We start from the raw sequence: 125181 nt of genomic DNA, 5'->3' as shown, positions 1-125181 counted from the left end.
CTATTTTATTTTTATTATTTTTTCAAATTTTTATTAAGTTTTTTTAATTTTAATTCCAATGTAGTTAACATACAGTGTTACATTAATTTCAGGTGTCCAGTGTAGTGATTCAACAATTCTATACATGAGTCAGGGCTCATCATGAGAAGTGTCCTCTTCATGCCCCTTCCCATATTTTGCCCATCCCCCATCCACCTTCCCTCTGGCAACCATCAGTTTGTTCTCTATAGCTAAGTCTCTGCTTCTCAGTTTGTCTCTCTCTCTCTTCTTTCCCCTTTCTTTTTTTAGTTTCTTAAATTCCACACATGAGTGAAATCATGGTATTTGTCTTTCTCTGACTGACTTATTTCACTTAGCATTATACTCTCTAGCTCCATCCATATTGTTGCAAATGGCAAGACTTCGTTCTTTTTTATGGCCAAATAATATTCCATTTTACACACACACACACACACACACACACACACACACACACACACCACATCTTCTTTATCCATTCATCTGTTGATGGACACTTGGGCTGCTTCTATAGTTTGGCTATTATAAATAATGCTGCAGTAAACATAGAGGTGCATATATCCTTTTGAATTAGTGTTTTTGTATTCTTTGGGTAAATAACCCGTACTGCAATTACTGGATTGTAGGGTAGTTCTATTTTTAATTTTTTAAGGACCCTCCATACTGTTTTCCAGAGTGGCTGCACCAGTTCGCACTCCCACCAACAGTGCAAGAGGGTCCCTTTTTCTCTACATCCTCACCAACACTTGTTGTTTCTTGTGTTTTTGATTTTAGCCATTCTGACAGGTGTGAGGTGTTATCTCATTGTGGTTTTAATTTGCATTTCCCTGATGATCAGTGCTATTGAGCATCTTTTCATGTATCTGTTGGCCATCTGTATGTCTTCTTTGGAGAAGTGTCTGTTCGTGTCTTCTGCCCATTTGTTAATCGGATTATTTGGGTTTTTTGATGCTGAGTTGTATAAATTCTTTATATATTATGGATACTAATCCTTTATTGGATATGTCATTTGTAAATATCTTCTCCCATTCTATGCAGAAGATTTTTATTTTGATATGTATTTAGGACCCTATTTCTAAGAGGGAGGAGGAGGAGGAAACCCAAAACCCAAGCCCAGTAACTTCAGTGGGTGTCAGACTTCCAGTCAATTCAGCTGAGAGCTGGAAAGTGGGGAGAGAAAGTGATCAAAAAGGCTGGCAAGATATCTTAACTCTGGGTCGTCATGCAGCCAGGTATCAATTCTACTATGTTAGATAGGAAAGGCTACTGGGAGACTATTAACAGTACCTGCCCACCTCTGTGTCCTGGAAAGAGAGAGACACAGGGAAACAGCATCACATATGGGATACTGACTCAGAACATGGATAACTTCCACAGGAGAGCAAGCAGTTATCTGCCAGTGGATCCTGTGAGCCCTCCTACTGTTGTTTAAGGCCAGCTATGCCTGAGTCATGGGCAGGATCCATTAGACAGACAGTGAATCCTGTGGGCATTAGGCCATTCCCACTTTTGCTGTGAAGTGAATTCCTTAATAAGAGGCAGTGTCATACCATGACTGGATGAAAAGCTTTCCATAAGCCCATGGGCTCTGGCGCTGGCAGAGGCAAAAAGTACTCGGAAAGAAAATCCAAATAAAAAATAAATGTAAAGTATTCCTGTGAGAACAATTCACTTGCTCCAGATGGAGTTAGTTACCGGCTGAGCAACAGGCAGACATCAGGCATGAGGGAAAGTGTTAACTTCCTTCTCCAGGAGAGGGGGGAACATAGGAACGACTGCAGACAGAAGACAGTTTGTGGGTTCAGATTCTCCAGGTCCTCTGAGACCTCCAGATAACTGCATCTTTTCATAAAAGGAACCTGGCAAAACCACGTGGTCAGCCGACATTGACATTCAGCAACTTGAATCTGAGTTTGGCTTCCAGCTGTCTTAAGCCCATGGCTCCGATGAAAGATTTTTCACTTGGCCGCAGAAAAGCTCCGAATGTCAGTCTGTGCCTTGTAGCATACATCTCAAGACTTGAGCTTGTCATTCTCTCAGTTGAAGATACTGAATGCTTTTGGAAGCAGCCACCCTGCTGGTTTTAGTATCTTGCATCTCCCTTTTAGGTTGCTGAGAGTTTGGCTTCAGCTTATAAAAAGTCCCAAGAGAAAAATATCTGAATATATTATATAAATGGACTCACACATTTGGAAAAAAAAAAAAAAAAAAAGGCCCCAAGAGACCAAAGGAGATTATGTTCTTGGTCACTGTTCCATGAGCTACTACTAGTTCCTGTTCTGGAATACTGCCTTGCATCTCGTCTCAGCTCAATAACCATGGGTCCATTAGAGGTAAAGCTAAGCTCCTAATAAAAAGACAAAGTAGAGTGGCCTATTTCCCCTTGAAGTGAGTGGTCCAGAACAACTGGGAGTCTTCCTCCTTTGCCATGTATTCTTCCATGGCATTGGCAGGGTTTTCTTCTGCACAGATGAAGCCCTTGCATCTGGGTTCTAATTGACAAGAAAGGAGACAAGAGTGGAAGACTCTTGGGCCGCCTGGGTGGCTCAATTGGTTAAGCATCCAACTCTTGGTTTCAGCTCAGGTCATGCTCTCAGGGTCGTGAGATGAAGCCCCAGGTTAGGCTCTGAGCTCAGCTCAAGGGTATGCCTGAGATTCTTTCCCCCTCCATTTTCCTCCTGCTCTGCTCCTGCTCTTTTTCTCAAATAAATAAATAAATAAATAAATAAAATCTTAAAAAAAAAAAAAAACTAGAGTGGAGGAATCTTGCTGGATATCTTGGAGCTCAGACCCAGCAATGGCACATGTCACTGTCACTTATGTTCCACTGGGGAGAAGTCAGATACAAGGTCACCCTGACCACAAGGGAAGCTGGCCAAGATGATCTAGTGGGGCAGTCACGTGCCTGGCTACAAGGCTACTTGTAGGCAAAAAAGGGGAGAAAGGTTTTGGTGAACAGCTAGCAATCTGCCATACATCATTCAAAATAGTCCATATTTCCTTGAGGGTCAGTATTAGTTTTCTAGGCCTGCCAGGACGAAGTACCACAAACTTGAGAAATGTATTGTCTCAAGTTCTGGAGGCCAGAACTCTGAAGTCAACCCTGTCAGCAGGGCCACGGACTCCCTCTAAAGGTGCTAGGAAAGAGCTATTCTTTATGTCTCTTTCCTAGCTTCCAGGAGTTTTTTTGCCTTATAGGTACATCACTCCAATTCTTTGTCTTGATGTGGCCTGCTCCCTGTGTGTCTCTATAGTGTCTTCCTTTTATATGTGCCTGTCTCTGTGCCCTAATCTCTTTTTAGGAACACCAGCCGTTTTGGATTAGGGCCTACCCACTGACCTTATTTTAACTTGATTGCCTCTGTAGAGACCCTATTTCCAAATAAGATCACATTTGGAGACACTAGGGTTAGGACTTAAACATTTTTCTTTCTCTTTTCTTTCTTTCTTTCTTTCTTTCTTTCTTTCTTTTTCTTTCTTCTTTCTTTCTTCTTTCTTTTTCTTCTTTCTTTCTTTCTTTTTTTTTTTTTTTTTTTTTTTCTTTTCTTCTTTCTTTCTTTCTTCTTTCTTTCTTTCTTTCTTTCTTTTTCTTTCTTTCTTTCTTTTTTCTTTCTTTTTTTTTCTTTCTTTCTTTCTTTCTTTCTTTTTCTTTCTTTCTTTCTTTCTTTCTTTCTTTCTTCTTTCTTTCTTTCTTTCTTTCTTCTTTCTTTCTTTCTTTCTTTTCTCCTTCTTTCTTTTTTTGGTGGCATGGGGTAGGGGACACAGTTCAACCCACAACAGGATGAATTGTCTGTAGCCAATTCTTGGGCACCGATATCTGCATCATTTGTAACAGAAGCAAGCCTAAGCAAACAAAGAGAATGTACTGGAAGGATACTGGGTAGCTCCTGGAACCAAAGGAGAACTTGAACAAACAGCCTTTGGGAAGGAGAGAAATCTGGGCAGCTCCAGGGAAAAACTCATGGACATCTCTTTAGGGCCTGCCTTCTCAATGACTCTGCTCCAATGGCCTTCTGGCCAGGTGTCCCTCAAGATACTAATTCTTAGATGAGTCAGTTGGGTCAGCCTGTGGTGGAAACAGGACCTCTTTAGGGGCATGTGAATCGGATCAAGCGATGGACAGTCTTGCCAGGACCTCATGGATTGCAGGAGGGACGATTCCCCAAAAGAAAGAGAGGTGCAGCTTCTAAAAAATGGGAAGGATGTATTGTGCAGGCAAAACCACAGCTGTTTGCTACATATTGTAATTCATTTGAGAAAGATTTTTCAGCTCAGGCAGTTATATTTCTAAATATTTTGGCACTTAAAGGAGCCATTTAGTCATCTGGAAAATGCAGAGCTGTGGAAAAATGCAGTTTCATGTGGTAAAAGGAGCACTCATGGTGGAATCAGAAGAACAGGTTTTGGATTTTTTGGTTTTTTTTTTTTAATAATTTGCAGATGGAATAATTCTATCCTCAGAACTGAAGATCAAGAAAAGCTCTTAAAAACAAGAATGTTCAACCAAGTATCAAGTTACTAAATGGAAATAAAAATCATGTAATAAAAATCAATTAGAAAAAAAGTGTAACAGCACTGAAGATTTATTCAAATTAGCTACCAAGGAGGCAGTTTATAAAGGAAAAACTCAGCAAAAGTGCGAAGGGTCTCTATTAAGAAAAAAAAAAAAAACCCAAACATTAGATTCTACTTGGAGGCATAAAAAATGAAGGATGGGAAGACTTGAGATTTTAAAGATGTCATTTCTCACCAAGTTGATTTATGCAGTGTAAAAATCTCAGCTAAAAAAAAAAAAAATCACCTCAGCCAATCAAAATCGTAATTAAGTTTTTTATACTTGAAAGTAAGAGTCTAAAATTCATAGGAAAATGTCAGACCCTCATTGCCAACAAGCTCCCCCCCGAGGAACAGGCCCCAAATTTTTATTCTGGCTCTGCCACTGAATGATCTCTGAGACTTTAAGCAAGTAATATAACCTTTTGGGGGTCTTAGTTTCCTCATCTGTGAAGTGGAATAATCATATTTTCCTCCTCCAGAGACCTGTAGCAAGGATCACGTGAGACAAAGTATTTGAAAGTGTTTTATAAACTGTAAGGCACTCTTCATGTTGTAACTGTGATTTTTTAATTTTCGTACCCCCTAATGATGTTTGATAAATGCAATAATCACAATTGCTCTCATTTAGAAAAAAAACCAAACACCTTTTCTCTTATTAAACTCAGTTACATGATGATTTGTAAATACTGGTTCCTGTGGCAGGCAAGAAAAGTTAATGTGAGCCTGGGTCATGTTAACTGAACAAGATGCTTGTGCCTCCCAGTGCCCCCTTCTTCTCCACCCCTCCACCCTGAGTGTTCATTTCCCATCTGTAGAATGGAAGGTTTTGGGCTTTGTGAGTTTAAGAGAAAAACTTTGGAGTCTTTACAGATCTCAGTTTGAACGATGCCAGCATTAGCCTTGGATAACTCACTCTTTCTCTTCCTGGGTTTCAAAATCTGTCAGATGGGGATAATATCTATTTCACCAAGAAGACTTGATGATTAAATGTGATAATAAATACAAAGTGCCTGAAACATAATAAATGCCTGATAACTGGTAGCTGTTGTAATTACAATTATTATTATAGTTATTACGACTACTACCTCTAAGGGCATTTGCAGCTCTGAAAGTCTAGGATACTATGTCAGAGAAAAGCTAAAACAGGAAGAAAACAGAAGATTCCCTTAATAGGACTTGAGTTAGTATTGCAAGTGGGACATTTGTCTGGAAGACAGGCTGTGTTCACAGGACCTTATATAACCTTGGTGACTCACAACCAGAGTTCAGCTGGGTCTTGCCTCCTCTGAAAAAAAGGCAAAGCCATACGGAGTCAGACAGAGGAAAACCTGGTTGAGCCAGGGCATCAGGTGCAGTTAATGGCCCCTCAGAGAGTCTACCCCAACTAGATTTTTAAATTCTTATAAAATGGGGGTGCCTGGGTGGCTCAGTTGGTTAAGCATCTGACTTTTGGTTTCAGCTCAGGTTGTGATCTCAGGGTCATGGGATCAAGCCCTGCATTGGGCTCGTGCTCCATGTGGATTCTGCTCAAGATTCTCTCTCTCTTCCCCTCCGCCCCTACCCACCTTGTGTGTGACCACACTCTCTCTCAAATAAATACATAAATAAATAAAATCTTTAAAAAACTAAATTCTTGTAAAATGTATATTGAACTGAGGGGTTTTCTTTCTCTGCAAAAAAAAAAAAAAATTTAAGATTTTATTTTTAAGTAATCTCTACACCCAGCATTAAGCTGGAACTCACAACCCTGAGATCAAGAGTTGCATTCACTACTGACTGAGCCAGCCAGGTGCCCTTCTGCAAATAATTTTTGAGGTACGTACCTTTGGCGGCCAACCCAAAGCTATAGCCCTCTCCTCCCTTGAGGGCAGAACCCTGGTATTGGTCAGAATTAGGCAACTGTGTGGCTCAAGAAAGAACGCGGCAGCCTCAGGTCAAGGGGTAGGAGGAACTTTGATCATTCTTGCCAGTGATTGGTTTATTCTGTCCCTCTAGTATTGCCTTTTAGAGAATGTCATATAAATGGAATCATGGAATTTGTAGCTTTTTAAATCTGGCTTCCTTCTCTTAAAATAATGCATTTGAAATTCATCAACGTTGTGGTGTACCAGTAGTCTGTTCCTTTTATTGCTGGGTGGCATTTGAATGTAGAGATGTATTCCAATTTACCCATCAGGTGAAAGACACTTGAGTTGTTTCCAGTCTTTGGCAATTATGAAAAAAGCCTCTATCAATGTTCAGGTACTGACAAGTTTTGTGTGAATATAAGTTTTCATTTCTCTCGAGTAAATATATAAGAAAGGAATTGCTAGGTCATATTATATGTATATTAAACTTCATAAGGGACTGCCAAACTGTTTTTCAGAGTGGCTGTACCATTTTGTACTACCTATTAGTAATGTAGGAAAGTTCCAGTTGCTTCACATCCTCATCAGTATTCAGTATTGCATTTTCTCTCTCTTAATTTTAGTCATTCTGACAGGTGTGCAGTGATATAGCAATCCCGCTTCTAGAAATCTATCACAGAGATGCCCTGGCAAAAATGCAAAAAGATGTTCAGACAAGGCTATCCATGCAGCTCTGTTTGTAATTGCAAGAGACTGGAAACAACCCAAATGCCCATCGATAGAAGACTAATTGAGGGCACCTAGCTGGCTCAGTTGGAGGAACATGCGACTCTTGATGTCAGGGTTGTTAGTTTGAGCCCCATGTTGGGTGTAGAGATTACTTAAGAATTAAAAAAAAAAATCTTAAAAAGAAAGAAAAGAAGACTAATTGAATAAACTATGGTACAATCCCCCAAATGGAGTATTATGGAGCTGTACCAAGGAATAAGAAAATTCTCTACGACTACCATGTGATGTCCAGGATATATTTTTAAGTAAAAAGAGAAATGTAAGAAAATCATGTATAGAGTGTGTAGTCATTTAACCACAAATAAAAGAAGAAGCTATAAAAATTTAATACAACACCTATTACAGCAGAGAGAGTGATTAGAGAGGAAAGGATAAAGTAGAATCCAGACTTTAAAATAAATATACCTTGTTTTGTAGGTCTAACTTGGGAGCCATGTAAGTATTTTATATAATTACAACAAAATTAAATTTAAAAAATCCTTATAAATCGAAAGTGAAATGAAATAAAGGTGATCCTACTTGTGCATTCAGTGGATGACATAACCACACAGAATGACTTTGAGTGACTTTAAATCACTATCATTTCACTCTGTATCCCTAAAGGTATATATCCAAAGATGGAAAGACATGCATGTTATGGGATTAAAAATAAGTAGTTATGTTGGTGTCCTTGAGAACTGAGATACTTGACATAGAAATACAGATTAGGATTGGTGAGGTTGAGTGAAAACCATAGTTCTCCATTTCAATTGGAACTATCAGTATGAATATGTTATACCTTTTATCTTTAGAAAATAATATATATTTCCTTGCCATAATCACTAAAATGAATGTAAATTAGCAAAATAACACATTTTTAAGACAATCAGGGAAAGGGGACCCTTTTGCAGATTGGATGGCCCTAGGAAATGACTGTCAATATTTTCAGCTGTGATCATGATATTGTGGAGACTACGTTTTAAAAAAGAATTTGTATCTTTTAGAGATATATGCTGAAATATTTACAGAAGAAATAATGCCACGTCTAGGACTTGCCTCAAGGTAATCTGAGGGGAGGGGAGAGGCATGTGAATGTGTAGGTGATTCAGGGTGACTGTGTAGTGATAGCTGTGAGACCTGGGTGATGAATAGGTTGGAGTCATTATACTACTCTTTCTATTTTTAAGTGGTTTAAAAAATTTTTTTCATACTAAAAAAGGGTCACCTTGTGACCATAAGCGTGCAAGCCTGAAGTCAGAAGCAACCAAATTGATAGATATTTCATTTGCGTAAATTCAAATTTGTTAAACTGGCTAATTATAAAGCTAGTTAGTGAGAAAATGAAGTAGTTTTTGACTGGTAAAAACTGAAATTGGAGTTTCTCAATGTATATACATGAGACTTCTTTGTCTGCAACTAACAGAAACCTTGGCTTAGCTTAGGCAAGATTTGGAGATTTATTTTGGGCATTCAGGGCAGTCTCATGGAATTCTAGTACAGAAATGCCGCAGAGAAACATAGTTCAAAATGCAAAGTCTGGCAGTATTCTTTCTCCATCTCGAATCTCACTGCTCTATCTCATTGCAGACCAGCTTTCTTCATTTTCCAGTCAACACCATAGAACATATGCACATTTGTAGTGTCTGGTTTTATACATCCAAGTTCAATTACCCAGGCAGAGGCTGATTCTCCCCCCTCCCCCCGGACCCTGTTCCAAAAATTCTGGAGGAAGGGATTGACTGGTCCAGAAGCTGAGCTTGTCCTATCCAAGAGGACAGGCCTAATTCAAGGTCAGTCATGGCCAGGGTCCAGGGTGTGTGCAAAATGGCGGATCCTGTGGTCTCTGTGGTGTTTGTGTGAATGGAGGGGGTGGCAAGAACAATTCCCAGAGATGCGGGGGTGGAAAGCAACTGGGCAGACGGACGAAAGATATCTAGTTGAGTCAGGCCAGATCCTGAGGTTTAGCGTGGGTACAGAGATTGGTGAGAATGATGACTTGGACAGGCCTTACTTTGGTTGACATACAAGTGAGGAGACTTGGCTCTCTGCTGCTCCTGGGTCCTCACAGAGGCAAGCTCAAGTTCAGTGGTCAGTATGGTCCCCAAGAAGTTAGGAACCAGCCAGGCCAGAGGTGCTCAGGCCATGACCCTGAGTGGGGGCGGGGGTGGCTGTGCCAGCACTCAAGTATCCATTTAGTCCCACCTAAGAGAACCCTTGCCGCACCACCACCCAACATTTGTCCCACATTGTTCTATTTCCTACCACACCATCGGGCCTAAACAGGCCCCACCTGGTCTACTAGACAACTGTAGCATGACAGCTGGAGCCTTCCATCTGTGCAGCTTCTAATTTCCTCCTGCCTTCTATTCTGGTTGCACAGTATTGAGAAAATCCTGATTCCCATCGATAAGTAGTTGCAAACTGAAGCAGTTTCTCCTCATCTCCCATTGCAGCATCCAGCTCAAGCCACTTTTCAATTAAACTGATCCAGAACCTGGAGTGAGAAGTAAGTAGAGATTTTTTGATTTGAGTTAAATCATTAATAATGGTCGGTGCTTGTGGATATTCCTTGTTTTTCATTAAAATCAGGACCCAAGACTTAATAAGTACAAAAGGGACCCCAAATAGAATAACGTTATCAAATTAACTCACTTGTTACACTGTGATCCTAACGAATCACAGCGTCAGCACCACTTGATTCACAAAATTCTGGCAATGAGTCACTGAGAAAACACAAACCAAATCTACCTCACTGCCCCCTGACTCCTACCCCTGCAAGGGAACCCTGACCAACAAAGGTGGTCCACTAAGACTGCGGTCTTTAGGTAGCTAGGAGGATAAATACTATACAACAGCCAATTAATAATAATGAATGTTTGCATAGATCTAAAGTGCTTCCACATTCTTTTCTTTATTTGATCTCCAATAAGCCCATGAGTTAGGTAGGATAGATGTTATTTTATAAAGGAGGAAATGGAGTCTCAGAGAAGTGCCATAACCTGTCCAAGTTGGTTGATAGAGGAGAAAACAAGGTCCTTTGTCTTTCCTTAATCCTTCCTTCCTCCTTCTCTCCTTCCTCCCTCCTTTCCTTCCATCCATCCTTCCTTCCCCCCTCCCTTCCTCCAGCCCTTCTCTTCCCTTCTCCCTCCCTCTCTCCTTACATCTTTCTATGAGCATGTGTTAATTCCTACTATGACTCAGGCCCTAGGCTTGGAACTGGGGATCTGAAGATAAATGAGACATGGTTAGTGCTTTGAGAGAACAGAGTGGAGGAGACAGATGTCTCCAGAGCTAAAAATAGACACAATGTGGAGTCATCACAGAGGGAGGGAAGACATTTAACTGGACATTAATGGTAAGTTGCATCAGCAGGCAGAAGGAATGGAGATGGGAAGGGCACCCTGGGCAGAGGGAACAGAGAGAGTAAATGTTTGAGAAGGTAGGAAAGCACTGAGCTGGGGAGGAGGGGTGGGGAGGAGTCCTGGTGTCTAGAGAAGGAGAGCAGGTGAAGCTGGAGCTAGACCAAGGAGGGCCTTGAAGGCTGTGCTAGGAGGTTTGGAAGGTGATGGGGGCCACTGAAGTGTTTTAAGCAGGGAAATGACAGGATCACCTGTCATTTAAAGAAAGATCATTTGGCAGCGCTGGTCTGGTGGATGATCAGGGTGAAGTGAGACTGGAGGCGCTGAGAATAGTTAAGGAGCTGTTGCAACAGTTCAGACCAAAGATGATAAGGTAAGACCCGAGGCAATGGAGCTGTGGGAGGGAGAGCTATTTCACAAGAGATTTGGGAGATACAGTAACTATAAGTGGTTCCTGCCATTTTATTTTTTTTATTTTTTTATTATGTTATGTTAATCCCCGTACATTACATCATTAGTTTTTGATGTAGTGTTCCATGATTCATTGTTTGCGGATAACACCCAGTGCTCCATTCAGTACGTGCCCTCTTTAATACCCATCACCAGGCTAACCCATCCCCCCACCTCCTCCCCTCCAGAACCCTCAGTTTGTTTCTCAGAGTCCATAGTCTCTCATGGTTCGTCTCCCCGCTCTGATTCCGCTCCCCGTCATTCTTCCCTTCCTGCCATCTTCTTCTTCTTCTTTTTTTTTTTTAACATGTAATGTATTATTTGTTTCACAGGTACAGGTCTGTGATTCCTGCCATTTTAGTTCCTTCCGAAATCATGTGTCCTTCCCATTTGTTCTTTTCAGACTATATATTTATATTTATTATGTTATCTCTTTCCAGACTATATATTTATTGTTATTGTGTTATTTCTCAAGAATGCTTCTCCCTTTTCCTGGTTTTAGGCAGGCAGCAGTGGGTTTTTCTTCCCAGGCCCTGTCTTCCGGTGCCTGGTTCCTCAGTGAAGGTCAGGGTGAGAAATAGCCCCGCGAATGCTGGGGAACTTTCCACCCTGGTCCCCTGCGCTATTGGGCCAGGTGGGCACGTGATCACGCTAAGCCAATCAGACCCCTTCTCCAGGGTCTTGAAATTGGGCCAAAGAAGCTAGCAGCTGCGTTCCGGAAAGGAGTTGGCAACTAGGTAGCTAGCTGTTGGTTGATGGTTCAAGTGGCTGTTCTGAGAAGGAGAAAAAGCTGATTTTTAGGGAGTGAGAATAATGAAGTATATGCTCAAAGAGAAGCAGAGACGAAAGAAGTAAAGAGGGCTGTGTGGGGTCCCTCAGTACTAAGGTACCTAATTCCACCTGACCCTGAGGCCAGCATGTTTCTACCCTTGGGTTCCCTTTTGCTTTAGCTAGCTCCAGGCAATGTTACTGTCCCCAAAGGAACTTCAGGACTGTTGTCTACAGATGCTATTACAATGATTGAAACTTCTGGAAGTGTCTTTGCTTTTGTGCAATTTACTCTCTAAATATTTCCTTTTTTTTTGCTCATCACTGTTGTTTTTTATTTTTTAAAGATTTTATTTATTTCTTTTAGAGAGAGAGATCACGGGGAGGGGCAGAGGGGGAGGGGGGGGAGAAAGAATCTGAAGCCTACTCCGCACTGGAGCTCAGAGCCTGACTCAGGGCTCCATCCCACAACCATGAGATCCTTCATGACCTGAGCCAAAACCAAGAGTCAGACCCTCAACCGACTGAGCCACCCAGGCACCCCTGTTGTTTGTTTTTAGACTAAAGTTTTTATTTGAAGGATAGCATAGTAGATGCTAATTTTTAAAACACCTATTTGCAATTATTTTTTAATTCATTATTCAAAATTAAGTATAGGACAAATTGGTCAATTCTCTCCAAAACATTTGCTGAAAATTTTCCCAGTGTTGGAAGGTAATGGAGGAGTGGAGATAAATTAAGTGTAGTCTGTGGGGCGCCACTCGTGCTTGCTCTCTCTCTCTAGTGCGCGCGCGCTCTCTCTCTCTCTCTCTCTCTCTGAAATAAATAAAATCTTTAAAAAATATATAAGAAAGTTTAGTCTGTATCAACCAGAGTTCACAACCTATTGTGAGTGGGTGGATGGGTGTGGAGAAAAACATACAATTAAATTGTTGTCTGAAAAATTCTAAACACAAAGCATTTATTCAATCAATATTTTTCTAGCACCCATAATGTACCAGGCACTGTGAAACATGCCAGGAAGTCAGTCCCACAGACCCTAAGTGCTAAGGGAAGTATATAAAAATAGATACGGCAGAACTGAAAAGGGTCAATTAACTGTATTCTTGAGGGATCAGGAATGGAGAAGGTAGCATTTGAACTGGGCTGAAAAGGACAAGTAGAATATTGACAGATGGGGAAGGTAGGAAAGGGCATTTTATGTTCAGGAACCAGCACAATAAGCAAAGGTATGGGGGTACATGGTCAAAGACATGCCTGGGGAACTGAGAGAAAATTTCTGTGACCACAGGTGGATTATGAGTTGGGAAGAGAGATAGCAGGGGACCTGGAGGGGGTCCTGGGAATAGATCACAAAGGGTCTTGAATGCTATGTATGACAGAGATATTTATCACTCACCACATATTCATTTCCTCCCCACATCTCCCGGTCTTCTTTTTTTCCCGTTATTTATTTATTTGACAGAGAGAGAGAGAGCACAAGCAGGGGGAGTGGCAGGCAGAGGGAGAGGGAGAAGCAGGCTCCCTGCTCAGCAGGGATCATCATCCCAGGGCCCTGGGATCATGACCTGAGCCAAAGGCAGACGCTTAACTGACTGAGCCACCCAGGTGCCCCAACATCTCCCTGTCTTCTTGCACTTGGAGGGAACCACATGACTAGGTTTACCAGTGGGCTATAAACGGAAGTCACACATGGCAGTTCTGGGCTAAAGTATTTTTTAAAAAGCAAGTTCTGGGGTGCCTGGGTGGCTCAGTTGGTTAAGCGGCTGCCTTCGGCTCGGGTCATGATTCCCAGGGTCCTGGGATGGAGCCCCACATCGGGCTTCCTGCTCAGCGGGGAGCCTGCTTCTCCCTCTCCCTCTGCCTGCCGCTCTGCCTACTTGTGCTCTCTCTCTGTCAAATAAATAAATAGTATCTTTAAAAACTTTTTTCAAAAAGCAAGTTCTCCCTTAGCCTTCCTGCCTTGCCACAGTAACTGGGGAGGCCACATGTTCCAAGTGGTGCGGTCCAGGATGGTGGCTTCTCAATCAGTCTAGGTTCTTGAGTGACTATATGGAGCACATTCACGGGATATGTACCATGACAAAGAAATCAACTTTTGTTGTGTGAAGCCATTAGGATTTGGGGGTTCATTTGTTACTGCAGCAGAAGTTAGCCTATCCTGATATACCAGGCTGAGAAATTTGGAATTTACCCTAGCGGGAGAGAGTAGCCCTTAAAAGGTTATAGGCTAGTGAGTGGCATTGTCAGATCTGCCAGACCCTGCTATCCAGATCGCCCCATCCATGTGCAACCCACAGTGTCGTTACCCACTGTCCCATCTCAGGAGGATTTGAGTTCGTTCAGTTCAGCTCCCACTTTTCTTATTCTCCTTCTACCACTGAGTACAGATGACCAGAGCTTTCTTATTACCCCATCACTGAGTTCAGGGTCTCATTCCTTGCTTTGGGCTTATAGATTTTGTCCTGGAGCATGATGTAGGTATCTGTCACCTGGAGTAAGGGAGCAGGTTCATGCTGAAATCGTATGGTATGGGTGGGCAAGCATCCAGTGAGTTACCAATGCTAATGGAGTGATCCATTCAGCGGCTGCCCACACGGGAACAATGTGTGTAGGCTAGGTTGGTGTGGGCAACAGGAGGTTCTCTCTTTGGTCATAGGTGAGCGATTTGTGACAACGCCTCCGTTCTCGCCCTGCTCCTTGATGTTCGAACAACGTCCCTTGAAGCCTCCTTTGCTAGTTCCATTCACCTGCCTCAACTGAGCTTTGGATCTTCCTCCTTTTTGGTAAACTGGCCCAGATCAGCAACCAGGCCAGTGGGGAACTTGTGGCAAACTCCCCCATCACTTTCTTCCCCTCCTCCAATCCTCTGATATCCTAGTTTTGAGAAAAAATCTTTCTTTCTCCCTTTGGTCTCCTCCACAGTACTTCCTTCTTTCTCTATCCCAGTTCCTGTTCTCTAGTTCTTTAACAGAAGACTTGATGATCTATTAAATCTAGAGCCTGGATCATCAGCAATTCATACAAACAGACCAAAAAAGAAAAAGATTTCCCTCTTCTTAAGGTTCGGGAGGACTCAACATAGAAGCTGCATAATAGGTGAAAGAAAATAGTTGTAGACAAAGGGAGTCAGCTACACGCTGTCTTGGTTTTAACCCAGTCTGAGCTTTCACATCCTGCCACTCACACAAGAGCAGGATTTGGCTCCCCCTAAAACAAGTCACTAGCCCTAAATAAAGGCTTTCAACTTTACACCATTACAGGGAGCCATCTCAGCCCTGGAGGGTCTGTTCTTATTTCTTATTCTTATTTAGACCCTTTTCTTTCCTTTTCTCTCCCCCAGTTCCCAGTGCCCCAAATTCCAGTTTTCTTAGGTCAAGAATTGCTTCAAGGGGTGCCTGGGTGGCTCAGTCGTTAAGCGTCTGCCTTCAGCTCAGGTCATGATACCAGGGTGCTGGGATCGAGCCCGGCATCGGGCTCCCTGCTCAGCAGGGAGCCTGCTTCTCCCTCTCCCTCTCCCCCTGCTTGTGTTCCTGCTCTCGCTATCGCTCTCTGTCAAATAAATAAATAAAATCTTAAAAAAAAAAAAGAATTGCTTTGAACCAGAACTTCGGATGAAGAGGTCATCCTTTACTATCTGATGGTTTTAACCTTTCCCCTCCAGACGGGGCTCTGGGCTTTGGCTTTGCACAACCAGAAGGTCCTTAGAAGTTCCCCAACATTGAGAGCAATTTTCTGCAGGAGGTGAATTCTTCTATTATATCTTTAGTAACAAGCACACATAGCAATACTCTTGTGTCTCACAACCTGTGTTTTCTTTCTATTATTGTTACTATTTTGAATAGATGATACATTTACATGGTTTAAAAATTCAAAGGGAACAAAGGGTATATGCAGAAAAATCTCCTCTCTGCCCCATCTATCAACCACCAGAACTCTCCCCAGAGTTGATCCACGTCACCAGTTTCTTACGTATATTACAAAGTATTTTATACAAGTGCAAGCAAACACATGTATTTGTTCTCTCTCTTCCTTATTATTCTTCCTTCACACACATGCTGGTGTTCCATACATGTTGACTTGTACCTTTTTTTTTTTTCACTTAAAGATATAGTTTGGGAATGATATTCCAGTGAATGCATATTACATAATTTACTTAAATAATCCTCAACTGATGGACATGTAGCTGATTTCCCATATTTTTGCTGCTATAGGCAACACTGCCCTGATAACCTTGTACATACGCCATTTTGCACATTTTTGGAGCACACCTGTTAAAAGAAATTCCTGGAGGTAGAACCACCGGCTCAAAGAGAATGATAAATATTCCAATCGCCCGTCTGTGGGCTTGTGTCAATTTACACTCTCACTAGCCAGTAAGAGATTCCGTTTTCCTATGCAGTGCTGGACATGTCTTCCTAAGAAAGTCCTCTGGTGCCGTGTGGAAATTGGCTTGGAGGGAGAAGCCCTGTGAGGGAGGTGGTATGTTCTAGGTAAAGTGGGGTGGGGGAGATTCACTCTCTGGGGGTCAGAGAAGGCCTAGTGAAGGTGAGGCTCATACAGAATCAGGAGCTCACCAAGCAGAGCAAGGAAGAGCCTGGGTGGCCACACTGGCTCTTCCTGGCATTGTAATCCGAAGAGATCATTTTGGGGGTGGGGGAGAAAAAGGTTGTCTACCTGAGGATGTACCTTGTAGCCTTACCTATAAGAGAAAAGAACAGGAAACCATTTGGGGAGAGTTAAGTAATGATGGTATATGAATTCCATGGAAAAGCAAAGTAGAGGAATCATGATAACAATAATAGTAGCAGCTCTTGCTTATTAAGAGCCACTATGTGCCAGGCACTGGATTACGTATCGCACGTGCATTTTTTAAAAACCCATTGAATCCTTATACCACCTTTCTGCATAAGGCACTATTATTTCCAATTTACAGATGAAAACACTGAGGATCCAAGGTGACAAGTAGCCTGCCAAAGGTGGCATGACAAGGAAGTGGCAGAGCCAGGGTTCAGTGAAGGTGTGTGACTCCAGAGCGTTCCCTCTCACCTGCTAGAGAGGCTCCTCCCATTGGCTGAACTCTCCAGAGCCCTGGGGAGGTGTCATGGGAGAGGAAGTGATTACAGTTGATTACAGGTGAGGGTGAGGAGGTTAGATGATTTTTTTCAGAAGAGATGTAAAGAATATATCACAACAGGGAAAAATGTTTGCTAAATAATCTAATGAGGGGATAAAAGCTGTGCATGTGATCGTTTAGATGTGGTGGTCAGAGCTATGTAAAAATAGAAATAACTGTGGGTGTGCTGACTTCCCATCCAGAAAATTCTAGGATGTCCTGAGTTTAAGTTTCTGATTGTTGTCAGTCCTATATTGGTTGCTGTGTTCTGACTTTAGGAAAGTTGGGGAAATATGGCTACTTTACTTGAAACTAAAGACTATGTATATATTTTTAAGATTTTATTTATTTATTTTTTAAAAGATTTTATTTATTTATTTGAAAGAGAGAGAAAGAGAACAAGTGGAGGGGAGGGGCAGAGGGAGAGAGAGAGTTGGCTCCCTGTTGATCAAGGAGCCCTACACAGGGCTCACTTCCAGGACCCCGGGATCACGACCTGAGCCCAAGGCAGATGCTTAACCAACTGAGCCAACTGAGCCACGCAGGCACCCCTATTTATTCATTTTAGAAAGGAGAGAGAGAGTGTGTGCATGCGGGGCGGGGGGGGGGGGACGTGGAGGGGGAAGGGGGAGAGAGAGGGACAAGCAGACACTGTGCTGAGCACAGAGCCTGATCCCACCACCCTGAGATCATGACCTGAGCCGAAATCATAAGCTGGCCACTTTACCGACTGAGCCACCCAGGCACCCCAAAACTAAAGACTATATTGAAGACATTTTAAGTAGTTACTGTATTTTTAATACCATGAGCATTTAAATATACATATATTATGGAACAAACAGTGTGATATTGGGACATAATAAGTAATATAAATTTTGGTCGTTGTTCCTGGCTTCTGGCCAGAGATCAGAAAACCTTTGTAATTTCCTAAGTGATAAAGGTGCTAAGTGCTAAGAACATCTTTTGTTCTAATATTTGTTCTTTGACCCTAGTTTCTGACACAGGGCTCCTAAATCCCTTGGAATTTCCCGGTCAATAGGAGCATCTATTGTTCTAATGAGGAGATTCTTGGTGGGCTCCTGGAGAGCTTCAGGTGGGGGCTGGTCACCAGAAAGACCAAGCCATGAGTAGAAACTTGGAACTTTCAGGCCCATTCCACCAGCCCCTGAAGGGGGGGAGAAGGACTAGAGACTGAGTTAATAATTGATCGTGCCCACATGATAAAGCCTCCATAAAAATCCCTGCACTGTGGGGTTCGGGGTGCTTACAGTTTGCTGAATATACAGAGGTGCTGAGAGGTTAGTGCCTCTGGAGGGCATGGATGTTCCTTGCTCCTTCCTCCACACTTGGCTCTATGCATGCCTTTATCTGGCTGCCCCTGAGTTGTATCCTTTATAATAAACTGGTAACCTCGTAAGTTAACCGTTTTCCTGAGTTCTGTGAGCCTTTCTAGTAAGTTATCGAACTTGAGAAGGGGGTGGTAGGAAGCTTTGGTTTATAGCCTAGAGGCCTACGCTTGCAATTGGCATCCGAAGTGGGGTAGGGACAGTTTTGTGGAACCACACCCTAACCTGTGGGTGGGCTCTGATCCTATCTCCAGATAGACAGTGTCAGAACTAAACTGAATTGTAGGACATCCAACGCAGAATTGGTCAGTGTGGGGAAAACCCCTCAGATTGGGTTTAGGAAGTGAAGGTCTGTGTGAATAGCAGAGAAGAAATAGTAGTTTCCCCTTTCTCTCTCTCTCTCTCACACACACACACACATTAGTGTTGTTACACCGGGAATAAATTTTTTTTTTTAAATATGAAACTTGGAAAAATTAAGGGGTGATATTTGATACAAATCCAGAGGGTTAAGGAAGCAGACATTTTAAGAGGGTATCTTAGCCTAACTAATTAATGTAAATTGATATCAATGTCTTACCTATTCATTAAGAGGCTACTCCAGTCATTGGATTTCTGTGGTGATTGTTTTTATAAAGGTTAGCCTTGACTGACTCCATTATGATTTTTTTTCCAACGGTACCAGTGAACAGAATCAAGAGAGGAGGCTTATATTTATTTCAAACAGTGAAAGTAACAGCTCTCAATTGGTTGTTTCAGAAAGGTTATTTGGAATTCCTTTATTTGATCATTTGTTCATCCTGCCTTCATGTTAGTCTTTTTAACTCATTTCACTCACTCATTCATTCCACATTTACTAACCTGTCATGTGCCAAATTCTGTGCTGGGCACAAAGAGCAAATGGCCAACAAGACTTGGTCCCTGCCCATGAGGGGTTCGCTGGTAGAGCTAGAAACATAAACAGATGATTCTAACACAGTGATAAGTGCCATTTCACTTCAATCCAGTAAGTGTGTATTGAGGGTCTCTCTGTCCAGGTTGCTGTCCTGGGTACTTTCATAGGCAAGAAGAGAAATGAGCTATCTAGCCCTGTGCTCAAGGAGCTCACCATCTAGTGGGGGAGACAGTAAACTAACTGGTAATTACACCATTAAAAATAACCATCATTTAAAAGGAGATTAAGCAGTGTTCTGGGATGTAGAATAGCAGGGCAGATTTTTCCAGTCTCTGAGGGACACATCGCAGGGGACTGTGGGAGCAGGGAGGGTCAGCTAATATGACATGGCCCAGAGCAGTCAGGGAAGGCTTTGCCAAGGAGGTTCCCCCCAAACTGAGTCTGCACATGTAGGGAACAATTAAACGGTGGGGAATGTCGAGATGGGCAGTCCCAAGAAAGAACTGGGACACAAAGTCCTGGAGGTGTCAAGGTGACAGAAAGTAGGATCCACTCGCTGGGAGATCAGCAGGTGATTAGGTGGCAGAGGTGGGAGGGGACGAGATGAAGCTGGAGAGACAAAGTAAGGCCAGATCATGCGTGGCCGGGCTAAAGAAGCTGGGTATTTGTCTGGATGGTGATAAAATGTAAAGCTTACCAAGCCATGGCCCTTGGCACATAAGATTCCTGTAGCTTTTCATGGGTTCCATAAAACCAAACCAATTGTATTTTATGCCATGATTCCGTTGTATACTTTAAAAGAGGTGTCATAAATTGCTTGCTGAAGATTTACCTATTTTTCTTTTTTCATATCTAGAGAAAGAGGAATTTAAAAATCCTCTTGGGGTAATTCACCTTTAGCTGCCTGAAGGTTGCTCCCTCATCCTTGAAGGGAGACATGTAGGGCATTTGGAGACACAAAAAGAGGAAAGTTGGTAGTCCCTAAGGGCGGGTCTGCAGACAAACTGTGATATGGAGCCTCTGGCCGGCCAGGACCTTGCAGGATGGCTGTGGGAGAAGCTTGAGCGTGCGTCTAGGCTAAGCAGTGAGGCAGCTCACGGAGGCCCCTGGCACCTGCCCAGGGACCTGGATCTGCCAGGTCATCTGTCTGAGGTTGCGGTAAAACGGCAAAACTGTGCACCAGGGGGCAAGCAGAACTCCAGATTGCTGCTTGCTGAGGGTGTGGGCTGACCCTCTCCCTGCTGGGGTGCTTCAGCCTTGGGGTTTGGGAACATTCGGGAAGAGAGAAAAACTCCACCGGGGAAACACTGAGCTTCTTGTTAATCAGGCATTGAGTTACTCAAGTCTGTGCCTTTGATTTGAAAAACAAAGAAGTGAAACGATTGCATTTGCGCTGTGCATTCGTAGAAATTGCAGATGTGAGATAAAGAAAAGCTAGAGTGACTTGACCTAAAGTCTAACGTTGTGATGGACAGTTTACTAGATCTTAGGAGACAAATGCCCCCTGGCTCTCCTTGGGGCCAGTGCAGCAGAAGCAGGGGCTGAAAAATCCCCAGTTTTGTGAGCCAGGTCTGACCCCTCCTGGGGGGTGGTTGCTTCTACCTTCCCAGTTTGCAGATGGGATCATGGGGGCCCAGATGAGTGAGTGACTTGCCCTGGATCATTCTGCAAGAAAGAGGCAGGACAGGGAGTGAACTCAGGTGTCCGAATTCCCCAGGCAAGGCTCTCTGGACTCCAGCAAAGGGCTGCTAGTGCAGTAGTGGTGGTAAGAAAGGAGAAGAGAGGGAGGAAGAGCAGGCCCTGGGGAGAAAAAGAGAAGCACAACAAAATAGGGAGAAGAGAAAGGAGGAGGGGCAGAGTGGAGGACCCAGACCAAACTTCGACTAAAACTTAATCCAATCAGCTATTATGGGTGGTTTTTATTTATTTTTTTATTTTATTTTATTTTTTTTAGTTTCTCCACAAGAAGGTAATGCTTTGCTGTCCTGACTGTGTTTCTACTACAACTTGCAGCCGGAGATGCAGCACAAGATTTAAAAAAAAAAAAGAAGCCCATTGTTCCGTGTTGTGATAATATAACTCTCTGTAAATGGTGCAGTCCAGTGGACAAAGTGCTGCCCCCTCCCACCCCACTGGTGACCCGCGGGGACAGCTGAATGCCTTCTGGTCCGCTGAGCCCAGAAGAGTGGGGCTGGGCTTTCAGAAACAGCTGGGCTGATTCATCTAGAACAAAAGCCAGCTCTTCTGCTAAATCCCTGGCAGGCCCAGGCTGTGGGGCCAGTGGGCCCCTGTCCCCTTCCGTGGAAACTTCTTCTTGAGCTGGCTCCAACAGTGTCAGTCTCCTGCGTGAGAGCCTCTGACGGCTTCCCAGTGCCCCATCCCTTCAGCCTGGCCTGCTGTCAGTCCCACCGGGGAGACTGGCTTTGAAGTGAAACCTCAGTTCTCATCCTACCTCTGCCATTTCTCAGCTGTGCGACGTAAACAAGTAACTTCACCTCTCTGAGCCTCAATCTCCCCATCTCCGAACTGGGAGGGAGCATAGTTTCAATCTGAGGAATTTTCAATCAGTTTCAAAGGAGGGAATGCCTGGAGCAGGCACCTATGAATGCTGCTGTCTTCTTGCTGCCTGGTTTCATCTTCTAGAACTCAGATCATGTACCGTGTATTCCAGACATGCTAGCACGTGCTAACTCATCTTGAGCACCTCCGTGCCTTTTGACTATGGGGTTCCCCTAATGAGACCAGCTACTGTTTACAGAGCCCTTTCAGTGCAGCAAATGGTGGACATGGATAATTTCATTTCCATTTTTCCACAACTCTTGGAGGTGGACACAGTTATCAGATGAAGAAGCTGAGGCCCAGGGAGGTGTCCTTTAAGGCCTGGCTCATCTCCTTATTTGTAGTCTTCTTGGACCCTGTCTGTGTCCCCCAGCCTCCTTCCAACCCCACCCGAGCTTCCTCTGTTATGGTTCCTATAATACCTTATTGTAATTGTCTGTGTCCTTGGCCACAGGCCCTGCAAGGGTTGAGTCTATGTCTGATTCATCTCTATGCCCTTAGCCGTAAGCGCAAGGCTTGGCACATAACTCACACTCAGAAGAGCAGTAAGTAAATAATAAGTAAGGAAAAAACACAGAACATGAACTTCTGCCTCAAAGATTTTTTGGGGGGGTGCGTGTGTGTATGTATGTAAAGGGTTTTATGAATTACTTATTTCTCAAGCACAGCAGTTTATAATCTTTCTTAAAATAGATCTACATTTCTTAAACAACTCCAGATACCTTCCATATAAATAAATAGTGAGTTGTCATAAAGCATTTATGAAGCGTTGCAGGGAAGGGCCCTAACATTATCAAGACGAAATTCAATAATTCCTGATCCTGAATGGGAGGCCTGGAAGAAGCCTCACCTTCCCCCTGACTTTCTTCACTTTGGCTGTAGAAAGAACCTGGGCTTTGGGGACACACCCGGATTCAGATTCCAGTTCTACTTACCCAGCTGTGGAAACGTAAGCAGGTTGCTTATCTTTTCTGAGCCTGTTTAATGTATTTGAAAAACTGAAGATTATACCTAACTTGGAGGTAGTTATAAGGCTTAATTGACATAATAAATTGGCATAATAAGGTGACCAGGAGGCACCCCTATAATTTGAGTTTTAATTCTTGTTATGCCACTGTCACCAGGTCAGCTGTGTGTAGCTGCGGACAGGCTGCGTTTAACAACCAGCTGTCAAAATTCCTGGAGATTTAACAGCCAGCTCTGGTGCTCTAGCACATCACTGAAGGGACTCAGACTCCTCCCCTTCTTCCAGGCTTGTCTTCCTCCAACCTCCACACCTTTGCTGATTCTGTACCCCAGCAGAAGATTCTGTCCCATTCCTTACCTCCAATCTTAACTCTTTCCAGCCTTTCAAGCCCGGCTGAGTCCTCTCGCCTAGTGACACTGTCTTCTCAGCTTGGCTCTCCCTCCCCCTTTCTCTCCATCTACAGGTTACAGTGGGAGCAGCCAGGTTTGTGTAATATGACCCTGCCTCTCTGGCTAGAGTCACTGGATAAAGGGTAGGCATCTGACCCAAGTTAGCCTGTGGCCACAGACAAAGATTCCACCTCCCTGCTGGTAAAAGCTGTTTTGTGGAAAGCAGAGATGCTTGTCTGATTTGAGGCAGCACAAGGAAGCAGATGAGCTGAGACGGGCGATGGAGTCAAAGCACTTTCCAGGTACCCTGTATGCTCAGGCCTGCATCCGGGCTGACCCTGAGACCCAGCTGCATCCTGCCCTAAGGGCTCCTTGGGTTACTGCAGGATCCCCAAAGAGCACCTCTTCAATTAATCACTTGCACAGAATCCTGATCTTGTGCTCTGCTTCCAGGAACCCGCTAGAAGGCATTCAATGCTCAATAAATGCTTGCCTAATAACTTACTTTTCTGAGGTTAGCATCAGGAGAGCTCTGCATCCAAAAGAGCGCTCATGGATCCCAAATTCTTCCCTGGCCAACCCGGCCTTCTCCTCTCTGAGTTTCCCCACACTGATTTACCCACATCCATCACGCCATTTAATGGGGGTCTCATTGGCTTTCTCTGTGGAAGATGGTCACCTCAAAATGGTGGCCTCAGCCTTCAGAGATGGCCAGTCTTCACAGGCCCACTTAATTAACCATAATTGCTGTACCCCAAACTTTATTTCCAAATTCTGATAGTCCTGCTTGGTTTTGGTGTCTACTCCTATTACTGTCAACTGTGTTTGGGGTGGGGTGGGTAGTAGAGACATAGGTGCCAAGTGAGGGTCACTCCTGTGAGTGGGGAGAGGCATTCTCACAAGGGGAGCAACAGCTCCAAGTTATGTGCTGTGTAGCCTGGGTTGTAGCCTTTGTTTTCCCCATCCTCACTCCTGGAGGACGAGGGAGTGGTCTGGAGGTGGTCTTCTGGCAAAAGGATACATCCAAGTTCTTCCATGAGAGGGGATCCATATTATCAAGAACAAGAAGACATTCACTCTGGAGGTGAGGGTCTAGAGCAAAAAAGGCCTTACTGATGCCTAGGGCCAGCCGGGACAGGGGTACAAGTAGGAGTCTAGAAAGAAATGAGAATAAGATACCAAGGCAGAGGAGACTTCTTAGCATCCACGCAAGGCCGACTTGGCCCTGACTAAAAGGTCAGGCCAAGATCCATCCTGGCCAGCCGTGAAATACATGTGTTAATGTCTGCGAAGCAAAGGGCTAGGAATTTGCATGGCCCTTGAATAGAAGTATTGCTTATCTTCATTGGAATTTTTCATTATTTCTGGGGGCAGCCGGTGCTCACGTGCTTCTCCAGCACCAAGTGGAGCAATCAGAGGGTTGTATGGGCAAACCTGTGCTCCGCTGGCCTCAGTTTCCCCATGTCTATAGTGAGGGCTTGGACCAGATGCTCTCTAAAATTTCCTCCATCTCTAGCTGATATTCTCCAGTTCTAGGGAGACAGAGATTCAGAGGTTTACCTTTCTTTGCCGGAGAGAAGCTGCTGGCCTTGAAAATGATATGCTAGGCAAATCCGGGGCATGTGTATGCCAGGTCTTATAATCAAAGAGCTCGGAGCCGAATCATGTGTTTTTGCCTTTCTCCCCACCCGCCCCCCAGGGGGCCACAAGCAGCCTCTGAAAAAAGCAGAGAGTGGCAGAGGGAGGGTATGAGCCTTTCTTTGGGGTGAGCACCCTGCTTCAGTTCTTAGGGAAAGTGGAACTGAGTAGAGTTTCCCAAGCCAGGAAAGGTAGTGATGTATGACGTCAGACACTGGGCAAAGGAGAGAGGCCAACGACTCAGGTGTGTATGTTGTTACCTGCGTGAACTTGGGAGAGCTACTTAACCACCTCTGTGCCTTGGCCTCCTCATCTGAAAATTGTACATGGTAACACCTACCTGGGTGGGGAGGGGTGGATGAAAGTCCGTAGCACATGGGAAGCCCAGAGCATGGCATGAGGTGTTCAAGAAATGGTTCCTGAAATTACTTGAGTTGCAGAAAGAGAGGGGGAGGGCAGGTGGAAGAACTGAGCTGGGATTCCCCAGGCTGTGTGGCTTCCCTGGCTGCTACCCAATGGAAAAACAAACAAACAAACAAACAAGGGAAAGACCAGGAAGTGAGTATGGTGCTCTTAGCTCCTCTGCTCCTTGAACACCAGCTTTTCCTGCTTGGATCCCCAGAACCTGGCAATTACTGACTTGGTACATTTTACCTTGTGTGAGAGGGAGATATACCCAGCTGAACATGGGGTTGCTGCTCGCACCCAGGCTGGGAATGGACACCGTGGTCGTCTGGTCCAGTTTCCTGCTGTGGGAGTCCTCCTCACGTGGAGGGAGCCACAGAGCCACTGCAAGAGGCCTGGGAACCCATCTTCGCAGCAGGACTGCTGCAGGCCGTCCTGTGCCCTGTGCCATCATACAGGGCTGTTTCTCCAACGCATGTGAGATGCTGTTGAGATGAAGAAAATATCACATTTGTTTAAAAGTGACCTTGCACTCTTTTGTGACCTTGCACAAAAAGTGACCTTTTTGACAACGTGGATTTTCTCTGTCACCTAAAATATCCGCCATCACACTGGTAAGAACTTCCATTTATGGAGAATCACTGCCACTGTGCTGAGAGTCTTTCTCTGCCTCTTCCCAAGAGCCCCATGAAGAGGCAATTATTATATCCACTTTACAAATGAGGAAATGACACTTTGCCAATGTTAAGCCACTTGCCCAAAGTTACTGGACTGGTAAGCATCAGGAGTTCCAGCCAAGGCCGTTTGACTCCAAAGCCTCTTTAGATTCTTTTTTTAAGGTTCTGTTTTAAGGACAGGGATGCACTTGGCATTTCTTGTTCTTTCATTCTGAATAAAGTTGGGAAACATTCTCCTTTATTTGGTCCAGTGGGCCTAGCTGCTGCTTGCACACCTCCCCTGCTTTTGTTGGTAGCCCATTTCGCCCTCTCCTGAGGAGGGCTTTGCCTCCTGAAGTCGGAACTCTCTAAAGCTGAAATCTGCCTCCGTGGATCCCAGCGGAGCATGGCACGCTGCCCACCCCAACTGAGCTCTTTGGCCCCAGCCCAGCCAGCCCGGCCGCTCCCCTGGGTCTCCTTCCCCCCACTCTCCCCTCCCTCCTGCAGATCACCCCTCCGTGCTCTGAGACTCAGTTTATTCCTAGGAGGGGCCGGATGCCTTCCTTGCGGGGAGGTAGCGAGGGGTCTGCTAAAGTGACACAGAGTGCACTCGACGCACGCCAGCCTGGAGCCCGAGTGGCCACCCTCCCAGCTGCCTGCGGGCAGGGGCCGGCGCTCCTCCCCCGCCCCACGGCCCGGCCGCCCCGCCCCGAGGGCGGCTCCCGCCCGCGCCCTGCCCACCGCGGCCGAACGAGCGCAAAGCCCCCGCCCCGCCGCCCGGAACCAGCTGAGCGCAGCTGGACCCCGCAGCAGCCGTCCGCAGCGCCTCAGCAGCAGGTAGGGGAGGGGGGCGGCCACGGCCCCGGACATCTTGGGGATCCCGGGCATCTGGGTCCTTCTTCTCCCTCCCCTCCCGGTCCGAGCTAGCCCGCGTCTGGAGCTCGTCCCGGCAGCCGCCGGGCATCGCTGGAGAGGGGCTTCCTCCCTCACCTTGCTGGTCTTTGAGGGGACCAAGAAGGGTTGGACTGGGGGGCTAGGGCCGGGGAGGAAGGGGGCCGGGCCTCCACCTACAGGCCCCGCTGGGCTCGGCTGCAAGCACCTGAGCTAACCTTGACCCCGCCCCCGCGGGTTGGGGAACTGGGTTCGGAGTCACCACGGCAACTCGGTGTATCCCACCCGGGCTTGCAGGTAGCCGCGCGTCCGCGGTTTGGGCGGTGGCTCCGCCGGGGAGTCTCCTCAGCGGATCCTTGACTCCAAGGTAATAATGCCTTTGCCTGCTCTCCGCGGGCGATGAGGAGCCCTCCACCTCCTTCCTCTTTTTGGGCCCAGGACTGTTAGAAACTTCTTCCTTGTACTCGTCTGACATCTGCTTGCATTTGTTACCTGAAGGTGCCTTCTCCTCCTCGGCCCTGCAGTGTACGTTCCTTTCTCTGACTCACACGGAAACTTCTCTCAGAGTTGACGACAGTGATTGGAGTCTCCCATTCTCCTTGGGCCCCTATCTCTTCTGGGGGCTAATCACCCCCCGGATCTGGTCACAGCCGTGTCCCCCCTGCTCCAGTGCAGGCCGGCTACTCTGGGCGGTGGCCAAGGGTAAGCCCACGTTTTTGGAAGGCGGGGGCGCCTTTGGGTGGGCAGGGGACATTGGCTTCTTTTGCAGCCCTTTATCTGTCCAGACACACACCCTTTATCCCACCCTTACACCTTCCACAGAGCAGAGAGGGTATCTTTAAAACACCCAGAACTCTGAAGAGCGAAAGGCATTCAGGGATCTCCCGGGGGGGGGGGGGGGGGTAACTGGGCTTTGTGGAAGGCGGGGCCTCTTGGGAGGAGGCTCTGCTTTAGTTCGGCTCCTAGACACTTTTCAGACTAAATCCTGCATGGCCTGTTCTCCCAGGACGACATTTCTGACCAGCGCACTGGGACCGCTGGCTGCACCGCACCTTGCAGTGACCATGGCCTGCTGGAGTCGCACCGCAACCCCATTCCGCAGCTGAGAGAACTGCAGGGCCCCGAGAGCTTGCGATGGGCTCACAGTCACACTGTGACAAAGGGGCAGGGCTGGGACCCAGTTCCAGTTGGCCTTTGGCAGAGTCCTTCTAGCTGGTGGGGCTTTTTACTCTTTCTTGAGTGTTCCATTCATTGAGACATCCCTGCCCCTCCCCTCCCACACACTTGGGGGTGCTGTTTGGTGTTTCTTGGGGATGGGAAGGGGCTTGGAGCAGAGGAGGAAGGATGGGATGGGAGGTCAGGCAGCATCCAGCTCCTTTGAAATTCCATTTTCCTTTCTGAGGCCTTGCTATCTATAAATGTAGGGAAATTGTAAACAGCCGGGGAGCTTGTGTTGGCACGGGGGGCGGGGGGGGGGGGAGTTACACAACAGCAAAGAAGGTTTCCTTGTGAATCAGGGAAGGAAACTTTACTCCAGAATTTTCCATAGACTTTTTTTATTACGGACTAATATAAACCTAGGAAAGCAGGCAGCTGGGGGTGAGTGGGGAGGCTGTAGGGTTTGCCTCTCATGACATTTCCTTCCTTCCCTCCTTCCTCGATTCAACACTTGCCTGGGCCTGTGTTCTGTGCCTTGCCCTGTGAGGGCCCAAAAGCCTCCAGGAGGACAAAGCTCTCTGTCCTCAAGATACTTCCCATCCATAGTGATTGAAACATTCATTCAATCCCGAGAGTTATTTCAACCCATAAAGGGGTGACTAAGTCTGTCAGGGCAACCCAGGCCTCAAAAATAAGTATTAGGTTCCCAGAAGTTAAAGGAGTTGAGGGAAAAGACATTCTAAGAAACAGAAACAGTTTGTACAAAGGTACTGAGGTTTCTTGAGCAGTCCATGGCTAGAATGGCCATGAGGGAACCGTGCAGTTGTGAGAGTTGAGACCGTAAATAAAGATTGTAAACTAAGGGTTTGGACTTTATCCTGAAGGCAATGAGAAGCTGAGAAAGGTTTTGAGCAGACGACGATAAAAACTTTCCCTAATCTGGTGGTTGATGTAGGGCATGCATCAGAAGGGGCAAACTGGAGGCAGGGGGACCAGGAGGAGGGTGTTACGTGGTCCAAGTTAAAGAGAGTGCAGGTCTGAACCAGAGCAGTGGCCACCAGGATGGATCAGAGTTGCAGATTCAGGAAGCCCAGCCAAAGGTCTTAGAACCTGCTCTAAATTTCATTGAAAAGCAAACAACAGGCTGATAGCTACTGGATAAGGCTGCTAAATTATTTCGAGTTTTGCAGGTTTTTTTTTTTTTTAAAGTGGGAAAAAATATTGCTAAAGATTCTAACGTAGAGAAGAGTGTAGTGTAAACTTCATCCCTCCAGATCTCCTTCTTTCCCCAGAGGTAGCTATGGTTAGCAGCCTTGTGTGCACTTTACCAATCTATGATGGGCAAGAGCTGTTGATTGGATGCCTTACACTTCTCAGCCATCCGGTGCCATAGGTCACTTTCTTCCTACTCCTAGGGGGAGTTTGGGTCTTTCTTGAGAAGTTGCCAGGCAGGGACGCCTGGGTGGCTCAGTCAGTTAAGCGTCTGACTCTTCATCTCAGCTCAGGTCTTGATCTCAGCTCAGGTCTTGATCTCAGGGTCATGAGTTCAAGCCCCATGTTGGACTCCTTAAAAAAAAAAAAAAAGAAGAATTTGCTGGGTAGGTCATTGAGATGATCTCTGCATGATCTGTAGTCCTTTGCTGAGGCATTGATCTCTGGTTTTCTTCAAGCAAACTTTACAGTCTGTATCTACAGCCTCTGAGTGTATATATTTACTTATTAGAAACCACAGGACTGAGAGGAATTAGAAGCAATGATTTGGGAGCGAAGCTGCAGCCTTCATTCTTCTGAGTGACCTTTGGCAAGTCCTGGCTCTCTGGGCCTCAGTTTCCTCATCTGTGAAATGGGGGTGTTGTTGGCTGGCATGATTATAACAAAGAGCTGCCTTTTAGTGTATCAACCACAGGGACGTTAATTATTTCCTTGATTCCTCACCAGTGTTCCTCTGAGGTAGGCACTACTGTTTCCAGATGAGGTACCTGAGTCTAAATAATGTGCCTCCGGTTTTGTCGGCACTACTCTTTCCCCTTTTCCAGATGCTGGCACCCGGATTCTGGAATTCTGACTACAGAGCCCTGACTCTTAATCCCTGCACTAAATGTTATCCTGAAGTTTCCTTGTAGTCCTGACATGATGAGAACTGCTGGGGTTTTCACGGTGGCTGTGTGCACAGCTTGGGGAGCTCAGCTCTGCTGCAGAGAGGTCTGAAGGGCCTCCCAGGACCACCGTTGGGAAACTCATCCTATACTATCAACAGGATTCCAAAGTGTAGGTCAGTCTCCCCTCTGTTTCAGGGAATCAAGGCTGAGAGAACACAAGATCCCTTGTCCTAGGTCACTCTGTGAGTTGGGGTCCCAGCCAGGACCATCTCCCTGCCCTTTGGCAGAAGCAGGGAAAAGCAGGTCCTGGGAGGTATGCATTTTTCTGGGGAGGGAAAGGGAGAGAGCAGTGTTTAGGCAGCCAGGGTATGTTAAATAAAACTGTCTCCTCCCTTTCAACTGAGTGAGCGTGTGTCATATTTCAGCCTGATGTGGTTTGTGAGTTTGTAGCCCACAGGCAGGCTGGGTTCCTGCTGCTCGCGGGCTTCGCCCTCCCTGCCCCGCTCCCCGCTGCACTCCCCCATCATATGCTTGCTCTCCCCTGCCCTGGCCTGGGACCACATCAGTAATTTGAGGGCAGAGCAGAGAAAAGCAGTAGGCACAGTGGGCAAGGCTGGGCAGCAGAAGGCCTGGACTTGGGTCCTGGTTTTGCCACTGACAAAGTACTGGGTGACTTGTGCTAATGTGTGTCTTTCTCTGGGCTTCAGGGCGCACCCTGCACTAGAGGGGTGGGCAGGATAATATTAGGCTTTCCTGGCTCTGATGGTCTCAGAGTCAGAGGGTTTTGTGCTCAGTGCATGAACGTGGACCTCAAAGTGAGCCCACAGCAGTCATTATGTTTAACCTGCACCAGCACCAGCTGGAGATGCAGCTGCTGTTCATGACTTTGGTCTTTGTGGATTTTTTTAATTGTTTACCCCATAGTGCAGATAAGGAAGTTGAGGCCCAAGATTCATTTATGTATCTTATTCCCTGTTCTGCAAGCAATAAGAATCATGGCCGCCATGGGGAGCATGCTTGCTGTGTGTGTTCTCCATCTTGTCTGGTCTTTTCACAGCCCTGTGAGGGAGGAGATATTGCCTCCATTTCACAGACAGGGAAACTGAGGCTCAGCCTAGAGAGGTGAAATGATTTACCTTCTTTTCTTTGAGCCTCACAATAGCCCTGAGGTTGTCATGATGGGCCCTAATTTGTCGATGAGGAAGGTCAAGTTTGGAGATGTGAGCTCCCAATAACCTCACGGCCATTTAGGTTCCTGCCTGGCTCCCCATCCTGGTCCCTAATGGGGCCTTGCTTGTTCTGCCTCAGAGGGAGCCTCTTGTACCTCTTGCATTCAATGCTTAGACTAAGGGATAACAGGATCCCTGAAACCTGTTCTTCCCCAGGGGGCTCCAGAAATGGTTTCAGCCATAGCATCTCAGGGAACTCAGTGAAGGAGCCACACCAGTGGGAGTAGTTTCATTTATCTTGCTAAACTGATTAAACAAATAGTGTTATTACGTTCCAACCTCAACAAGGATATCATGTGGGTCTGGCTTATTTGCCAAGCAAAGGATAGATGGTATATATGAGCCTTCAGGCTGGGGCCTGGCCCTTAACCTCCTTTGTGTAAGCGATGTGGCGAGGCTGGGCCCTCAGTGGACACAGTAAATACTAGTTAATTTTTGGGGAGTGGCAAAGTGGTATGGGTGGTATCCTCATGGGAAATGAGGTGCTTTTTAAAATTTTTTTATTATGTTAATCACCATACATTACATCATTAGTTTTTGATGTAGTGTTCCATGATTCATTGTTTGCGCATAACACCCAGTGCTCCACGCAGAATGTGCCCTCTTTAATACCCATCACCAGGCTAACCCATCTGCCCACCCCTCTCCCCTCTAGAACCCTCAGTTTGTTTTTCAGAGTCCATCGTCTCTCATGGTTCGTCTCCCCCTCCGATTTACTCCCCTTCATTCTTCCCCTCCTGCTATCTTTTTTTTTTCCTTAACATATATTGCATTATTTGTTTCAGAGGTACAGATCTGTGATTCAACAGTCTTGCACAATTCACAGCGCTCACCATAGCACATACCCTCCCCAACGTCTATCACCCAGCCAAAGAAATGGGGTGCTTTTTCCTCCTTTCCTCCAAGGACTTTCCCCCCTGCCTTCCTTTTCTAATTATAATGAATGCTTATGATAAGGAAATTTAGCAAATAAAAAAATAAGAACTGTCCATAAATCTGCCAACGGGAGATAATCGCTGCTAACATTTGGAGGCATTTCCTTCCTGATATTTGCAGCACATTTTTTTTACCCCTATATAATTATGGTCATACCACATTTATAATTTTTCTATGCTGACTTTTTTTTTCAACATGATGACATAAATATTTTCTCATGTTGTTATGGACTGTAAATTTAATTTTTAGAAGAATTTGAGAAGTATTCTCTACCTAAGTAGATAAATGCATGTCTATTTCTATTTAAAATCTTTCATTCTGATAGTCTGGGGGATTAAAGAAATGAAATAATGCATTTTATTTGTAAAAAAAAAAACCCCAAGTTTTATTTTTTTTATTATGAAAATGATATATGCCAACCTGCTTTTTCATCCCTCTCTTGTTGTATCTAAGTGGGACTATACCATGGTTCACTTTCCTCTATTATCAGGCATTTTGGCTGCTTATAAACAATGCTGCAATGAACATCCTAGTGTATAAGTTAGTCTTCTTTCATTATTTCCTAAAAGAGAGCCCAAGAAATGGAGTTACTGGGTCAAAATGGTGCATTTTACAACCTTTGCTGCATTTTACCAAATTGCTGCCCAGAAGGCCCCAGCAGCTCTTATTCCCAGCAGCCATTTATGAGGGTGGCAGCCTTCTTGGTGGAACGTCAAAAGCTGGTTATCAAAGTTCTAGCTGTCTTACTAGAAGGCTCAGGGACCATTTCCCCCAAAACATCGTACTTCATTCTTTTATTTAGCAAATACATTTGCACAGTTCAGCATCGGTAAGGATAACAATTATGGTCCCAAGCAGAGAGAGAAGCCTGTTCTCATTTCCAGTTTCTGCTTGGGATTTGCAGTAAGACCTTGAGCTTAAGCCAGGTCACTGCTCTGCCTCCACGCTTAGGATGATGGGCTTGCCTTTGTGTTATCAGCCCTGAGAATTTGGTGGGACTGTGGTGACCACCAGCAGAAGGCTCCTCTCCTGACTGCCTTTTTGCCTCGAAATCGTTCTTTCAGATTCCAGCTTTTACAGTTAGACCTTGGGACTTGCCTGGCCCCGCCTCTTACTTCACGACCAGGGATACTTAGGCCCAGAGACAGCAATTAATTATCGTAAAGCACACAGCGAGCCCCTTGGTTGCTACTCCACCACTTGTGAGATTTTGTAAGTTATCATCTAAACCAAAACGAGTTCAATTATTAAACCCAAGGCCTGGGAAGATGAAGCAATGGTTAGGCCCCTCGTTTTCCTTGGCAGCATAGTCTTGGGAAAGTCATGCCTGATTTCCCCCCAACTGTGAAATGGGGAGTGGCACCTTCTCTGGTTCTCCTCCCTCTACTTTTCTGCCAGTCAAAGGTTTGATTTCAAGATCCAACAGCAGGTCTTGGTCTGTTGATTGTGCATCAAAATGGGGTGCCTAGTGCAGATGATAGGTCAGAGACTTAATAAATAGAATGACATAAAGAAAGATGTCTTTAAACTCTTTCCTCAGGGAAAGGGTTGTGGTAACAATATTGAAGTTGGACATGAAAGATGTTTTGGCAGATCTCAAACTTATTGTGAACATGGATCACTTGGGCATTTTGTGAAAACTCAGATTCTGGTTCACTAGCTCTGGGGTGGGGCCTGAGGCTCTGCGTTTCTAATGAGATCCCAGGTAATGCAGAAGTTGCTGGTCCAGGGACCACACTTTGCATAGTAAGATTCTAAATCCCTTGTTCAGGGCCCAGACCAGAGCCTAGATCTCTTAGTGTCTTACGGTAGAGGTTCTTTCTACCCATCAAATTTGCCTCTCGCTTTTGTTCTCTATGTGGAGTCAAACTGTTTAGTCCACAGCTGAGTTTCTAGAATCTGAACAGCCCTTGAAATATTTTGTTGCTAATTGCAGAGCCAGGTAGAGCCCTTTTTTAGGAGAGAGCGACTCAGCAGGAAACCATCTGAAGCAGGAGAAACACAGCTGAAGGACCTAGCATTCGTCTTATAACTATTTCCACCAGAAGTTGTATACTTAAGATTATAGACATTCTTCTCTTGAGTCTGTAGGCTGCAAACTACAGCTCTGGGGAGGCCTCAGCCTGTGATTGTATGCCTTTGAGCTAAGAATGGTTTTTACATTGTTTTAAAAGGCTGTAAAAACAAACAAACAAAACCCAAAAAACCCAAACCTAAAACCAAACAAGAAAGAATATGCAACAGACAAGGTATGGGGCCTGCAAAGCCTAACATATTTACTAACTGGCCCTTTACAGGAAAAGTTTGCTAACCCCTGATCTAGAGTAACCAAAGCTTTGTGTTTTTCTCTGTGCAAGAGAGCGAGCCTTAATGCCTGAAACTTAGCGAGACCAAGAAGTCCGCGAGGCAGCCTGCCTTGGTGGGAACTGTGTAGACATCTTAGTTGTGTGACTGAGCACATTACTTCACCTCTCTGAGCTTGTACCCTTCCTTCACAAAACAGGAACCATGATATCTGCTTGGCAGAGTATCATGACGATGAGACATGATGTATGTCAAGAGTTTAATACTTGGTAGGTGCTCAGAAAAGCAGGGTTGTCATTGTGGTGGCTATTTGAACCCTTCAGGGATTGCGAGGCAGAGATCATGTTTCTCCCACGAAATCTGAAAGTCCTCCCATTATGCTGGGAGCAGTCTTTTAGAAAAAACACCTCCGGCTTCGGGCCTCCCCCCACCCCACCCCCAGGGCAGGAAGCTCCTCTTCAGCCAGCTAGACATATGGGGTTCCTGGTGACTTGCACAATGTCACTAACAGTGAGCTCTCCACCCAAAGGCCAGCCCCTCCACTGGTGGGCAGCACTAACAGACTGTGCCTTCTCCCCCTTTCTAAGATATAATTCAGTAAACAGGCACCCCCGCAGGCCCCAGACTGGGATGGTGAGTCCTGGAAGGAAACATCTCTCTTTATGACTCCCTCTGGAGCATGTGGGTGGTGGACTAGAGTGAGTGGTTTGTGGATCTTGTTTTTAAGTTGTTGCAGCCTTAAGGTCCAGAATGGGAAACAGACCAACTTGGTGTTAGCTGGAGTTAATGCTAAACACAGCTGAATTGGCGTCTCTGGGGCTCCTCCCGTCCAGAGCCTGGGGAAGAGTATAATGCTCATTTTGCCCATAGGTGGCAGCACCTGTGCTCTTAGCCGTCTGTAAATGCACATGTGCATGAGTGTATGTTTACTCATATACATATATGCATGTGTATATGCATGTGTGCATGCGTGTGATTTCCTAGCTTCTTCCTTTGGTGAATCTTGAGCTGTGGTGACCCCAGCGCTGGCGCTGGGATCCATGGGAACAGATCTTAGTCTAACTGGGGAGGCTAACCAGGAAACGGACCATAGTCCAGTGTGACAGGGAAGACTAGAGTCCGTGGGGGAGCCCAGAGGAGCTCACCCTCACGGAGGAGGAGAGGTTAGAGCAAACTTCCTGGAGGAAACTGGGCTTGATCATGAGTGGAAGGAGAAATGAAGAACAGGGATGGAAGACAGTTCTGGAACACAGGAGACTCTGTGAAGATTACATGCGGACTCAGAGGGCAGAGAGTGCAGCTTCGCCTGGCTGGAGCTTGGAGGGGTGTGGGTGGAAGACAGGAACTGAAGAGGCTGAAGCTCATGGGACCAGCAGCAGCAGATCATGAAGGACACTGAAAAGTTCACTGAGGGTCTTGGACTTTATCTCTGGGGCTCTAGGGGAACCATGGTGGAGTCTGAGCAGAGGAGTGACACGGTCTGGGCTTGCACCATAGGGGAGAGAGGAGGTGGGGGGACCACTGCAGTCACCCAGATGACAGGTGGTGGTACCTGAACCTGGCTGTTGGTAGTGGGGGTGGAGACAAGAAGATGCATTTGAGCAGAACGGCAGGGCAGGGCAGGGCAGGGCATGGCGGGGGGGAGGTGGTGTTGGAGGCCTGAGTGACAGAGCAGGGGAGGTTGAGGAGGGTGGTGCCCTGGTGTCTAGTCTGGCCCAGGCTGTGGATGGTGGCTGGTGGTGCTGTTGCTGAGATGGGGAACATCAGGGGAGGAACAGATTACATTTGGGAAGAAATGTAGCACCACCAGTGAGGATGAGAGGGTGATTTGGAGGTGTGTAGAGGAAAAGCGGGCTGGATTTCAAAGGCTTGTCCTCACACAGAGTTAACAGAAAGTGAGAGGTCTTTAGTCACTTGCAGGAACACAATACAACCCAACTCTGCTTTGATCTATCCTTGGAACCAAGAAGTTCCAGGTGGAACTCTCTGAGGAAGGCCCACAGAGCTGGGATGGACACCAGTGCCAGATAAGCAGTCAGCCTCTTTTTCAGATCCCCTGCTTTGCTATGTACGCCACTCACAATGCAGAAATACACCGGGAATGCCTAGGCCATTGACTGTCAGCTGAGAACAGGGCTCACTGGTGTCTTAATCCCGGCAGCCTGCAGGGCCCCACGGCATTTGGGATCTTGGACTCTCTCCTCAGCTTGGAGAAGCTGGTTTGGGCAGAGAAATTTTCCAATGTAGGCAGGAGCCAGCTTGCTTAGCTGCCCCCCTGAATGTGGATAACTGGGGCTCTGGGGAATGAGGAAGGGTGCAGATCTAGTTTGTCCCTGAAAGGCAGGGGGCCAAAGGGCTGGGAGGCACAAGTCACTGTGGGGCCAGTGTTGGCTGCTCCTTCTTTCACTCCTTTAGCATATAAATCCACTGGTCCTGCTGTTTGCCAGCTCATGGGCCAGGACCAGAATTTCAGAGGCAAAGCAAACTGGCAGGGCTCCCAGCCTGATGGGAGAGAAAGACCTGTTGCCAGATAACGATCACAGGGTCTTACAATGGTAGAGCAAGGCTTAGGTGTAGAAGTGGGGATACAGCATGTAAACAGCTTGGGTCCCCAGACTGCACAAGCACAGAATGAGAAAAATATAATTTTTAGAAAAAGGTTTAGAGATTTAATTAACAATCAGAGTAAACATATGCTGTTCAAAACCCTTGACATATCTTATCTCATTTAATCCTTATAATAGCCTATGGAATAAGTTCTGACATAATCCTTCTTTTACAGAGAAGGAATCTGAGACTCAGGGTGAAGTAACCTGATCAAGTTATGCAGTTAGTTAAATGAGGCGTCATTTTGTCTAACTCCAGAATCCTGAACCATAGCTCTGAAGTTGACCATAAGCTGAATTCAGACATGCCCTGGGGTTGCCTTACATGCAAATGGGATTTTAGGTTGGATTAATAGAGGCATGATATCTAGAATGATGGAGGTGAGAGTTCTGCTTGCCCTGCCCTGGATAGAGCTCGCCTGAATGTCAAATTTTGGGTCTTGTGCTGTCAATAGGGACAAGGTTCATTTGGAGCTGATCAGGGAAGGGGGTGAGGGAGGGAACCAGACACCTGGTCTGGTCTCAGGAAAAGCTGGAGGAAAGAGGGCATACAACTTGTAGAAGACTTGAGGGGCCCAAGATCACTGTCTTTTTCTCTAAGGAGCCATTGGGAAATAGGGTGACAGACCTATTCTGGGTGATCTGAGCAGATAGAGCAAGAACCAGCATAGGGGGAGAGATTTTAGCCCATCCTCAGGACAGTTCTTTCAACCAGCTAAACTCTTCAACAGAAGGTCTTACAGCCCTGGCAGGAAGTGAGTGCTCCATTGCTTGAAGTGTGCAAGTAGAGGCTGTGTGACTGTGGTGGTGGGTGCTGGGGACGAGTGGAAGTATCAAACGGGGATTTGACCAGATGATCTCGAGTGCCTGATGTTGAGATTCTTGGCCCTTTATTTACAGGTGGTGCTGATAACTCCCTTGTACCGTGCCTCTGACGTGGTCCCGGCACCTCTGCACGGAGCAGTCCTCTTCCCCCTCACAGCCCTGCAAGGTAGGTGGAGCAGAGCAGACACCCCTACATCCTCCTAAACCCAGTTCTGGCTGCCCAGGGGAGTCTGGAAGGGACAGTGGAAACAGCTGCTGGTCACTGCCGTGGATTCAAAGGGAGTCCCTGAGGTTTCTCTAGTAAAGCCCAGAGTGCGTTCCTGCCCATTGCCTCATTTGTTCCTTGCTCTCCCTTGTGAGGGAGGCCGGGCAAGGGTGATCGTGTGGGGAAGACACAAGGGCTGGGCTGGGTGCCAGGGCGCCCTGGGCCCCTATCCTCGCTGTGCCATGTTCTCACTGTGTGGCTGTAGGAAAGTTGCTTTCCCTCTCAAGGCCTCTGTTAGCTCTTCTGTAAGAGGGTGAATTCCCTGGAGGTCCAGGAATTCTCCCCCGAGGCTTTGGAGAGGTGAGAAAAAGCTGGGCCCTGGCTGCCAAGTCTCCAGGCTTGTTGACCGTAGGAGGAGTACCCAAGCTGTGTGAGTCACAGGGAGGTGGATGAGTCATACCCACCTGGGACAAGAGGCAGGAGAGGGCCAACATGACTATCCGATTCACAGGTGACCTGCTGTAGGAGGCTGACGCGCAGTGGGTGGGCATGCAGCGCTCTGGGCTGGAAGCAAGGGACCCACTTCATGACCCAGTTTAGGCCTCAGTTTCCCCGCCTGTAAAATGGGTGTATTGGTCTCCCACTCACCCACCTAACAAGGTTGTGAGGACTGTACAAGCTTGTAGATGCTCAAGAGCTTTGTGAGCTGCAAAGTGGGAAGGATCCCTACCAGGGGAAAAACCCAGCCTCCAGTGCCGGAACAGAAGTGAATTTCTAATAGCAACTGTGCGGAGAGCCTGGAAAGCACCCCCCAGCTCATGACATCACCCTTGGGGGCCAAAAGGAGAAGGGGGCCGAATGACTCCAGGGTTTACTCATTTGCTGTGGCCCGGCTGGCTTTCGGGTGGTGACACTCCTCGGAGCTGTTCCTCTTTCCTAGAGCTTAGATGCAGGGGCCTTCTGATGGTCTCCGGAATGCTTTGTCAACAAACCCAGGGATTCCTAGAAGGCTGGCTAGGCATAGAGATGTGACTTGGCCCACTTCAGCTGCGCCCTAAGGGTTCTGTAGCCAAAGGGCCAGCCTTGATGGCTGCCCAGAAGGGAGGGAGCTGGGGCCAGTCTTTGTTCTGATGCTCCTGCTTTGGGGCCTGAGCACTGACAGTTCCCAGAGCTGAATTGCCTCAAAGTGATCTGTCACCAAAGAGTGTTACGCTCTGCCAATGCTTTTGACAGCAAGGACAGAGGGACCTGTCTTCTGTCTTCACCACTTCTGCAGACCCTGCCAGGCCAGGCTGGCTCAGGCCCAGCTGAGTACCTGTTAATAAGAGCTTTGCTACCCCACCCCCTTCAAGTGCTGCCCCCTTGCAGTGCGCCCCGCCTCAAGCCTACCTCTGCTGAACTGGGGTTCGACCAGGGGGCCCCAGGGACCTCCTACTTGTCAAAATCCGATGGCACTTCCTCAGGTCTCCACGTACCACCTGCTGCAGCACTGGATACCTTTCCTTCCGGAAGCGCTCTCCTTGTTGCTCCTGGGAAGCTGCCCCCTCTCAGTTGATCTGCCATTTCTCTGATCTTCTTAGGGCCTTGTCTTCCTGCCTCCGATGTTCACCAGGATTCTCACCACCTTCTGGTCTTGAATTACACATATAGGTTCATTTGCTCCTTTGCTCATTCATTCAATCATGTGTGCCTCACCAGATACCTGGGCCCGGAACCGGTGTTAGAGCATCAGCAAAGAACAAGATTTTCCCATCCCTCATGGGCCGTGCGGTGTTGGGGCTTACAGCACTCAGCCATGATACACATAACAGACCCAGCTGAGAAGGAGATGACTAGGGTTATAAGAGCACGTGGGTGGGTGTGGTGGCATATTGACCCGACACAGGACTGAGGCCTCCCTGAGAAAGCCCAGACCTGGAGAGGGGACGGCAGGTGGCTGCGTGAGCAGGGAAGGGAGCCCCCAGGCTCGGGGAACAGCACGGACATGTGGTTGTGAGGCAGGATGTTGCATGTGGAGTCGTTGAGTAAGAGGAAGAGAGGAACATGACCATGGGAGGAACTGGAAGAGAGGAGCATGATCATGACCATGGAAGGCCCTGGAGACCAGGCAGCACCCAAGGCATGCAGGCCCTTGGGGGCGTTGGTCAGAGTTTGGATTTTTATCCTAAACCACTGGGGCACCACTGGAAGTCTTAAAGCAGGAGAGAGACCTGCACAAATTGCCTTATTAGGGGGAGCCCTTGAGAGAGCTAGCGCAGGTCCCTGACTCTGACCCGTTCTGAGGGTGTAATTTTTGGCTCTGCCACAGCGTGGTGTCCTGACGCTATGCCTCAGTAGAGGCTTCCAGGCTTGGTGTTGGTCAGTCCTGGGAAATGTGCACTTTCCAGCATTCTCTGCTCTTTGCATCTTTTCATTTACCTGGCCAACCCTTGCTGAGCTTCTGCACTGCAGAGGGGAGGTGAGTTAGATCCCACCCTGCCCTTGGAAATCCAGATTTGTGGGGGCTGAGGCCCAGAGTGCACTGTCTCCAGGAGCCAGGAGGGCATTTCCTACTCTACGTCAAGCGCTGGGCTAAGGGGGCACCGGGACATTCCAGCCAAGGGAGTCACGTGTGCAAAGGCCACCCAGAGCCGCTGTGCTTAGGGACTAGTGAGCAGTGTGGCTAAAGCAGGAATGTGGGGCCGAGGTGGGGAGTGGCCCGAGATGCTGGGTCTCAATCCTCTGGGTGCCAGGGAGCCATGGACAGGCTTTGAGCTAAGGAGTGATTTGCACAATGCAATTTGAGAACAGGTGGGAGGCGGAGGGGAGAGAAGTGGGAGGGTCAACTGGTTGGAGAGAATGAGTGTCACTGGGTGAAGCCTGGTCACTCCCACCCACCTGCACACGCACACACACACACACACACACACACACACACACACAGTAAAATACTCTTCCCCTTCCTGTCCCCTGCCCTTATTGGGTTATGTCCCCGTTGGTCGGCACTCCTGAGCCACCAACACCATTTCAATGCAGTACCAAGTGCGGTTACATCCTGGGCACCAGAGGCAATGGTCTGAGCCTGAAACGTCACTCTGGCCCTGACTTGCCTGTCACATCCCTTAATCCCTTAGCCTCAGTTTACTCACCTGTGAAAATGGGGGTGATAGAGGATTGCTGAGGATCACCAATGGGAAAATAAAGTCCTAAGCATGGGCCTGGTGTAGACAGCTCAATTATGTTTATTTCCCTGTCGGTTGGTAACAGCCCCATTGTGTTCCAACCTACCCCTTGGGGAGTCCTCTGTGGCCTCAAATCTGTAATCATCCCACCAACCTCTATCTTTTGGCTGAGGAATCTGGGGCCCAGAGAGAGACAGTGACTCATCTAAGGTCACCCAGCCCTTCAGTGGCAGGGCTCGGACCTGTTAATTTCTCCCACTTGCAATTCTCACTTTTCAAACACTGATAATTAAAAAAAAAAAAAAAAATTCCCAAGTTGATGGGGGGAGGGGTAACAATGGAATGAGCATTTTGGGGCTAGAAGCTCTCCTGGACATTTCCAGGGAGTATCCTGGCTAGACAGGCCCTGAGAAAATCATGCAACCACCGTCATTACATTTGGGGAAATTGAGGCCCAGAGAGAGGTATTGGCTTGCTCGGGGTCCCCAGAGAGTACGAAGCAGAGAAGGGCTCACAAGGCCCGTCTCCAGTCATCAGCAGGAGTTGGGTGGGCTCTGCTCCCCAGCCTACTGCTTCATGTTTAAGAAAGTGAATTAGAGCATGAACAATAGTTTCCTGAGGAAGTTTTGGTTTTTAATGTGCCAGTGTGTCAAGGACCATTTCCGGAACCATGTGTGCCCATGTGATGGCTTCGGAGTTGGGCCTGGCAAAGCTATTTCAGACTAAGCCACAGGGTCCTATTTATAGGCCTGTGTGATTAGGTTGATGTGGGAAGGAGAGGCTCGCTGCTCTCTGCCCAGCCCAGCTATGGCCGAGGAAGAGGCCCTTGGAGGAGATTCTGACCCATGGGTGAGTAGGGATCTGCGGTGGTCCCTGAAGCCTGCTCAGAGGAGGGCCTCCAGGGGGAGTCCAACTCTCCCAGGTCAGCTGCCAGCCAGGCCCTCTGCAGAGCAGAAACCAGCTCTGATCCTGTTCTCCCTACTGCCTGGGACCAGGCCAGCACTCCTGGCAGTCAGACCCCTTCCCCAGCCATGCCTCTACAGTGTTTGCATTGCTGTATGTGGGTCACACCTCTGAGCCTTTGCCTTTGCTGCTCCCTCCTCCTGACTTGACCGGTTCCCAGTTCCCCAGAGAAAAACCTCTCTTCGTTCTTCAGGCTCTGCCTCAGATCTTCCTCCTCTATGGCTCTTTAGGCCCTGGGTGCTCCCTGCCTTATGCTCCCGCTGAGTGATGACCCTGAGTTCATGTGTGCTCCCTTACGGGCCTGGAAGGAAAGGCGGAAGGGGAGGGGCATCTGTAGTTGAGCACCGACTGTGGCCATCCACCGTATGTCTGATGAGCTACGGCCTGCATGCCAATGCATGCAGTAGGTATGTTTTAAAGGTATATAGGCACGAGAGGAAGACCTCAGACGTACATAGGCCTAGATTCAGACCCTGCTCTGCACTTCCTAACTGTGCTACCTTGGGTGAACGCCTCTGAACCTTAGTTTCCCTGCCTATAAAATGGGCATGATGCTAGCCATGGGTTTGGGGGAAGCATTATCAACAAGAAAAAGCTTATAAGTACTTATCATGTTGAGTGGTCCGTAACAAGCCTCTTTGTGCAATAGTAGGTGTTATTTACAGATGGGGAAACTGAGGCTCAGAGCAGGGAAATGCCGTCTCTAGGGCCCCACGCAAGTCAGTGGCCAATAGGAGAGACCAGGTCTTGGGGTCCTGCCCTCCACCTCCAGCCTATATTCTTCTCCCCTCCCTCTCTTAGCCTCCTGGGCCTATTCTGTTCCCCAGATCAGGGGAGGCTTTGTTTGGGGATTGTTTTTCCTGAGAAGTTTCCTCTGTGGTGCCACGGGATGACTCAGAGCCCTGAGTCACCAGGAGGCTGAGGGCCAGGGAGGAGGAGGGAAATGAGAGAAAGGACAAGAAAGGGGGCCCCCAATTCCAGCCCGGGCTTTCCCACTGCTTGATCCACTAGGTCTGATAAGTCCCCAGTCCTGCCTGGCCTCTGTTTCCCCAAGTGTGAAAGGAGTTGCTGAGCTTTGATGAGGGCTCCCAGTCCAGGCTGAGCCTCAGAATCCCAGGTGCCTGGGCCGTACCCTGACCTATAGATTCAGAGGCTGGGCGTGGGGCCTGGGAACCCAGGTTTTCTGGAGCTCCCTGGGTGATTGTGCTGCACACCTGGGCTGCAGAGGTGTTTGGGAACCTCACAGTGCAAGGCTCTTCCTGGCTGGGCCTCGGAGCGGTTGGTTGCTAAGCCTCTGCTTGACCATCGCTCCTAACTCACGGGGAGTCACTTTTCTCGCTGCATGCTTGGGCAGAATGGTGCATGGGAAGGGCATGGGCTTTAAAAACAAAACAAAACAAACAAACAAACAAAAAAACAGTTTTTTGGAAGTCTAATGTACATAAGTTGTCAAAGTAAATTTATACATAATTTACATACACATAATTCACCTATTTTCATTAATTCAATGATTTTTAGTAAATTTACAGAATCATGCCACCATTACCACAATCCAGTTTGAGAATATTTCCATCACCCCGAATCCTCCCTAAATGATGCCTTTGCCTGCTTGCTGGCAGTCTCCACGCCCACCCCTCCCTGGTCCACCACTAATCTACTTTCTGTCTCTTCAAGTGCCCAGACCTGTGTGCCCCTCCCAGCTTCACTCCTTCTGACTGTGTGACTGCATGCACATTATTGCCCCTCTCTGAGCCTTGGATTTCTCCTCCATAGCAGAGGGGAAAATCATATCCTTCTTGTAGCTTATTGTTTGAATTTCACTAATGTGGTGGAAGGTCTGATGCTTAGTGGGAGCCAGGGATGTGGGATACTGGCAGGGAGTATAGGAGGTAGTACAGATACCTGGGTGTGCTTGTAACAATGTTAGCAAACATTGTATTGACTCTGTGCCATGCACTGGGCTAAGCATTTTAAATGCGTGATCTCCTTTAATGCCCATAACAATTCTTATGCGGTGAGTGTTAATATCATTTCTATTTCATAGCCAAAGATACTGAGGCACCAAGAGTGGAGGTAACTTCTCTCCAGTTGTATAGGTAACAGTTGGAAGGGCTGGGAATCTGTCCTCCATCCTTACACTACAGACTGGAATCACAGCAGGGAGTGAGGGACCCTGTTCGTCTAGCAGAGTTTGTGGCACACACTTTCAAGGGGCAGGACCTGGTATTTCAAAAGATGGTATGTACAAGAGAGTGCATCAAACACAGATGATGTATGGTCTAAGTGATGTGGGCCCCAGTGCGTGCACCACGCATCAGGGTACACATGCAGGACAAGGCATGAGGAACACGGGCCTGGTATGGGGCATAGAGAACATGGTGTATATGATGCTGGGACATGGGAGCCAGGATACAGGGCTTCAGATACAGCAATGGGACAGGCTCCCTGGCCACAGAAGGACCCTTTCCATATCAGTGTGCCAATTTTCTCCTCTCACAAAGGCCTGTCTGTTTTTTTTTTTTTTTTTTTTTTGCCTCCTCCTCCCTGTCTCTTTTGATGCCAAAGAGTGGGAGTGTCCTGGACGAGTGGGGCCCAGGGTACCCCCTACCACCCTACGAGCTCAGACGGGGGTCAGGGCTTGGAGCCAAGACCATGGCTCAGAAAGAGCCTGCCAGGCCCCCAGATCCCTTCTCTGGGAGGGAGCTGTGAGCACCAACGTTGGCTGGGCCAGAGCCGAGTAATTTTCCTCTAAGCCTTCCTCTCTCCTGCTCCCTTCCCTGGCTGCCGCTGCTGGCTGCAAGCACGTCTGCATTCCGGGGGGCTTAGGGGAGAGAGCACGCACAGCTGCTGGGGTTGAGAAGCAGATAGCCGCCAGCTGCTGCAGGAGGAATGGAGGGGGGTGCGGGGTGCCTGGAGGAGTCAGCGGCTCCAGGCTAGCATTTCCTGAGCCCTCTGGCACCTGGTGCGCATGGCCTTATCTTGTCTGGTCTGCACGTGAGCCCCAATAGCCTGATGAGGAGACTGAGGCTCAGAAAGGCAGGAGCTTGCCCAAGGTCACACAGAGGCAGAGGCAAAGCTGAGGCTAGACCCCCAGCTCTTCTGGAGGCAGAAGAGTGACATAAGGAGGCAAAGTTAGGTGGCCCAGAGAGTGTTTTGGGGGGTGTCAGTGGGTAACGAGGCTGAAAGAGCAAGGAGGGCCTTGAATGCCACATTGGGGGTCCTGACTTTCATTCTGCACTGGGGGCTGTGGAAGGGTCTTGAGTAAGCGATGATACAATCTCTATGGATCATGGGAGAGTTGAAGGCAGTGGGAAAGCTGCTGCAGTGGTTGCAGGGGAAAGATGGAGACCCTGAACCAGGACAGTCCTGGGATATGTGTGTGTTGGGGGGGGGAGGTGGGGGATGGGAAGTGAGTGTGAAGCAGGAGGGGAGTGGGGGGCGTTGAGACTTCCGCTCTGGCCTCAGCCCTTCTGTAAAATGTCCTGGTGGAATGACTCTGGTTAGGCTCAGTGTCACAGAAGGTTCCAGAAGCCCCCAGAGGGCCGGACACCTGCAGGAGGATGCTGGTCACAGGGCAGGTGCCTGGGCAGAGGTGAAGCTGGGAACACCCCCAGGGAGAGAAGATGGTCCCCATTTCAGAGCCCGACCTTGGGCCAGGCACTGGGTTTTATGGTGTGCTGGATCTTGTTTCATTCTTCCAGCTGGTTGTGATTATTTTCTGAGCTGGGAAAGGAACAAAAGCATTCCACTATTCTACCTCTGTTTATGTTTAAGAGGGAAAAGAACTTTTAAAAAAAAAACTATTAAAATTAAAAGGATTAGTAACAATAAAAAATATCTTTGAATCTCTGGTAGTTCTATTGTGGGTAAAAGTTTGAGATACATTGCAAAGACTCTCTAATCATGCCATAGGCTTTGGAGTTTTTCCCTAAGTGACTTTTACTAGTATGGAGTATTGGCAAGCCTATGAGATCACCTGGCCACTTTATACCCAAGGACGCAGGCTCAGAGAGGTTGAGTCACTTTCTCAGGGTCAGTGGGTACTGAGTGATAGGACTGGGATCAGATGGTGACTCCGGAGCCCTCGTTCTTTGCGGTGGGGGCAGACCAGAGAAGAGAGCAGGGTGTCATGAGGAGAAACTCGTGAGGGGCTGGAAGGCAGGGCGAGCTCTTTAGGTGCTGGCTGGAGGCGCTCTCCTGAGATGCCTCCCCATCTCTGGCACCAGCAACCGTTCTGGGTCTCTGGGCCTTGGCTGGGCCCCCCAGCCCTCACCTGTTCTGCATGCAAGATAGAGGTCAAGAGACCTCAGAGGTCAAGAGATAGAGGTCAAGGGTAGATATGGGCACCAGTGAGCTGTATGTGTATAGGGTCTAGATATATGCTGGGAGTTTGTCTTTGGATATTATGGCTATTGAGTACCTGCTGCATGCCAAGCACAGTGCCAGGGGCTCCTTCAATCCTCCAAGACACCTACAGGGTAGGAATCATCACCCCATTTTCTAGAGGAGGAAATTGAAGCATTGCAGAAAGGCCCCTTGCCCAAGTCCCCTTGCAGTAGGGATTTAGGCTGTGTTCAAACTCACACTGGACATTACCTTGTGTTCCCTTTGATAGAAGGTTGTGCATCCTTCACCGTTGGTCACTCTTGGTATCCTGAGCTCGTGGGGGCTTGGCCCCTGCTCATGGACCCTGTCATCTCTCCTCTGTCCCACACCTGCCCCCTTTGTGTTTCTCCAGAGTTCTGCCTGCAGGTTGCAGACTGATACCCAGGTGGATGGACTCGAGCTTCTTGCCAGAGCCCAGCACAGGGGTGTTGGCCATAGTTGGCTGTGCAAGGCTCAGGGACCAAGAAGGGCTTCATTTAGGGTCCCCGGCAGGAGGGACATGTCACTGTCTTCTGATGTCCTGTTGTCATTGTTCCCACCATGACGACTGTTGGCCTAGGGAGCTTCTAACATGCCTGGTAGATCCTGAAGGATAAACTTGATCCCCAGACAGGCAGGAGGGACCTTGGCCAAATGCACAAACATTATTTGCCTTTCCTGTTTCTTTCAGAATCCTAGAGCCCCAGGGCCCAAAGGGTCCTTAGAGATGAGCTGGTTCGCTCGTCACCTGAGTCCTCTTGGCTGGTCACCACTGGGCAGCTCATTACCTCTCCAGAAGAGGGAGAAAGAAAGTGGCATTTTTGAACATTTATTTTATGCCAGCCATAGTCCTAGGATCTTCCACATTTATGGTCTCATTCAGTCCCCTCCACTTGCCTTTAAGAAAGATAGTTTTCCCCAGTTTTATGCATAAGGAACTTCAGTCTCAGAGATACTTACTGAACCCCCAGCAAACAATAACCAAAGCTTGCTTTATAGTTGCATACTCTATGCCAAACACTTTGCTAAGCCCCACGTGTGTTTTACCTTACTGAATTCTCACAGCAACCCTAGGAAGAAGGTATTATAATCCCCATTTTAAAGATGAGGAGATTGAGGCCCAGAGAGCAGAAGCGACTCACTGAAAGCCACACAGCTCGGCAGTGCGAGGTCAGGGCTTTACACCCAGATTTTCCTGGCAGGAGCTCTTGCCACAATCATGCCCGTTGTTTTTCTCCTTCTTGGAAAGCCTTTCCTCTGTGGAGCAGAGAGCTGCCTCCCATGGCTTCTGCTCATTCTGGCTCTGGTTTGGGCATCAGAGGCCCTGCCTCCCCAGGTGTTTGCAGCTGGAGACTGTGTCCCCATCTTCTACTGGTCCCGCGGCTACAATGCCTGTAGTTGGGCCTCTTTGTCCTGCTGCTGACTTGTGTTTGTGCCCTGCGTCCCCTGTTGCTGGGTTGTGGGGTGCTGGAGGGGCTAGGACACGGCTTTTGTTGCTGTTTACAGCCCCAGCTGCTGACCTGCCAAGCCTCCGAGGACCAGCTCCTCCCAACCAGAGAAGGGAAGACAGACTACAAAGTGGACCCTGGCAGGAAGGGTGCTGGGCTCGCAGCCATGGCCAAATCTGGCTGCTTCCAGGGCATGGGGTCAGGAAGTGGTGGGGCCAGGCCCCCTCTCAATGCCCTGTCCTGGCTCTCAGCGCTAGGTGGGGTTGCCTCTGGAAACTGGGAAAGGGCCAGTGGCTTCAGTCCCTGGGATAGTTGGCCTCTTGGATGTGGCGTCAGCCAAGCTCTACTGGCCATCTCCCCAACAGCTGTCCACACCCAGGGTAGACGGGGCCAAGGCAGAGGTCCAGCTGGCTTTTCCAGGGGACCCTGTCCTGTCACGGGCTCAGGCCTCAGCTCTGATCTGGGAGCCCGAGACCTGGGTTCTAAGGGTACCCTGCCAGGTACTTGCTGTGTGACTCCGAGAAATGACACTCTTGTTCTTGGTGTCATCGTCTACAAAGAGGATGGACTAATGAACATTGCGGCTAACGAATCCTCCTCTGGGTAACTCCCACCCACAGTCCAGAGCTCCCAACTCTCCTTTGACTGGGCCTCACTATCCCTGCTTACAGCTGGCTGACCCGAGGCTCGGAGGGAGGGTAACTTGCTCCGGGTCACACAGCTCCCACCTCAAGTCAAGGATCTCACTGTGGAATCTGTAACCTTTCTCTTGCCCTGCCACGTTCCTCTCGTGGGGTGTGTACGTGCTGAGCAAAGGCCTCTGTGCAAAGAAACGAGGCAGTTTCAGGAAGAAGGATGCTGACTTTTGCAGAGCTCCTCCTGTGTGTTGGGCCTTTGGCCCTCCTCCCTTCTCTGTGAGATAGGTATCATTCTCCCATTCTAGAGATAAGGAGACTGAGGCCCTGATCCCAGGAGTGGAGTTTCCCAGGTTCTGAAACACGTGTGTTTTCCATTCCACAGCCTCCCCACACCGCACTGAGGCCCTGTCCAGTTTCGCTGGGTTTCGTAACTGGCTTCTCTGTTTACTGACTATGTTAGCACAATCCAGGGCAAGAGGGGCGGGTGTTCCCAGGAGGACCCAGAGAACAGCAGTGAGCCAGAAAGCAAACAAGCTCCGAGAGAGAGGGCTTCCCATGAGTGGCCGGCTGCCTGAGAAATGAACAGCAGTGTTCGGGGTGAAGAGAAAAGAACAGGGTGGTGTCTTCCAGGCCCAGCCAAGGGCCTTTTGTACGTAGTGGCCGGGGGCGGAAGGTGAGGCCGCCTCCTCCAGTCTCTGGTAGCTGCCCTGGGACACCCAGAGAGACATGAAGACAAGCCTAAGGTCACAGAGGGAGAGGGAGCAGGGGCAGAGCTGGTTGAGGGGGTCAAACTGCAGGGGAGGGACATGGGCCCCTACCTGTGGCAGACACTGAAAAGCTGCCTAGCAGGTGCAAGGCAGTGGGCAGGAGCCAGGAGCAGCCAGGATCGAGGTTCAAGGGGATGTCTGAGTTCCAGAGGAGGACAGGGACTAAGGCATATGCTCCCAGGGCAGGTGGTGGCAGAGCCAGCCTGGCCCCCCGACTCAAAGAAACCGTGCCTGGCCTGAGCGCCCATGAGTGGCCCAGAGTCCAGGTGCCTCGGTCTCTCTTCTGCTCAGTGGCCACAGCCTGGGGGTCTTCCTAGGACATGCCTTTGTACTCACACAGGTATGTGGAGGTCCAGAGGGCCTTCCTGTGATCTCCTGCCCTAGCCTGGGAGGTTTGTGTGTGGAGGGGCGGGGCAGGGGTGTTGGCTGTCTCAGAGACTCCTGGCTGCCAGGCTTGGCCTGGGCTTGACTGGTTTAGGGACTGCAGCCCTTTATCTGGAAACATCACTGTTGCTCCCTGCCCAGGCTGGATGGTGGCAGGAGGTCCTGCTTGATCTCCCCAGACAGTGCTTGGGGACTAGAAGTGGCCAGGCTTGTGTTTGAATCTAAGCAATGCCTCTTTCCAGCTGAGTGGCCCTGAGCCAGTGACTGAAGCTCCCTGAGTCTGGGTCCCCATCTGTAACATGGGGACTTGAATGCCTGTTTCCCCTGGTCACTGTGAGGAGACTCGGTATTGGACCCCCCCCCCCATTTTCCTCTCTTTCTTCTGCCAGAGATGTCTGGGCCCGGAGGTGAGGTGGCATGCTGCCATTGGTGATGGTAGTGTCTCCTTCTACAGGTCAGGGCCCTGGACTGTCTGAATCAGAGGGTTCTATAGAGGTGACCCACTCCAGTGCCCCTGTTTTACAGATGGGAACCCTGAGACTCACAGATACATAGGTCCTAGATATGGTTGCATAGCCAGTTTCTGGGAATGCATCTTAGAGTCAGAGCATGCTGCCCCAATACATGGGGCATATGGAGACTTGAGGCTCAGACGAGGACAGGGACTTGTCCAAAGACAACGAAGAAGTCAGTGGCAGAGGCAGGCCTAGCACTTAAGCCTCTTCCTTTTTACCTAGGGGTCTTTCTTTTGCACCCAAATCCCCCTGCTGTCTTGAACTCACACATCCTACCCCAGGCAGGGAGCAGCATAAGGCTACGTTGCCCCATCGCAGCCCACACACATGTCACTGCCCTGTAGCAATAATTTCCAGGCTGTGGGCTCCCCCAGCAGCAGGGGGCGGGGGTGGGTAAGCAGCCGGGGTCTCTTCACCAGGTCTCCAGGGCTGAGGACCCAGGCTCCAGAGCTATGTGATGGGCAAAGCTGCAGGGCCTTTGTAATCAGTAACCTGGGGGCCGGGAACCCTGGGCTGGTGGTCAGTGACCCCTGGGGCCAAGGCCAAAGCCGCAGCAGTCTTCTGTGAATTACCAACCGGCCAGGTCAGGGCCACACTGCTCCAGAAGGGACTGCTCAGCTAGGCTAGCTGCCAACTCACTTTCACTCTGGGGGCTGGGATAATGAGGAAATTTCTTCTTCCTTCTTTGTTTGTATTTTCCGAACTGTCTAATGAGCAGGCATCATCTGAAGTATATTTTTAATGGTATTATTTCTTTTTAAAAGGAAAAAAATAAAACCAACGACAATGGATGGATGCATGCTTGTAAATAGTTTCAAACCCTACAGCTCATTTAATTTCCAGGCAACTATGTTGAGGTGTAAGTTATCGACCATAACGATTCGCCCACTGTATGCGTTCAGTACTCTGATTTTTGGTAGATTTTTCGGGAGTGTAATCATCACCATTTTCCACTGTTAGAATGTTTTCATTACCCTTGGGTGTCCTTGCAGGCTGATGATGGTGATCTGGGCGCTCACTCCAGCCTTGGGCAGCCACAACTCTCCCCCTTCGTCCCTTTCAAGCAAACTGCCTGGACGGTTTGGCGTTTACCCTCCTTGACTTTTTTTAAGGATGTGTGCAGAAATGGAACCCTTATAAAAAAGAGGAGAGGAGCCATACTATAGTCTTTGTACAATTTGCCTTTTGCACTTAGAGGTTTCTCTTTACTTCCTGCGTCCCTACTATGTGCCAGGCACAATCAGATCTAGCTCATTCTTTCTTCACAGCTGCAAAGTAGTCCATTGTATGGTGGCTCCGTAATTTATTGAATCAGGACATTTGGGTCCTTTCCAGTTTTCTTCAAACAATGCTTCAGTGAACATCCTTGCACATATATTTTGGTGTTTCTCTGTAAGTAATACTGAAGGAAGCAGAACTTTTGTTGCCTTATGTCTTTCTAGAATTCGGGGAGCTAAATTGCTATCCAGAGAGGTGAAACCGGTTTATGCTTACAGCAAGAGCATATGGGAACTCTGGGGTTTTTATAATCCTCCAAATCCCCAGCGAGAGGGAAGAGCTCTGAATGCAGACTCTGCAGGCCCAGGCCTCAGGCACCTCCCTGGGACTCCCCACAGACCCCAGGATAAAGTTCAGACTCCAGCGGGGCACATGGGCCCCTGTGACTCCTGCCACCATCTCATCTCTTCTTGCTCCCTGTGTTTTAGGCTGGACCCCTCCTTATCCACTGGATGTGGCCTGTGTTTGCTTGCCCTTTGCCCATGCTGTGCCCCCTCTCTTAGAATGTCTTTTTTGCTCAATCTCCCTCTTCCTTGTCCTTTGAGGCCTAGGTCACAAGTCCTTTCTATCACGAAGCCTTCTTGTAATCCCTACAGTCTGAATCGCCTTCTCTCTGTGTTCCCTTAGCTCTTTATCTGACCCACAGACCGCCTTAAGTGGGAGGAAGTTGTGGGTGGTGCAAGGCAAACTTCAGCCTGATTTGATAGAAGCTGGGCTCCAGGGGAGCTGGGTTAGGTGACCATAGCTTGGGGGGAATGGGGACAGGAACCCATTTACCTAGGGCGCCTGGGTGGCTCAGATGGTTGGGCGTCTGCCTTCGGCTCAGGTCGTGGTCCCAGGGTCCTGGGATCGAGTCCCGCATCGGGCTCCCTGCTCCTTGGGAGCCTGCTTCTCCCTCTGCCTCTCTCTCTCTCTCTCTCTCCCTCTCTCTCTCCCTCTCTCTCATGAATAAATAAATAAAATCTTTAAAAAAAAAAAAAAAAAGGAACCCATTTACCTAGTCGCAGGCCAGGCCATTTTCATACATACAGACTGATTTAATCTTCAGCACTACTCTACCCATTTAGTAGATGAGGAGACTGAGGCATAAAGTACTTTACACACAGTGGAGGCGGGTGTCAAACCAGATCTCCAGCTCCCAGTTCACTTCCTCTCATTGCACTAGGCTGTTTGTTGGGAGAGAGGATGGGAAGAGAACTTGGAAACAGAGAAGTGGGTCCCGCAGAGTGGTGGGAGGGATGAGGGAGGAGTTGGTGGAGGTGGAAAGCAGGCCTCCTTGACTCGGAATATTATTTGTTCTAACACAATGACTGGGTGCCTCTAGTGGGACAGTGGGGAGGGTGGGAAGGGAGCCTTAGAATAGGGAAGAGACTTAAATCCTTGTCTTCCCCAGGGGGAGCCGATAGATAAGATCTGGAACTGAAAAAAACAAAACAAAACAAAACAAAACAAAAAAACCAACCCTCCTCTGGAAAAAAGAAAAAATAAACCCACAGAACCACCACCAACAACTACAAGAACCAACAAGGGCTTGTTATTTCAGATATGAGGGCAAGCCCAGAAGCATCAACTAAAGGAGGCAGATAGAATAGGTTGCTCCTGGGGAAAACTGAGTGGGGTTGAGAGGGAACAACTTTGTACAAATAGGTGACTTTAAGTTGTGATAAAAATAAACTTTTTAAAAATAAAACCTGTTGGGGCTCCTGGATGGCTCAATCAGTTAAGCGTCTGACTACAGCTCAAGTCTTGATCTTAGGGTCCTGCCTGCGTTGGGTCCGGGCTCAGTGGGGAGTCTGCTTGTCCCTCTGCCCCCCTATTCATGCACGCTCCCTCCCTCTCTCTTTCTTTCTCAAATAAATAAATAAATAAGGTCTTAAAAAAATAAAAACAAACTTTTTAAAAAGAAGGAAAGAAGGGTGGTCTCAAGTAAAGTAGAACCTACAATCTCAGTTGAGAGGTCGGCCTGTCCCTCTGGAGTCTTGCTTGCTCACTGGAGCAATGAAGGCAAGCCCCCTCCTTGCCAGCTCCTAGCTGGGGGCAGCTGCATGCTGCCTAGGTGGGCCTTCCACCCAGACTGCCTGAGTTCAGATCTTGGCTGCACCATTTCCTAGTTGTGTGCAAGTGCTTGACCATTCTGCACTCAGTTTTCCCCTTTGTAAAATGGGGCTGTCCATAGTACCTACTCTGTAAAGGATGTTAGGAGATGCCAGCCTTTATATGATGTGTGGAAAGCCTTCAAAAACTTTTTTATGTTTTTGCTGGAGACGTTAGGTGCAGAGAGGGGAGGGGGCTCGCTGGGGCACACCAGGAGACTGAGCTGGGCTTTCTGCATTTCGTACCTGCACGCACCCCTTTAGTGTGCACTGCGTTGACGCCTGACGCCCGTCAGGCCCTTTGCTTGGTCTCGCCCCCAGAGCCGGGGTGAAGGAACAGCCACGCCCAGTCGGGTCTGTCCGGGCTGGATCCCCGACGTCTCCAACCTCCAGGCCTGATCCCCGCCCCTCCCGGGCCCGCGCCCTCCCTGAGGGGCGGTCCCCGGCTTGAGTGGGAAGGGCCGGCAGCTATATAGGCTCGGTGACCCGGAGATCGAGGCTGCGGACTGGGGTCTTCTGCCGCCGGCCCTGCCATGGCTCTGCACCACTCTGCGCCCGCGCTGCTCAGCGCGCTGGTCCTGGCGCTGTGCGCGTTGTCGCCGCCGGCTCTCGCGGCCACCGCTTCGCGGGGGGCGGCCCAGGGGCGGGTGTCCCAGGCGCGGGTGAGTGCCCGGGGGGCCCGGGGGCTTCTGGAGTAACTCTCTATTGTAAGTTCTTGCAGATACAGCGCTAGGAAAAGGGGAGTAATTCAGGTCTAGAATGGAAAAACTGTTTTGTTGCTTTGTAAGTATCTCTTGCTGCTTCCGGGGCTCCCGTGGATTGAGGGTGGGAGCCTCAGGGCGCCTGGCTGTTTCCCTCCCTAGAGGCTAACCTCACCTTGGCCGGATTTCTTGTTCCCTAGCCTCTGCCTTTTGATTTCTTACCCATCTCCGCCTCCTGATTTCTCCTTTTCCCTCTGCCTGATTTCTCTCCCCTCTTCTGATTTTTTTTTTTTTTTTTTTTTTGGTCTTGAACACATTTAATCTCTGATGTTTCAGGAGACACTTTAGGATCTTGAAGGGCCTGAGGGTTGAGGCTTTGACAGTGACTGCTGATCCTGAGGATGCCGCCTGAGGGAGGCGGCATGCAGCAGGGAATGAGAAGCCAGGGCCCTGCTCTGTTACTGGACGGCAGAGTGACCACGGATAAGTCGCTTCCCTTCCCCAACAGTGTGGGACATGAGGGTCTCGCTCTAAGATTCCTCCCAGCTCTGATATTCTGTGAATAACTGGCAGAGAATGTACTGAGTTGCCTTCCCAAGGAAACGGACAAAACTACATGCAGTAGCCAGTAGCCGAGACAAAGGCCTCAAATAGTTCTTCGATATTTCCAAAGCCTCAGGGCTTAGACTCCCAGCTCGTGCGTTGGCCCAGCCCTGGGGTCAGTCATGTGCGGGCTGAGGTAGGCAGCAGATTAGGAATAGCAGAGTCAGGGACCACTGCACAGTTAGCGATGATAAATTTGTCAGGCCCACGGGCCGGGATCCTCCTCAGCAGGAGCGTGCTGGGTGGTCACTTACCCTGCCTCCTCAGGTCACCCGGAGCTCTCCCGCTCCCAGTCAGCTGAGAGTTTTAGTTACAGGGATGTGTGCTGTCCTTGGACCCCTCTTCTGATTTTTTTTCTTTCATTTCAGATTCTTCTTTCTTATCTGATTTCTCTTTTGCCTCTCTGGTATTTCCCTCCTCTTTCTTGTATGATCTCACCTCTGTCTGCTTACCTTCATTACTATTATTTATTCTCCCTTCCCTGATATGTCTGCCCTGTCTGGTTTCTCCTTCTCTCTCCTGTTTTCCTTTTGTATTTCTCCACCGCTCTGCCTGGTTCTCCCCACCTGGTTTCCCTTAGATCCGTCCTCCGGCCCGAGGTGACCCGTGCCTGCTGATTTCTGCCCTCCGGCTCCAGGCTAACCATCCTGCTCTGCTCCATCTCTAGACCCTGTGCATGTCTGATGGCCTTTTCCGCATCCTTGACCACCTCATCTCCAACAGGCTCCTACAGACTCTGGCTGCGTCCTCTCCACCTTTTCCAAGAAATGGAACTGGGGGTGGGATGTTGGTGCGGGGGGCAGGAGGGAGGAGGCAGACAGCTCAGGAGGCCACTTGGGCTCAGCCATCTAGGTCCTTCTTGGGAGTGTGATGGGGCTATGGATGGGACATGGGAAATCTTCCAAAGAGCAAAAGCAAACAGGCTGTGTGACCTTGGGCCAGTCTCCTCCCCTGTTTGGGCCTCGATTTCCCTATCTGCAGAATGGGGTTGGATAATGAGCTCTCTGAGGACCCTTCTAGTTCTAAGAGTCGCTGAGGATGCTGGAAGGGAACACGCTGAACCCCTGGAGGCCCCAGATTTACCTTTGCCATGTGAGGGGTTCTCCCTATAGTTCCAGAGCTTCTGCTCTTGGAGCTTGCAGGCAATGCCTGCTATGCCACTTCCTAGCTGGGGGTCCTTGGCAGAATCACTTCCACCTCTCCATGCCTCAGCTGCCCCATCCAATTGGCACTAAGAAGGAGAGGGAGAAGGAAGGTAGAGCCTTCTGTCCCTCCATCATGAGTGAGCTGAGTAGGCAAGACAGACTCTGGTCATGGACAGGGTTTGGAGCCTAAACTCTGCCCTGTTTGCTCGCTCCCAGAGATAGGGGTAGACTCGCCTCAGGGGTGGGGAGAGTCAGAGGCTCAAGTGAGATGCTCTTGGGGCTGGAAACCACCCTCCCTCGTGTCCTGGGGTCTCTTCTCACCAAGGCTCCTGCCTCTGCTCAGGCTCCTCCTGTCTCTTCCAGCCTAGCAGCATGGTGGTGGAACACCCCGAGTTCCTCAAGGCAGGGAAGGAGCCTGGCCTGCAGATCTGGCGCGTGGAGAAGTTTGACCTGGTGCCTGTGCCCCCCAACCTCTATGGAGACTTCTTCACAGGCGACGCCTATGTCATCCTGAAGACGGTGCAGTTGAGGAATGGGAACCTGCAGTATGACCTCCACTACTGGCTCGGTGAGGCCGCCCCCTCCCCTGTAAAGCGTGGCCCCTGGAGGCATGGTCCCCAGGAAGCACCCACGGGAACTAAGGGACTGTTGAGCGTCAGATATGTGCCAGCCCCTTGGCTAATGGTGTCCTGGGACTTTAGAGCCAGCCTGTCCCAGTTCAGACCCTGGCTCTGCCCTTTGGCAAGCCACCCAGTACCTCTGTAAAGGGGACGTGGTGATGACACCACACGACCTCACGGGAGTGTTTGAGGGTTCGAGAGGTTACCATGGTGCTCAGAGCTGGGCTGACGTGGGGCCCCTGGACCCCCTCCACACTTCCCTGGCTCACTTCCTGCCACACCCCAGTTTGCCCTTCGGAGTCAGGAGCCTGGAGTCCCTGCTCTGCTGGGTGACTCCGTAAATCCTGCCCGCTCTCTGCACCTCCCTTTCCTAATCTGTGAGTTGAGCCACTGCCCCTAGGCCCCACTTCGTGTCTAGAGGTCTGAGAGTGAGTGCGGGGGGGAACGAGTGAGAGGTGAGTATGGGGGACGTGTCAGAGCTGAGAGGACTCTTAGAGACCATGGAGTCCAGCCCCTACTGCCCCATTATACAGATGGATCAACTGAGGCCCACAGAAGGCAGGGGCTTGCCCAGCTTCTACAGCCAGGCCAGCGCAGCCCTGGGGGCTCTGGACTCCTCTTCCATGGGAGGCTGGGACCGCTTTCGGGAAGCCAGGCTCATGCTGTTCCGACGCCCCCTAGGCAATGAGTGCAGCCAGGATGAGAGCGGGGCGGCCGCCATCTTCACGGTGCAGCTGGATGACTACCTGAATGGCCGGGCCGTGCAGCACCGTGAGGTCCAGGGCTTCGAGTCGGCCACCTTCCTGGGCTACTTCAAGTCTGGCCTCAAGTACAAGGTAGGTCCCAGGTGTCAGGGACAGAGGCACCAATGGCAGAGCCTCGCTCAGGTCCACCCATCTCTCAGCCTTGTGGGGTGATGTGGCAGATGGGTCAGAGCTCGGCTTTTGGAGCTGGCTAGCCCTGGGTTTGAATCCTGGGCCTTCCTAGCTGTGTGACCTTGGACAAATCACACTGCCTCTCTGAGCTTCTGGTTTCTTTTTTTTAAAGATTTTATTTATTTATTTGACAGAGGGAGAGACAGCAAGAGCAGGAACACAAGCAGGGGAGTGGGAGAGGGAGAAGCAGGCTTCCCGTGGAGCAGGGAGCCTGATGCAGGGCTCGATCCCAGTACCCTGGGATCATGACCCGAGCCGAAGGCAGATGCTTAACCTACTGAGCCACCCAGGCGCCCCTGAGCCTAAGATAAGATTTCTTATCTTAAAATGGAGAGAAGAAAATTCATCACTTCACAGGGTTGTCTTCCTAGCCCCAGCAGCGAGGGGTGGGAACCCAGCCTATCACTTCCCCAATAGTCCTGTTCCCACAGGTGCTTAGGCCCTGCCAACAGAAGGCCCCATGTTAGGTATTTGAAAGGGTACCCTTGACCACATTCCTCATTATGTTCATCAGAATCCACCTTGAACGTGAACTCTGAGGAGTCTGAGCCAACACAGAGCTCTTCCCCTGCAACCCTCAGCCGGGTGGGGCTGAGCAAAGCCAAGCTGGGAGCTCTGAGAGGCTCTGCCCTAATATGCATGACAAGCCAGCCACTTGGTGTCTCTGAGAGCCTCCCTTTCCTCTCTAGTTACATGAGAGCCTGTTGTACCCTCCCTTCAGGCCTGGAGAGAGGGTTTGATGAAGGGTAGCTGGGAAATGCCTTGCCCAGGGCTTGGCACCCTGGAAGGGCTCAGGGAAAGCTGGAGGTTTACAAAGCTGCAGTTCTCTTTGGTCAGGATAGGGAGGGGATCACAAGCTTTGATAGCCAGATGGGCCTTAGTGTCAGAGTCCAAAAATCTTATTTGTAGGTGGGGAGGGAAACTGAGGCACAGAGAGGTTAAGCAACTGGCACAGGGTCACACAGCAAGTCGGTCCCAGAGCCAGGACTAGAACCAAGATCTCCTGATTCCCAGCATTCTTTCCACTACACCAACATGCCTCTCATGAGTGGGGTTCTCATATAGGGGTGAAGCCCCATCTGTGCTGTTGATGTGCTGTGTGACCTTAGAGAAGTCATTGTCCCTCTCTGGGCCTTATGGTCCTCTGTGCCAACAGGGTCTGAACAGGAGTCTGCTCAGGTGAGGCACAGGGGATTGGATAATGGGAAAACACTCTGGGATCCAGATAGCAAAGGGTAGGGTGTGTTCTGGGAACAGGGACTCAGGCCTGGGCTGGGTGGCTGGGCTGGATGCCCTGGAGCCTACCTAATGCCCCCTGTCTGCCAGGTTATCCATACCCACAGCTCCTCCTGCTGAGCTGTCCAGCTCCACCTTCTTCCTTTATGAGGCCTTGGTGTATTAAGAAGGAGAGGTGAGGTGGTTGGGAACCAGGCCCCAGAGCTGGAGAAGGACCAGGCCTTTTTACAGTTCTTAGAGCAGGAAGTGGAAAGAGCACTTGATAAGGATTAAGGGAGAATGAGGTTCAACACCCAAGGCTACCCCCTCTAACTGCTCTGAGGCTTTGAGCCAGTCGGGTGCCTCTGGCCGTGTGCTCTCACATATTTATTGAGCCCCTGTAACAACTGTGCCTGTTTATTGTTGCTGCTGTGTAGACACAGCAACTTCACTTCTGGACAAGGTTAGCAGCTTACACAGCTGATAAATGACGGAGCTGGGATTCATTGTGAAGGGCCTAGCACAGAGCTGGCTCAGAGTGGATGTTTCAAGCCTCCCTGGTCTCTGATCTTCGTGCAGCTGGGGCCCAAGAATCTGCTTGGGTAGCAAGCCTCCTCTACCCTCTGGCGCTTTTTCCAGGATGTTCTTGGACCATACTCTGAGGAATGCTCCAGGGAGCATCTGGGACTGGATTTGGGACTTCAGTCCTGAAAGGCCCAGGCTCCTTCTGGTGGAAATGGGAGGTCCAAAGCTGGTCCTGTTTTCCACCTTCTGCAAGTCCTCCAGCTGCCCCCGCACTTGGCAGGCCTAAAGTTGTTGGCCTGGCGCCCTCATCAATTATAGATCCCCAAGGAGCAGAGCTTGTTACGCAAGACTTGTTGCCGTGAAAGCCTGCTTCTTGGAACCGATTCTGTCCTCGGGGTGTGAGAAGGGGCAAGGAGGGGACAGGAGCCACTAGAAAGGGCTGTCGTAGGGCCTGGCCCCTCTTGTTCTGCAGCCCCCCAATCCTTAAAAGTACTGCACTTTCCAGAATCGGTCCATCTCTCCTCTTCCCTCTCCTCCTCCACCTCTCAGACAGAACCCTAGAGACCCTTTGTGGCTGGGTTATTTGAAACCCTTTGTTCAAACGGAATCCAGGCTGAGCTGAGTCAGAGAAGCCCCTGGCCCCACCGAGCCCTTCCGGGCCTCCCTCCCATTTCTGAGATAAGGAACCCAGAGTTCAGGGGGCTGGAGGGGACCAGCCCCAGTCAATACATTTTTCTTTGTTTTATAAACAGTTTAACATTTTAAAAAATGAAAAATCTCTGTAGCTTTTTTTTCTTTCTCCGACTACAAGAGTAATACAAGCTTTTAGTAAAGTGCCAAGCATTATAGAAATACAGGTTTTAGAAAGCTGTCCATGATTCTACTTTTAGAGATAGACACCAAATTCAACTTTACAGATATATATATATGCATAATTATATATATCTATATCTATATATATAGATCTGTCTATCTATATATATCAAATGGATAATGTTTCTCTATGAAAACATAGCTATGTATATTCATGTATAGATAGGGAACTATCTATCTATATCATATATATATGATCATTGTGGATTTGATCATATATATGATATGATCAATCAATTTGATCATATATATATCATCACTTTAATTTGGAAAGTGACTTTTAAAACCATCCTATTGAATTTTGTTCAAATAGTGTGATGCCAATCTCAGCCTAATAATTAGACCTAATAATTAGACCATAGAAAGCAACAACCAATTCTAAAGGTTACAGTGAAAATTTCCACCCCCTGCACTTTTAGATCCACTAATGTCTTCCAAGAGCTTGCTTTTATCTTTCTGTTCATGTTTCCAAGTCTAATTTCCTAGATTGGTAAGTTAATTAATCAGGAGATTCATGTCCACCATCATGAAATATCAAGCATCCTTTTACTTTATAAATTCACATACAATTTATTGAAACCAAGGTTTATGACATAAAACAACCCTTTTCCTTTTTAAAAAATGTTTCTATTTTTAAATAACAAATAAAAGGCAGGCTTGAACAAGTGAAATAGTTCAGAAACATAAAAAAGAGTTAAGGGCCTTTCTTTTCCGCCATGGCCCCATTGTCTCGTCTCTGAGGAATCCATGGAAATGGTTGGTGTGTCATTCCAGCACCTTTTGGAGAAGCTTTTCAGATCCACTGTCTTTTTAGAATGAAGTGCCGGGATCAGGGCTGTCTGTGGACACTCAGGAGTTCCCGGGCTGGTAGACGGGCAAGGCTAGATCCCTGGAAGGGCAAACTTGGGAGTACTGCCACCAACTAGCTGGGACCCTGGGCTTAGGGTGTAACCTCTTTGGACCTCAGTTTTCTAGTCTGTGAAGTGGGGTAACAAGAGTCCTTCCCTTAGGGGCTTGTTGTGAGGACCCGATTGCATGTCTGTAAAGCAGGTGCCCCAGCTCCCAGGCATGGACTCCCTAAGTGGCAGCCTCTGTGGTCATTACCAGGTGAGCGCAGGGCTTTGCATCTTCTTCCTCAGCTGCCCTTCCTCACCTGCTCCCCAGTGGGAGGGCCCTTGAAGTAGAGTGGAAGGAAAGACTCTGTGAACACCTTGGGCAGCCCTGCTCAGCCTAAGGGGATGCTCTTGAAAGGCCTCATGCTGGTACCAAGAAAGGACACCAGGGGGCGCTTCACTCACAATAGGAGAAACCACTCTTTTTTTTTTTTTTTTTTTAGATTTTATTTTTATTTATTAAGAGAGAGAGAGAGGCAGAGGGAGAAGCAGGCTCCCCGCTGAGCAGGGAGCCCAATGCGGGACTCGATCCCAGGACACTGGGATCATGACCTGAGCCAAAGGCAGATGCCCAACCATCTGAGCCACCCAGGCACCCGAGATACCACTCTTGTATTGGACCGACTTTGCTCTGAGCAGTGGCTTGTTTCTGCCTTCCATCCTGGGTGACCCTAGTTACCTTTGCTCTAAGAAAACCTGATGTTGGGGGAAGAATGTGAGCCTTATAGATTCAGTCACACCTGGGTTCGAATCCTAGCTCCATCATTGACTAGTTGTGAGCTCTTGGGTAAGTCCCTTCGTTTCTGGACTCCACTTTCCTCATCTCCAAGTTGGAGATAAGGACACCTTCCTCATAGATGCTGCGTGCAACATGCCCAGCACAGTAGGCGTTGTCATTGCACGAGTGCTTTTATATTGCTTACTGTGTGTAGACATAATAAGAGCCCAATTTAAACTCGCTCCCTTGGTCCCCTTGCTCTCATGGAATCTGTTCCTCAAATCAGACTTGGCTTTGCTCTGCAAAGTGAGGTGGCAAAGAGGGGCCTGGACAGGGTGGCCACACTTCTGGCCTTCGTGGGAGCCCTTCTGCCTGCACCCCGATGGCACGTGGAGCCAGCTTGGGAATAGGAGGTGAAGTTTCCAGCCTGAGCTTTGCCATACACTTGCTGAGCGAGTCACTTCACATCTTTGGGCTTCAGTTTACCACAAGTAAAATGGGAAGCTCTGTAAGGACCTTGTCATCTCTGACTTGTCATACTGGGGCTGGGGACTGCTGGGGAGAAAGCCAGCCCCCTTTACTTGACTTCTCCTGAGCCGAGCGCAGTTTTGACTACTGCAGGGTAGGCCTACTGAAGGCCCCTTCCCTGGGACTTGGTGACCACTGCAGAGCATGGCAGAGCAGGGATTTCAGTCCCCATTTCAGAAGAGAGAGGCCTGAGGCGCAGAGAGGGGAAGAGACTTACCCGGAGTCACCCAGCACTGTAGTGGCAGGGCAGGGACTTGACCCTGAGGTCGGTGCTCTGTACTTGGATGGGACTTGCTTGGTGGAGGGAGAAGGGGGCTGTGGGTTGGAGCCATCTTCCTAGAGAGCCTGGAAGGATGGGAAAGCTTGGAATGAGCATGTCTCAAAATGGCTTTGCAGAACACTTGAGCTGCAAGCAGGATGTGGTAGAGAAGGCAGTTCTTGATTCAGTAAGGTCAGAAAATGCTGTATAAAACAAAAGACAGACCATTTCTTTGCCACAGGACTTCTCAGAGCCTGTGTTATGCTGACATGCATTGTGTAACGGTCAGGGAGCCAGTAAGAAGCATTCCCCATGCTTCTGTGAGCCTGGAACCCTTTCCTCGCAGAATAACTTGGAGGACCAGAGTTCCTTAGAACATTCCTTGGGAAATGCTGGTTTTGAGAAAGGAATGTCTGTAGCTTTTCATTTCAGACAAGTGGCCCCAGGGGTCTTTGTTAGTGGAGTATGAGATTCAAAGGGGTGGCAGCTGATAGAATCTGACCAGGGAATCTGCTGGAAGGCCGCTGGTCCACAGGCCAGAATTTCCTTCAATTCTCCCCTCTCCTCTCCCCCCATATCTGCTTCCCTGGACCCTTTGCCCTGGACTGACACTGTCTGCTTGACCCAACAGAAAGGAGGCGTGGCATCAGGATTCAAGCACGTGGTACCCAATGAAGTGGTGGTGCAGAGGCTCTTCCAGGTCAAAGGGCGGCGTGTGGTTCGTGCCACTGAGGTGCCCGTGTCCTGGGAGAGCTTCAACAATGGTGACTGCTTCATCTTGGACCTGGGCAACGTGAGTCCCTCCCTGCCTTTTCCCAGGGGCCCCTGAGGTGCTTCTGGCCTGGCCGGGCCTGACTCTGGGGAGGGGGACACACCCATGTGAACACACGCAAAGACGTGGGCAGGCAAGCCCCAGGGACAGCAGCCCCTGTGTAGACACGTGTTCTGTGCACGAGCCAGGCACACGTGCAGAGACTGGAGGACAGAGGTGCCCAGCGTGCATAGACTCCCACGTGTGCAAACTCAAGCCCATCACACACAGGTGCAGAGACCTTGTGCACAGTGTACTCAGACGTCGACTGACATACAGATTCCCCGACATCTTGTGTTCATATGCACATCTCATGTGCCTTGCATATAGTCACTCACAAATGCAGGCATGTGCGAAAACTATCGGCTCTTGCCCACGAGACACAGACATGCGTACCATGATGAGTGCCTACACCCATAGACTTGGGTGTGCTGTTCAAGGACCCACATCTGTGTGTGTCATGCATGTAGTTGTGCATGCACATTTGTATATGGCAATGTGTGTGGGATGCACTTACCCCGGCCCAGCTTACAGATGTGTGATGCTTTGTACACATTCCTGACATCCAGGTGCACTCATCCCTGCAAATGGACATGACCAGACATTCTACCGCCACCTCATCTATGTATGTGGTGTAATGTCCATGCAAACACAGGCAAGTATATTTAGTGTGAGCCTTTTATTAAAGTATAATAGGTACACAAAAGAGAGTGTGAATCCTGAGTGTATAGCTCAGTGGATTTCTCAAAGTGAACACACTGGTGTAACCAACACCCGGATCAAGAAACAGGATGTCATGAGCTCATAGAAGCCCTCTCCTGTCCTCATCTAGTCCCTTCAAGCCCATGGGTAACCACCATCCTGAACTCTGAGCAGCGTAGCAGGGTTCCACCCATTTCTGAACTTTATGTACATGGAATCATTCTTCTGTCTGATCTGCCTGCCCACTTTTGATCAACATTCTGTTTCTGAGATCTATCCGTATGGCATTTAGTTATAGATTGTTCATTCTCCTTGCTATGTCACACTGAACTGGGCTGATGTGCCCCTATTTATCTATGCTTTTATTGTTCATGGGCACTCAGAAGAGTTTCTGGTTCGAGGCGATTCCAGGCGTGCCGCCCTGAATGTTCTTGCATGGGTCTTCCGGGGCATGTGCAAGTGCACTTCCATGGAGTGCGTGTCTGGGAGGGGTGCTGTCAAAGATAGCAGTACATGGAGCTCTAGTAGCTACAGCCAAATGGTTTTCCAAAACGGTTGTGCCCATTTCCGCTCCCACCAGCCGGCAGACATTTTTATGCACATTCCAAGCTGTGCAGTCACACACCCTGGCGCACACAGATCACACCCGTTGTGCTCGGGTGTGGGCATGTGCGGGCTCCATCAGCCTCGTGTGGGCAGGCCGAGAATGAGGTGGGCATACACACCCCCTCCTGGCCGTGTCATTGGGCGGGGCTGATAGGAAGCCTGGGGCGCTGCCTGACACAGGGTCCCTGTCTTACAGGACATCTACCAGTGGTGTGGCTCCAAAAGCAACCGATTTGAGAGGCTGAAGGCCACACAGGTGTCCAAGGGCATCCGGGACAATGAGCGGAGTGGCCGGGCCCGGGTGCACGTGTCGGAGGAGGGCGCTGAGCCTGAGGCGATGCTCCAGGTATCTAGGGTCGCATCCCGGGGGTGCAGGGTGGGGCCAAGCATTGGTCTCAGATGCCCATTTTGTCCCTCCATCGGTTGGGCAATCGTGAGGCGAAGTTATTTTTCCACTAAGCTGGGGCTCCTCAGAGAGTAGGGAAGAACAACTTCCCAGACAATTTCCAGACTCCGCTGAGAGGTGGGGCTAGAACCCCAGGGCCTGGTGCCTTCTGGGGTTGTGAGCCACACCCTCCAGCTGGGAGGGCCAGGTCTCCCAAGGAGCTGAGGAGGAGGGTTATGGCATCTTCTGAGAGCAATCCCGGTACTGGAGCCAGATCAGAAAGAGACAACTGACCCGAGCCCCTCTTTTCCTCTTCTGATCACTCCTAGTGATTTATGGCCCACTTAGGCAACTGCAGGATGGCATTGCCCCCCGTTGTGCTTTGAGGACATATCAATAGAGACAGAATTCACCAGGAAAAGGAGGAGACCATAAGCTCTGCTCTGTGCCCTTTGGCTCCTGCTTGTCTGGGGGCGTTGCGTTCCAGTTTTTAGGAAGAGCAGAAGGTTATTATGGGGAGGAGCCTGGATACCAACCATGGCTTGGAAGGGGCAGTAGCTGGGGGCTGTTGACTCTGGAGGAGCCCAGAATGGAAGATTGAAAATAGTCTGTGAAATCACAGGGATCTGGGTTCAAATTCTGACCTAGCTACCTCACAGCTGTGTGTACAAGTTACTTGAGCTCTCTGGACTTCAGGTTCCTCCTCTAAAATGAGAGTGATCATCGGTGCCTCGTGGGTGTGAGCATTAAGTAGGATCACCTAAAGGCCTGTGGGGGAAGGTGTTTATCATTCTGAGAAAGCCTGGGAGGAACTGGGAGCGTGAATATTTGAAGGCCTGTGCTGGGGGTGGAGGAGCTGGGTGTTCTCACGGAGCTCCCGGGGACAGGGCAACAGGGAGGGAAGGACTTGACAGGCAGCTCTGGTTGAGACCCGCACGCAGGAGGCATGTGAAGAGATGCAGGATGTCTCTGGAGGGGGTCCTACCCTTAGTGGAGGGTCACGGTGGATGCCCGGAGGGTCCTTGCCTGCCTGGGGAGGGAGCTCCCTGAGGAGTCCAGGCCCCTCCCTGCGGTCAAGGCCAGACTTTCTTCCCTCTCTCATTTCCTGCAGGTGCTGGGCCCTAAGCCGGCTCTGCCTGCAGGCGCAGAAGACACAGCCAAGGAGGACGCCGCCAACCGCAAGCTGGCCAAGCTCTACAAGGTGAGCCTCAGCTGCTCTGTCCCCTGGGTGTGGGGTCAGGACAGGGAGGCGGGGGACTTGGTCTTCCCGATCTCTGCCGCCATGGGACCCGGAGCAGAGCACCGTCGGGCGGGGGCTCGGTTCCCACATGTCTCCAGCGGACATCCAGCTACTTCCTTTGCCTTCCTGCACCAGGAATAAGAGGATTTGATCGACTGTAGACACATTTACATCATGCTCATCTGTGTGGTCTTGGGCGGCACGTAGTCTTTCTCTAGGTCTCAGTTTCCTCATCTGTAAAGTAGGTGGGGGGTAGGACAGTAAGGCCAACTTTGCAGGATTTCTAGGAGTCCACAGAGAAAACATGGGAAAATATTTAGGAAAATACTTGGGGAAATACTATAGAAATGGGCGCGTGTGTATGTGTGTGTGTGTGTGTTACTTTATTTATAATTTATTTCTTGTGATTTTTAAAGCTCAGGCTGAGCTTGAGCTGAGGAGCTCTGGGTGAAAGCCCGGCCTAGCCCATGATACTCGTGTCGAGTCCTCGCCTTATTTGTGGTAAAATCACAACAAAATGGGGTGCAGATTTCCATCACTTCCAAAGAAACACCACATTGATTTTTATTCTGATTATAAAGAAATGTATGTTCATTGAAGAAAATAGTAAGCAATACTCCAGAACATAAAAAGAAAATTAAAGTCAATGCAGTTTCGCTAGTTTAAGATAACAAGTACCATATTTAAAATGTTTTAATTATAAAAGTAACAAAACTCAATTTTTAAAAAACCAGCCTCTCCCGTACCCTTTTTAAGGGTTACCATGGTTACACAGCTATCATTTTAGTGAAAGAAGGTCCAGATTACATCTTTCTGTATCTAATTACACACTTTTCCATCTCTGTTTGGTATAAATGGATCCAAAGTATTCATGCTTTTCTGTGACCTTCTTTTTCCCTCTCAGTGTGGCCAGGAATATCTTTCTACAACAGCGATCTAGATGGCCCTTTGTAGTAGCTCTGTTGTTTTCTACTTTATTAATGTAAGAATCTCAACAGACATTGATGGACACTAGGATCTATCCACCTTTTCTGATTGCAAATAGTCCCTCTCTGTGCACTTGTGCTGAGTAAAGCCTTAGGGCAAGTTCCCAGATGTGGATTTTGGGGTCAAAGCCTGAATAATAAGTCAGTGATTGAAAATACCGGTTTTGGAGTCAGATTGCCTGGCTTCGAATCCCAGGTCTGGCCTCCTAGCTGTTCAGTTACTTAAACCTCTCTGCGCCCTGGTTTCCTTGTGAATAAAATGGGGGATACTAGTAGGACTATGGCAGGGTTGCTGCAAGGATTAAAGGAGTTCTACAATGGTGTAAGTTATTAAATTATACAAATTGCTCAGAACAGTGCCCAGTGCATAGTAAGTACTCAGTAAGTGTAGAGCGTTTGTTACTTAAAGTTCTGATACATTATTAAACTGCACTCTGGAAGGGCTCCCAGATTATCTGGAACCTTGTCAACACTGGGGGCTGTCAGTGTTTTGAATTTTGACTAGCATGGCACACTTTCATTTTAATTTCCTGAAAGCTTTTCATTTTGGAACAATTTGAAGGTTTGCAGAAAAATTGCAAAGATCGGACAGAAGGTTTCCGCATATCCTTCATCTGGCTTTTCCTTAACGTCTTACCATAACCAGAGACATTTGTCAACACTGAGAAACTGACACTGGTTCAACACTGTTAACTAAACAACAGACTTGATTCGGGTTTTCCCAATTTCTCGTTCCCGATTCCAATCCAGGATACCACACTGCATCTGCATTTATGTCTTTCTACCTTTGTTTTTTTGTTTTTTCTAACTAATGACATTGACTGTCTCCTCGGCCAACTGTACAAGTCTCCTGTGCCACCTGCACACCCACTTCCCTTTCTGTGTGCAGTTTCCACGTTACACGTGTATGTGGGTTGCAGATGTGGTTTTGGCAAAGCAGAGAAGGGGAAAGAAAACCTGAGTGTACCTCAGAGCTTGGGGACGTGGGTCTGGGTGTTACTCTCCGTGTTTTTGGGGTGGCAGCTGGGATATGGGCCAACCCCTGTGTCAGCGTGGGGGTCCCACCTGGGCAGGCCGAAGTGGTGGAGGTCACTCATGTTCTGGACCTCCTGTCCCTCATTCCCTCAGGTCTCCAATGGCGCGGGCACCATGTCGGTCTCCCTCGTGGCTGATGAGAACCCCTTCGCCCAGGGGGCCTTGAGGTCTGAGGACTGCTTCATCCTGGACCATGGCAGAGATGGGAAAATCTTTGTCTGGAAAGGTACTGGGGGCAGGGGAATGGTTTCTGACAGCCCCCAGGCCCTCGTGGGAGCTCCTACAGCCCTGGGAGGGTAGAGTGTGTGTTGCAGGCACCCTGGGGCACGGCAGGCTACAGAACAGAAATTGAGTCTTGTTCTGAAGCCAGTGTCTTTGCAATTGACTCGCTATGTGATCTTGGGCACTTGACTTACCCTCTCTGGGCCTCAGATTTCCCATTTGGGCTAAAACCAGTGTTTCCCAGGTATGTTGTAACACCAGTTCTCTCAGAGGCTAATTGGCAGCATGTAACGGAAAAAAAAAAAGTGTATATTTCTGTGGTCAAATAAGTTTATGGGCAACACTGTTAACAGGCTTGTTTACTGCAGGCCTTTTAAGAACCTTTAGCTTGCTAATGTATGTTGGGGCTTTTCATGAAAGTGATCTGGTTTCTATTTGGGAAGTGCTGTGCTAGGGGTCCATGGAATCTGTGGGGAATGTCCTGTGGGATTGATTATGAAAGGCTCTTGGAAAGCGTTGGCCCAGATGCTTCTGAGAGGACCCATCGGCATCCTGCTTGGATGCTCTACCATTAGTCCCGGGGACGAGGGCAGAAGGGGGAGGGAGGCAGTGGGTGCACAGAGAAGGGCAGAGAGGAAGAGAGAGATTGAGCACTTATGGCCATTATTATTATTATTATTATTATTATTCTTTGGACCCCTCAGCCTTGGCAGTAGGAAGGTCGGGGACTGCGGGTTGGCACCTGCTGGCCAGGAGCTGTGCAGGCACGGGGAGGCTCTCAGGTTGGGGTGAACTTCAGACTGGGGAGTGGGAGGAGGCCTCCACTGTGGACAGGTGGCCTAGGAGCAGGAAGGGGGCCCGAGGGTGTGGTGTGTGGGCTTCAGAGTCAAGTCACAGCTTTCCCCCTTGCCGTATGGCCTTGGACAAGTCACCTAACCTCTCTAAGACCCTGGTTTTCTTATATGTCAGTGGGACAAGTTAATAATGATCTTTATCACAAAGGGTCATTGTTTGAATTAAATGAAATCAGCTATGGACAGTTCTGAGCACAGAGTACATGCTCCGTAAATGGACCACAATGGTTCCTGTGGTTACCACCATCAGTTAGGACCCCCAGCTGGACCCCCAGGGCCTCTAGGAGCAGTCATCTCTGGGGGAAGGGGTCTGGTCTTGGCTGTCTGCAGCCTCAGAAGAATAGGGAGGGAGGTTCGGCTGCTGCTTCCCCTGGACCACTGGACGTTAGGACATAGCACTGACCCTGGGGTGCCTCACCCCCCCACCTGCCGACAGGCAAGCAGGCCAACACGGAGGAAAGGAAGGCTGCCCTCAAAACGGCCTCCGACTTCATCTCCAAGATGGACTACCCGAGGCAGACCCAGGTGAGCCTTGGAGCCAAGCCACACAGTGAGGACAGGTCCGGGGCGGGTGGGGCGGGGCTGGGACGGGGTGGGCCTCCCCTACCCCGCTCTGTGCGGACTGGGTGTCTGAGTCTCCCCTGAGGACCTCTGCCTGGCAGACCCTGTCCTCAGGGGGACCTGAGCCCGGCCCCATCCCGCTCTTCCCTCCCCTGTCCAGGTCTCCGTCCTTCCTGAGGGTGGCGAGACGCCGCTGTTCAAGCAGTTCTTCAAGAACTGGCGGGACCCAGACCAGACAGACGGCCCAGGCTTGGCCTACCTCTCCAGCCACATCGCCAATGTGGAGCGCGTGCCCTTCGACGCTGCCACCCTGCACACGTCCACTGCCATGGCAGCCCAGCATGGCATGGATGACAACGGCTCGGGCCAGAAACAGGTGCCTGGGGGATTGTGTGGGTGTGTCCAGGCTCCTCCCGTGCTCCCCCCCAGGCACCTCTGGCTCACGCATTGCCTCCTGCTTCCCTGAGGCCCTTCCTCTATGAGGTTTTGACCACAGTCTTGGTGGTTGGGATTCTTTTGCCTCAGTTAATTTTTACAGCCAATATACCCCAAGCACCTACTGGTTGCCAGGCCCCAGGCCAAGTGTCTCAGACCTCACCCTGCCAGCAAGGAGTGCAGTCAGTGGAAGATTGGAGGCGAGCACGCAGATTATGGGAACAGAGGAAGGGCAAAAGGGGTGGGGTGGTTGGAGCAGTCCTCACAGAGATGGGGACCCTTCTGTTGGGCCTCAGAGGGTGAGTCAAAGTTTGCTGCCAGAGAGGAAGAATGGTGGGTATTCCAGGCAGGGAACTGTCCCAAGAGCCCAGGGCTGACCGCATCCTCAAGGAAGGGCCTTGAATGCCGCGTCCAGGGCCGTGGACTTGATCCCGCAACCAGTGGGTGCAAGTGAGGGCTTTTTCTCTTTCTTGCTTTAAAAGCAGACACGCAACAAGCTCAGTTCTCTGCTTTCAAAACTTGCTGTGAAAATGGATTAGAGGCAGGAAAATGAAGGTGGAGAGCCCATGAGGAGATGGTTGTAATACTGTAGGTGAGAGAAAACAGCCTGGCTCCCAGGAAGGTCACAGTGAAGATGGAGAGGTGAGGGCTGGGGTTCAGAGATGTTTGTGAGGTAGAGCCTACTTGTTTGTTTCTATTCTACATGATAGAAACAGCAAAAGCGTTCGTTTTTATTTATTCTTATTTTTGCCATTGGTATAATTAACATTCATACTTCAGTGGGAGGGAAGGATGCAGTAAGAATGTTCAGGGTAGCACAGGTGGAAAGAGCTCTGGCAGCCTGGCTGAGTGACCCTCACTCTTCTCACCTATAAAATGGGGTTTAATCCCACCCCTCACCTAGAATTTTCAAGGTCTGGAGATTCTTGGTCTTGGAGGGCGCAGTGTCTCCGAAGTACCACCAGGTGGCGCTGCAGGACCTCATGACCGCTTGGAAAACTGTCCCTGGAGCTCTGGGAAGACACGTGCCAGCAGGGTCATTCTGAGGTCACCTAGGGGTGCCCCTGCTTCTGGAGGTGATCTGTAAAATCCAGATAACTCCCTAACGATGCCAATAACCGTATCGCTAATAATCACCTCAATCATAATTCTAATAATGAGAGTGGCTGCCAGCTACACGGCGGTCATCTCCCTGTGCCAGGCACGGTGCTGGACTTTCGAGAGTAAACTCACTTGATCCTCACGACACTTGGAGGTGGGCACTCACTGTGTTACCCTCGCTGAAAGCACGTCCTAAATGCCACCGTGCAACACCCCATGCCTGTGCTGACCACTCCGAGGAGGAACTACAGGGTGGGGTGGGGGTGTCATGTAAGGATCCGGGGTTTGAATCCTAGTGGCTCAGCGATTGGGGCAAATTCTTTAGGTTCAGCCTGAGCCCAAGTGGAGCCATGTATAAAGAGCTTGTCCTGTTGTGTAACCCTGACCCACCACCCCGCGGTTCCCCAGTGGCCTGGGTTGGGGGGGGTCTGGGTGGGGGGAACCGCACCGTGTCTGAGCCTGGCCTTATCCTGGCAGATCTGGAGAATCGAAGGCTCCAACAAAGTGCCTGTGGACCCCTCCACGTACGGGCAGTTCTACGGTGGGGACAGTTACATCATTCTGTACCACTACCGTCACGGTGGCCGTCAGGGACAGATCATCTACAACTGGTGAGGCTGTGGGGTCGTGCACTGGGGGATGGGATGTGGGGGGGGGGGCTCTGACTGGGCCCTGAGCGTGGCATGGGGCTGAGAGGCCTGCGGTGGAACGGCCACACTGTGAGGGAGGGCTCCTATCCACGGGGCAATGCCTCTTGTCTTATTTCTCGTAACAACGTTCAAACCGTTCTTCCAAAAATATGACATGTCCATTGTAGGAGATGCAGTGAGTAGGGAGAAGCAAACAGAAGATCCCTCCCACAATTCCACACCAAGTACTGTACTCTACCACGTGTTTTCTAATCTAAAAATTTTAATTCCAAATGAAGGGGGAGATGAACCATGGGAGACAATGGACTCTGAAAAACAAACTGAGGGTTCTAGAGGGGAGGGGGTGGGGGGATGGGGTTAGCCCGGTGATGGGTATTAAGGAGGGCACGTTCTGCGTGGAGCACTGGGTGTTAAACGCAAACAATGAATCATGGAACACTACGTCAAAAACTAATGATGTACGGTATGGTGACTAACATAACATAATAATTTAAAAAAATTCTTTAAAAAAATTTTTTTAATTCCATTAAAATGGGCAATGCAGTCACACAATTCAAAAGGCAAGACAATAAAAAGGTATCTGTTGAGAAATCTTGTTCCCATCCCAACCCCTTTCACCCCATTCTCCAATCCCCACCCCTCTGTAATGGCTTTCATTTGTTTTTTATATATGTTCTTCCAGTAAGTCTTCCTGCAAATAGGACTATATTCCTAGTTCCCTCCCTTCCCTATCTTTCAAAGGATAGCACACGGTGTATAGTGTTCTGCACTTTGCTCTTTTCACTTAGTACTTCCTGGAGATGGACCCATGTCGGTACATAGGGTACTTCCTTGTTCTTTTTTTTTTTTTTTTCCTTTTACAGCTCCATAATATTCTGCTGTGGGGCTACACTGTTGCTTGTTTAACAAATTCCCTGTGAATGCATACTTGGATTGATTCCAGTCTTTTGCTATTACAAGCATTGCTGTGATTAGTGACCTTTAAACAAATATCATTTGAATGTGTAGAGAAATGTCTGTAGGGTAAATTCCCAGAAGTGGGATTGCTGGGTCAAAGACTAAATGCAGTTGTCATTTTGATAGATGGTGCCCAGTTTCCCTAGATGGGCTTTGTAGCATTTTGCATTCCCAGCAGCACGAGGGAGTCTGTTTCCCCACGGCCTCTCTGGTGGACTATATTGTCAAACTTTTGGATGTTTGTCAACCTTATCGCTGATAAGACGGTATCTCAGTATATTTTTAACTTGTATTGCTCGTACTATACCGTCTCAGAACTTTTTGATGTTGGTTGGATGTCTTCCCCTTTAAATTTTTTGTTTTGACATAACTTGAGGCTTCCTGAAAAGTTGCAAAAATGGTACAGTTTCCATGTACCCATTACACATCTCCCCCGCTGTGTGTGTCTTACCTAACCAAAGTACAATGATCAAAACCAGGAAATTAACACTGGACGCAATACTGTTTACCAATCTGTAGACCTTCCTTGGATTTCACCGGTTGCCTCACTCATGTCCTCTTTCTGGCCTGGGATCTAACCCAGGATCCCACATGGCACTTAGTCATCATGCCTCCTCAGTGATTTATCACCGAGTCCTAATCTGGGACAGCTCCTCAGTCTTTTCTCTCATGACGTTGGTACTCTGGAAGAGTGCCGGTGGGTTATTTTGTAGAACGCCTCTCCATGTGACAACGTCAGACTTTTAAAAGCAGCTTCAAAGAATTTTTTTTTTTTTGACTAGGTAATACATACACATGGTACAAAATTCAGAAGAAGGCATTTTTTTAAAAAACAGTAGCTGCATCCTCACCTCGATTTGTCAGATTTTGTTTGCTTCTATAGATAACACACATTAGTTATGGGAAATTTGCACAGTATAGGAAGAGGTAGGGTGGAAAGCAAAGCCCCTGCCCAGTCTCCCCTCTCAGGGCGAGCAGCTTGGATCCTTTTGGTGGACATCTGCACAGACTTCTCGGAGCAGGTTCACATGAGGCTATAAGTACTGATGTCTTTTCCCCGCCAAGGGGCTCATGCTCCACTTGCTGTTCTCTGACCTGCCTCTCCCCCGTGAGAAATGTCCTGGCCGCCTTTCTTCGTCTTGGCATCTCAGGGCACCTTCCCTCGTGGCTGCTCTGCCTGGGATGAGCTCGCCGGCCCCCCGCAGGGCGCATTTAGGATAAGAGAGACGACTGGTTTTGCTCAGATCTCAGAAGAAGGCTGAGCTGGGATTGTGGCGTGCGGGTTTCCCAAGGCCCGGGACCAGGGAGACACTCTGGGTTCTGTGCAAACCTCGGTGCTGAGTATCACCTCCTCTCTCAGGCAGGGTGCCCAGTCCACGCAAGATGAGGTCGCTGCGTCTGCCATCCTGACCGCCCAGCTGGATGAGGAGCTCGGGGGGTCCCCTGTGCAGGTGAGGCCAGCCCAGTGCCCCGCTGGGCCCCACCCTGCACCTCATCCATCGGGTCACTCCTCTAGCTGACTGTCTGTCCACCCACCCCACAAACATTTATGCAGGGCTCCCATGTGCCCGACACCATCTGCAGCCCTGAACGCACAGGTCGCGTCCCTGCGCTCATGCGGTTTATAGTGTGGGGAGGAGAAAGATGTTCAGATGTTCAGGAGAGGCAGTGTGGCCGCTCAGTCAGAGGGCGGATGTGGAGGCCGCCTGCTGCAGGTTGAATCCCGTCTTACCTCTGGGCCTTCACGAATGAGTCACTTAGCCGCTCTGTGCCTGTGTAGTCTCAAATCCTCTCTCTGCCCCAGCATTGCCTTGCAGATGAAGAGTTAATATTAGTAAAGCATTTAGAGCCATGCCTGGCCCATAATAGTCCCCAGTTACATATGTGTTAAGTAAGGACATATAGATCCCAGGGAGGATCTAACTGGATTAGACAAGGACCTCCTTAGGAAGATACTTTTCTGCTGGGACCTAATGGGGGAGTAGGAGTTGGGCAGGCACATTTCAGGCAGAGGGAAGAGTATATGCAAAGGCCCTGAGGTGGGAGGGGGCATTGAGCAGTAGACCAAGGGACCAAGTGCCATGAGAAAAGTCTCGAGACGTGCGCAGAGGGACCAGACCACCCAGAAGCCATGGTGAGGATTGACCTTAACCCTGAGAACAAGGGGATATTGCTCCCTGGTAAATGTGATGTGAAGGGATTTATGGGTTTAAGAGGTTCCTCTGGCTGTGCAAGAGGGGTCTCTCCATGTCTAGAAAGCTCTATTCTCACCACTCTGCTGTCTTTCATGCCCTGAGCTGACGTCACCATTCTGGAAGAATGTCGACGAACAACCCATGTGTTTCTATTTAAGGGAATATTTGCAAACATGGGTTCTCTTTGTTCTTGGACTAGACTCAGGGTCAGCAAGGCAGGTCCTCATGGGAAGGGAGGGCAGCCGAGGCAGTGCCCGGGGGACGTGAGGCAGTGGCGTTGTCTCCAGCTTCCCGGGGACTCCCCATTTCCCCGCCCAGCTCCCGTGTGCTGTGGGCTCATGCGCCCCACCGCGTGCAGACACCGGCGTGCTGGCCTTGTTTGGAGGATGGGCCTAGGCCATGGTGGCTGGGCGGGGGGATGAGCTTGCTGCCACACAGAAGGACAAATGCCCCCACTCTCCTTGCCTGACTTGCTGTCCTATCACCCTGCCAGAGCCGTGTGGTCCAAGGCAAGGAGCCAGCCCACCTCATGAGCCTGTTTGGCGGGAAACCTATGATCATCTATAAGGGTGGCACCTCCCGTGAGGGCGGGCAGACGGCCCCTGCCAGTACCCGCCTCTTCCAGGTCCGGGCCAGCAGCTCTGGAGCCACCCGAGCCGTTGAGGTAAGGCCCAGGCCCTGGACCCCAGGAGGGATTGGCCTACTTGAAGCTTCCCATGCTCGACGGGCAGATGTCTGGGCACAGGACTGGTTGGGGGAGGGGGCGGTTGGGTCAGGAGTTAAGAAGGAGCTTTTTGTAACTTCCCTGGCCTGGCAAGCAGAATTGTACGTCTTAGACTTCCTCTTGTCTCAAGGATGCCTGGGGCTTCTTGCATACCTTCCATAATGGAGAGCTCACTACCTAACAGGTAGTCCATTCTTCACCATCTGGACACTTCCTGATTGTATGCCACGTGGTCTCTGTCCCTTTTATGGCAGAAGGCGCAGACCAGAACATAATCCTACAGGATGCTCAGAGCAGCCTAGAGGAGAATGGGACTACCACCTCCTTTGTTCTGGGCACTCAACTTCTGTTAATGCAGCCCAGAATTCTAGAATGACCATGTTGAGCCACAGCACATTAGTGAATCATGGGAATCAACTAAGCCCCTCGTTGTCCAAAATCTGTGCTCTCAGCTGTGATGGGGGTGCCCTTCCAAGTCTCCATCCAAGAGCTGGTCCTGCTGCAGGGTCTCCTGGGCAGTAAGGAGGGGGCTGAGGACTTTTGGTCTGGTTTCTGATTAATTGAGCGCTGCCTTCCCAGATAATTCCTAAGGCTGGTGCGCTGAACTCCAATGATGCCTTTGTCCTGAAAACTCCCTCGGCCGCCTACTTGTGGGTGGGTGCCGGAGCCAGTGAGGCAGAGAAGACGGGGGCCCAGGAGCTGCTCAGGGTCCTGCGGGCCCAACCTGTGCAGGTGGCAGAAGGCAGCGAACCAGGTAGGAGCTGGGGGAGAGGGGCCTGCTGCTCCCCCGGGACTGCAGCTCTTAGGTTCCCTCCCTTCTTTCTGCTTGGTGGGGGAGGGGCTCTGGATCCTCTGTCCCCAAAGGTGCGTTCAAGAAAAGCAGGTTGAGGGCTATGGTCAGTGAGAGGGAGGCCTTCAGGAGCTAAGAGAAAGGAGAGTTCAGTGTGGGCTGGGGCATTCAAGGAGGGCTGCTGGAGGAGGTGGTCCCTTGCTAGGAAGCCTTGAAAGACAGGCAGGAGTAGCAGTCTCTCCTAATCCTCAGAATCTCCAAGGACAGAATTGCCACAAGCCTGCTCTGTTTCCCGAACATAGGTGGGAACATCTTCTTTGTTCCCTGCCAGCCCTCAGTCTCTCTGTTCTTGCTATGAGCCCATTCCTTCCCGCCTGACACTCAGTAGACGTGGGGAGGAGCAGCTCAGTCTACAGCTGCACTGTCCAGGGGACTTTCTGAGAGGATGGACATGTTCCTACCTGCCCAGGTCCAATATGGTGATCACTAGTCACATGTGGCTACTGAGCACTTGAAATATGGCTGCTGGGAATTAATAAGAATGAGGAACTGAATGTCCAATTGTATTTAATTTTAATGAACTTAAATAGCCACATGTGGACAGAGCAGGTGTAGTGGAAAGAATCGGGGGTGGGGGTGGGGTGGGCTGGAGTCAGACAGGATTTGTACCCTGGCTTTCCCACTTACTAGCTGTGTGATGTTGGGTGAGTTGCTTACCCTCTCTGAGCCTCCGTCACCCTGTCTGTTGAGCAGGGATAATCATCCCCAGCCCTCAGTGCTGTCATTCAGAAGCCAGAGGTAGCCCTGCCTGTGTGCGTACTGCCAAGTCGGCTCTCTGGTCTCTGTTTCATCACCTTCAGATTCCCTCAGGCCCTGTCCCTCTCTGGTCCCCTGGGTGGAGGGGGCTTGAGAGGATTGGGTTGTTCTAGGGCAGGGTTTTTACCACGGGGTCTGATGAGCGTGCTGGGGGAGTTGGTGTCAGGGGACCAACTGCTGTGGTCTCCCCTCACAGACAGCTTCTGGGAAGCCCTGGGTGGCAAGGCTGCCTACCGCACGTCCCCGCGGCTGAAGGACAAGAAGATGGACGCCCACCCTCCTCGCCTCTTTGCCTGCTCCAATAAGATCGGACGTTTTGTGGTGAGCCCCCGCGGAGGCCTCTGCCTCTGCTCCCCGATCCCCCACGGGGAGGCGGACAGCACGGAGGAAGGAGGAAGGATCCCCTGCCGGCTGGAGCAACTCCTTCCTGGGTGTAAACCCAGTGAGCCCAGCCAGGGGAAGGAGCCTGGGGGGGGGGGGGGGGGGGGGGGCTGGTGAGCTTTCATTAACCCCTTCTGTTCCTTCCCAGATCGAAGAGGTTCCTGGCGAGCTCATGCAGGAAGACCTGGCCACAGATGACGTCATGCTCCTGGACACCTGGGACCAGGTGGGTGAAGGACAGAAGGTGTAGGCTGTCTGGGCTGAGGGAGTGGGAGGAACTAGACACCCAGCTCTAAGATCAGTTGCCAGGTGTTACTGGAAAGATCCCTGTGCTGCAGTTGAGTCCCTTCCCCCTTCTGGGCCTCCATTTCCTCCTCTGCAAAATGGGAGCGATGGTACCTACCTTGCCTCATTCACTAAGATGAGATGTAGATTAGATGACATCACAAACTGCAAAGTACCATATAAATGCAAATCAGATGACCAGCATTCTCTCCCAGGCCTTAGCGGGGTGTGAACTCTTACTTTAAATCTATTGATAAAGAAACTTGAATTTAGCATGTCATATGCAGGCATAAACTGTCCACAGAGTGACACCTGGAAGTTTCGGAGTGCATCTCCTTCTGTTTTAGAGGGCTCTGAGCTCTCTGCTTCTTCTCCTAGGGAAGGCTATTGTGTAGGACCGGATGGGGATGGAGCCCTTCAGTCGACCAATATTAACTGAGCACCTGCTTCGTGCCAGACACTGATCCAGATGCTGGGGATAGAGCAGACACTCCTCTGCCCTTGCGGGGCTTACGTTCTCATGGGGATGGCAGTCAATAACCCTTCTTATCAGAGTTATCAGTTACAGATGGCAGCCCCAAAGGCATAAGTCCCTCTATCTCTGCTTGGGATGCCCAGTGGGAAGATCGGTGCCAGAATGGTCACAGCTTGAGCCCTTCAGCTATCGTCACCAATTGCTCCCCTGGCTACATAATCTGTTCGTTCATCTGCTTATTCATTCACTCAGCCAGCATTTCCTACACCCCACTGTCTATCAGGAACCGTGCTGGAGTCCTATGATGAGCAAAATAGACATAATACCTGCCACGAAGGGGCTTCTAGCTCAGCAGGGAACACATTTGTAGATAAGAGAAGTCAAGTCTGGTGTTTTATTGTCTAATATCAGTGTGTCAGTGACAGGGGCTTTTTAAAATATGTTAGAGATGCATAAAAATGTTTGTATTACAAAACTTGCATCAAGCTCAAAACTTCTACTTTTTCCAAGCCTTAGACTTATGCGGCCCAGACACACAGAAATGGCACGTAGCAGGCTCAGGGCATATTTGTTGTGAGCATGTGTTTGGCCACTCACTTGCTGATCCCTATAGAGGGATCATTCATGCACGTCTAGAGAGGGATCTCAAACTCAGTGCCTGATGCACCTGGTCAGCAATGTTAGTAAGTGAGGGGCTGGGATGGGGGGCGGACACGAGCTGCTGGGGCTTGAGGCAAACTGGCACTGCTCGTCTGAAGTGGGGGGGGGGGGGCCGTTGCTGCCACCCGGCTTCATCCACACAAAAGTGAAGGCCCATGGTTGCCAGATCCTCCAAGTTTTCAAGAAAACTGGGAACTCTAGATGTTAATGTAAGCTGGTAATGAAACTTGTCTAAAAAGACATTGCAGACCAACATGTGGTGGCGGGTAGACCGACAAAGAATGCTGGTAGGTCACCAGTTTGTAGACTTGGTTCCAAATCCTTCCCGTCCTGGTCTCTGGGCTCTGTCAGCTGTGGGCTGTGTCCCACATCCAGCACCCGGACCCTCCCTGTGGCCGGGACCTTCCTACCCGTCTCATTTCACATCTCACTCCAGGTCTTTGTCTGGGTTGGAAAGGATTCTCAAGAAGAGGAGAAGACAGAAGCGTTGAGCTCTGGTGAGGACCGAGCGTGCCTGTGGGTCTGTGTCCTGTGGTGTGGTGGGAGCAGCTTCCCGCATGGGTCTGGGGAGTTCCTGACCAGAGCCATGGTAGCTGACCAGATCTGATTTGGGAGCTGGAACTCTAAAGCTGGTTCTTTACTAACTCCCAGTAGGGGAGAGCAGGAGTGAGAAATGATATAAACTTTGTGAAGCAGGAAGTTGAACTGTGACCCCTGTCCCTTCCAGGGCTCGCGGGCAGGGTGGTGGAAGAGCCATGTGGGGTCATTGCCCTTAAGGGATGGTGGTGTCTAGTGCAGGGACTGGGCATTGGAGACAGTAAGACCAGAAGCCTAGGCAGCTCCTGCCCCGAAGCACCTCTCCCTGGTTAAGCAGTCACTAAGGATTTCTGGGGTTTCCTTTTCCTGCACGTGTGTATCTACAGCTAAGCGTTATATCGAGACGGACCCAGCTAATCGCGACCGGCGGACCCCCATCACCATCGTGAAGCAAGGCTTTGAACCTCCCTCCTTCGTGGGCTGGTTCCTCGGCTGGGATGACAGCTACTGGTCTGTGGACCCCTTGGACAGAGCCATGGCCGAACTGGCAGCCTGAAGGAGAGACCCCACCCCTGTCCCCGCTCAGTGCCTTTCCTAACAGTCCATCCGTCAGAGACCTTACAGCGAGCAGGGCCTCTCTGGTGTGTGAGTGTGTTTTTACTGTAGCCAAAAACAGCCACGTAAAAATTCAGGGTCCTTGCGAAAATTGTCTCAAGTATCTGTGCTTTTGGAAAATTGAATTCAATAAAAAGCTTTTGGAAGTATGTGAGCCTGCCGCGGCACCGTCTGTGTGATTCTTCTGGAAGTGCCCAGGGAGGGGCCTTGCCTGTGCCCTTGCACCAGTGGATGAGCTGCACTCACGCTGGGTGTGAATCCTGGACCTTCGATAAGCTGATGCCAGGATGAGGTGGGACGTGCAGAGATGGCTCCAGGGGAATGGCCTGTGTGGAAGGGAATCGGGAGGGGGCCCACCCCAGATGGCTGTGTAGTCCAGGCAAGTCTAGCAGAGCTTGTCAGGGAATGCTTGAGCGAAAGGAAAAAAACAAAAAAACCCTAAAACCCAAAACAACCCACCCCCCAGAAGAAAAGCTTTTTTAATCGTATAGTCCCATTTTTGCCATTTTTTATTGTGGTAAACTACATATAATACTCATTTTGACCATTTGTAAGTGGCATTCAGTAGCATTAAATACATTTACGGTGTTGTGAGGTCATCACCACGATCTATACCCAAACCTTTTTCATATCCCCAGCATACACGGTGTGCCCATTACACAATAACTCCCGTTCCTCCCTCCCTCTCTCCTGGTAACCTTTATTCGACTTTCTGTCTCCATGAATTTGCCTTTTCCCATACAAAATTTGCCTTCTGTGTCTGGCTTGTTTCACTTAGCATAATGTTTCCAGGATTCATATACTTTGCAGCAAATACCAAAATTTCATTCCTTTTTGTGGCTGAATACTATTCCATTGTGTGTATACGCCACATTTGGTTCATCCATTCATCCATCGGTGGGCACTCAGGTCATTTCCACGTTCTGGCTATTGTGAACAAGACCCCTGTGGACACAGGGGTGCAGATACCTGTTTGATTCAAAGTGTTCCTGAGCCACGGTCCCATCAGCCAGTGGAGGAGCTGCGCTCCCCCCAGGAGCAGCTGTGGTGTCTTATCTCCCCACTCCACACCGTCATTGGGAGGCGTGGCTTTGGTGCACCTGTGGGGACAGAGCTCGAAGCCAGTGGCTGGGGCCCTTAGCCATTTGCATTCGCTGCCTAGAAGCCTGGACAAGGTGCATTCTCCCAGCCATCATGCCCTGTAACTAATCTGCCTACACCTTCCTGGCTTCCTCTGCCTTCCATGAGTCATTCCGCTGCCCCAAAGCTATTTGGAGAAATCTCCTTGGCTACTGAAGTTACCATCACAGAAGGTGCCCCCGAAGGCTCCCAAAGCTGTGGGAGAGGGACTTCCTGTGTGCCCCACTTTGTTCCCCCGCCCAGGCCCTGAATCTCTGCTCACGCTCAGAGTGTCACAAAGTCCCTTTTAGACTTTTCCATGAGCTGCTTCTAGAGCTTTCCTCCACGGATGTTCCAAACCAGAGCAAGGAACTGCTGTGGAACGGATTGCTTTCCCGCCCCTCTATCCTTCTGGTCTTTTCTCCGCACGTTCTCCTCCCATTTTGTTCTGTGCCACCTCTCCTCCTGAACCCCACCTGTTACAGAGGGAGTCTCCAGTTCCTGGGGCTGGGACGGAGAACACAGGCCAGGGTGAAGGTTTATGTGGTAGGAAGGGTGTGAGTGTGTTTACACTGCCATTTCCAGAGCTGCTGCTCACTCAGCTCGCCCAGGGAACTTTTTAAAAGCAGAGATGCCCCAGGGGCCCTACCTCCAGAGATTCTGATTCGTCGCAGAGGTGACAAGGGGAGCGGAGAAGGAATTTTCCAGGTGAGTCACGGGGTGGGGCCCTTGCTTTTCAGGCAGACTGTGCAGCAAGTACAGAGGGAGTGATGAGGGAGAACAGTACGCTCAGGGACAGCCCGTAAGGCCGGAGCAGCCGGGGAGGGCAGGGCCTCCCATCTGAGAGGTGGGCAGGGCCCAGGGGAACCCCAACTAGTATGCGAAGGGATTTGGACCTGCTCTCGTAACTCCTGCCTCACCCCAAAGGGTTACTTTCACAAAGTGATCAACTTGACAAATGCAGAATTCTGGAACAAAAGCAGCATTTTCACCTGGGGCTTCTAGAACCTTCCGTAAGAGGCAGGCGGAGGCCTGTCTAGACGAGCCAGCTCACATCCTAAAAACTTGTGGGAGGACGAATTGCAAGTAGACCTGCCCTGGAATTCATTTCCTCTACTGCCATTCAAGTTGGTTTATTGGCCAGTTTCAGTTTATTGGTGGCTGTGGTCTTTGACAGAGCTCCACAGTGCTCAGAGAGAGGATGCTGCCTGAGGCTACGGAGTCACTCACTCGGACTTCCTATTATCTCTCTCTCAAAGGCAAAATGGTGAATTGAGAACACTATCACATCAATCACATAGTTTCTCTTCCTAACAATTTTTGCCCTCAAAAAAGTGACCTTGTGTTCGGTCATCTACAACGTGTACATCACGTGGTGGCCATGACAGGAGCCGAAGAGGCCGGCCTGGGCTTGGATCCTGTGTCTGACCTTGGGCCTGTGTCCGACCTTAGGTATTGTTGGGTACTTGGGGGCCAGGCAGTGTGCAAGGCATAGGGGATGTGACAGACCACTGGGTGACAGAAGGAGTTCCTGTCCTGTTTGTATTAAAGCAAAGGGAAATTAAACTAGCGACGCATTCAGGGCATCCATGGATCTCAAACGCCCCAGGGAAAATATGGTGGGCAGGTGCAGCAGAGGGAGCCTAGGACAAGAAAGACGACAGATGGACGATTGTAAGCTCTCCTCTTTGCCCATAAAGAGCACATGAAGAAGCCAACGCAGCCAGCCCAGGATGGGAGGCTTCTCCCGGGCCACTGTCTGAAAAATGAAGTCCACAGACACTAAATGCTGGCAGAAACAGACTCTCACCCAAAGGAAAATGAGTACAAGTGCACACTTTTATTATGTAAAGCATTAGAAAGGGAGGCCATGGGGGGAAAAACCTCTTGCACCAACACACCTAGACCCCTTTATGCTTCCTCCCTCTCAAGCAATTTAATCCCACCCTACTGGGCTATGAATCCACAAGGCAGAGAGGTGAAGACTGGTTATCTGTAAACAGGGAAACTCCAGGAGCAGATGCTTGGTTACTCTAAGCTGAGAAGAGATTTTTCAGCCAGGATAAGGGGTGGTTTCCTGGTCCTTATGGGTCGCCACCTCACCAAAGAGATACAAGCATTATTTAAAATGAGTAACTTGAGTTCCTCAAGGAGGGATGTCTCCCAGCCAGGTTTCGGACCAACAGGAAGAACGCCAGGTTGCCCAGATTCAAGAGCATTTGCAAAACTCAAAGCGCTTCCTATTACTGCAAAATAAGCAACTGTGGTTCAGAGGGGCTGACCACTTCCTCTTTAGGCATTGAAATTAGTGACAGAAAAAGATGATTCTGCAAACAGAAGAAAGACCGAGATCCGTATGTATATCCTAAGTTTGACAGTGTCTTGCCAAGCTCATTGGTTATTATGTGCCCAATATACTGTGAATTCCTTACAGTATTTAATGAACGGGACTGATAACCAAAATATTTCACAGTGTACAAGAGTTAATAGCGTGCAGACAGTAAAAGAGAATGGCTTTCTGAAGACATTTTTTAAAGAAGTATTAGTCCTTAAGCTATTCGAATGGGTATATAAACAGTTGTTTATAGAACTTAGAGAAAGTGTCACTTAAAAAATCAAACTATTGAGAACCTGATATATGAAAATAGGCAAAAGTGAGAAAAAAAGCACTTTTGTTTTTTTTTAAAGATTTTATTTATTTATTTGAGAGAGAGAGAATGAGAGATAGAGAGCACGAGAGGGAAGAGGGTCAGAGGGAGAAGCAGACTCCCTGCCGAGCAGGGAGCCCGATGCGGGACTCGATCCCGGGACTCCAGGATCATGACCTGAGCCGAAGGCAGTCGCTTAACAACTGAGCCACCCAGGCGCCCGAAAAAGCACTTTTGTGACAAGTATTTAGCTGGTTTGAAATACCACAGGGGAATCATTTGGTCGTAGAGAGGCTCAAAGAAGTTTCGAGGAAAAAAAGAAACATATTATTCTTAAAGGATTTTTGTGACGGTGGATTTACAAGTCATTCAAGGGTTAAGATCATCTTTCTCACTGATCTTGACCATTTCCTCCAGTGTTGGCCGGTACAGGCAAGAAAATGCCTCCTCCCAGAGAGGATTATTTTGAAACATGGCCTGGGATTAGAAAGTAAACAGATGGCAAGGATGTTTCCTTAAGATTCCCCAGGAGTAAGGCACGTATGGCCCAGAGAGGCTGGTCGTAGCCTAAGGTCTCTGCTTTCTGCAAAGCATTTGTCCAGCCAGGGTGTCAAGTGGTGGTTAAAACCTATTTTCTTGCCTTTGGCCTGGCTGCAGATAGAGGGTGCAGAACGACCCAGTGAAAAGTCAAAAGAAGGCGGATTTAACCTATTACATAATGATCTAAATATATGAACTTTTAAATATTTTAAAGAGTAAGAAATTATCTTCTATAAATCAGTAGTCCCCTCCCCACACCCCTTCTCTTTCTCAGTATTTACAAGCTAACAATCTTTATCTGTTGCTAGGATCACTACACATTCTAAGAACCTTGCAGTCAACATATGGAAAAGGAGAGGAAGGAATATTTAGTCGAGGTCCCACCCTCCTCTCTCCTTACAGGTTGAGGGCTGATTTGGTCCCCGCTCTACCCTGGAAGGGATGGGCGCATCTCTGCGTTGGCCTCTGCGGCTCACTGTTTTGCCCCCACGATGCCTTGCAACATGTCTATGGGCAGGGGGAAGACGATCGTGGAGTTTTTCTCAGCTGCGATGGTGGTCAGCGTCTGGAGGTACCGCAGCTGAAGGGCTGCCGGGGATTCGGTGATGACCATAGAGGCTTCTTTCAGAGCCCTGGATGCGTTCATTTCTCCCTCGGCTGCAATGACCTACAGGACAGGACCAGCAAGTGGTCAAAACGGAGAAAAAGGCAGCTGTCTTCAAAGCCGGGTATGTACATTAAACCTTCCAGGGCCGAGCCAAAATGGTTTTAAGAAATCGGTTTCCAGGGGCGCCTGGGTGGCTCAGTCAGTTGAGCGTCTGCCTTGGGCTCAGGTCATGATCCTGGAGTCCCTGGGATCGAGCCCTGCATCGTGCTCCCTGCTCAGCGGAGAGTCTGCTTCTCCCTTTCATCCTCCCCCCTCTTGTGCTCTCTGTCTCATTCTCTCTCTCTCAAATAAATAAGTAAAATCTTTAAAAAAAAATTTTAAAAAAAGAAGTCGATTTCCAGTTACCCAGTTTCCATTTCTCCTTTTTCCTCCATCTGATTTGCCTGAGTTCGTGCCTTAGGTCAAGATATCCTCTTTTACTCTGATCTTTCTCACACGCTTCAGGGGACCGGGCAAAGGGACAGTTCAAAATACTGTGTAGGGGTTGAGAGAGTGCCTAACGACTGGATACGAATCCTTTTGCAAGTCAAATGGATTTCCGGTTCTTTGACTGTTAAGAAAGGAAAGAGACCTTTCCAGAACTAAAAGCTGATGGTCACAAAAAAATAAATAAAAAGTAAGTAAGTAAATAAATAAATAAAAGCTGATGGTCATTAAAAATATTTTTTGAGCGGCGCCTGGGTGGCTCAGTCAGTTGAGCGTCTGCCTTTGGCTTGGGTCGTGATCGTGGGGTCCTGGGATCGAGCCCCACGTCAGGCTCCCCACCCAGCGGGGAGTCTGCTTCTCCCTCTCACTCTACAGCTCCCTCTGCTTGTGCTCTCTCTCTCTCTCTCTCTCTCTCAAATAAATAAATAAAGTCTTTAAAATATATATATTTTAAAGACTTTATTTATTTGAGAGAGAGAGAGAATGAGATAGAGAGAGAGAGCATGAGAGGGGGGAGGGTCCGAGGGAGAAGCAGACTCCCCACTGAGCGGGGAGCCCGATGCGGGACTCGATCCCGGGACTCCAGGATCATGACCTGAGCCGAAGGCAGTCGCTTAACCAACTGAGCCACTCAGGCGCCCCTAAAAAATATATATTTTTTGATGAAGATCGCTGTATGCTTTTTTTAGCACATAAATTCAGAGGCAGTGCAAAGAATTGCATGGCGTGACTTTAAACAAAACTTGCATTTCTACCCACTTATTTATGTAAACAAAAGTTCTGACTCCTTATATCTATTAAAATGAAAAAGTTAAGACTAGAATTGATGTTTAATCTTTTGGCAATAAGTAATAGCCAACTACGAAGATATGAATTCTTCATCTTGTTAAGAGAAGCATTTCTAGTAAAAAAAAAATTATTGAGGAGAAATTCTGAAACATTTAAATGCCTTGCTTATAGTCAAGGGAAATTTTTAAAAAATTAATTTTAACTTCGATACTAAATGTGTTGCAGTAGAGTAATAAAATAATTCATGACAAAATATATTGTATTAGGAAAAGAAATCCATGGAGGAGATGGAGTGGAAATATAAGTTCAAGGAAAAAAAGGGACAGTGAAACATGCTCGACTATGAAAAACTTATTGACATATTTTAAATAGATGATGGAGTCATTATGTTAGTTGAATTCCACGGGACACATTTAAAAGAATGATGTTCACAGGTTTAGTGTAAAATGTCAGTATTTAAAACATGCCGGGGATTATATGCCCAACCAAGTGTATCAATTCAAATGAAAATTTTTACAGGTCTATTTAAAATGTGTGATGGGAACATACAGTTTTTCTAAATTCTTTGAGAGGTTACATGAGCATAAAAGTTTGAACAGCCCTGGGGTGGTGGGGAGGCTCTGGAGCGAGACAGGCTTGAGCTCAAATCTCGAACCTAAACCCTTACCAGCTGAGTGTCCTCAAGGGGGTTACTTAACATTCTGAGCTCCGGTTTCTTATTCTTAAAATGGGACAGTACCTGCCTCCTTGGGCCTTTGTTAGGAAGACAGAAAAGCCGTAGTAGGTGTGGAGAGTATAAATGGAGGCCGTTGTATAGGAAGGCAAGTGGGAAGTCAAGACCCGATTTTTTGGATCCACCTATGCCTTAATGTGTACAAGATTCGGAAGCCGAATCAAGGCAGTTCCTTTTACTTAATCATCATCGGAGAAGAGGGGTGAAGATACCAGGATCCTCCAGCTTAATCGTGCAGTTCCACTAGGTGATTTTCACATGGATCTCAAAATATTCATGGTTCATAATACTCCCGTGAGAGTCAAAATCAGAAGCAGTGGTCTTAGGACCAGTGGAGTTACAACTCCTTACATCGTTAATGTTGGGGCCTAGGGGTCAAGCCCTGTGCAGGAGCTAGGGGTAAGAGTGGACCTCCTCGCCTCCTTCAGCAACTGGTCAAGCAGGGGACACAGACATGGAAACAGACCACTTCATTCCAGCGTGACAAATGTGGACAGAGATGGATACAAGGCACAGTGCCAGCCCTCAGAAGAAAGCAGTTTTTGCAGAAGGTGGGCTGGTGAGATAGAGAAGTTGAACAGGACAGAACGAAAGCTTTGCTGTTTGGACAAAGATGAAGAAGAATACTTCAGGCAGCACACATGGAAAGGCACCGAGGTATAAAAAAAAGCTGGTGTATTCCCAAAAAATGTAAGTGGGAAGGAATATGGCGTAAGGCCAAGCGGAGGCAGGGATGCTTGGTCTGCAGCCTGTCGGCAGTGGGAAGCTGCTGAGGTTTCCAGCAGGAACCTCACCAGACCTAGCTGGAGAAGACACACTGACGGATGCCTGAGGACGGATGAGGAGAGATGGACAAGGGCCAGTGCGACAGCCTCAGAGTGACCGGGGTGATTCGCCGGTAGTGGGGATGGAGGGAGGAACGGGCTGGGGGGCTATTCGGGAGGAAAGTCAGCAGTATGGAGGCTGACTGGGTACAGGGAGGGAGAGGAACAGAGGCAGGGGCCCAGGTTTCTAGGTTTCAGTTGCCTGGGTCGTCCCATTAGGTGAGATGGGGGTTATCGGATATGGTATTACCAAGAGAAGGCACTCAGTTTAGAGGATAAAAACCTTAATTTATCAGGATGTCCTATGTAGGTCTGTGAGAAGGGGCAAGAACCAGGTACACTCAAAGTGACTCACGTACCTGTGCCCTAAAGCAGGCACTGTACATACAGAATGCAAAAACAGGCTCCTGCCCCGAGAACAGCAGGCTCTAGCTTTTTCCGTGTCATCTCGGCCGATAAGGCACTTTTTTTCTTTTTCCTGGTCTGGACAAGGACCAACGGCAAGGCTATCTCATCTCCCATTGCCAGTCAATGCACAGTCTCTTGGCTGGGCAGCCGGACCCACCAGGCTACGCACGCCATGTTGTTAAGGGAAAAGCTGCTCTGGGCAGGCTGGCAAAGACGTGGGTGCAGTACCTCTGGCTCTGCCTAAACACAGGCCCCATAGATGCCGTGAATGGGAGCTCAGAAAGCAGAGCCAACTACCTGTGGGGCGTGGGGCCTCTGCCAAACGCCCAGCAGCCCCATGTTGATCAACACTTCGTCTCAACAGACCATCACTTGCGAGTCGGGCATTTTCAGGTATGTGAGGTTGGTACTGTTGTCTCTTCCAGAGCCCAGGCGGGCTGGTCTGAGAAGGGCAGAGAAAGGGCATCTGCGTTTCTGCACTCCACTCTCCCAATTAATAGATAACTAGGCCCGGGAATATGAGCCTGAAAGCACATGCCAGGCCTTCTTTTGAGAGTTATGAGAAAGGAAATCAGGAAGGATGCAAGCAGAAAAGGTATTACATCTCAAGCCATTAAGAGCTGGTCTAAGCACTTGAGAAAGAGGTTCGGCTAACGTGCTGTCAAGCTTGCAGGAGAATCTGTCCTCTTTTGTGCCCGGCTCCTTTCTCTCAAACCATGTTTGGGAGCACTTGGACGTTCATTCTCTTCATTGCATGGTGCTCCTTCGTGTGAATAAAGCATACTTTATCCGTTCAACCGCAAGGGACATGCGGGCAGTTTCCAGTTTGGGGTAATATAACCTGTTGTGAACACTCTGGTACAGGCCTTTCTGTTGGACACGGGCTGCCACCAGATGGTGTTCCAAAGCGGAGGCACCAAATTTACAGTCTCATTAACAAAATAAGAGCACCAGGTCCTCCCTCACCCACACCCGGTTCTTTCCCTTTTCTTTCTTTCTTCCCTTTTCTTTCTTTCTTTTTTTAGACCCATTCTGGTGGATATCTAGTGTGGCATCTGCTTGTGATCTGAATTTGCATTTCCCTGATGGCTAATTAACTTGAGGAATTTCTCTCTGAAGTCTCTTAGTCTAGAGGCTCTCCTACCCTTTTCGTTCACAATTTATGTATTGAGGAAACAGACTCCCTATTTTCCATGAGAACCTGAATATATGATTTTGAATTTTTGGCCTTATGGTGGTTGCAGGGCTGCTATATTTTACGGAAGGGAGAGACTCCTTGGGATTCTATGTGTTCACCCTAATTTTAAAAACAGTCACTGCCCAGGTCCACGAGAATATTCTAGATGGTCCCTACGGTCTCATCCAAGTGGGATCACAGTAATTCAGCATTCTAACCGGCTTCCTCTATCTCTTCCCATTGTTATCAGGGATTCTCTTTCCTAGCTGGTGAGAACACCTGCAAAGAGGCTCTATCCATCACGGGAAGTCCAGAGGAGGCAGTGAGGAGCAGAGGGGAATTCTAATTTTTAATTTCTACGGCCACTCATCAGCTCTGTGGCCTTGAGGAAATCACATAAATTTTCTGGGCTTCCGTTTTCATCAGAATAGTGGGATGGCAAATAAGTTTCATTTTTAGAGCCAATTCCAAGCAGTTGGGGCTTGTTACCTGGAGGGCAATAGGAGGATTCTGAGGTCAAAGCTTAGACTCAGTGGAAAACAGTGCTGTGGTTAATTACCAGCAGGGGAATAGGAGGGGGGAGGGGCAGCATCTGGGCCAGGTTATTTGTCACCTTCTGAAGGTAATCTCTAAGGACTTTTCAGGCTCTGACATTCTAAATCATCCATGTATGATAAGTTCCATTCGATATGGCTTGGAAACGGGGCTGTTGGTTAATGACATATTCTAGGTAAAAGCAATTCCTAATTTTCAAAATACTCATTAGATTATAGCAGGTCATATTTAATGTTACCAGAAATACCACTTAGTTTTCTAACTGTGATGACTTTGAGAGAGAGAGAGCACGTGAGGGTTCTGTAGTATTACCAGGTTGTCCTCATAAGCATTAATTATCACGCTAGAAAAACCTAACAATTCTGGTTAGTAGAAAATTCTGAGCATAGTGTGTCAAAGGAGCTACTATTCCATTTGGTGCTGGCTAAGAAATTATAGTGCCTGATTTGCAGCTTAAAGGGCTTCCTACTAGAAGGTTAGGGTTCGGCACTTAGCCAATTATCTCCAGCTACTACTATTTTCCAACAAAACAACAAACTGGTTTGCTCCTTGAGTCTTAGGAGATCTGTCAAGTCCACAGCAACCCCTCTGATGCGAACTGACTCTCTTCCTCCACCCATTCATATACGCACAAGGGGCTGTGGGACCTTATTAATATCTGGCTTTGTCCTTTTGACTAAATTTTGACCAAAGAAAATCTCTCTGCTGTGAATTTGGAATCAAGGCTGGTCTGTCCCCTTTAGTGTTCAACTGGGGAGGCGTGTAAACTTGAGAGTCAGACGCTCTGCCCTCAAGCTGTCAGCAATGAGGTGGGGCCCAGGAGATGGAATGATTAGCTCCCTTCAGTCTTGACTGCACTGCGGTCCCTGGCTCCAACTCTGGAGACTTGAGTCTGCTTCCCAACCTTGGTTTTGGCGAGATATCCCTGTGTTCTTAGGTATTAGCTCCAGAAATCCTCTTTCCTGGGTTAGATTAATAGATATTTCCTCGATACCCCACCTAGGCGGCATGCATCCATGTGGGCTCCAGAGGTAGGCAGAAAGAGGGGAAAAAGCAGACATCAGAGAAAGAGGAGTGAGAAGAAGTTAAGAGGACAGAGAGGAAGAAGATCCTGAGAAAAGAGAGAATGAAAGAGAAGACAAAGATAGTGAAGGAGGGGGGCCTGGCTGGCTCGGTCGGTAAAGTGTGCGACTCTTGATCTTGGGGTTGTGAGTTCGAGCCCCACACTGGGTGTAGAGATGACTCAGGAAAAAAAAAAATAATAAAATCTTTGAAAGAAATAAAATAGGGAAGGAATGAATGGTAAGCACACTGACGGGACTGCCCAGCTGCTCTGAAGTCAGAACTGTTAATTTGTGCTCAGTGGTGGACCAGGAACATGAGTGTGGGACACGCAGTCACAGAAGAATGAGGTGGCTCTGCACGCACCGCTGTGCTCACAGGATGTTGTTCAGTGAAACGAGCAAGGTAGAGAACAATAGGTATGGTACTCGACCCTACTTTCGTAAAACAAACAAGCCAGCTGTCTAACACCCTCATCAGGTAGAGCCCCAGTATATCACTAAGCTGAGGGGGATGTGGCTGGAAGCTACAGGGAGGCTTTCAACTTGACTCAACGCTTTAGGATTACGTCCATTTTTATAACGACAATGTTTTACTGTTTTGTAATGAAGAAAAAAACCCAATAGGAAAAACAAACTATGGAAAGAAAGAAAAAGAAAAAGAAAGAGAAGAGAAAAGAAAAAAGAAAAAAAAGACAAGACAAGACAGCAAGGCTACCTTGGCACGGGCCTCCCGGGATGCTTCTGCCTCTGCAGCCATAGCTCTCTGCAGCTGCACAGGCAGCTTCACGTCCTTAATTTCCACGCGCTCCACCTTTATTCCCCAGTCATCGGTGGCATCATCCAGGGTACACTGTTCGGAAGAGAGAAGGCCAGCGAAGAATGCTCAGCCCAGCCCAGAGGCCGACGGCAGACCCCTGGGCTGGGAGCGGACAGGGCGCTGGGGGAGAGCCGGGAGAGAGGCTAGTTATCTTCCGCAGGGGCCGAGGCCCCGGGGAGCTGATCCTGGTTCCATTACTAAGAAGCTCATGCAGGGGTTGGCAAACTTTTCCTCAAAGGGCCAGACAGTGATTGTTTTCAGTCTCTCTTGCAACTATTTAACCGGGCCGATGTGGGTCAAAAGCCACAGGGATGGCTGTATCCCAGTCCCACGTCACTAATAAAAGCAGGTGGTCAGCTGGCTCCTGATCTAATGTGACTCCATGGAAGCCACAGCGCTTCTTCCTGCTTCAACTTCGTCCCTTTACAATGGGAGGAACGAAACCTTCCTTTGTTTCCTACGGTGGTTGTGCGCATCAGCTAAGGTCACAGATTTGACACACGATGATGTTTATACAAATAACAAGATCTTGGATTTTAGTCCTTTATCTTCTTTGAACAAGTCAGGTTTAATTCATAATCTATTACTCTAGAAAGCTTGGGACGCATATGAGTTACAAGGAAAGTCATGGGACTCGTGCAGAGAACAGAGCTTTAACGACACCCACACGGTCTTGCAGAATGGCCTCGGAATTATTACGCTAAAGAAAAAAGGTTAATGCTAATTCTGGGGGAAAAAAAAAAAAAACCTTACACTGAAGGGAATAAAAATACAATTCATGCATCTGAGCTGTTAACCCATGAGCTATTTGTGTGAAAAATATTCCCTTCCATAGAGTTTGAGAAAACCTTTCTGTGAAGAGAAAAAGGCCGGCCAGTGATCCCCCACCAGTTGGAATTAGTCAAGTTGTCAACCAACCACTAACGCTTGACTTCATCTTTGAATTTCTGGGAACTCACAGCCTCACCTGCATGTTGTGTGCAATCTCTTCTCTGTCGGAGAGGATCTGGGAAAGGTTCTTGGTGCCCAGGACGTTCCTCAGAGTCGTTTGTGCCAAAAGACGGGTTGCCGAGTCGGCGTTGGTGATATTCGCCACGGCCAGGGTAGCATTCTGAACGCGGTAATAGACCACGCCATCCACACTGATGGTCACCGAATCCTTGGTGAGGATCTGTAATAGAAAGAAAGCCATTTTACACCTGCCAACCAACTCCTTCTTTAATATAAGTGTAAGCAGTGTTATTCTATGGAACATCTTAAGACATCGGCTGATTTTCTTTAGTAAGTGCTATTGACTAAATGTGTGCCCTCCAAATTCAGACACTGAACCCTAACCCCCCATGTGATGGCATTAGGAGGTGGGGCCTTTGGGATGTGATTAGGTCATGAGGGTTGAACCCTCATGGTCGTCTATGGACAAGAAAGCAGCCCCTCATACAGGCTCTGAGTCTGCTGGTCCCCTGACCTTGGATTCTAGCTTCTAGGACGGTGAGCAATATATTTCAGTCATTTATGAGCCACCCAGTGTATGGGATTTGGTTATATCCGCCCGAATGGACTAAGACAACAAAGCATCCGAAAGCTAATGATGCTTTAGAATTTTAATAAAATACATTCACTTATTCATTAATTCCTTCAATCATTCAACAAATTTTGAGACACCACTCCATAGTAGGCACTTTCAAAGAGGGTGGGGAATCAAGGGAGCCTTGATGGGACAAAGGAGGGGCAGTTGTCGGGGGCAGGGGTGATACTTGAACTACGTCTTGAAGGAAGAAATAATTTCCCGAGGGTGGTGGGAGAGTATGCGAGGCAGGGAACAAAATGCACGAAATGGCACGGCACTGTGGCAGAGCCTGGGCTTGGTGAACTCTCTAAGGCAGTACAGTGAAGTCGAACAAAAAGGGAATGGGGACTGTTGTTACAGGGTGAGGTCAGGTCATGTCCTGCTTTCCAGGACACGATGAGTCAATGCTTCTTCCTCCCTCCCCCCTTCAGGGCGGCTCCTTAGTTTGGCTGACAGGTCCTCTGACCGCTGGCCCTTTGGCCTCACTCCTTCCTGCTCTCCCTCCCGCACACACACTGCACAGGACAAGGTGTAGGTCCCCCGAGCACCATGTTCCGTGTACCAGGCATTCGTGCAGGTGTCCCCGCCCCTCCTCTTCCTCACACCAGCAGACTGGCACACGATTACTCATCCAAGACACAGCTCAAGCGTCTTTTCCTCTGTGAAACTTTCCTAACCAGGCAGGGTTAACCACTTTTCCCTCGGCACCTAACTGCAGTGACTCTGTTGCTGGTTGGCCTCATTGCTTCTCTACTGGGCCATGCATTTCTTGAGGGCAGTTTGTCTTTGTTATCTCTAGCAGTGGTGGAGTGTTAGATACATAGCAGGTAGTGAATAACCGAGAGATGAACTGAAACATGATCCTAGGAATACAGTGATTGAGGCAGAGCATGGGAGGGAGGGTCAGGACACCTGTACCTCCCTCGGTGATCTCTAGTGAGGCTCTTAACCTGCTTGACCTACAGAGTCTTCACCTGTGAGATGGGGCTAATAATGCTGCCCAATTCTATGCAAATGGTTTGCCAATTGCTTTGAAGTTGAAGATTCGGTAGAACGAGGAGGCTCTTTTCAAAGTGTAAAGGGCTATGTAAATGGCAGGTAGTAATGACAATGGTGTTCCATAGCAGTTTAGTCCCTGTCAGGCAGGAAAGCAGTTATCTTTTTTTCTGATAATCTAAAAATACTTCTAGTAACGTATCACCACCTTTGTGTGAAAATGAATTATTTCCCATGATGTGATAGGAAAATGTGTATCCTTTCTAAACAGTCTCTTGCCCCTGTGACTGCCACAGCCAGAGGTTTCGACAGCTGCTACTGTTCATCGTTGGCGGAGTATTTCTCTTCCTTCATATTATGTTCACAGGGGGTCGCAGAAAGGACTGCTCGCCAAGTGCCATTCCGCTGCGAGTCAGAGGCCCAGGGCAGAGGAGAGAGCAGCCGGAAGGAGCGGCTTACGGCAAGCCTGCCAGATGTCCGCCACCTTTATCGAGGATATCAGGACTCCCAGCTACCCTGCGAGGGGCTCCTTCCGAGGCTCAATCTTCTCTGAAAGATGGGAAAACATGCAGAGAATACAGCACGCCTCTTAGCCCTGTTCTCGTGGGTAAAAGCAATTCCTGGTGTCCCTACGTGCATGTGGATGATAAAGTCTGACCTCATCGCCCACTGCTTGGATTGGCACCAGCAAGGAGGTTCCTATGCTGGTTCCTGGATTCGGGGACAAGAGAAGGCAACCAGTGCGGCCAGGCTCCACCACCCTGCTGTGCACCTGGTCTCTGGCCAGGAAACACTTGACACGATTCTTCTGTCCCTCCCTTCATCCTGTTTCCAGGCTTTCTATCTGCCTCGGCGATAGTGATGATCCCTCCCCGGACATGCGGCCCAGGATGGCCCTCACTGTCCCGGGCTGTGACGGAGTGAACGTCGGGTGCATTTAGCATGGAGCTGTGGGAAAAGCCCTCGGTGAGGAACCCACAGAGCAGACCGTCGCTCTTGGCTCTGCCACTCTGGTCTGCTGGGATCCCTCTGCCCTTCCGCAGTTACGGATCCTGCAGCGAGTTTCAACTGTGACATTCCTTGCAAAGTTGTTTGAAAGAGCATGGAGAAATTACTACTATAGGGGCGCCTGGGTGGCTCAGTCGTTAAGCGTCTGCCTTCGGCTCAGGTCATGATCCCAGGGTCCTGGGATCGAGTCCCACATCGGGCTCCCTGCTCAGCGGGAAGCCTGCTTCTCCCTCTCCCACTCCCCCTGCTTGTGTTCCCTCTCTCACTGTCTCTCTCTCTCTCTGTCAAATAAATAAATAAAATCTTAAAAAAAAAATTACTATTAAAAACATTGTATGCTTTATCTAAAATGTCAAATGAGCAGCTCCTAATTCTTTATCTAGAATACAAACAGGAACCTTAAGAATATTGTACTAAGCTGGATTTTCTATCAGAAACCCATAGCAGAGAAATGTGGCAGTCAAAAGGATGACAAATATGATAATGCTAACGTTACGCTATGCTTGGTAATAATAAGCACGGATGTAGCACTTACTGTTTATCAGCCACTATTCTAAGCACTTTACACATAACGTCTCAGTCCTCACAAGAACCTTCTAAAGTTAAGTCCTACTGGGGCACCTGGGTGGCTCAGTCGGTTAAGCGTCTGCCTCCAGCTCAGGTCATGATCTTAGGGTCCTGGGATTGAGTCCCGCATCGGGTTCCCTGCTCTGTGGGGAGTCTGCTTCTCCCTTGGCCTTCCCCCACCTCTGGCTTGTGCTCTCTCTCTCTCTCTCTCTCAAAAAAAAAAAAAAAGTAGGTCCTACTATTATAACCTCTAATTTTACAGATGAGGAAACTAAGGCACAGAGAGGTTAAGGAACCTGCTCAAAGTCACACAGCTAGAAAATGGTGACAGCAGACAGGCTCTACACCCGTGCCCTCACCACCACCATATTCTGTGCTGCTCTCATGGCCAGCTACTTTCACACGTGACATCTGTTACTGAGGGCAAAAGACCGTCACCTTACCTCCTGAGGAGGAATGTCAAATGAAATGGTTCTCATGTCCACCTTGATGAAGCTGTCAGTGCAGGGCAGAATAAAAAACAAACCTGCAACAAAGAAACACAGAACACTAGGGAGAGAAACCGGCACCTCGTCCGTTCACTCTAATTCTCAACGTAGCCCACAGAAAGAAGCCAGTTCACCTCGGTGCACGAGCCCGCCGCCAGGAACGCCGTCCTCTTGCTGGCGCCCCCCACCTAACTGCTGCCTCCGAGGCCCAGGATGTCATCTCCTGAGTCCACTGCCACTGGCTGTCTGGTTTTCACTTAGGCCAACACAATCCTTCCCACGTCTTTCTAGGCCTTCCAGGGTCTCTCCTTTGACCCACTTTCTCAGCCGCAAGCCCAACAATCTTTCCTGACCTACGGACCCCTTAATGTGCCACACAAGGTCCTGCATGACCTGCCCCAACGCCCCTCTTCGGCCACTCCCCTCTCCTCGAGCTCCGTGCTCTCGCTGGGCTGAGCGACCTGCAGGCCCCTGGGCCGCCATACTCCCCTCGACATGGCTCTGCACATGTTGTGTTTCTGCTGGGAACACCGCCCCTCTGGCCAATACCTCTCCATGCCTCAAGACTCGGCCAAGATGTCACCTCCAAAGCCTGGTCTCACCCTCCCACTCAGGGTCCATCACCTATCTCCAGGTTTCCACAGCTAGCTGCAATGACTCGGTCATAGTACTTAGCACGTGGGATTGTAACCGCTTCCTTTTTGGCGTCTACTAGACGGCAAGCTCCTTGAGGGCAGGAGCTATAGTCTAGTCTCCCTTGAGTTCCCAGAGCCTGGAACACAGTAGGGGCTTAAGGGAAGTTGGCCAAAAATAAGGCACAGAGAACAAGATCTAGAAAGCCTTCAGCGAGTAGAAATTCTCATACTCCAACTTCCACGGCTGTGGCTATTCTTGGCCTAAAATAATCTTATCAGCGGGGATGGGAAGGGGAGGGGAGCCAGGGAAGGAAAGGGTGACCGTAGCAAGACTGGCCAGCACCACCGCTATTGTTACACAGCTTCTGTTACAGGCATTCTTTCCCAAGTCAACACAGAAGGGACCCACATAAGGGAATTCACATCAACAAGAGGAAGAATTTCAGTCTCCAGGCCACCCACCCAGAATTCTAGTACTGACCAGGTCCTTTTGCTCCTCCTTGTAAAATGCGACCCAATCTAAAGATGATGGCTCTTTCATATTCTTTTATGATCTAGATTAAAAACACAAATAATAATTGAACATGAAGAATACAAATATCTACATATGCCAGATATTTACAGACAGCTTCTTAAATATATATTCTGCTCTAAACAGGTTAGATGCCTCCATGTTGCTTTTGCTCTAAAGTCCGAACAGTCTCAGGGCACCTGCCTGGCCCAGTCTTAAGGGCATGTTGACTCTTGACCTCGGGGTCATGAGTTCGAGCCCCATGTTGGATGTAGAGATTCTTTAAACACATAAAACTTAAAAAGAATAAAATAAAATCCAAACAGTATCTATAAATCACATGTCCAATGTTTAATTACCAAGCACAATACGTATTTACTATTTTTTTATCTGATTATAAAAGTAATAGATACTCACTGCATACAATTTGGGAAGTATAGGGTAGTATATAGGAGCAAATCCTTTACTCCTCAGCTGTTAACAGAATCATTCAGTTACTCATGCATTGTTAATACAGAAAAAAATCAAAACAACAATAACAAACAACTAAATTCCCCATGGTTTGTCTCCCAATTCCTTAAATTATAATAATAAACTTATCTGAAAATTCTTGGAGCATATTTTACCTTCTTGGGAATATGTAAATGATAGTTATTTATCGAAGTGTTAATAACTTTATGGAAAAAATAACCAGCAACTGCGGGGCCCTTGCCATATGCCAGGCATTGGGATAAGTATGTTTAGATACATCATTTAACCTCGCAACGGCCCTATGAAGTGCGTGTTGTCACTTCCTCCCATTTTACAGGAAGGAAACGTGGCAAAGGTCACACAGTGAACAATGGAGCCAGGAGCCAAACCTCAGTGTGGACAGGACCACCCCACATCCTTGATCTCAGAAGATTTCAGATGGGGGTCCTTACTCTAACCTCTGAGAAGGACTGCCTGGACCATGGCTGAAAGGAAGTCCCCAAATTCCATTACAGTAGGTGACTAGAGGGAATTTTCCAAGGGAGAGATGAAGGAAAAAGAATTCAGGCCAGTAGGTCTCTCTCTCTCTCTCTCCCTTTTCCACACACATACACACAATGCATGCTTTTGTGGTGAGGGGCTGACCCCTTTGCAGATGGAAGTGACGTATTCTTTACCTTTATGCACATCCATATCGATATGGGGAAAGTTATAACCGTGAACAAGAACGAGACAGCCACCAAAACCCAGCCACAAGGCCCAAGGCCTGTACTGGGGCTATCTGTGAAAACAAAAAATATACAACTCTTGTCATTGTTGTTAGTATACCCCCACCATGTTTATCCTCTGTTCACTGAACACACCAATGCTTGGCATTCTACCATCGTTTTACCTGGATTTTCCCATCTAATCCTTGTAACAACCCTGAAGTACAGGTGCTATTTTTCTCATCTACTTAACATGACCAGGATTTCCCACATTATTTTTTATCCTGCAAACATGTATTAGGCACCTAATATTTATTATGCCTTGTGCTCTGCACTGAAGTGGTAAAAGTGAGTAAGACGCAATCCTAGCTATCAGGAAGGTTCAAGTTCAGTGGACAAGACAGACAGATAATTATAACATTAGGTGGTAAGTGTCTCGACATAGACCATAGAGCATTTTAGAAATGCAGAATAGGGTTAACTTACACATCTGGGACAGAGATGGCAGTGGGGTAGGGTGGGTAGGTGACGGGGGTGGCTGTCAGAGGTGCGTCTGGAATGGTCAAGGAAGATACCAAAAGGGTGGGGAAGGAAGGTAAAGAGCATTTAAGCTGAGGGAATAGCTTAACTAAAGGTGAACTGCACGCTATTTCACTGGGCATGTGCACCATAATTTATTACCCTTTCCTGGATGATTAGACATGCTGTTTTTCTGATTTCTTAGGATTATTAACAATGTATCATAAACATCTTTGTACATAGTTTTCCTCTCACTTTCTAATTGCTTCCTTTCCTGCAACATGAAATCGCTCTTTTTCTTACTAGGAAGGATACACGCCCCGCTGCAAGAATTTCAGAAGAGTATAAAAAGGGGGAAATTATTCAATCCAGAGATGATGAATATTCTTCCAAACCACACAATTTTTATAAATAAAATCTGTTAATTATTTTTCTTCCCTCTATGATTCTCACCTTTTTTAGCCTTTGTATTTATTTGAGAGAGAGTGCACAAGCGGGGCCAGAGGGAGGGAGCGGGCCTGCCGCAGGGCTCAGTCCCAGGACCCTGAGATCATGACCCGAGCTGAAGACAGATGCTTAATCAACAGCCACCCAGGCGCCCTGCATCTGTGCTTTTTCTGTTTTAATTTTTTATCAGTTATACTTGCACAAAGTTTAAAAAGTCCCAAAGTTCTCCAAGATCAGTATAAAAAGAGAGCAGTCCCCTGTTCACCTCTTCCAGTTTTCCTTTCTTCAAAGGCAACTGCTCTGTTGGCTGAGTATTTTGGTCTATCCTTCCCTGTTTCTAAATAATATACTGGTTTTGTTCCTTGTTGCTTTCTCGCCTTTGAGCATTACTTATTGACTCTCCACTATGGAAGAGGATTTAGCTTCTCCCCCACCCCATAAATATACCCATCCTTCTAATTATATCATCATTTTGGTTAGGTCATTATCAAATTTTCCACTTCATGAATATGTAAATGCCATTCAAAGCTAAGCCAGGTTAGGGATGTCAAATTCGTTTTTCCATCCCATACAACTTTGTTTTTCCTCCAATGTCTTGCTTTTTTCCCATATTGATTCAACCTCAAACCTCTCATCAATGGTCTAAATTTCCTCTCACGAGGGTCAGGTGTTCTACCAATTTCCTCTTCTAAAAGAGCGTCTCTTGGAGGGGCGTCTGGACTTGCTCTCTTAGGTGGTGTGAGCAGCTGGTCCGGGGACCACCCTTTCCTACCATCCTGGGAAACCCCCTTCACTTCCTGGCTTGTGTTTTCCACTTTCGGTATCCAGTGACTTCCTCACTTTTAGTTTGTTTTTCCTCTCTGAGGAGGGTGGAGGGACCAAGAAGGCCAAGGGACACTATCACTTTTCTTATGGACCACAGAAAGCTTCTGCAGTATTTCCAGGAACTGTCTTGGTAATGAGAGGGAGATTGGCAAGGGGCGGGGGAGGGGAGGCAGGCCAGGCAGTGGTTAGGGCTCAGAAGGGCAAAGATGGCAGTGAGGCAGGCCTTTGAATCCACAGAAGGCCAAGAAATAAGCAGAGTTGAGGCGGAGAGCATGGGAGAGCGACACAAAGTGGCATCCAGGTCAAGTGCTCTGAAACGCAGGATGCAAGACCAGAAATGTTACAGATAACTTTGTGATTTTCACACTGTGTCACAGCATGAGGTAAACGTCCTATGCATACTTGACTAAAAGGGCTCTAAGTTAATCTCCCGGAGGTTTGTAAGTTACGGTTTGTGGGGTTGTCGACATATTTACTGAGAGGATATTCCAAGCAGGGACCCAGTGCTGCCTGCGCAGAAGGCTCCGTCAGTCATCATCACGACTGATGATCATGATCACAGCACCCACTTGTTGACAGTATGTTGTAAGCACTGTGTTCAATTACTTGACATGTGTATCTCCTTCATTCTTCACAAAGCCTGTGAAGTATTTTTTTTTAAAGATTTTATTTATTTGAGAGAGAGAAAGGGAGAGAGAACACAAGCAGGGTGAGAGGCAGAGGGAGAGGGAGAAGCAGACTCCCTGCTGAGCAGGGAGCCTGATGGGGGACTCAATCCCAGGACCCCGGGATCATGACCTGAGCTGAAGGCAGAGGCTTAATGACTCAGCCACCCAGGCGCCCCAAGTATTTTTAATTCCATTTTACAAATGAGGTAACTGAAGCCACAAAGCTTTCCCAAGACCACATGATGGAGGAGGACCTGGGATTCAAACACAGGTCATCCTACCCCAGAGCCCATGTCCTAAGTCAATTCACTCCTTCGGTCCTTTGTCTCTGAATTAAAAAATCCTCATGAAGGAAGTTTTCGTGTTTGGAGCACTTTCTCAAGACAGTATCCAAACCGGGAAAGCATGGTAGGAGTTCCGAGAATGAAATCTGATAGTCCTACAGAGGAAGGCCTCTTAATTCCAGCTGTGCCTATTTATAGCAAAACAGTCTCAAGGCTGGTGGCCAGGCTCAGGTCTAGGCTTCCAAAGTGAACTGGATTCCAAACAAGGAACAGACTGGCCACAAATACTTCTCCGACAGCATTTGGTGCCTTCTAAAATACTGCCCCAAGCCGCCTATTTCCAGGCAAAGTTCATAGCTCTGGGTCCTGACCGTATTAGACTATAAACTCTCTGAGGGCAGCGATGTTTCCTATTCTCCTTTCCTATTCTTCTTCCTATTCCAGTCCAGTCTTTTCTCATGTGTACCTGTGCATATGTGTGCATGCACTCAGTTTCCGTGGTGACGTTGTGTTTTGGAAAGCCCCACATGAACCCATGGGATTACAAATGAGGAGCAACAAGAAATGAAGCGGAGATCCTAAAAACTGGGCTTGGTCTTTCACATCTCAAATGCTCAGCTAGAAGTAATCAGTGCATACAGTGGGGATGGCACCATTTCATATTATTCTGGTGCCTAAACTATCCCATTCTCAAGCCTTCAAATTCTTCCCCATCTGGTTATTATAGCTCCTAAAGGTACACAAATCACATTCCTCAGAGAGGTGAGGCTTCAACCTCACCAGGCTCTTAGTGAACCCTTCGTCCTCTACCATTTATGGGCGAAAGAAGAGAAATTCTCTGTTACTCCCCCCGATTTCATGAAATTCATTCCATTCAAGTTTCTAATTCATTACCTTGAAGATTGGATCCTCCCTACCAGCTGTATGAGGTAAAAGACAAATAATGAGCAATCAGCATTCCTGAGATATACTGGTTGATATTGCTGGGTAGGAAAACTCCTAAAGATTAGTGATCCCATGACAGTTGGTTGTAAATACTACTTGGCCACGGTTAATTTTTTTCTTTTACTACCAACTCTTCTGAAAACTGCATTAAATTTTTAACTAACCAAAGCAAGGTTTTGAAAATGGATGTAAGTTTATACAATCAACACTGTTTAACTCAATATTCAAATTGGGCTTATCTCCAGGGAACTGACATAAATTTTAAAAACCATTGCTTCTTTTCTCTTATTTTAAAAGCAAAGTACTGTCTCTATAAAAATTAGAAATTATAGCTAAAGAAATTAAAAAAGAAAAATTATCTATACTTTCATTATCTCTAGATGGCAACGATTTTTCTGCCTTGCTACATGTCCTCTAAACCTTTCCTATCCTGCTTTTTTTAAAAAATGAAATAATGGTATACATAATAACTTTGAATCTGCTTCCCCTCTATATTGTGAACATCTTTTCATGTCACTACATATTCTTTATTACTAAAGGTTGAATAATATCCCATTATTCCATGGACCTAATGAACATTTAGGTTATGTCCAATTTTCTCAAACTCTGCTGCATCGCATATATGCTTAGCAAAATTTCCATGCATTTTTATTGTGTAATCTAATTTTGCTGAAAAGATGAAATTGTGTAATTCTTAAATTTCTCATTCTGGAGGTATCTTTAATTATGACTAATAATAGCCATTTATTGAATGTCTATCACATGGCAGCCACAACTGGATTCCTTACATACCATCTTTCCAATATTCACAAAAATCTGTAAAGTGGGTATGAAATATTCTTCCTGCAGTCCCAGAGTAATAAAGCAAATGACTTTCTGAGCTGAGACAGAAGAAAACAAACAAAACCACGAAACAAATGAAAACAACAACAACTTGTATGGTAATTTTTGTTGGGTTAGCTTCCAAGAGAGCAGTAAAATCATCTTTTCAAGAGGATAACACAGGCATGATTTCAGAGCACTACATGTTGTTAATGATACAGTATCAGCTGATTTACTAAAAGGTGCACTGAACTTGGCACTGCTGGAAATCATGTACAATAATAAATTCCATTTATCGTTGAGATTTTGTTCTAATGTTCAAAGACTAGATTTCCTCTTCAGGGAAAGGCCAGAAAGGTCTCACACAGTGTCTGAAAATCTAACTCAAGACTCGTTTGCATTAATACACACAAAAAGAAAAAGATGAGCCCAAGGATTGTTGCAATGCCTGAACAGCAACATTTAAGGGCAATCTTTTCTCTCCCCTTTCCCAGAACGCGAGTGAAGCACTTCACGTCTTCGTGCATTGCCAAGAACAGTGCTGTCTGGGTGGGGAGAGATAAGAGGGCTAAGGAATCTGGTCTCAAAAACATGCTGACAGCAAGGTCCTAACAGCACTTTTTAAGGGGCAACAGTAGGTCAAAATGAAAGGTCTTGGCAATTTTTTAATTCTTTGAAAGGTATAAATATTCAGGATGTAATATTTCTGATTATATTCTCCCTCTCCCTCTGCCCCTCCCTGCCCCACTCGTGCTCTCTCTCACTCAAATAAATAAATAAAATCTTTAAAAAAAAAGAAAAAAGAAAAATAAATTTAAAAAAAGATGGAAGGAAGGGAAGGAAACAACAGAAGAAAAGGAAAAGAAGTGAAATGGAGGGGCGCCTGGGTGGCTCAGTCGGTTGAGCGACTGCCTTCGGCTCAGGTCATGATCCTGGAGTCCCGGGATCGAGTCCCACATCCGGGCTCCCTGCTGAGCAGGGAGTCTGCTTCTCCCTCTGACCCTCCCCCTCTCATGCTCTCTCTCTCTCTCTCTCTCTCATTCTCTCTCTCAAATAAATAAATAAATAAAATCTTTAAAAAAAAGTGAAGAAACAAAAATGAGGCAGCACACTACAGGGAGAAAAATAACACCAGGTGGAGTGAGAGAGGGGCAGAGCTTAGCACACAGTAGGGGCTCAATAAATGTATGTTGAAAAAAATGTTGGTATTTAGTTGGAGATTACAACTTGCATTCATTTGGGCAGAGGCTTTCAAAGCAGACAAGCACACACTATAACCCATCTTTCAAATGAATATTTTAATTAGGCATGGTTTATAGTTCTTCGAATGCCCTTATCCTTAAACCTCTAGGGAAGAAATTAGTGTCTGGGCTGGAGTGGCTAAAGGCCAGATGGTATCAAGTTAAGAACTATGGCTGGAGGTGGTACTTTTTCCTCTCTATTATAAACCATCTCTGCCTACAAATACTGGATCAAAAGAACCAATACTGGTGAAGCATTATGGGATCTGAATCATAAAATGTGTTTACCATGAGATATTAGAAAAAGGGAACAGACAAACCCTTTTAAGAAAGATTTCCAATGCAAGTTGAAATAAAGGGAGTCCTTTGCCTAGCTCGAAAAGAGTAAGGAAATTAAATAAGTGTAAATATTTTCTTTCCCAAGTATCTTGGGGATTTTCTGAAGCTTTCCTTCATTCGACTGTTCTAGCCATAAAACAGGAGGAAAAAGAGGTGAGGGTGTCACCAGTAATTTTAAATTTGAACCCCCTGAGTCTTAAATAGGCCCCCCTCTCCAAATCACCTAAAGCACTTTACCCTGTCTAAAAAACATTTATCATACTTGTAATTATCCTATTCAAGGTCCGTCTTCCTCATAGATTTTGAGCTTCTTAAAACAACAAAGCATGATGGCTCCAAAGCTGGCTCTGTCATTTATTATCTGTATGATCTTGTCAAAGTTTCTGAATTCTCTTTGCTTTAGTCTCCTCATTTCAAAATAGGGCTAATAGGAGTACCTCCTGAGAGGGTTAAATGTGAGGAGTAGATGAGCTAATACGGTAGACATCTAGAGCATAACAGGTACTGAAAAACCATCTGCCAAGTAAGTAGTTGTTGAATACAGTTGAGAAACATCCTCTGTCCTAAAGCAGCTGTCAGAATGAATATGTATGGGCTGAATATCGCCCATAGCTGGAAAGATAGAAACGGTTATATCCAGAAAAATTGGAGAAAAAACAATTTCATAATGTTATTAAGTTAATTAAATTTAGACCAGACCCTATTAAGAGAAGAAAACCCTCCTACCTCTTCCATTGTTTTTTTTTTTTTTTTCCCCACCCAGCTCCTTTACTTGGACATCTTAAAAGTATCTACAATTAATTTTCTCATAAAAGTCTTTGGAGGGCAACATCACTTTATCTAAAAATTGGGGGCGCCTGGCTGGCTCGGTCGGTGGAACATGCAACTCTGATCTCAGGGTCATGAATTCAAGCTCCACATTGGGCATCAAACTTACTTTAAAAAAAAAAAAGGTTGGGGGGTGGTGCAGACAGAAGCACAGTTCTTCAACTGAGGTCAAGAAGCTAAGCAGTGACTAAGAGCTCAGGGTTCTGGGATCAGATTCCAATTCTACCACTAACTTTTCTCAATAGTAAAATGAGGGAAAAGAACAATACTTATCTCATATAAAAACCAATGAGAAGTACTTGACACTCAGGAAGTGTTCAATATATAGCAGTGTTATTTTTATTACAACTTAAAGATCACATTGATACAGTTTATAGACATAAACTTTTTAGTAAGTGAATTGCCTTCCGGGACCTAACACTGCTGAGAAAATAGCAAGACCAACAATCTGCCTGGGGACTCTATCTCTAGAGGAGAAACAGACTACATTTGAGCAGGACAATAAAGTTCTAAACCATCTTGGACCATCTTTCATACAACTTTTTGCCCATAAATTTAAATTCCCTGCATAATTACTAGGTTTTCTGAATAGTCATTGTTAACTTCATTCTTTGTTTTCCCCATTAACAAATTATCTCAATAGTTGACATTTTAATGTTTCAAAAGTACATTCACATAAATTTTTTCACTTGATTCTTGAAACCTTGGGAGACAGTTACCGTGGGTAAGATTATGCCCAGGATGGAGAGGAGGAATTGACTCGGGAGACAGAGAATTACCCAAGGTGGCCCAGGTAGTAAGTGATGGTATTGAGATTCCAATTCAGATCCTTGAATTCTAAATTCCACTCTCGTTTCATTACACTATACCATCTTACCATAAGTGTGTTCACAGCTGGACAAAGTTGGTATAATTATTGTCTGATACTTTACGACAGATACTTTTATTGTTTGCATCTTCAGAGGCTAATCTACTGAAGTGTCAGCTGAAATGCCTGGGGTTTAAGTTTCTTTACCAGTCCCAGAGTATAGACAAAGATTCAAAAAGAATGGAGAAAGGAGAATTGACACATACTTTTTCTCCACTGACTGTAATCTCTAACCTTTTTCCTTCCACACTTTATATTATCATGACAACTGTAATTCCTTTATCAAGATAATATAAACCCAAACAGTCTATTTGTAATAAGAACATGTAATAAGGAACCATCTTAATCAAATATATATAAATATATGAATATACATTTAAATAAATAATATAAATATATATAAATAATATAAATATATATATGCCAGCTTTACTAGCAACTAGACTTGGTCATTGGTTTGAGTTAATTTATGACCATTGATGGTTTAACTCAGATTAATTATTAAAGAAGTTACAAATTTCTCCCCAATCTGATCAGCTGTAACAACTGAAATAAACAAATCAGTCCCTTGATTCTGCTTATTTTCAGGCATTCTCCCAAAGGAATATATTCTGTTGACATGTCTCTTAATTATAATAATACTTTTTTTTTTTTTTTTGTAATCCACCTGCATTATTTCATTACAAAGTGAATGCACTGGCTTCAAGAAAAAGTAGTCTTGCCCTAGGTTTGGTCATGTTTATATACTCCTAAGACTAATTGTCAGCAAAGTCATAAAAGGACAGAGTTTGGGCTTTTATATTCCACCGCTTCCCTCAGAAGCAGCCTTCTGGAGATGTCTTATTCAAGAGGTCTGGACTGAAGCTAGGTTCCTTTGCGCTTTCTTTGTTGTCTCTCACCTTCAGTGAAGTACTGATGCCTGAGAAGGTCCTCTCTTGGGTATACATTTTGGAGGTAGCTCTAGGATAGGGAAAATGGAAAATCACATAGCCCAGGTTTGCAACCTAGCTCTGAGGCACACACGTGTGATTTTTCTACTCTGAGCCCCGGTTTCCTTGCTGTAAAATGGTGGATAATGTTTTCCTTGTGGAGCTATTAGAAGACTGCAATTAGATCATGTTTGTAAAGCACTTAGGCTGTGCTTGACCCATGGCAAGCACTCAATAAATTCTATTTAATAAATTCTAGTAATGGCTTTCCTACCCGTGTTGGATCTTGAAGGTTTATATTTTTAAAAAAGGGGGGGGGGGAACCTAGACTAAGCAAAATTTTGTTTGTATGTATAATTTTCTGAGGAGCACACAGTTTTCACTGGATTCGGAAAAATAAATTCTGTCTAAAAAATGTTAATCATAGAACCAAGAAAAAGAACTTAGGAGTGAAAACTGGTCTGTGACCATGAAAAAACAACTAAAGGGATATTAAGTATAAAGATCATGTGCATTCCCAAAGAATGTCTACAGATTTCCCACTGCTTTCACCAAACTGCTAATACTGTTCTCATAGTCCCTCTGTCTCCCACCAGAAGGTCAGGGCACAGAGGAAAGTATTCCACCCACCTTCCCACCTAGGATAAGACAACCAACTATGAAAGAGGGGGACTGCAAGTTTTAGAGTCAGTCAAACCCCAATTTAAAATATGGCTCCATTACTTATAAACTGGGTGACTCTGAAGTAATTCAACCTCTTTTGAGTATCAGTTTCTTCAAATACATCCTTCCTATTACACTACTGATTTGGGAAGGTAAATCTCCAATGTGCTTAGCAGAGAAAAGTGAGGGATAATTCTTTTGATGCCCCTGGGAACAATCGCTGGGCAAAGGAAATGGGTGGACAAAGCTGGCTTTACAGCTAATCAGAATCATTAAGTCCATTATCATGTTTTTTTGTGGGGTGCTGGAAAAGCCCACCCAGCTCACTTAAAATGTCGTTCTCTATGTCAGCCCATCTGAAATTCCATCCTTAGAAATAATTCCTTTGGATCACTAAGAGCCCCTGGGAGGGAATCAGCACCCCGGGGAGGACTGTCACCTCTCTCTATTGGAACCCCACCCCCACCCCAAGAGGTTAGCCAATAAAGGTTCAAGATGATAGCCCTCCCAAGGGTACTAGTCCCTTTCCAGAGGAACAGCATTGAGCCACTCAAGGTTTCTGCCATCAAGACAGGGAAGGCCTCGGTAGGGTGGGAGTTCTTAAAGGAATTCCTGGCGAGAAACAAAAGCCCCGAAGGCGAGATCCCTAGAACAAAGGGAGTAAAGAGGAGGCAGGATAGGGCAGAAAGTGAAGCTGGGAAGAGAGGAGAAGAATGCCGAAAAGAGACTTTCTTCTTTTCTTCCACAAATAATAGCCTACTGTATGTGAGGGGCGGGGGCAAAACCTCACAGGTCTGTCTAGCTTCTTAATATGAAATTGGCCATGGGTGGGGCCGGGGGAGCAGGGGTTCTTTCCAGTTCCGTGGATGGGGGTGGGCAAAGGCTGGCTGGAGGGGGACGGGTGGGAAGGAAAGGGGAGTCGCGCGACAGGAAGACTGGGGGTCCTGGGTGTGGGATGCAGGTTTGCGCCCCCGCTCCACTGCTCACTGGTCGCGAGTCGCTTAAGCATCTCCTTGCCCGCATGCACGCCACGAGATAATGAACGCGAAGCGATGGCACAGGGCCTGGCGTCTGGCAACCGCTGGAGCACGCGAGCCCCCGCTATGGCTTTGGTACTGGAAACGTGCCCTGCAGTGGGTGCGTCCCCCGTGTGCCAGGCAAGCCGCTGTGCACTCTGCACCCTAACATCCCTAAATCTGACCCCCAGCCCGCGGAGCAGGGTTCACTATTCTCAGCGTCACCGAAGCTTAAAGCAGCGGCCGCTTGGCTTAAAAGCGACGGAGACGAGCCTGGGACACGCAGGCTGCGGCTAGTTCCTGAGGGAAGGGTTGGGGGGGGTGGGCGACGGCGCGGGGCTCACCCCTGAAGGAGTCCGGGAGCCGCCGGGCTTCGGCGTCCCCTGTATGCCGCTTCTCAGCCATGCTGCCCGAGCCGGAGGTGCAGCTCTCACGTCCCGGTCAAAGGTGCTGGAGCGGCTTCCGCGAAGAATGCGCGGCGGAGACCCGGGGCAGAGACCCGGGGCCGAGACCCAGGCTGCAGTCCCGCCCCCTCCCCACGGCCCTGCCAATCGACGCCCAGGACGAAGAAGGACACGCCCCCCGCGCCCCGCCCGCCCGCCCGCCCCTCCGGAGCGGCCGCGGGGTGCCAGCCTCCCGCGCGGTGCCGCTGGGCTGAGGGGCGTGGCCCGAGGGGCGAGGCGGCCCCAGGCTGGGGTCCCGGCCCAGGGGCCGCACCGGAAGGGTGGGGTGGGCACCGGGGAGCGCAGGGCGGTGGCGGAAGATATTGGGGAGGAGGCTGTGGGGGTGGCGTGAGGAAAAGGGGCACGCAAGGGAGAGCAGGCTTCTGGGCAGACGAGTAAGAAGAAAATGGCGCCCTCCCTGGGCGGGTGGGGTCCGAGAGGAGGCGGAGGGGCACCTGTGTGGGGCCGAGGGCCGCCTGGGCCGAGAGGGTCAGTGGGTGCGAGGGGGAGGAAGCGAGCGACGTCCTGGAGCCGGAGGGGGTGAATCCCAGTGAGGTGCGTTTATTCAACAAACTCCTCTCCGTGCACCTGCCACCCGCCCACGGGCGCGCGCGGGGCAGACACGGCGCGGGCCCTCATGGAGTTTATAGGCGAGGGGCGAGACAGGCGACAAACAAACTAACCAGATCTTTACTCGGACGAAGAACGCGGTGAAGGGACCCAGGTACTCAGAAGAGCAGAGGGCACCTACTTTAGTTAGGGGGCGCAGAGAAGGCTTCCGTAAGGAGGTGGCGTTGAGGTGTGACCTAAATTTGAGTCGGGGGACAGGCAGTGCGGGAGGTCAGACAGGGAGTCCCAGGCAAAGCATCTGCAAGGGTATTCCCAACCTCAAACTCTCTGTTGGGTGGCGGCTGAAACCTTACACTTGAAAACCAGGCTATGTTTTATTCTCCATAACTTTTTTTTTACATTTTTTAAAAATTTTATTTTCTTATGTTAGTCACCGTACAATACATCATTAGTTTGTGGTGTAGTGACCCACGATTCATTGTTTGCGTATGACACCCAGTGCTCTGTCACTTGTCCAAATGCAAAATGTTCCAAGTATGTTGATATACCCAGGAGAAGGTCCACTTTTAAAAACATTTTATTTTGAAATAAGTGCAGATATCACAAGAAGTTGCAAAGAGTGTGCAGAGAGGTTATGTGCACCTTCTATCCACTTTCCCCCAATAGTTACCCCTTACTTAACTACTAAGTTATCAAAGCCTGGACATCGACAGCAGCACGAGGTGTGTGTGTAGTTCTGTGCTGCTTTATCACATGCGTAGATGGATGTAACCACAACTGCAATCAAGCTCCAGAGCTATTCCATCACCACAAAGATCTCCCTTGTGCGGAGTACATTTTTCTTCTTTTTAATAGGCTCAGTGTTTGGTGTTTAATACCCAACACTGTGGTGTTTGGTTAATATGAAAGGGTAGACTTTCTGATTTTAGCTCCGGAGCCCTGTGGCTGTCAGGATGGAAACTGGAGCACACACAGTTCTAACAGGTGTTAAGACAGGGGTTGATCATTTTTGCTTTGGGACGCAGACTCGAGTATGTGATAAAGGCCTGACGTAGAGATGTAAAGTTGCCTTCCAGTCACGTATGGGCAAAGAACTGTTTATTTTACTGCCTGTGGAGTACAGCTGTGCAGTCGTTCGGTTTACAAGCCTCCTGGAGAAGATAAGGAGGGGAGTACAGTAATTTAATGATCCTTCCTCTCTAAATCATCCTTGAGATCCACAGCTTCATTTTTTCCATTCTGCAACGAATAAGCCCCAGAGGCATACACTTCCTGTTTATGCTGTGGTTCCCAGGAAAAAGGAACAAATGCACCAGCAGCTGACTAAATCCTTCAGTAGAGGAGGGCTTGATTACAGATTGCATATCATGAAAAACTATTTGGCTTTCATTTTGCTGGAAAAGAAAATGTTTCAAAATGATTTTGACGTTTGTACTCCTACTTGCTACCTTTGCTCAAGTCTCAAAGCAATCCCAGCAGCATCACTCCTGGAGACTTAGAAAAGAGGCTTCTCTCCCTTTGGGACAAAGACTTTGGTAAACACTTGTTGGCTCTGGTTTCAGATTGCATCAGTTGGGGAGCTAATTCCAGGCCCAAGCATGACTGAAAGCTAAGAACAAGTTTTGACTTAATTTTTAAATTACCTTCAGGATGGATGTTTCCACCTTGTGATTTTAAAATGCTGAATTTTGCCTGCCCATGAAACTAGTGTATTCTGGCTTTCTCATGCATATTCTGTATAAATGTGATGTCGGAAAGATGTTAAGAGTTTGGAGTTGATGGCCAAGAAAGAATTCTCCAGACATCTTTGGTGCAAAAGGGTGGTGTTATTCAAGCATGGGCAGGGACAGGACCCATGGGCAGAAAGAGCTACACTGGGGTGGTAATGGGTGAACGATTATATACTTTCAAGGTGGAAGGGGGTTAGGAATAGCGTTAAGTCTCTCTAGCGTACATAAGTCTCTAGGGAATTTTGGAAGCAAGGTTTCTAGGACGTTGAGGGGGCTAGCTATTGTTACGAAAGGTCATTTATTACTGTCTAGTAAAACCTTAGTCATGAGACCCTTCAGATGTGTATCGGTGGGCCATATGCTTGGAGGATGATTGCTAACATGTATCGTGGGAGAGTAAAGATAAAGGAAGTTTCCAAAGGAATTTTTATATGTTAAAGTAGACTTACAGGATCCTGGAGGTCGGGATGTTAAGCGAAGGTTGTCTTTTGCCCTTAGCGTAGTATTAACATCAAAGCAGTTAAGTTTCTAGAGGAAGGTCACTCTGCCAGTCCAAAGGATTTCTCAATGAGCTGTAAGTTGTAAGGAAATTTAATTTTTTTCTTTTGCCTTTGTTCCCCACATCAAGAACTATTATAATTTTGATGAAATTTTTGTTCTAGCTGTTATTAAGGGATATTTGCATATAAGTTAGAATCAGAATATAGATTCCATATTTCTTTTGTGTTTTATTTTGCTATTATTTCCCTAGCACATTCAGGGAACTAAATTAAGTATTGACTGATGGTGGTAGTGATGATATTAAGACATGGATTTGGTTTAAAGACATACATGCACCACGAAGCCATATAATTGAGTAAGTCAGAGGTAATTTAATCTGTCTTCTTCCTGTGTCCACATAAGACATGCTTTAATAAAAACAACAGGAGGATCCTTTTTTTTTTTTCCTTTAAATTGTGAATCCAGGCTGTTCTCAATGCCTTTAGTGAAATCAGCTAGTCAGATACTTTTCAGGGAATAGCAAATACCAGCAAGTTACATCTGTTTGTGGTGTTTTCCCCAGGATGGAACTAACAGGTTTGATCTGTTTCTTTATGTGGACTAATTCACGTTTATTGTATTACAGCAGCATTTTTATCTTATTAGCTCTTGTCTTTAAGAAATTGCTCCTGGAATTGTATCATACCAAGAGTTTCACCAGAGGATTTTATATATTTGGGCTGTGGCAGTCGACCAATTAAACAGAGTTGGTAAGAGCACTGAGAGTCCAGGTTCTCAGGTCTTAAATGAGAATAAAAAGCGTTACTGAAACATTTATGGTATTTAATAGAGTGTCTATAGGAAAAATTTTATTAATCTACTTTATTTATTAAGAAGTTCACTTAGCAGGGGTGCCTGGGTGGCTCAGTCGGTTAAGCGACTGCCTTCGGCTCAGGTCATGATCCCCGGGTCCTGGGATCGAGCCCCGCATCAGGCTCCCTGCTCAGCAGAAAGCCTGCTTCTCCCTTTCCCTCTGCCTGCCCCTCTGCCTACCTGTGCTCTCTGTCAAATAAATAAATAAATAATATCTTTAAAAAATAAAAAAGTTCACTTAGCAAGTATTTGCTGAGCACCTGTTGTGTGCCAGGTATTGCTCTAGGTACTTGGGATACATCAATGAACAAAAAAAGACAAAAATTCGGGCGCTGCGGCCGCAGCCATGAGCGTGCTCAGGCTTCAGAAGAGGCTTGCCTCCAGTGTCCTCCGCTGCGGCAAAAAGAAGGTCCGGTTGGACCCCAACGAGACCAATGAAATCGCCAATGCCAACTCCCGTCAGCAGATCCGAAAACTGATCAAAGATGGGCTGATCATCCGGAAGCCTGTGACTGTCCATTCCCGGGCTCGGTGCCGTAAAAACACTTTGGCCCGCCGGAAGGGCAGACATATGGGCATTGGTAAGAGAAAAGGTACTGCCAATGCTCGGATGCCTGAGAAGGTCACCTGGATGAGGAGGATGAGAATTCTGCGCCGGCTGCTCAGAAGATACCGTGAATCTAAGAAGATCGACGGCCACATGTACCACAGCCTGTACCTGAAAGTGAAGGGGAACGTGTTCAAGAACAAGTGGATTCTCATGGAACACATCCATAAGCTGAAGGCTGACAAGGCTCGCAAGAAGCTTCTGGCTGACCAGGCTGAGGCCCGCAGATCTAAGACCAAGGAGGCTCGCAAGCGCCGTGAAGAGCGGCTCCAGGCCAAGAAGGAGGAAATCATCAAGACTCTGTCCAGGGAGGAAGAGACAAAGAAATAAAACTCCCTCTCTTTTGTCTGTACATAAAGGCCTCAGCAGGAACACAGATCAGTTACTCAATAAAACCAACCTTCATCTGCTTCAAAAAAAAAAAAAAAAAAAAAGACAAAAATTCCCTCCCTTGCGGAGCTTACATTCTAGTATTGCTTTCTACATATATTAGCTTGCTAGGGCTTACACAACAAGGTGCCACAGGCTGGATGGCTTTAAATAACAGAAGTTTATTTTTCTTACAGTTCTGGAGGTGAGAAGTCCAAGATCAAGAGTCAGCAGAGGTGGTTTCTTCTAAGGAGCCTGAGGGAAGAATCTGTTCCAGGCCTCTCTCCTTGACTTGGAGGTGTCATTTTCTTCCTATGTTTTTACATTGTCTTCTCTCTGTATGCATCTGTGTCCACATTTCTTCTTCTTCTTTTTTTTTTTTTTAAGATTTTATTTATTTGACAGAGAGAGAGAGAAAGACAGCAAGAGAGGGAACACAAGCAGGGGGAGTGGGAGAGGGAGAAGCAGACTCCCCGCAGAGCAGGAAGCCTGATGCGGGGCTTAATCCCAGGACACTGGGATCATGACCTGAGCCAAAGGCAGACGCTTAACGACTGAGCCACCCAGGTGCCCCGCATTTCCTCTTCTTACAAGGACACCAGTTATATTGGATTAGGGCCCACTGTAATGACATCACCTTACCTTAATTACCTCCTTAAAGGCCCTGTCTCAAAAAAAAAAAAAAAGACCCTGTCTCCAAATACAGTCACATTCTGAGGTCCTGAGGGTTAGGACTTCAACATATGAATTTTAGGGAAACACATTTTTGCCCATAATATCACATACGACTGTGGTGATCCAAATCTTTGTCTTGCCTGTTTTCTCATATCCTTATCTCTGAGATACTCAAAACCATTTATGTTTCCCTGCAAAGTGTGTCTAGGGGACCTATAATTATGAGCAATTATTTTTCTAGACATGATTTATTTTTAATAACTACTAAAAGGAAAGTTTCTGGTTTGGAAGGTTTACTCTACTTGAAATGTTGCTCCATCCAGCCCCTATTCTACGGTTTTAGTAAAGTTATAAAAAAGAATAAAGAAGAATGATGTTGGGGAAGGGGTTCGACAGGTTATTATTTGCAGGGTACTAGGATTCATGGTAAAAAAAAAAAACCATTTTTCCCAACACTGTACATGAGGGGAAAGAGAGGCCTATATAATGACATTATTTTTAATAATTCAAGTAATATCATTACCATCATTTACCATCACCACTAGTTACTATTTATTTTTATCCCATGAGGAAATTGAGGAAATTGAGATGGTTTAATCACTTGCCCAAGGTCTCACAGATTATAACTGGTATCTGTTCCAAGTGTGTATGACTCCAGAGTTGAAGCCCTTAGCCATTCAGAATAATAAAAAGAAACAAAAAGACTCAAATGTTTTATATACAAACACTTCTGAGAAAGTGATATATCTAAGTATCTAAGTATACCTAAATGAGTATTCAAGTTTGCCTTCAGTCTTGATATATACTTAACCTTTATCTTGAAATGATATTTTATTGTTCAGTTTTTATATCATTGTGATATGCTGTATCAAAATGTGTCTGTCTGCCTGTCTTTGATACTGAATTTATAAAGGACACAATCTACAACCAAGTTAGTATTTTATAGTTTATTTCATTGTACATCTTGAATTACATTGAAAATTTAAAATAACTGTTTAAAAGTTTGGCTTTTTTCTTATAATTTGTAAGAATAATTTTGTTTTTCTATTGTATAAGATGAACAGAGCAAGTGAATTGCCTGGAGACATCAGGAAAGGCTTCTGTGGAAAGCTGAGTTTAGTAAGATAAATACAAGTTAAAAAAGGATACTTTAGGAACACAGAAAAGCCCTTATGCATACATAGGCATATGACAGAGCTTGATATTTTGGAGAAAATGCAAGTAGTAACATAATGCAGGAAGTTGGAGCGTTAAGAGATGGCAGTGGACTAAAAGGTACATGCCAAACTTAGAAGGTAGATATGAAGCCCCTGAAAGATCTTAATGAAGGGTTGGAATGAACTCTTCCTATCAAAAGGTCACGTAATAGACAATCTGAATAGACCTATGTTTATTAAAGAAATTGAATTGATAATTAATGACCTAAAACAGAAGGCACCAGGCCTAGATGGGTTCACTGGTGAATTCTACCAAACATTTAAGAAAGAAATCACACCAATTCTGTACAATCTCTTCCAGAAGTTAGAAACAGAGGGAATACTTCCTAACTTATTCTATGAGGCCAGCATTACTAACACCAAAATCAGACAAAGATGTTATCAGACAACTAAGAACAACATCTCTCATGAGCATCAAGTTTTAAAGTGTAAAAGCTTTCAACGAAATATTAGCAAAATCAAACCCAACGAGGTATAAAAAGAATTATATATGGGGGCACCTGGGTGGCTTAGTTGGTTGAGCATCCAACTCCTGATTTCAGCTCAGGTCATGATCTCAGGGTTGTGAGATTGAGCTCTGCATTGGGATCCATGCTGAGCATGGAGCCTGCTTAAGATTTCTCTCTCTCTCTCCGTCTGCCCCCCCCCACTAGTGCTCTCTCTTTAAAAAAAATTATATACAATTATACATAAAATGGTTCAACATTTGGAAGTCAGTTAACATAATCTCTTACATCAACAGATTTAAGAAGAAAAATCACATGATTGTATCAATAGATGCAGAAAAAGGATTTGACAAAACCCAGTACTCATTCATCATAAAAACTCTCAGTAAGCTAGGAATTAAGGAGAACTTCCTCAACTTGATAAAGAATATGTACAAAAACCTACAATGAACAGCATGCTTAATGGTGAAAAACAAGCTTTCCTACTAAGATCAGGAACAAGGCAAGGATGACTCTGATCACCCCTCCTTTTCAACATCATACTGGAAGTCCTAGCTAATGGAATAAGACAAGAAAAGGAAGTCAAAGTGTGCAGATTGGGAAGGGAAAAAATAAAACTCTTTGCAGAATATTGTCTATGTAGAAACTCTCTACTTGTACCCTTCTGTTATTACATAAGGAAGCAAAAGAAAAAGGAAAGTTAAATAAAGAAATAGAAGACCCAGAGCAAATAGTTTCACATTAAATATGGTACTGTCTTATGTAGTTCATCAACTAATATATGAACATAAGGTTATTGAACTCTGTGAATCCCAGTGTATCATTTGTGAATAGTTGAGCAGAAAATATCTTTCACTACCCTTGAAGTCTTTTTTTTTTTCTTGGACCTTGAGACATAATGGCCTTGGAGCTACTGGATACAGTTATTACATCCTTGGGAATCTTATAGGTGGCATTTGCTGATACACTGTATCTTTACTTTCAAAAACCCGTTTTAAGAAGTCAACATTGGCCGTTAAGTAATGTAAGCGTAGTAATGTAGGATTGATCATTGTATGTGTGTTACCTATCTTTTTACGGTACTGAATTCACATAGGTCATGACAAGTATTTATTCTTGTTATCTTTTCCCATATTGATTAGTCTCCCTTTATAGGAGAGGCCAAGGAGTGACATATTAGCTACTAAAACCTAATAGCTACCATGTCTTAAATACCGGCTATATGCCAGGAATCATATTAATTGCCTTACCCAATTATCTCCTTTAATCCTTATAAGAAAAACCCTGCCTGGTAGCTCTCAACGCCATTATAGAGGAAACTGAGCTTCAAAGAAGTCAAGTAACTTGGTCAAAGTCACATAGGGCAGCAGAAGGAGTAGTGGTTAAGAGTACCGGGTTTGTGGCCCTATTGCCCGTATTAGGTATCTTGTTCAACTATTTACTAGCTCTGTGATCTTGGGCAAGTTATTTGCTTCTTTAAACTTCAGTTTTCTTGGGGCGCCTGGATGGCTCAGTTGGTTAAGCATCTGCCTTCGGCTCAGGTTATGATCCCACGGTCCTGGGATCAAGCCCCACGTGGGCTTCTTGCTCATTGGGAAGTCTGCTTCTCCCTCTCCCTCTGCCGCTCCCCCTGCTTGTGCTCTCTTACTTGCTGTCTCTGTCAAATAAATAAATTAAAAATAAAATAAAATAAACTTCAGTTTTCTTATCTGCAAAATGGAAAAGTAAGTAAAATAATCCATGTAGTGTACTCAGCTCAGTGCCTGATAATACAGTAAGAACTTCAAAAATATTAGCAGTTACTAAAGGTAATTGAAAGTTATATGGACATTATATACTAATTTTATTAGAACAAACAAGCAATACCACAGGTTTAAACTTAGGGCTCTCTGACCCTAAAACTCCCTCATTTCTCTCTATTTAATACCATCTCTGTAAATGTTTAGTCATTGATGGAGATAGAACTCATTCTCTATAAGTTGCTTAGATTCTGTGAAAAAAAGATTTGCCAGTTTATCAGTCAGGATAGAGTAGATTATGTTGCATTAATGAACAACTTTCCTATGTTTTTTAGAATATCCCCACATTTTATTTATTTACGCATTCATTCATTCATTCATTCATTTTTACATACATTCTATGCCTAACCTGGGGCTCAAACTCACGACGCTGAGATCAAGAGTCTCACGCTCTACCAACTGATCCAGCCAGGTGCCCCGAACAGCTTTCATAATTTAATGATTCATCACAAAAACGCTTGTTTCTTACTCCCATTTCATGGCCTACATGGGATGACAGGGGCTTTTTCATCATAGTCCCCCAAGGATCTCAGCGGATAGAGGCACCATCTCGACACATGCTTCCACCATCGTCAAGGCAGGAAAAAAGGGATGTGGTGACTTGGGTACTGTGTCTTGATGACTTCTGCTTGGAAGTGACACATGCCACTGCTGCTTACATTTCATTGGCCAAAGCCGGGAACATGGCCGGGTCCAACTTTAAACGAGAAGGGGAAAGTGCAGTTTTGGGGGTACAGGAAAGAGGAGAATTAGATGCCAGTGAGCAGCATTAATGACTACCATACCAATAATTTGAACTTTTTGAGCTTTCTGACTTGATATTTATCTTTTCCATTTCTAAATCTGCCCCCATCCCTTCTTCTGTATATAGATTCTTCAGGTAAAAGCTTAAGTATAGTTTCAAAGAAACACCTCTCTGTTTCAGAGAGGCATATCGGAGTTATCTGGAGACTTTTTCAAAATCATATGCCCAGGCCCCACCCAAGAACTAGTGAATTGAAATATCAGAGGGTCAGGCTCTGGATGGGTGTATTTTGATAAAGCTTCCCAGATGGTTCTGGCTTGCCCTCTGTTATAACTGTGCAGTTGTAAACTCTATTTGTTTTCAGGAGTTGCTCCTAAAACAGATGGGAAGTGAAAACAGCTCTGAAACAGAACTGAAAGGATGGGAAAGAGGAAGGCATCAGGACAAAAATTATGAGTCAGCTGAGCAACGTTCTCAGCTCAGGCTTAAATTGTGTTTTGCAGAAGTCAGTATATTCTGGGCATGCCTAGATGACTCCAGGGTTTTGTACATAAGGGAATACCAATCCTCATGAAAGAGACCCACCTCACTGTAAATCAAGGGAGACTTTTACCCCTGCCCCAAATTTTTACTGAAAAAATTTCAATCATATGGAATGTTGAAGGAATTGATCCACTACTTAATTCAGTAAGCGCTAGCATTTTACTCTATTTGTTTTATTTGCTAATTTTTTCGACATCCACTGGTAATTGTTGCCTGAATCAATTATTTTATTGAGGGGCGGGGGTTGCCAAACAGTGGGGATTTTCTGATTTTATTATTCCTACTATGTTTATTATCATTATCTAGCACTCTTCAATAAAGAAGAGCTTTTCTTCATCAACTGAGAGGAATTAAGTTTTTCCTAAAAAGGCAGAGTAAATGTGTAATTCTTTAAAATAAAGAAGATTTTTCAGGAGCCCATATTTGAGTTAAGGACAGTCGGCTAGCTTTGTAGCAGACAGATGGCTTGAGTATAGCAGAGGCCTATGCATATAGCTGTATGGCCCAGCTGTCAGACTCAGAATGATAAAACATGGTAACTACAGAGAAGAATGGTGTTGAAATTACAGTGGCTGTATTACTGACAATGGAAGCATCAGCAGCATTAGTGGCCAGGCTTTGGAATAGTCAAAGCACAGGATGCATGGCACAGACGTTGGCAGTTCCATTAGCACTGGTACCTGTTGGTGGGTCCCCATAGCTGAAGTGCCATCAGAGGGCATGGCAGCCTGGCCCCAGTTTGGTTCATTAGCAACACCAGGGAAAATCATTAGCAGAGGAGTGAAATGGTGTCAGCCAATGGGTAACCAACTGGATTTTTCTGGTAGAGCATCCATGAAGCAGCTGTCGGGACACCGAGAGCCCATTCAGCAGAAAGACTAGAGCTCTTCAGGTGCCTGTGGAGACAGAGTCTGTGCCAGAGACCTATAGTTTGGGGAGACTTACTGCGATCCGACCTTCCCCTTGGGCTGGTGCGATCTGAGAAAAAGTGCTGTATCTTCCAAGAACAGGAAATGTCAAAGAAAGGGTGTTTTTCAGGCAAAGGAAACTCAAAGGAGAAAGTGACATCCAGAGTTTGCAAGTGATGTATAGAGGTGATGGCAGGTGGCTCAGGTTGAAAGAGAAATTCAAAGATACTAGTTGGCTCAGTGAGAGAACCTGGAAAACCACAGTGGGTGCAGGCCCAGTTTCCTCATCACAAATACGGTATATCTCTCCATCTCTTCAAGTCTTCTTCTGTGTAGTGCCTAGTGATTTTTTTTATGGTAAACACGGAGATTCAAGTAAAAATCAAATCCCCATTTTATTCCTGATAGAAGTTACATCCCCTGAAAAGTTAAAATGGTCTAAATATAAGGTTTCCTTTAATCGGTGCTGAACCTAGGAGTTGTGGTTACTAAAAGTCAAACCCCATGTAAAGGAATTAAGGAAATAGTGATTGCCACTTTTCTTTCGCTTTTAGCTTTTTTTAAAACATAAGAACAAAGTGACTTTTTTAAAAAGATTTTATTTATTTATTTGAGAGAATGAGATAGAGAGAGAGCATGAGAGGGGAGAGGGTCAGAGGGAGAAGCAGACTCCCCGCTGAGCAGGGAGCCCGATGCGGGACCCGATCCGAAGGCAGTTGCCTAACCAACTAAGCCACCCAGGTGCCCTTACAAAGTGACTTTTTTGCTACTCCACATTTCCTCTAAACATTGATTTCTTGGTGGAGAAATGGAAACTGTTTTTCTACCGGAAGGAAAGAAGTTGAGGATGATTTCTGGGTTGAGTTCTGTTTTTATTATTTATTAACCAAATGTCCATAGACTGAAAAGAAAATAAAAAGACAGGATGTGCACTAAATCATGGCAAGCAGTCTGTGTTATAGTCTGCATGTCATAAAACAAAGGGGTAATTTTATACAAATTTCCTCAAAATGATAAAATTAAATTATTCTTAGAATTCAACAAAGTGATTCTAATTCAGTGTAGTGGAACTTTCCTTTTTTCAATGTAAAAGCTACCATATTTTTATAGAGTGGCAATACAATAATTAATAAAAGTGTTTGGTGGTGTCTGATTTTATTTTTTCCCCTCGTGCGAGGCTGATCAGTTTTATGTTCCATATGCACTCACTGAATCATTCTTAGCTCTATGTCAGGTAATTTGTTCAGGAGTTGAAATCATCACAAGGCTTTTCTGAGAATCCTAGACCTTCCAAAGTGGCAGAAAGTTCATTATTGCCTCAGTAGTACCAGTCGGAGCATTGGGTATGCACAATTTTCGACTGCAAGCAAATCGAGCAGCACAGTAGTTGTATTTAGTGGAGTTCATGTTCAAAAGAAACCTCTCAGAATCCTTCCTGTAATCCTTCATTTAGAAGCAGATAAACTGCAGCACTAACTGGAGAGCAAGGGGTGAGGTGCAGAAACAAGAGGAAAAGATATTTTGTTCTAAGTCTTGAAGCAACCTGAGGCAGTTTGTAAATTGGGATATTTTGTCCTTAGCATCCTTTCATTGTTCTTACCTGCTTTTCCTCTACTTCTTAGTGTGCGATGCTAACTTACCCTAATTATCACATTGCCCCAATCCATCCAAGCATGTTTTTTTCCCATCAAAGCTCTCTTTGCACCAAAATTACCTACACTCCTCTCCTGGAGAGTCTCTGATATTAGAAAAACAGAAACTTCATTGAATTGATTTGCCCTAACAAGTACATGGATTATTTAATAGCCAGCCTCTTAACATTTTCAGATGTAATTGTTATTTTTATGAAGAATACCCATTCACACCTAATGAGTTTGAATTTAGGAATTTCTTTTATTATAATGATATAAGAAGGAATACAGGCAGTTTCCAAAAAGGGCTTTTTTTTTGGTAGGGAAGAAAGCAATTTGTTTATCTCCTAGGAGACCAGTTCTGCAAGTGTTAGCAACCTAAGCTGTTCCAGCTTTTCCACGTTCCTATGTAGGTGAGCCTGTAAATTTTTAAGCTCTCAGTTATTTCAACAATATCTCCCTTGATGGTGGTAGTAGGGATGTTGGTTTTATTATATGCATTGTTTGAGGTCTTTCCTGTACCTTGGTTACAAGTTTACTAGGTGTCTTTGTTATTAGGTTTCTGTTTTTGATTTTGTTTTTAAGATTTACTTATTTGAGAGAAAGAGAGAGAGCAGCAGGGGTGGGGTGGGGAGAATCCCAAACAGGCTCCACACTCAGCACAGAGCCCTATGTGGGGCTTGATCCCACTAGCCTGAGATGATGACCTGAGCTGAAATCAAGAGTGCGACACTTAACTGACTGAGCCACCCAGGCATCTCTGTTTCTGTCTTTTTTTAAAGTAATCTCTACACCCAACATGGGGCTCAAACCTACAATCCCAAAATCAAGGTAGGTTTCTGTCTTGAGAGACTCAAGTCCAGAAGCAAAAACATGTAATAAGCACTATAATAAAATTTCTTAAGAGGAATTGACATTTGGCTTTATTGATTTGTTCAGTAAACATTAACTAGGTGCCTGCTATGTGTCAAGTACAGCCTAATTGCTGGGGATACTGTGATATAACAGGAAAGACATGGTCCCTCCAATGGAGCTTACTGTCTAGTGGTTCCAGACAGTGGATTGCAGGTCACACGGCTTCAGGGAAATGGTAATTACGTAGAGATCAGGCAAAAGGTGGAGCCTTCCTTTCATATTCCATGATGGTTAGGTGACGTTCTGTACTATGAGATGGCAAAAGAGGTAATACGGTTATCTTGGATGGTCATATTGGACTGTGTGCTCACTGCAGAGGAAGTTCTGGGGAACCAGATAACTACTACCATAGACCAATTTAAAGGGAAGAGGAGTGAATGAACCATGATGGATGCCTTTAATGGCATGGATGATTTCAAGCAAGCAGATGACATGCTCAAATTGCAAAAATACTGCCCTAGTGGAATGACATTCACACCTTTATGGGATAGTCTTGAAAAAAATCTCTTATAGTTTATAGTCATAGGGCTCAGGTATCTGAAAACCAAATTCAAAGATTGATTCTGTGGTTTGGTAAATTATATTAGAACCTGAATTCAAACACTTCAGCAAGTATTTTATATGAATGATAGGTTAAACTAGATTAGGGAAGAGAGGGGTCTTGACAAACTGAATAGAGATAAATGACAGAAACCAAGGCTTAGAGAACCCCAAAGTCCTAGGTTTATCTGAAACAGAGTTCTCAGTTGTGGCCCATCCATAGTTGAGTGTTAACATCCACAAGAATGATAGGAATTTGCTCATTTATGTCATGAAAATATGGGGAATATTTGCAGGAGTGGATTTGAGGGATCTTGACCAGGAAAAATGGAAATGGAATTTTTAGATTAAGCCAAATTAATTGATAAGATAGCATTTGCAGCCAGCTGTTGTTCTAACAATGTACCGAGCTGGCTAATCCCAAATAGCATTGAAAAGCCAGAAAGAATTTGGTCTAAAAAAAGGGATAAAAAATTTTAGGGTATAGGAGTGCAGGATTACATCTGTCATGCAGTCTGCCCATGGGCCCCTCTTAGGTCCCCTGGTATATTCCAGAAGACTGTCAGTTTAGTTTTGCCACAAGGAATGGATTAGTGAAGGAAGTATGAGAATCTTTAAAAAGCACTAAACTGGCTGTCCTTTCTAGGCTGAGAATACTGATGGATAGGGCCACATTTGGAATGAGAGACCTAATCTCGGTGGGACGGCAGAGCCCTAAGACAGAAATGAACAAGTAGTAGGCATAGTCATTACATAACAGGGTGAATGTGATGATTAAATCTCAGGGAGGTTTTGCCATAGTTAATTTATGAAAATTTATTTTTGATTGTAGGAGTAATATGTGACTATTTCTTACTGCTAAAAAATAAAAAAAATAGATAAAAAGAATTTTAAAATACGAATTTAAAAAGCAGATAAAAAATGGGATTCCTGGGTGG

General features: G+C 47.4%; 3 protein-coding genes and 1 long non-coding RNA gene across 5 annotated transcripts; 2 read left to right on the top strand and 2 right to left on the bottom strand.

Moving 5' to 3' along the window:
• Nucleotides 1–26487: 26487 nt before the first annotated feature.
• GSN (gelsolin) lies at nt 26488–80795 on the top strand. 2 transcript variants are annotated; one of them, XM_035723651.1, is made up of 18 exons: nt 26488–26575; nt 37862–37952; nt 56416–56620; nt 57354–57508; nt 63250–63411; nt 64934–65083; nt 66234–66323; nt 68477–68609; nt 69896–69984; nt 70181–70396; nt 72034–72167; nt 74524–74614; nt 75852–76022; nt 76662–76836; nt 77885–78009; nt 78218–78295; nt 79926–79986; nt 80413–80795. In XM_035723651.1, the coding sequence occupies exons 3-18, from the start codon at nt 56425–56427 to the stop codon at nt 80580–80582; spliced, it is 2196 nt and encodes a 731-aa protein (XP_035579544.1). In that variant the 5' UTR covers nt 26488–26575; nt 37862–37952; nt 56416–56424; the 3' UTR covers nt 80583–80795. The 2 variants fall into 2 exon arrangements, with proteins under 2 accessions (XP_035579544.1, XP_035579543.1); XM_035723650.1 differs by lacking the exons at nt 26488–26575; nt 37862–37952 and adding an exon at nt 54059–54265.
• Nucleotides 80796–83580: 2785 nt separating this feature from the next.
• Nucleotides 83581–110247, bottom strand: STOM (stomatin). The gene is made up of 7 exons (XM_027614836.2): nt 110097–110247; nt 99329–99432; nt 98151–98223; nt 96990–97072; nt 93376–93579; nt 92307–92441; nt 83581–85615 (listed from the first exon to the last, which is right to left on the bottom strand). The coding sequence occupies exons 1-7, from the start codon at nt 110155–110157 to the stop codon at nt 85421–85423; spliced, it is 855 nt and encodes a 284-aa protein (XP_027470637.1). The 5' UTR covers nt 110158–110247; the 3' UTR covers nt 83581–85420.
• A 978-nt stretch (nt 110248–111225) lies between these two features.
• Nucleotides 111226–115142, bottom strand: LOC113935101. Its single transcript, XR_003523899.1, has 3 exons — nt 115020–115142; nt 112945–113067; nt 111226–111916 (listed from the first exon to the last, which is right to left on the bottom strand). It is a non-coding gene; the product is annotated as an uncharacterized LOC113935101 (long non-coding RNA).
• On the top strand, nt 114163–114889 carry LOC113935100 (60S ribosomal protein L19-like). The gene has a single exon (XM_035723838.1). It carries the CDS (start codon nt 114195–114197, stop codon nt 114783–114785), a length of 591 nt encoding a protein of 196 aa, XP_035579731.1. The 5' UTR covers nt 114163–114194; the 3' UTR covers nt 114786–114889.
• Nucleotides 115143–125181: the final 10039 nt, after the last annotated feature.

The sequence above is a fragment of the Zalophus californianus genome, chromosome 13 (genome assembly GCF_009762305.2).
Source record: "Zalophus californianus isolate mZalCal1 chromosome 13, mZalCal1.pri.v2, whole genome shotgun sequence".
Classification (NCBI taxonomy): Eukaryota; Metazoa; Chordata; class Mammalia; order Carnivora; family Otariidae; genus Zalophus; species Zalophus californianus.
Note: the sequence above shows the minus strand (reverse complement) of the source record. Positions and strands in the feature narration are given on the sequence as shown.

What these genes read in the sequence shown, in the direction of transcription:
- LOC113935100 (XM_035723838.1), top strand. Translation starts at nt 114,195, where the DNA reads ATGAGCGTGCTCAGGCTTCAGAAGAGGCTTGCCTCCAGTGTCCTCCGC.
- STOM (XM_027614836.2), bottom strand. Translation starts at nt 110,157, where the DNA reads ATGGCTGAGAAGCGGCATACAGGGGACGCCGAAGCCCGGCGGCTCCCG. An exon ending in AGGAGGAGCAAAAGGACCTG is followed by an intron (nt 97,073 to 98,150) that starts GTCAGTACTAGA and finishes TCTTTGTTGCAG; the next exon opens with GTTTGTTTTTTATTCTGCCC. An exon ending in AGATTGCACACAACATGCAG is followed by an intron (nt 92,442 to 93,375) that starts GTGAGGCTGTGA and finishes TCTTCCGAACAG; the next exon opens with TGTACCCTGGATGATGCCAC.
- GSN (XM_035723650.1), top strand. Translation starts at nt 54,137, where the DNA reads ATGGCTCTGCACCACTCTGCGCCCGCGCTGCTCAGCGCGCTGGTCCTG. An exon ending in ACGGCTCGGGCCAGAAACAG is followed by an intron (nt 70,397 to 72,033) that starts GTGCCTGGGGGA and finishes TTATCCTGGCAG; the next exon opens with ATCTGGAGAATCGAAGGCTC. An exon ending in GGACAGATCATCTACAACTG is followed by an intron (nt 72,168 to 74,523) that starts GTGAGGCTGTGG and finishes CTCCTCTCTCAG; the next exon opens with GCAGGGTGCCCAGTCCACGC.